Source organism: Aplidium turbinatum, chromosome 12, assembly GCF_918807975.1.
Source record: "Aplidium turbinatum chromosome 12, kaAplTurb1.1, whole genome shotgun sequence".
NCBI lineage: Eukaryota > Metazoa > Chordata > Ascidiacea > Aplousobranchia > Polyclinidae > Aplidium > Aplidium turbinatum.
In genome coordinates this window covers 11,789,153-11,933,331 of record NC_137483.1, presented here as the reverse complement: position 1 = coordinate 11,933,331, position 144,179 = coordinate 11,789,153, and the positions used below count along the sequence as shown (strand labels likewise).

At 37.8% G+C, this 144,179-nt stretch overlaps 7 protein-coding genes and 1 long non-coding RNA gene across 8 annotated transcripts; 2 read left to right on the top strand and 6 right to left on the bottom strand.

Annotated features, from left to right (window-relative positions):
• Positions 1-12,178: 12,178 nt before the first annotated feature.
• Positions 12,179-15,604, bottom strand: LOC145780740 (rRNA 2'-O-methyltransferase fibrillarin-like). The gene is made up of 8 exons (XM_082592367.1): positions 15,505-15,604; positions 14,831-14,893; positions 14,651-14,722; positions 14,197-14,363; positions 13,840-14,010; positions 13,385-13,517; positions 12,982-13,094; positions 12,179-12,805 (listed from the first exon to the last, which is right to left on the bottom strand). Exons 1-8 carry the CDS (start codon positions 15,515-15,517, stop codon positions 12,635-12,637), a joined length of 903 nt encoding a protein of 300 aa, XP_082448493.1. The 5' UTR covers positions 15,518-15,604; the 3' UTR covers positions 12,179-12,634.
• Positions 15,605-38,953: 23,349 nt separating this feature from the next.
• Positions 38,954-52,372, top strand: LOC145780779 (eukaryotic translation initiation factor 3 subunit F-like). The gene is made up of 7 exons (XM_082592415.1): positions 38,954-39,343; positions 45,548-45,698; positions 49,859-49,996; positions 50,952-51,060; positions 51,315-51,434; positions 51,521-51,634; positions 52,232-52,372. The coding sequence occupies exons 1-7, from the start codon at positions 39,235-39,237 to the stop codon at positions 52,325-52,327; spliced, it is 837 nt and encodes a 278-aa protein (XP_082448541.1). The 5' UTR covers positions 38,954-39,234; the 3' UTR covers positions 52,328-52,372.
• A 444-nt stretch (positions 52,373-52,816) lies between these two features.
• On the bottom strand, positions 52,817-62,344 carry LOC145780780 (uncharacterized). The gene is made up of 5 exons (XM_082592416.1): positions 62,235-62,344; positions 61,592-61,734; positions 60,417-60,547; positions 58,060-58,126; positions 52,817-53,014 (listed from the first exon to the last, which is right to left on the bottom strand). Exons 1-5 carry the CDS (start codon positions 62,306-62,308, stop codon positions 52,884-52,886), a joined length of 546 nt encoding a protein of 181 aa, XP_082448542.1. The 5' UTR covers positions 62,309-62,344; the 3' UTR covers positions 52,817-52,883.
• A 5,857-nt stretch (positions 62,345-68,201) lies between these two features.
• LOC145780983 (TLC domain-containing protein 5-like) lies at positions 68,202-77,250 on the bottom strand. The gene is made up of 7 exons (XM_082592672.1): positions 77,076-77,250; positions 76,381-76,496; positions 72,745-72,817; positions 70,568-70,718; positions 70,061-70,166; positions 69,839-69,959; positions 68,202-69,571 (listed from the first exon to the last, which is right to left on the bottom strand). The coding sequence occupies exons 1-7, from the start codon at positions 77,156-77,158 to the stop codon at positions 69,388-69,390; spliced, it is 834 nt and encodes a 277-aa protein (XP_082448798.1). The 5' UTR covers positions 77,159-77,250; the 3' UTR covers positions 68,202-69,387.
• A 3,285-nt stretch (positions 77,251-80,535) lies between these two features.
• On the bottom strand, positions 80,536-91,898 carry LOC145780589 (cysteine-rich secretory protein LCCL domain-containing 2-like). Its single transcript, XM_082592215.1, has 8 exons — positions 91,750-91,898; positions 91,120-91,240; positions 86,967-87,119; positions 86,589-86,704; positions 82,239-82,330; positions 81,952-82,005; positions 81,543-81,696; positions 80,536-80,629 (listed from the first exon to the last, which is right to left on the bottom strand). The coding sequence occupies exons 1-8, from the start codon at positions 91,896-91,898 to the stop codon at positions 80,536-80,538; spliced, it is 933 nt and encodes a 310-aa protein (XP_082448341.1).
• A 2,331-nt stretch (positions 91,899-94,229) lies between these two features.
• On the bottom strand, positions 94,230-100,236 carry LOC145781443 (uncharacterized). Its single transcript, XR_014290743.1, has 3 exons — positions 100,047-100,236; positions 97,870-97,943; positions 94,230-94,524 (listed from the first exon to the last, which is right to left on the bottom strand). It is a non-coding gene; the product is annotated as an uncharacterized LOC145781443 (long non-coding RNA).
• An 11,411-nt stretch (positions 100,237-111,647) lies between these two features.
• LOC145781385 (GLIPR1-like protein 1) lies at positions 111,648-117,992 on the bottom strand. Its single transcript, XM_082593175.1, has 9 exons — positions 117,919-117,992; positions 117,515-117,635; positions 116,640-116,738; positions 115,199-115,354; positions 114,386-114,507; positions 114,052-114,143; positions 113,423-113,467; positions 112,606-112,756; positions 111,648-112,146 (listed from the first exon to the last, which is right to left on the bottom strand). The coding sequence occupies exons 1-9, from the start codon at positions 117,990-117,992 to the stop codon at positions 111,999-112,001; spliced, it is 1,008 nt and encodes a 335-aa protein (XP_082449301.1). The 3' UTR covers positions 111,648-111,998.
• A 14,591-nt stretch (positions 117,993-132,583) lies between these two features.
• On the top strand, positions 132,584-143,950 carry LOC145780588 (uncharacterized). Its single transcript, XM_082592214.1, has 14 exons — positions 132,584-134,380; positions 135,223-135,256; positions 138,130-138,239; positions 138,507-138,659; positions 139,125-139,202; positions 139,532-139,740; positions 140,429-140,619; positions 140,847-140,919; positions 141,374-141,527; positions 141,842-141,962; positions 142,195-142,323; positions 142,611-142,681; positions 143,119-143,313; positions 143,594-143,950. Exons 1-14 carry the CDS (start codon positions 132,584-132,586, stop codon positions 143,945-143,947), a joined length of 3,669 nt encoding a protein of 1,222 aa, XP_082448340.1. The 3' UTR covers positions 143,948-143,950.
• Positions 143,951-144,179: the final 229 nt, after the last annotated feature.

Here is a 144,179-nt window from a genome sequence, read left to right as displayed (position 1 = left end):
GAATCAATGTAAAATGATCAACTTTGTTAGCTAAAAATCTTCTTTTATTCATCGGTAAGCAAAACTAGCTTTAGAATAAACTTTAAAGACTCTTGTTTTCGTATACAAAAGTTGTGTTTATCTTAGCAATCATTGCAATTCACATATTTGCAGTTGTACACTCCCAATAAATACTTCACAAAACAGATAAGAAATTGTGAGATTTCTGGCTGTCAAGTTGATGAATTCGATATGGAAAACGATAAATTGTGAATGAAAGCTTAGACTTCGTAAACAACAGATGCTGATTGACGATTGGTAATGCTGTGAAAATTATGAAAAAAAACTGAGTTTAACTTTTAGACACATTCAATCACTTTTTGTTTTCAAGGTGGCAGGTGTTACGTGGCAGTTGAAAATTCTAACTTCTGCTATGTTCAGCAGTAATGACAGCATATTTGTACCTCTGACAGAAATCATCTCTCGTACACTTTTTTGTTTTTAGCTCGATTTGCACACCGACTTAATCTTCAATGATGCATTCAACAAACCTGGCATTTTTGAAGTAGAAAATTTTTTCCATGCCACTTTTTTATCGCCTTTTTGTTTGATCTGATTTATTGTGGATTGCCTTTGTTGTTAGCAACTATGTCTTGCTTTCGTATCTTCGAATGTGATTCGAAAAACAACGAGGTACAGCCGACACTTCGTTTGGCCAAATGTTGTCTTTCACGGACATTCAGTCATCGGAGATCAAGATTGGGCCTCCCACTAGCCAGTGCATAGAAAAGTTGGAAACGTGAAAATAGACTGCTAAAGCTACTGTGCAGGCACCAATCAAAAAACTCAATTTCGCTATTTTAACCGAGATAGTTCATTATCAATTTTATCATAAAGACTTCTCGGCTCCGCCGGTATGCGGCTGCGTTGATATTGCTTTGCAAAGCATTGAAAGCAACGTAATATATGCAGTGGATGCAGCGCAATATGAAGATACACGCAATATTGCTTAAGCTTCTTAGTTTTCGCTTGTGGCATTATGCAAAAGTATGGTTCATCATTGACCAATGGCCTGATTTATAAAATCTACTTGTATTTTGCCTACACATTTAATAAAAGTTCCAGACTAACGCGTAGTTTTTGAACAGAAGAAGGCGTACCGTACATTTTAACCCTTAAACTTATTGTTTTTTCAACAAGTACAGCTCAACGAAAAGTTATTTTGTTATAAATATTTGCATTCTGAATACAAAAAAAACATCTCAGATCATCGTTGGCAGTCACCCTTGTTGTCCGTGTTGTGTTTATTTTGAAAGTGTTTAAGAGCTACTGTAACATTTTGCTGCCGACAGTTTTATCTCAAGGCAAAATATCTTTTTGTACCAATTCAGGTTCAAAAATGATGCAAAGAAATGATTAAACGTTGGATTATGTTAAATTTCTGTCAAAACCATATAGTCTAAGCAAAAACCAAGAGAACAAATTGAAAATTCTGTTCTTTATAAACTGAAACACCGGAAAGCCATCCACATGAGACTACTTTCGCTGGTTGAGGCAGCACACTCTGCTCTTAAGACTACCAAAAGTCCAGTGCGTAGCCTATGTGTCACATGATCTTCTTCTTGCGTTTGAGGCCGTCACAGATCACGTTGTGTGGTCCAGGCAGCAGGCACACCAATCAGTGGATTATGCTGTCATCGAGCGCTGTGAGGTCCACATATCTATCCTGTAGCTATATCAGATATTGATAGACTGCACACCACATCATCTATCAATATCAAACAACCCCTGGGCCGTTTCAAGAGCAATATGTTTCAATTGGGCCTCACCGATTCATTATTACCCAATCTTGTAGCTGTAGCTCAGACTACACCTCCATCATCTTGAGGGTCTGAGCCACACCTACAAGATAGGGACGAGGCCCAATTGAAACGTATTGCTCTTAACCCTATTTCCTGTGGGGGGGGGGTCGGTGGGGACTTGCTCCTTTTCAAAGCAATATCATTAAAGAACTACGCGATCCACAGCTTTAAAATTTCTTGACTTTTCCTAAAAATTATTCAAGTATTTATTCCGCTTTAAATGACGTTGCTATTGTCTATAGTTTTAGAGATATGGCATGATTTTCATAACATACTCTGATATTTTAGCTAGCTACTAGCTAGCCCTTTTGTTTTCAAATTATACGGATTAACAGGATTACTGAGCGCCGCCGTGCGTGGAACTGCGACGCAGATATCTCATGAGTTGGCTTTGTTGTAAAGCATTCAACCGTAATGAGTCCGCCTTTTGTTTGCAAACTCGAGTTTTGAGTTGCTTTGATTAATCTTTTAATTACATCTGAGTTGCTTTGAAATTATCAGAGAGCATCCGATAAGCTATACTGAAAAAATGTAATTTTACGTTGTTTTCTATGGCAAATACATTTTGTTTCTAACTTATAACAAGAAACAGTCGGAAAATTCTTGCCAAAACTCTGTTTATCTCATAAAACAAACAGACTGATGTGGTAAGTTTCTTGATTTCTTGTCGGAAAGCAAGGAGTGCGTTTTTGCCCCGCCAATAAACTTTTCCATGTACCTGAACACTTATATTCACATGAATGTTGTGAAAATGTTTTATGAAAACGAGAGATTGATGGGTATTGAAAAGAACTTGACACAGACTATCTAAACTGCTTGGCTTTTGTGGAAAAACACGCGCAGCTAAATTATTGTGCTTTGACAAGCATTGTGCATATTGTATCATCACTGAATCTTTACCTAAATGGTAATTTTGCAGTTGCTTGAGAGATTACAAAATTATTTTTTTATACGAGGATTGAAAATTTTTGATATATCTCAGCAGAAACACTATTAGGACCAACTCAATAATTTCAAACTTTTCATTCAAATGTTCGTCTTCAATAGCTTATTTTCACAAAACGGTGTAGGCCTACATCTTTTTCTCCATAAATTTAGACGTTTGTGTCATTTGGAGCAAAGTTGTTTGTTGGGTTGAAAGAATCTGAAATCAATGCCTCGTTTGTGTAACGTATCGTAACGTAATCTATCAGTCAGCGCTTTTGCGCCTTTTTGTTTTCGAATACATTTCCGTGACAAAAGATTGGCTTTTGTAATAACGCCATCAACCATAGAGTTGTATTCTCTGACTGCATCTCAAACGCTATGCCATACTCAGCAATTTTTCTAAAGCATTGTTACACAAAATGCATGTCTGACAAAAGAAGGGAAATATGTTGAATTGATTTATATTTTATACGGATCGTTTTCCTTGTCCTTGAAAAAAAGAAAGAACGATTTTTATCGTTTGGCATAAAAATATGTATATTGAGGTTCACCTTGGTTTGCATAATGAAAATCACCCCAAAGAATTGCTTGAAGTGATTTTTGCAGCTATTTGATCCTTCGCGATGATATCAATTATAGTTTCTATCAGATGAAACCTGTTCAAACTATTTTTTTAAAACTATGGTTCATTCAAGAATATAATACTTTGTAAATATAGCTTACTTCATTTTTGCGTTTTTACTTCGATTTTTTCACAAGCAAGACTTTACACAAAACAAGTTATTTGCAACGTGAGTTGATTGACCATAGTAGCCTAAATGGACCAAAATGCTGTGGCCAAAACTTGATTACTTTTTATCAAAATGTTTGCACATTGGACACAGCAATCACTTTGTTTCAAATCAGCAAATCACTTTTTGTCATTGGTTCAACGTCTGCAGACGTCTAATCTAATATACGACAAAATTGGTTTTCTGGGTCTTCGGTTCGGAAAAACATCATTATGATGTATTGTGACGTGGTCTATCAGCCAGCAGTAGTTTATGCGTCTTTTGTTTTTGGATGTGTGTCAATTACAAAAGATGGTTTTTGCAGTAACGCCATCAACCGCAAACTGCATCTAAAATGCTATTTCAAAATTTGAACAGAAAGAAATCTTCTAATGCGTAATAAATAACTTGACACAAAATGCATGTCCAACAAATCAGAAAAAAAATGTAGAAAACGTTATTTTGCAAATCTAATTAACAACATGAAAAAAACACTTCAATCATATTGACACAAACGTGCATTTTTAAAATATCAATAACCTTCAATTTTGCCCAAGGAAAAAGTCAACACTTTAGTGATTTTTTGTTTTTTTACGACAATAGCACTCGGCCTGAAAAATAATTTTTTTCTATTTTTCGTATCGTTATGCCACGACTTTGAGTTTGTCACGCAGAACGGGAGTTCCATTTGGCAAACGACCTGTTCTATAGCCTACCAACACGATTTGACTAAACGATTATTATCACCACATTTTGTCACAACTGTTTGCAAAATTGTTTCATTCAAAGTGATCATTGTTGGTAAGTATTGAAACATTTCACTTTGGAATGCATCGTGACATAGTTTATCAGTAAGGAGTTTTAGACGCTCTTTGTTTTTAGAGTGCATGATGGCCTAAAATGGAACAAGCTCCTATCGAAGCAAGTCACTACCTTTGGATAGGTTGTTGTTCAAATACCACGTGACACCACAGGCTACCTTACTTTTCTGTATTCAACCGCTACCCAGACAGCAAATCAGACACTTTTTACATCGATTCAACGTTTTTAGACGTTGAAATAATGTTAAAAACGAATAAATAGCTTCCTGAGATGTGCTGTGAAATACAAAGTGTTTCTTGATCATGCATAACCAAATTCGACAGTGTGAATGTGAAAAAAAATTTGCTTGATTTAGTTCCAATATCAAGTAATGACAGTACGTTTGAAAAAGTGTAGACTATAAACATGTGACTCAAAAAGAACTTGAAATAGTTTTTTTGTGGTGATTTTGTCTCATTCTCTGCAAATGTTGAAACAAAGCAAATTTTTTTTACAATGCCTCCGGCAAAACAACAAGCAAACGCGAGTTGGACGCCAATTACGATTTCATTGAAGCGTGGACGACGTCTCCGCGTAAGAGATTAAAATCTACACAATGGAATTAATCCGTCACACTCAATTATAAGTTAATTACGAAGCAATTTCTCAAGTCAAATAAAAAAATATGACCAACCATCAAATTAATTGATTTTTCAAGTTGCGCTGTTGAACAAATTGCAAAAGAGTTTCGATGTTATGTTGTCAGATAAATTATCTACACCATGTGAAAATTTGATTGATCTATCTTGCGTAGTTTTTGAGTTACACGAGCTCAAAGTGATAGTGTCGAACCGACCCCCCCGTCCGCAAGTCAACTGGCCAAAATACGTCACAGGATAAAGGGTTAAAACGGTTCACCCCAGTCCGTAAGCGACTGAGCTTCACCCACTCCTTCCGAGATAGTTCTCAGGGTGGAGCGTTGCTGCTAAATAGGGCTATGAACTGATTTGGTCTCGCAACTTTCACCGTTCTAAACTTCGGATATATTGAATTTAGGCTAGAGTAAGATAACAGATAGCTTCAGCAAGGCAATGAAAAGAACGTCGAGATTCTAAGCGTTAGATCGCTTTGGGAGCTAGAAACGAGAATTGTCCTGATGAACACCCAAACTTTTCAGTATTCAGTTTATCACTTGATGATGTAAGTTTGCGGATGATAACTTCAGAGTATAGTTTAAGTTTGCATGTTGAAAGTTGAATAGCGACTGCATTTGACTATGTAAACAAATTAATTTTATCGAACCACAGTTTAATTTCAAGGTTTTGTTGCGATCTACAGAATTCACATGTGTTGCTTTCAGAGCAATCAGAGGTGCAAACTTCATGGTCTTCCAACAAACCTTTGATTGGCCAGTCCTGCGTCAGTGGTTCAAAGCATCTAAAAGTATCCAAAATTACCAAAGTAAGCTTTCAAAAAGACTTTCATAGAGACAAGAATAAAGATTTCCAGATTCAATAAAAGGAATTTGTACCCGATAAGCGCCCGATCTTGCAAAAGAGCAAATGGTGATGGTGTGATCAAGCAATAGTTGTCCAGCTCTCCGGCTGTGCGCTGGAGCAATGCACTTCCAGCACTGCACTTCAAAGATAGGACTCTATCCATTGACACTTAATGAGTAGGTACCTAAATCAATAATTTGCAGACAACTACAGTTCATAACAAGCGGAAACTTCACGCTGTCAATCTCAGTGAACGGACTTGTATCTGTGGTTCAAAGCCTCTAGTGACAGTCTACAAGTTTGCGAAACTATCAGAATTAAAATTGCATAGAGGCTTTTTTAGAACGAGATAAAAGATTTCCTTTATCGATCTCCCCTTGAAAGATTTCCTCAACTACTGTTGAACGAAAAAATTTCTCACATCTGTATGACTGTGAAATTTGATCATTTCAAAGAGCAACATTTCGAATTTTTAGAATCAATTGACAAAATAGAGAAAATGACAACCCTAAAAGGACATTAGATGCATCATGCTGTGTAATGTGTATAAGTATTTCGAAAACTCTTCGTTTGAGAATAGCCTATACAGCAGGGCTACTCAACTGGCGGACCGCGGTCCGAATCCGGACCTTCTGGGTGTTGATGGTGGACCTTAAACTTTTGGAAGAATAATCTCATTGCCGCGTTTCAGGGCTTCTTTAAACAGATTTCTACTGGGAGGAAGCAATTTTTATTGTGATAATCCTAGTTGCTGGGGGGATTCAACTCACAGACTCCCCATTCCCCAACACTTTCTCAGAAATCCAATTCGAGTTACATTTAACCAAAAAAGTGGCTTGGTACAGATAGTTTAACTTTCGTGGTTGCGTGTGAAATAACTTATTCATCGGACCGCTAAAAATATTCAACTTGTCAAACTGGACCTTTGTTAAGATTAGTTGAGTAATCCTGCTAAACAGCTTGAATATTCTTATGGAAATAGTCTCACGATAAGCAGCCTGATGTATAATGATGGTCTTTTTATTAAAAAGGGATTTGTGAATTATGACGCAGAAACACGAAGAAATGCTTTCGTCAAACTCGGATAAAGTGATCTTAAACAGTCAACGCCATAGAAACTTCTCACAATATCTTTAGGGACGTTATAAGAGTTCATTCAAACTACTTATGATACAAGTAGGCTATGCCTATTGGCAACGCCGTACGTGAGGTGGCATCGGGGGCTCCTTTTAAAAAAATCAGTTATTTAACTTTAAGCTAAGTGTTTTAAGTGTAACGTGAAGACGTTAAAGTGTTGCTGTTTGTCAAAAATGTCAAATTGAATCGAATAACTTGAAATTAAGTGTAGCCTAACTTGAAAATATTAATCAACTCTTTACCAAAACATTTCAATTTAAATCGAATGCCCTCCAAACAAAACTCTTGTCTATAGCAGTGCTCTTCAACCGGGTACACTGTATACCCAAGTGTATACCAGATCAAAAATAGGGTATACAGCTGGATAAGGTATACAAAGGGTATACAGCTTAGATCTGTGATAGTGGAAGTCACAACAGAGGTACGGTGGCTATCGCGAGGGAAACTTCTTTACCGTGTGTTTAAACTTCGCGAACAATTAGGGGCATTTTACACTAAACACGGAGACCCAAGGGCTTCCAAGTTTCGTGACATATTCTGGATTGCAAAATTGGCATACTTGGCGTCGATTTTTGATCGTTTGAACCAAGTGAACATCAGTCTTCAAGGGAGAGGGGGTGATATATTTTGGTCAACTAGCAAGATCAATGCGCTGAAGATGAAAATTGCACTCTGGAAAGAAAATGCTTTGTCGAGGAACTTCAATGACTTTCCTGTATTAAGTCAATACATGAAAGAGTCTAGCTGGGAGTTTGAGGACGTTTCTACTGAAGATAACTTGTCTGTCTTTATTGCTGGTCACCTGAAATTACTTGCCGACAATTTGACTACGTATTTTCCTGAAGATAACGAACAATGTCTGGAAGCAAACTCGTGGATTATCCAACCATTTAATGACGAACCAACTGAGGATGAGGAATTATTGGAACTACCGGCTGATTTAAATCAAAAATACTCATTCCGAGAAGTGGATTACACAGAATGTTGGGTTTCTCTTCTTGAATTTCCCGAATACAAAAATCTCGCGCAAAAAGCCATTGATATCTTGGTGCAGATGCCTACCACTTATTTGTGTGAAGAAGGATTTTCCAGTCTTGTTAAGATCAAGTCAAACAAACGAAACTCGATACTTGACATTGATTCTTTAATGCGGGGAGGAATAGACAAAGAGCTAACACCACGTTATGTCCAACTTGCCGAAACAATGCAACAGCAAGCTAGCCATTAAATCAACTTCAATTTTGACGTTTTTTACACTTTTGCATGCGTAGTTTCTTGTGCCCAGTTTATGACTACTATAATCACTTTAACAAACTATTAATTATAGATTTTTCTCTATGGTTCAACAAAGCAAACTCTCTACCAAAGCTTTAAACAATTAATTAATTATTAGTTTTTTTCCTTCCTGTGCACAATTAAACATTGCTATTTGTGAGGTATACGAATTAAGTTATTAAAAATTGAAAAAAGGTGTACCACGGACAAAAAGGTTGAAGAGCACTGGTTTATAGGCTACTACCAAGGGCGTAGCTAGCACAAAATTTCGGGGTGGGGGCCAATTAAGTAGTTTGCAAATGTGAGTCCGGCAAGGAGTCATCGAAGACGGCGCACACACAGGGGGTCTCTCTCAAAAAATTTCGAAAAATTACCTTAAAATGGCGCGTTCTACTAGTACTTTCAGCCTAAATCAATAGTAGGCTAAGCTTGGTCAAATGATGCTGTAACAGCGTGTGATTTTTTTATTTAGAATTGGAGGCAATTCCCCCCTCACTACGCTCCTGGCTACTACTGAACAGCGTTACAGCTGCTAGTTTGTGTGGCCTACTTTTTAGTTTTTGTTCACAGAAAACTATCTTCTATATGAGAGAGTGGGGGGAGTTTGGCCGGTGGGGCACGTTGGGCCACCCATATATCTTGCGATACACAATCACTGCATGTCACGTGATGGCGTCATGTGATGCCGTTTCGTTCTCAGATCATACATTGGTGAGGTGAAGTTGATTGCAGTCACCGTTTATGAGTGAAGTAAGAAAGTTTAGTTTTTAGTGTTTTTTTGAAAAATTATTTACTTGAAACGTAAGCATGCAGAACTGTAACTGAAAGTGCTTCCTACTTGTGGCTCATACATATTTATATCGCCAGGGGTTAAGTGTCAGTTTATGGTACTCAATTTTGTCGAATCTTTCACAGGTCAGTCTGGCAAGTTGTACAAAACAATATGGCTGCTGTTGGGGTAAGTTGGGCCACTTTGAAAAACATTGCTTTTCGACCTATTTCTGCATTGTTTGTTTAAAAATGTTTTGTTGTAATTATGGGAACCTGTACACAATTTTTCGAAAGACGCTTGCCGGAAAGGACACTTGCCCAAAAGGACACTTGTCCAAAATGATACTTGCCCGAAAGGACCATTACCAGCAATTGCACTTCCCTGAAAGAACATTGCATAAAATACACTTTATTTTCGGGCAAGTGTCCTGTTAGGAAAGCGTCCTTTCGGGAAAGTGTCCATTTATGATATTAATTCATCATTTGCAGTTAACACTGATTTAGTATGGTTATTTCTTTATTGTTCTGCACACCGGCCCAACGTGCCCCATGCACGGCCCAATATACCCCAGGGGTGGGGGTACATTGGGCCGAAAAGTTATCGTTTTTTAAACCTTAATACCTTTTTGCCTGAAAGACTTAGAATAAATTCAAAATTTAGAAAAAATTACTCGAAGGATCAAGATCATAATGATGCACAGCGTTCTACAATCGAATTAGAGTTGAGTGATCTACATTCAAAAATGTGAAAAACGGCCCAACTTCCCCCACTCTCCCCTATAGCGGCTTTGAATAGCCTAGCCTTCTCAAAACAAGTTCAGTAAATAGCCTACTACGAACTTACGTAATACGTAATAGAGGAACGAATTCAAATTTAGTTTATAATTTGAATTATTAATAAGCTAGCATTGTATAAAATTAACAACTTAGTTAATTTGATTTCCTACAGCGTATAAGTCACCATTGCTTTGAGTGTTTTCGATATGTGGGCAATGCAGTGGAAAGTAAAGTTTATAATTTTCAATGCCTAGGCCCCAGGCTACTAGAGCAGGCTATATTTATTGACCAATATTATTAACTATTCAATAACCCCTATGGAATAGTTCACTAATTTCCCAGAGGCTTGCCAATTTGCACGACAATTTCTGCTTTTTTGTTTGGACAAACTTCACAACTTTACAGTGATGTAATGTTTTCAGATGTTGATTTAACAGAAAACAAAAGCCTACGGACATGTTTTTTTTATCTGATATCAGCTGCAAAAGTGCTGCAACACATTGGTCCCACTTAAAAGAATAAGTTCTGCAGTTTGGCCTAAGGTAGGCTAAAAACCTGTTTTTAATTGTTGCTGATATACACACAAGATCTTTTTGTGTCCTACGTAGCCTATGCAAAAGAACGATTGTAGTTGTCTGCTTTGTGGTGTGGGCTAAGCAAGACACTTTTTGGATTGAACGTTTCACCTCAGCTTGGTATACTTTTTAATAGTAATTTTGTAGACAGATAAACCCAAGCCACGCGGCATTTAACATCATACACAAGATACAGAGTGAACATAAAACTATAAACTACAAAGAATTTCGGCCATACTCAAGTTAGCCCTTCTCAAGTAACGAAAATAACTGATCTTACAATAACATCTACATTGAACATAATTGATCTACACAATGAATTGACAAACGAATTGTACAAGAATGAAACTTCAAAGTAGAGGAGAAAAGCTACCAAAATTGTATTTTGTATAGGTTATCAATTTTTAGTTTACATTTGTGAGGGAAGGCTTACTGTGTTGCATCTAAACTGAAGCCTGGTAATTGAAGATTTAGATTAAGTGGATGGACATTGGACAAGCAACGAAGTCAATCTCGTGTCAACTTTGATACAAATGTAGCCTACAGGACCAAGAATCAATTCAAGCATATCCGAAAAATCAATTGTAGCCAACACTAAACTGTGACTAATTGAATCTTTACCCTCGGACTAGGAAAGCTTTTTTGAGTGCTTCTCCATCCATTGTGTGCCGCTTAATGGAGAGCAGTCCTTAACATGCGTTGCTCAAGCGCACACCCCGAGAGTCGAACCAGCGCCGCTTGATCTTCAATCTTCTTCGTTCACGAAGTCACAGGCTAACCGAGCGGGGCTATCCCAGATTGAAACGAACTGTAGTGAAATTTTATGTTGCTAAATCCTTTGTGTTGCTTCAGGTTGATACTATTAATTAGTCAACGTGGCATTTAAATCATTGCTTCTTCTTTTTTATATAAAACTGTTGCTTCTGCTGAACGTAAAGCCAGATGTTTATAGACTGTCCTACTGTAGTTATTCAGCTGTCTTATGTGATAAGCAATCTTTTGTGCTTGTTTATATTTTGGATGTTATATTTAGTTGATTAAAGCCTTTATTTTTATGATGCTTATTACACGAAAGTTCGTTAGAACCGCACAATATTTGCTAAAAAAATTATTGTTCGATGTAAAACTAGGCTACTGCAGTCTATGTCAATTTACCTCGATACCATGGTAAATATTAGACAGAGAAACCGTATAGTATGTTTGTTTTTATATAGCGCTGGATCCATCGCATAATGCGTTGCTCCTCAGCGCTTTACAAAGCAGTGTCAATGCAGCCGCACCTGAGTACATTATTACTCGAATCCATTCCACAGTGCCAAGCAGGAATTAGATTCAGTGCCATTTTTCAAATCTTTGGTATGACCCGACAAGGTATCGAACCCATGTCAAGCGATTCAGAGGCGGGCGCACTAACCACTAAGCCGTATGATAAAATTTCGGCCCTAAGCGTCTCGTTTCCAACAACAAAACTGTAACAGACACTAGGAAGGATATTTGAAAAAAAAACAGAATAATGTTTAGGAGACAAACGCGTGTGTGTAGTAAAATTAGCCGATAATAAATGTCCCAGTGTCACTTAATTGTCTTGAGCATATTTCATCTGATCCTGCTATGATGCAATGTCATAACAATATTGATTTTAAAAATAAACTGTGCATGCTGATCTTAGAAACTCCGTAACGTCACCTAAAGATTAATTCACGGAGCGTCGTTCCACAAAATTTATGAATTGAAAACCCATCGGCTACAGCGGATTCTCTGATTACCGTCAATGTTGCTTCTTCCTCACAACGCAAACCTTGTGAACATCTTTGCTTGGCATTTTATTAAAATAGTGACAAAAGGCAGTGGCATCATAGGGACGTCCGTTTTGAAAGCATGATTGAGCCAGTAGAGTGCAATCACATGTGATCGGGTTTTAAAGCGCCAGATTAGTTGGCTCGTCTAATCGGAATTAAAGTCGATTGCGCAAAATGACTTGCTCGGTTTCGCTCACCAATGTAACTTAGTAGACCAAGAAGTTGACAGAATATAAGCGGAAAAATACAAGTTTGCTTTTCACACAATAGCTGGCAACTGCCAAAAGGTCCATGATTTTCCCAGAAAAGGCAAAATATTGTTACGTCAAGTGGATGTTTGTTGATATTGTAGGGGTAAAAATGCTAAGTTTTCTCAGTAAAATCCTACTCCCTTCTACCAAATACATACCAGCCGGTGCTGACACGCGACGAGGTTCGGACAAAAAGTATTAAAAACAGAGTTTATTTTTTCACTTTGGGAGGTGGTCGGTAAATCCCCACCACGACAGCATGGTCACGTTCGTATGGCTCAAGCGTCATCTGCTCTTGTGGTTTCATCTTTTCTCCTTGCATCTTCTTCACTTCGGCAGCAAAGACAGCTTCTGGCTTGGCAGTGGAATCAATACAAGATGCCTAAACGTGAAAAAGTTGATTTTAATATAAACGTTTAGTGTATGTGGTGCGGTTTTAATCCCGTTTTGCCCGTTTTAGAAGGTGGCCGGATTTACCACAACATGCAGTAATCATTTATCACTCGATGAAATCAAAAGCATACGCAGTTAATCCATCGATTTTAACAATAGCAGTACCTTTATTGAAATTACAAAGTGGCCTCCATTTTTCAAAAACTGATGAGCATTGATGGCTACGATTCGAGCCTGATCTGGCTGGGCAACGTCAGCGAATATCGTGTCCACCATTCCTGCAACGAGAAAAGTTTCAACCTCAAACATGACTATGCACTGCAGTAAAACTAAACGATGTGTAACTTCTTTGCAACATTAAAAGCATTTTTTCCGACACGAGAACTGGTACTTCTGCCTAACGAAACATCTTTTTATGTGATCCCCGCTACTACCCACAGTACAGCAAGTGGCACCCTGCAACTCTGTTGCAAAGGAGTGTCAACATGTGGAACTACACTATGAAAACATCAAAAACAGAAAAAGTTAAGTTTCTTGTGGACATTTGATGAGATGCCCTCATCCTCACCGACAAGCATTCTGTACTTGTGCGGATGTCTGGCGTCTTCTATGATCGGGATGATGTTCGTCCGTTTCTTGGCAACGTTGATTAAATCACGTCCCGAACGATGTGAAAATTCGACAGCGTACACCAGACCTTCCTGGAAGAGATACGCAATGACGTCATTACTATTGAGCTACTGGGTGGCGTAAAAAGCGAGCATTTTGTGATGCAAAACAGAGTGAGCCATCCGAGTGCAATATTTGCTTTGTGGTGGTCAGTAACCTACAAGTTTTTCGCTGAATTGAATGTTGCTTTTACGTGCAAAGTGCAATATTAATTAACTGCATAAAAGTTTTTTTCAACATGTACCGTACTGTATACTTTCTTCAGGAGTATTTACAAAGCGTGACCAAATTTATGTTTCTCCGGCATTGGCGCAAACACACGAAGCAAACAAGATGTTTTATCTCCTAACTCACCGGCCCAACTATGTCGGAAACGTGTGATACCGTTGTACCGGAAGCAGCTCCCAGGTAGAGCACTTTGCAACCGGGCTTCATGTGAATGGATTCTATGCCGCCCAATATCGCGGCTGCAAGTTTCGACCTGAAAGGATTCCACGCTCTGTATTCGATCTTTGATCCTTCCACCTGGGACACAAACAACAAAACATTGAATTACTTAGTTTTGTTTGTTGCTAGCGTGATTTTAAAGAAGAAATATAGCAACAGCTGCACTACGCGGTTCAACTAAACGTACATCCCAAAAAGTAATTTTTAACTGTGCATTCATGTTAGTTCAAAAACAGAACACAATTAAAAAAATCATTTATTCACCTCGACTTCAACTTTTTTTTCACCATAAACTGTGTCTCCTGGAACCAAGTTCTTGGTAACAAGTGCGTCTTCTTTGCCTCTGGCAATGAACACACCAGAATGGCGATGAGGTTCGACAAAAGTTGATCTTCCTCCTCTGAACCCACCACGTCCACCGCCTCCTCTACCTGAAGAAGAACCATGTTGACAAACAACATAAAAGAATATTTGTATACAAGAAACAATAAATATTGGCTGACCAAAACATTTATAAATGTAAGACCTCAAAAACAAATGATGGATTAGTTACAGTACAACTAAGAACTAAAATATAATGCATCTTCTACCAGATGTCCTTTTGATTCTTATTTAGAAAGATGTTCACACACATAGTTCAAAGAGACATAGCAAATTGGGAAAAACATGAGAGTATGTTCAAATAAATTTATGAAATCAATCTAGATTTAACACAAACCTCTTCCACCACCCCCTCTTCCTCTTCCCCCACCTCTTCCTCCGCCACCACCACGACCGCCTCCACGAAAACCTGTTACAAGGAATTGATTAAACTCTTTATAAATTAAAAACACGCACATAAATTTACAATTGGGTGACGACATGAACAATCTTCACAACTTATTACATCACCACTAACCTCCTCTTCCGCCTCCTCCAAAGCCTCTGCCTCCACCACCTCTGCCTCCTCTAGGTGTAAATCCTATAATAATGGTTAGAAATATTTGTAACGGATGTTACAGTAAGCTAAAACCTCAATTGCTAAGGTAACAGGGATCAGTTGTCAGTAGATGTTACAGAAAATATATTTTCTGATATATTTTCTGTAACATCTACTGACAACTGATCCCTGTTACCTTAGCAATTGAGGTTTTAGCTTTCTAGATATGGAACAGGGATCGTTTCAGAATAAGACTAGGTCAGACAGCGAGGCAGACTCCGACGCAGCTCAGCATCAGCCCAGACCAGTTAGCTACAAATGTTACAGTAAGTATAACATATAATGATGCTATGAACAATCAGTTGCTATATTGCAGAAACAATGATGTTAATGGCATGCAATTCTTCCAAGATCTTTCAAGAGTTTTACCCACCTTTCCACATGAAGACCGTTGCCTATTTACAGCAATACAAAGTAAAGTTTGAAATAAAACTAAAAAATAATAGCCTTCTTCTGACAATTCTAGTCAATCAATCAATACAATGAACAGGATTATAAAACACTAATAGAACACCATGAATACACATCATCTAATATGAACAAATGGTTTTAAACATAAATTTCAATTTAAAAAATTAGAATTCAGCCCAAACCTGGTCTTCCCATTTCCAGGTGATGTTGTGTTCAAATTTTTTTCAAGTACAATAGTCAATTTGTTCCTAATCTTATTTAATTCTATGAAGCAAAGAACCTGGCACAAAACATACAATAAAATGTATCTATATAAATATATGTAATAAAAAAAGAGTAAACAACTAATTAGAGCTCAACCGATGTCACTTTTTCAGGCCGATACCAATACTTATGAACTTTTTAGGACGATACCAATCAACTACGAAAAATTTGTTATTAACAAAGTTATTAAAGGGCGGGAAAACCCAAATTAACTTTTGCGAGTTTTTTGTTTCAGCATGATGTCATTGTGTACAATATGCGTCTTAGAAAACAAAATCCAAATTTTGTTGCCCTTGTCTCGCTAAGGCCGCTTTTGTTTGATCCCTGTTTGCGAGGTAGCGTGCGCATCCAGCCGTGACGCTGTAACGTCACAAGGTACATACAGTATTGTTCGAATTAATTGAAACTGTCAGAAAAACAGGCTGAATTTGTGTATATTTGGTTTATTGCGATAATTTAACAGATGTGTATAGTTCAATACCTATTGTGGCCTCCACCTTCTTTCAATATTGCATGAACACGGTTTGGAACAATTTTTAGGTGTTACAAGGTCAAAGCCTGCAACACAAAACAGCAGTGTAAAAAAATCAACTGTTTTTTTTTTTTGGTAGAAAATGAGAAAACCCTGACATTGCAGCATCTGAAAGATCGGGTCTGCTACTATTCGGCGAGTCCGATTCGGCTAATCCGATTCGGCGAGTTCCCTATTCGGCGAGTGCTCTATTCGGCGAGTTTTTGAAATTTTATTTTTGAAAGGGAATTACCGGGTACCGTAGCCTAATTATAATTGCCGTTTTTACATCGTTAAACGTTGAAATCGTGCAGAAAGGAATAAAAATAAAATGTTTGAACTATTAAATTAAAATTCTTTATGTCAGTTCAGTTGAGTTGTTTTTATTTCTAAGCATCATATCAAAAACAATACACGTCAACATAGCAAAGGTAGAAGCGACAAAACGCGAACGTTAAAACGTGCTTGAATTCGTCATGTCAGTTCAGTTGTTTTTATTTTTGATCATGATATCAAAAACAATTCACGTCAACATAGCAAAGGTGTAGAAAAAGGTAGAAGCGACAAAACGCGAACGTTAAAACGTGCTTGTGACCAAAGTAAGTTATTGAGTTGAAAGAAATTGGGCACGGTCGCAACACCTTCAGAAAAATTTAAGAAATGAAGGAAAAAAGAAAATGTTACAAAAAAATCATATTTAATGTCTATAAGTTAGTACTTTTGAATAGTTAAATTGATTAGTTTGGATCAACAAATGTGTGGCCTACAGCTTGGATTGAAAGGAAATTATCGGGTACCGTAGCCTAGTTATCCCGACCAGCAGAAATTGCCGTTTTTACATCGTTTTAACGTCGCTAAACGTTGAAATCGTGTAGAAAAGAGAACTTTGCTGACTAGGATACGTTGAAACTGGGAAACATTCACAGAAGCCCTTGGATTTGTTCCAAGAACCCATTTAGCCTAATAGTTCATTTGTACATTGATTCAACGTCTGAATACATTATCTTAAAAATGCAACGTATTGAAGAGTTTCTGTGAATGTTTCTCAGTTTCAACGCAGGCCTTAAAACTCGTGTTTTTTTCTGGCAGCCATCGTGGCCTACCGAGAGCTCCTTCTCGGCGGCCAAATCTGCGTGCTTGGAGGCCAAAATCCAATAACGATAGCACAAGAAAATAGCATTAAACTTGCAACAATGTTAAAATGATCACTTAGCGTTGTTGAAGTCTGGGCGACGTCCTGCAATAGAATTGTTGTACCACGCATTAAATGCTTTATCGGGATTGTAATCCGGTATTGCGGGACCATCTGAACGACCCTAAATTGTTTTCACTGCTCGCAGCTCAGTAAATTGTTTCAACTGCATACCGCCTTTCATAAAACCTGACCATTTATTCCGTTATGATGTCACCATTGAGGGTGTGAAGTCACTAACCCACAGCGTTCTCAACTATGAAGACACGTGTTTTACCCACGGATGCCAACTAACCTAGTTCTCCTTTTTAACAACGATTCAATGTCCGACAACATTGAATCGACATAAAAATGACAATATTGCCAGCCGATGTAAATTAGCACTTCGGATTAACACTTCGTTAAAATAAACATTGGGAATTGCAAACAAGACTTACAGCGCTGGTGATCGCAGATGGATATATTCAATACAACAGTCGTGACTATGATGCGCTGACCTAATTCTGCGTCACTCTTTGATACTACATATTTTCGACATTTAATCCACAATCATTCTATTGCAAAATTAAATAATTGGCTAGAAGAAACCGGCGGCCAAACCTGGCCGACGGAGGAGGTAGCACAGGCGGTCAGCCGGTCATTCAAGCACTACTTAGCAGCCATGGCCGCCGGCTGCTTTAAGGCTTGCAACGTATCCTAGTCATCAAAGTTCTCTTTTCTACACGATTTCCAGTTTAGCGACGTTAAAACGATAGGCCACACATTTGGTTAGCCTTTTCATTCTGTTACTACAATGTAAAAATAAACTGTTAGGCTAACTGGGTTCTTGGAACAAATTTTTGCTGGTAGGGATAACTAGGCTACGGTACCCGATAATTTCCTTTCAATCCAAGCTGTAGGCCACACATTTGTTGATCCAAACTAATCATTTTAACTATTCAAAAGTACTAACTTATAGATATAAACATGATTTTTTTTTGTGACATTTTCTTTTGTTTATTTTCCCTTTACATCTTAAATTTTTCTGAAGGTGTTGCGACCGTGCCCAATTTCTTTCAACTCAATAACTTACTTCGGTCACAAGCACGTTTTAACGTTCGTGTTTTGTCGCTTCTACCTTAAAAACAACTGAACGGACATGACAAATTCAAGCACGTTTTAGCGTTCGCGTTTTGTCGCTTCTACCTTTGCTATATGTTGACGTGTATTGTTTTGATATGATGGTCAGAAATAAAAACAACTGAACTGACATGACAAATTTTAATTTAATAGTTCAAACATTTTACTTTTATTCCTTTCTGCACGTTCAGCGACGTTAAAACGATGTGAAAACAGTTAGGCTACGGTACCCGATAATTCCCTTTCAAAATTAAAATTTCAAAAACTCGCCGAATAGGGCACTCGCCGAAAAAGGTTCTCGCCAAATAGGGCACTCGCCGAATCGGACTAGCCGAATCGGATTAGCCGAATCGGACTCAACGAAACGGGCCATTCCGGAAAGATCAGGCCGCGAAAAGTCAGAATGTAACAGATGCCCTGGAAAAGAAATATATAGCTTCCCAGTTTCTTTGGTTGGTGGACATTCTCCGGATCCGTTGTCAGCAGGACATTCAGCAGCTCTTTAACGTATCCTTAACAAAAACGTTAAGTGAACGTCTTTGCACGAATTTTAAGTTTTATTTTACAAGCATTTATCTTCAGCCTGTTTTCTTGACAGTTTTAATTAATTTGAACAACACTGTATGTACCTTGTGACGTCACAGCGTACAGCATCACGGCTGGATGCGCGTGCTGCCTCGCAAACGGGGATCAAACAAAAGTAGTCTTAGCGAGACAAGGGCAACAAAATTTGGATTTTTTTTTCTAAAACGCATGTTGTACATAAAGTAATTTTGGGTTTCCCTGCCCTTTAAGCAACAAACCAGTGCAAGGAAGTTTATACATTTGTTGCTGTAATGGAAGTCATTCTTAACACTAAACACAAACAAACACCAAACAAAAAAGAAACATGTTTTCATGTTTCATCCATTGATGCCTATACAAATTTTGCAATACTAGAAAAGTTGCAGCCGAAACAATTTAGATGCTATAAACAATAAACATAGGCTACCGTACAAGAAATCTGTGAGTTTACAATATGTGGTAACCATAGCCACTATCTATTATATATAATAGTCCATGGTAGGTATATTATCAACTTCTGAAAAAGAATGAAAATTACACAGTACGATACTTAACATAAAACTAGGGACTGTAAAACCTAATAAATTTACCCCAATGATGACGTTAATGCCTTGCTTACTTTCACCTAATTATAATACTACGGGGGCAAAAATTATTAATGCATGGCTTATTATGATAGAACGAAGCTGCTCTGATAGATGCGACTAGGCTGAACTTTGCTTAAGAAATGTTGGAGCTGGTGTACAAGCCTCCGCCCTGGTAAAAAATACCATGACGGCATAGACAAGAAACTACCAAGACACATGAGTTGAAGTGTGTAAACAGTAAAGCAAAGGTAGTTTCACCCTATATATTTGGACGATACCTGTCTATGAGGCCATGGTGATTTTTACTGGGGCAGAGACTTTTAGACCAGCTCCGAAATGTTTTACATTTTTTTTTGCTTATGTGTGCTATTTACACGTCGCCACTCATCATCAAGAAAAACATAAACATGTAACCTGATAAATTCAAGAAGACTGCAACAGAACCTAGCTAAACTTTAAACTAGTTTCTTGCAACAATTAACAAGTTACTTTCAGTCTATTTCAACAGCACCCGTGGCTATCGCCTTCGGCTCTGGTAGCCCTGGGTTCAATTACAGGTCGGGTCATACCAAAGACTTTAAAAAGGGTACCGATTGTGTTCTTTTTAGCATAACGCAGTGAGGATAAATCGGGTAATAATCTGGTGTCATATCACCCTCTTCCAATCTGCCTTGAGCTAGCATGGAAGCACATGGAAACCTGTCAAGTACAGTAACCCATGTTGATGCACAATCCGCTGCAAGCGGAGATAGCAAATGATTATTATTTCAACTGCGTTTACAAATGAAAAAAATCATACTCAGTATCAAATGCTCAAAGTGTCTTAATTGTAATTCTTTCTGCATTCCTGCTTTTGCACAGCAGGCAGTCATTCTACTCTTCAGTCTTCACAAATGGCAGTGGCTGAGAGCCTGAGGCAGTCGCACTCGCACGTGCTGTGGTTGGTTATTTCGATGACGGATCTCCCAAAAACCGCTGCATTTAAGTTTTTTGCAAAGATCAATGGAAAAGTATTTTTATTGTACTGTAGTCAAATTCAATGCGAATACCCAGTTCAGTCCAGTTTGTTTTTATTTCTGACCATCACAACGAAAAAAACAAACAATATATGCCAAACATAGCAGAGGTCTTGAAAAAAGTAGAAGCGACATAACGTGGAGGTTATAACGTGCATGATACCAATAGGTCATCGGCGAAATTTGCTGGTTGATATCATAAATAATATCATTCCAATATGTATGATGTGGGTTCATAAATAAAGTATGATTATGGCTGAATAAGGCTTACTCAATAAGATAAATTTTTGATTGATAGCTTAATATTTTATACATTTTAAGTTATTTTGGCAGCCGATTGTAGCATCGAATAGACAGCGATAGACACGTGTTTCGCCCATGAGGCTGGGCTCATCAGTATCGCACCGTAGTGTTAAACTGTTTTATTTGCATCAACAGCGCACGGGTACAAATAATTGACACGACGAGAGAGCACAAACAAACATAGCCAGGTCGAAGACTTTAAGAAACCGGCCTGCCACACCCCGCGGCGGCGGGGAGCGGCGTGATTTATGGGGTGACGATGCACCCGGAGGGTTAAGTCCACCAGCTTAGGTCGCGAGGGCCAGGCTGGGGAGTCGAGGTACCTGTGGAGGGAGAGTGTGGATCGAAAAACTATATGGCCCGTCCGCAAATTTAGAATGGCGGAGCGGGCCAGGGAGACAGGCTCTTTCTGCATAGCCCAGAAAGAAGCCCTGCGACGAACCGGGCGACCCGTCGTGTGTGGACGCTGGAACCGGCAGTAATTGACCGCCGGGCAGCGCCCACGTCTCCTTCACGCGTCCTCGCGCAGGTACTTTGACTCTTATACCCGGTCTGCCAGTAGGCAGAGCGGATAAAATTGGGGTCTCCCACGAGGAAGAGAGTCGAACCATTTAAGGATAATTTGGCTCTCGTGGCAGACGAATATTCAATAAAAATGTGGAGCAGAGGCTCGATGAATCAATATACTGTAATCAAAAAAAAAAAATATATATATATATATAGGTGGGAGTGTAATTAATACTCACTGGAGAAGAGTAAGCTTTCATTCGGCGAGCACGGATGTGCACTGGCCAGACGTTGAGGCAGGTTCGCCCAGCTGGGTCGGGGAGGCTAGCGATCGAAACCAGAGGCACTGATAGGCTGCATTACCGGTAAAAATAGAAAATTGGGGTAGAAGTTTTGAGGCTGCATCGAGTTGATCAGGGGATCGTGTTGATCAATGCATTGAAAGCGGAGCGATGTTGATCCGAGCGGGCAAGAACAGCGTTACAAGGCGAAAGCAGCGTATGACAGTTCGAAACAATTGATTGATTAGTACATAGAGAATCTAGTGAGGATTGAAATTGCTTAATTGCTATTAAACCAGTCTCAAGTCACAATGTACATGAGGTATTTTATTTCCTTCCTTTTTACTTTAGAATGGTTGTTTTTGAAGAGACTGGAGTATCATATAAAAGAAATGGCGCAGGTTTATAGAAATAAGGTGATGACATAAGGTGATCAATTTTAAGCCAATATTGTTATAAGGTTATAACGTCTAAACGGTTTGCTGTCTTGCGCGCCCGGATACTTACTGCAACGTTATTGGGGAATAAGTTTCTGATCGCTGATGTCGTCTTTTCTATGACGTAGCCCCTCCACAAGTGAGCCCGGCGTTCCAAGCTTTCCAGACGCGGAAGGATCCTTTGATTGAGAGGGAAGCCACTTTTCTAGCCACCTCTGCTACCCCACGAGTAGGAACGCCCAAGGCCGTCAGAGCTCGAGAGCTCATCGGGGCATAGCTCCCGAGGGAGCCTACGACGAACGGAAGTGACAGGACGTCCCTGCAAGGGCGCTTCCTGTCTTCCTTTATGTTGACACATAACTCGCCGTACTTGTCGTGTTTCCTGTCGGCGGCTTTTCGAAGAGAATCCGCGCCGTTGTCGAACGGACATGTGACGTCACATACGACCGTGACACCGTCAGGGCGTTGCAGGACGATGTCAGGACGCAGATCGGCACCGCCCGCTTCCACGTGCTGTGGAACCGTACTATCTATGGAAAGCCCGGGTTGCCATTCGGCAGGCACATGCCCCACGATCTCCCTTAATACCGAATTGTGTCGTTCCGTGATGACAGTCATCACGGTAGGGCAGTGATTCAATATGTGGGGGAGAGTCTCTTCCGCTTTCCCACACGCACGACACATGGAAGGTAGGTAACGGCGGCCATGGCTTGGTTTTGATTCAAGTGGCATTAGATTCAATCTAGCTTTGTACGCAAATACTCGGTCCGCGTGATCCAGGAGCTCCGGGTGCCGGGTCCAGGAATTTGAAAATCCGGACAGGCAGTGGGCACTGACCGTCTTGCCTTGGTCAGGTTTGGATTCCCACTGTCTCCTCCACCACAAGTCATTGTGTTGATGGAGGGTCGGCACCACTTTTTTCCTTATAGGAGGGGTGATTGTGGAGCTCCCCGCGGCCAACTCAAGGCCGCCATCCGGGCGGGCGGACCAACGTACGTTCAGGCGACGGGTGGCCGCTGGGACACGGCCCCACAGGCTCTCGCCTGTAGGGCACGGTTTAGGACGGGCGCCGTCAGGAGGGGGGTCACTATTCAGATAACTGGCCAGGTGGTCAGTCGTGGGATCTGGAGTGCCGAACCTCAGACAGGCATGACGCCTAAGCTGCCCGAGAGCGACGGCAGAGACAATGCTGTCAGGTGACGTCAGCATCTTGAAAGCATGAGCTAGCGAAAGCGTGTCACTTTCGCGACACAAGTTCGTGATGCCCAAACCTCCCAATGCAGGCTTACAGTAAAAGAACGCGCTGCAGGCCCACTTAGGAAGACGCCACGCCACCTTCAAACACCGCAAAACCAGTCGGTCAAGCTTCAGAAGCTCATACTGTCTAAAGCGCCGCACTCGCAGATGGTATGACGCGGACGGGAGAATGATGGAAGTGAGTGCCAGAAGTTTCTGGCTTGGGGTAAGAAAGGATTTCATCAATAAGGAAATGTGCTTCTCCAGAGTGGAGATGAAGGGTTGGGTTAGGGATGCGTCCGAGGCGTAACCGGTTCGAGCGCCGAGGTATTTATACGTCTCGCCTTTGGGGATGACTCGAATTTTCTCCCCGGCAAGGGAGAAAGGTTTCGGGTCGACCCGCAGACGGGACGCCGACACTTTCCCATAGGAAAGGGTGCCACACTTGCGTGGGTTGAACCGTAGCCCGGACCAGGAAGAGAAGGGTTCAGTAGCAGATAGAAGAGAGATCATCTGCTCGCGATCGGAAGAAACGAGACAGATGTCGTCCGCATAAGCCATACAACGCACTTTGATGTCGTCTTCTTTGGCAGGAAGGTTGTAGCCGCAATCCGTTTTGTCACGGACGCCCCTGAGGAGCACCTCGATGACCAAATTGAATAGCAGCCCAGACAACGGGCAGCCCTGACGGACTCCCCGCCCCACAGGGATACGGTCGGTTTCACCATTGCCGCAGCGGACGGTGCAGGTGTTGTCGACGTATATGTCGGAGATGCACTCAATAAGGTCTGTGGGGGCGTCGAAATGACGCAGGACCTCGGCTATGCATTCGTGCCGGACACTGCCAAAGGCGTTTCGAATGTCCAGAAACGCAACCGACACAGGCCTTTTGCGTGACTGTGCATCCGAGAGGATGGTGTCGAGCATGAACACATGCTCATAGACGCCCTCTGTGGGCATGAATCCCTTTTGCTCTCGGCTGATAACATTCCCCTCCACCGCCCATCGCTGCAGGCGCCGGGCCAATACGGCGGCGTAGATTTTATAAATGTTTCGGCAGATGGAGATGGGCCGCCAGTTGCTGACGTCGTGCAGGTCACCCTCAGGGTCTTTACATATGAGTGTGATCCTGCTGGTTCTCCACTGGTCCGGTACACGACGGTTGATCCGGCAGGTCTCGAAAAGGCTGGCCAAGAGTCCCCCTCTTGGATCCAGGGTCTTCCAGAAACCGTAGGACAATCCGTCAGAACCAGGGGCGGAACCGACATCAAGCGACTGGAGGACCGCCTCCACCTCCCGCGCCGTAATGGGACCTTCACCGTCATCGACGGGGAAGAGGTTCACACTATCATGCTCGTAACGGTGGGAGTTCATCCACTCGGGCATCTGCGAGCAACTCCCAGCTTCAGGAGCGGTCATGTCGCGTCGAAATCTCTCCTCAATTTCTTGAGGTGGGATTTCGCAACGACGGTCACTGTTTTTTCCTTCAACGATCCGGCGGACTGTTCCCTTCGCGTCCCGTGAGAAGGCGGCTCGCAACCCCACGCCCCTACAATATCGGGCTCCGTTCCCGCGCGAACCCCCGCCGTCCGACCAAGGAGAACCCCCGTTCGAACGACGGCGAGCCGCGCGAGCCCGGGCGCCACGATTGAAGCGTGGTTTGCGAGGACGTGTCCTCTTGGGCGGCGAAGTGCCAGCGGTCCACTCTTCCAATTCAATGCAGAACCGGTCGAAATTTATGCCACCCGCTAAAGTAAGGTTCACTAAACTGCAAAGAGCCCGCCTGGAGCTTTTCGTCTTACTTTCCCTGACTGGTTCAACAGGGTCTTGGATGGATCGTTGAATGTTGGGTGAGATGGACATCCCTGGGGTAGTCTGTGGGAGTCCGGAGTCAATCGTGGCTTGGTTGCATGTCATGGTGTCACTTCGGGGTTGAGTCAAGGTTTGGGAAGAGATAGTTGGCAGGAATTTAGAGTGGGTGGTTTGGGTAGGTGGGATAAAAGGTTGGGCTTCAGCAGACAGCGTCGAGGTACAAGGTTGTATAGGACAGATGGGAGCAGGATTAAAGGGTAAGGAGGAGTGAGATGAATAGCGCTGAAGAGAATTAGGAGAAAAGGTTTGCATGGGCGGCTTGGAGGAGCTGATGGGGTCCCCAGCTTCAGCTCCGGTGGTAGCCGTCAGAGGCAGAGAAGAAGAAGGGCGCGAAGCCGGCTTGGATAAACCGAGCGAGTCCACTGCCACGGCTCCGGTGGAGGTCGGCTTGCGCAGAGGTACATGTAGAAAATGGTTCGTGCTAACAGTAGGGCCGTAACAGTCCGTGGTCGGGCTATCGGGCAAAGAATTGGAGGAAGAGGAAAAAGATTCACTGTTCGACGAGTCAGACGAGTCGGAAGAGTCCCCACTTTCCGACCCAGGTCCGGCCGAAGACAGATGAGGAAGAAACAACACATCTAGGTCAGGCAAGCTGTCAGTGTCAGCAGGGCTGAGCGAAGTCTTGCCTGGATGAGATAGAACAGTACGGAAAAGTTCAGGCATAAAGTCAGGTGGGGGGGGCAAAGTGGGAGTGCTGTCTAGGCCTTGGCGCCAGAAGACTTGAGAACGGATGACAGAAGAAGGGGGAAGAGGGGATGACCCCTCGACCGATGCGCCTGCAGTCGAGGGCCGGTGCCTTCCACGCCTGACAACAGAGGTGTAGGAAAGCCCAGGCTTGGTCATCATAGGGGGTCTGGTTTGGCTCTCCGAGGGTGTCGGGTCATTGCTCAGCCAGGGAAGGCAGGTTGGCAATTGAAGGCCCTCGGGGCAGGATCGCCAATGCTCTTGGGCCCCATCCAGCTTGTAAGCTCGAGGGAGAACACGGCAGCACCTGCTGCAGGTGATCAGGAACTCGGCGCGCGAACCATGAAATGCTCGAATATGGTCCTGATACGCCTGCACATCTCGGTAAGGTTGAGATGCCCTCCTGCAAGTGGAGAAAGGACAGAGAAGGGGGAATAGATTGGGGAGGGTGAGGCGAATAGGGCAGACGGACTGCAGTCTATTCGACCTCGGGAAGGGTGACTCGAAATGGGTGGGGTAGCCACGATGTGGTGCGGAATTGCGGATCGGACACTCGTCACCGTGACGAAGTGACGAGTTCGCAAAAAGCAGTGAGTCTACCGGGGAGGCTTCACCATCTGGGTTGAATGAGTGACCACTCACAGGAACCTGCTTCCTCGTCGGCGAGCCTAAGCTAGTGGACTGAGAAGATGGAAGGGAGAAACCAACACCGGCCAGGTTATCTCTAAAAGTCTTCAAACCTGCACTACTTGAAAAGCGAGACATAATTCAAATGAAATAATTATAAAAAGCTGGTTATTACAAAGATTTAAAGTTTACGGCGACGTTTCTAAATTTAGAGATTTAAAAGTGACGATATAAGAACTGGTAGCAGATTGTGATGAAATTGAATTTAAAAACCAACGATTTACTAAAGATTTGGCTGATAAAAAGCAATTTACGTTGATTTAACGTTACAGGATAATATTATAATGTAAAAATGTTAGTGACAGATAAATAAACTAAAAAAAAAAAATTTTAATTACGAATTGGTGGGAGGAATAAGAGGAAAATGATAAAGCTTTAAGAGCAATTGAATGAATGTACAATTGTGACGTCAGTTCGTAAACTTTACTCCAGCTAGCAGAGTGACCCTGCGACGATTAATAAAATACAACAATTAAATATAATATAATACGCCAATAGTCGTTACAATTGATTGGAAATAAATCAGTTAAATGGTTTCGGATCAACGATTAAGGATTCAGAATAAAACAATTAAAAGCGACACGTAATTCAAGCTTAAAAAGAGAGAATATGGAATTGAATTTGGGGAGCACTGGCAACACTAGGTTTTTTTTTTTAAATTGATGCTAAAAAGCTATGAAGAAAATAATCAAAATGGGTGGAATTTGGGTAATTAAATGGGCAAAATAACTTATTTTTACAAAAATTTGAAGACACAACAGGCTGGTTATACAAATTAACTAAAATTATTGAAATTGGTAAAAATTGAGAGACAATATTGGTACAGAGAAGATCAAAAATTAGGCTAGGATTTTTTTTTTTTAAATAGTGCAACTGTTTTTGTTTTTAAATTTACAAATCAAGGTGGAAATAAAATTAAAATAAAACACAAATAATTACGGTTTTTAAAGTCTTTTTGTCCTTTCTTCTTAAGCTAAAAATACTGTCTTCGGGGTAAAGATGGAGAGTAACAAGACCGGGCTGGAATTGCGAATCCCGGTGCTTGTTAAGGGTGGGAAAGGTTAACAAGGGTAGAGGTTGGGTACTGAAGTCTTTTCCGTTGATTGGGTAGGGGTTGATTATTAAGCTAGTCTTCTTGGTTGATTGCAGATGAATTTTTCTTGAGCTTTTTTTTTTTAGTCTTTAATTTTTCCGAATGGCTGAAGACTGTGTAGGCTACTTTTGTACTTGTACTGGCAATTTTCTTTATCCAAAACTGTCTACTTTCCTGGCCAAGTTTGTTTTGCTTAATCGGCGTAAGCCAAAGAGCCTATCCTTATTGATACAGCGCTTCAACCATGCATGCCACTTGAGTGATCATTTAATCGACCGCCGCTTTACCAGTCAGTTTAACTCTTATCTTTGTGGAAAGAAAGAGCCAACAAAACCTTGGAGGTCTCAATTGGAGGTCTCAATGGCTGGCGTGGAAGCTACACCGTTCTGGTTAGCGAAGCGTCACTGCAGCTCGCTGTGCTAGTGAGTAATCAGCCTTGTGCTGATAGCCGGGAAGAACGCCTTTCTTCACATTTTATACATTTTGTTAATGCTATTATTGTTGCATCATTATATCTAAAGTTATACGATTGATGCAACTACCAGTACAAGCAAAAAAGCTTGTGATAGGATTGATTGATGGTGTAAAGTTTTATCCTTAGACTAAGAACGCTTCTTATAAAGTTTAACCGTGACTGTTTCCTATAGCTGTAGGTTGAAGCTGTAAGCTGTAGGTAGGTTTCGCATAGCTGTAGGAGGCTTTGAACCACTGACATAAAACCAGTCACCGAGATTGACAAAGTGAAATTTTTGCATGCTGAAGTCAGAGATGATTAAAGTTTGTTTGTTTGTTTATCTTTATCCTGCATTGCAGGAAAGCGGACTTGAGCGCTATGCATCGGTGTACGCCTTCCGACATACCCCTGACCCACGCTGCAGCCGACTGCAATGTCTGTTTCCGGTTGTCTACTCTACTTATGACTTAAATTTGGTGCTACCCATTACTCGAAATCGATCACTGGGTAGAGGCAATTATCGTAAAGTTTCTTGCCCAGAGAAACAACAGCAAGTGCAGGTGGCTGGAGTCGAACATGCAGGCTCTCGACTGCGAGCCCAACCCGCTAACCACTTCGGTAGAAGTAGCGCCGTTATATTTTTGTTGGAGTAACGGCTGCAGTAGCGGTGCTACTTTTTTTAATGTAGCCTAGTTTATATAATTTTGAAAATAACTTTTTAACTTAGGCTATTAAGATTTTAGATCATTATAACAATTGGTATTTAGAAGTAGCCTACCGATAACCTAGATGTAGGCTTATTACAATCTTATTGATGTGAAATGTTTTTCTGTATTGTTATTGAAACGTTTCCCTACGCCTATGAATTTAGGCTACAACACCCTATTCCTTTCAGTGCTGCGGTGAAGACATTTTTCTCCCTTGGAAAAGACGTGCTAAAGTTACAGCCGGTAGGCTAAGACTCAGCAACTCGCATTTTAAACTGCTCGTGTTTTTGAAAGTTGCGTAACAATAAATTTCACTAAAAACTTGTGTTCTATACCATTGAATGTACAGTAGCATTGAATATAGCATAACATTGAATATATAACATCGAAATGGCAGTGTATCATTCATTTTCAAGGTAACTTTGACGTAACAAAGTGCTTCCTGTGTCAGTTTTAGATAAGACAAAAGTAGCGGTAGCACATGCAAATTTAGCCTGAGTAGCAGGTAGCGCGCTACTTTTATCAATTGTTAGCGGGTAGCAGTAGCGCTCACTACTTTATCCCAAGTAGCGATAATGGGTAGCGCGCTACGTTTAGAATAGAGGATGCCCATCTAGGTAAATAGCTTGTAGGTTATATGACCAAACGGACTTTCGTTTACTTTGAATGCCTGATTTCATGACTGTTTATAAAATTGAACGCATCAATAACATACCTTGGTTTGCTTATTTAAAGTTAAGTTCGCAAGTAAAGACAGCCCATGTGTAGTGTTAAGTTTACATTTTTACTTCTTATTTTCAACTCTAACTAACTCACAATTCTAGTTTTTCAGTTTGGTTGTTCCCAAATTCCATGTCTGTAATTTTCCGTCAACTTGAACACCACCCAGGGATATTTATAACTACGGGATTGGAAACTCTTTTCAGTGCTATACATCAGTAGGGTCAACACGGGGATATAGTGAGCTTTGGGATACGAAATCACGTGACCTCGCGAGAGCACGTCTGCGCACAGTAGTGTCACTGTTTGGCAAGTATTCAAAGTTTAAACAGGGCTGTTGGTGGTTTGGCTGCACGTTGAAGACTAGTTAGTAATGAAGTTTAGTTGTGCAATAGGGACAGAAAGGCTAATGAACGTCTTTTGCATGCTGGTTTTCTGTAGGCTATCTGCAAATACACATTTAAATACTTTACAAGTGGATTTAGACTAGGTTTATAAGACATTACGGTATTTTGTATTGTCCATTGAAGCAAATTTGTGTGATCAGTGTTGTTTTCTGTGCAAAGTGGAATAATAAGAAACAAAACAGGCAGTTCTGAGATTATTAAGGTTTATTTTTTGTATTAAAAACATGACTGAGGTCTGAGGATACTTTTTATACAAATGATTAGTTTGTGGGCCTACGGTAGGCTACATTGGATATGTAGCCTTGTCATTGTAGTGAGAGCTTTCAAGAGTTAATTTGTCAGAACAAGAGCTAGTAGTAAGAGTATGGGTTAATTTCAATACATCACACCATCCATACACTGACTAGTATCATTGACTAATCCAATGTAGCTTTGTGCATATTAAATTGTGCTAGGCCATAGGCAGGTGAAGCAGTTGCCCAGGGCTCTATCATCAACAAAGTCACTAATTTTGGCAAAAATGTATGTAATTAAGTAATGTTTGCGAAACTACAAAACTAGCACAATCTGATAAAGTAGGCTATGTTAATTTGTTGTTTGTAGGCTACAACTTCATAACAGGATAGCAATATTTACACCCACAGACATGAAATCATTTGTAAACCTTTGTGCATCTGCCAAAAATAGAAATTGCAAAAACCTGTAAACATACTGAATAGGCCTACACTTTTTGCTACTTTATGTCCACCTGAAGAATTGTTTACTTGATTAAAAATGTTAAAAACTTTCAATCACTCCTTTATGAAACAGAAACATTTCTTCAGTTTAGGAATAAGAAATATATATTATGGAAAGACCTTGTTTTAGAGAAAATTGACATGCAGCTCTGCTCATCAGTTTTGAATACCATATATAGCCTACTTTGTTTGCTTAATACTAGCTAATACAATATGATACTTTGTTAATATCATACTGACCATAGTTATTTTTTTATTCTAAAGGACAAAGGTCTTAGTAGTCTACTGCATAACAGACAGAGTGAACGTAAAGTGCAGAGTTGGCCAGTTTCACAGTAGCCGTAGTTGTAATATACGCTAGGCCTACATATTCTTAAACTCAGTCGATGGCTGTTTTGGTATTTGGGCACTTTCACTAAAATTGCACACATTTTTACCCCCTAAAGTGGCTCTGTACGGATATAGCTGTAGGCCTATGCTATAATATGAAGTACCGTACATCAGTATAGGCTAACTAAAGGGCTAGCTTTTTAGTAGTCCAGAAAGTTATTTATAAACAAAAGTATACATATGTTAAATTTTAGTAGTGTTACGGCCAATCTCTATACAAATCAAACGTCATATAAAAACCGTTATGGTCTACTTAACCTAGCTGGCATCTTACGTCATGGAAATTGCTAGAAAATGTCCAAATATTGCACCATCGTTCGTAAGACCTTATGAAATATTGCATCATCACCTTTGAACACCTGTTTGAATTGCGTGGCAATGTCTTTAACTATTACGTCACAGTACTGCGTACGTGAGTTTGAGATATTGATATCTATTCTGATCATTCGTAAAATTGTTGCTTGAAGTTAGTCGCAAATTTAACTGTTTCGCTTAGTGCTGCTAGCTGGACAAAATTTCCGTCTTTTATCTAAGTAGTTTGTTCTGTAGTGACAGGTTTTAGTGGCGTACCGTGTTGCGTCCCATTTTCGACAGCTTTGAGGCTATTTTTACAGAAATACAATTTTGAATAGACGTTTCAGAAGAGTGTTTCTCTTTCGGTCATTACATACAGACGAACGGATTCGGGAATCTTATGTTACAATTTTCCCACGAAGAGATTATGGTTTACCGCTGTGACCAAGTAGCAATCCAAGGTTTTAATCTGATCTTTCATTTAGGTTTTATTGTGATAAATTCAGTGCTTTAATAATAATCTATATTTGTGAAATGGGGTTTGTGTGTTGTGTAATAAGCTGTAAAAGTGGGTACAAGTCTTGCAAGACTGTAGTGAAAGTACCAATGTTTTGATTTCCAAAAGATGAAGAAATGAAAAAAAGATGCTGCTTGTTTCATAAATTTAATTGCAATGTGTGGAAAATCATGTCTGTTACAACACCTACAAAAGGTAAAAATAAGATAGAAAGAATGGCTTTACTTTAGTTGTTGAATTTATTTAATTAGGTTGAAATTGTGTAGAGTAACAACAGTACTTATTACGGCCCAGCAAATAAGTTTTTTTTCTCATTTATTCACCGTCTTCTGACTTTGATTCGAGGCAAAAAAGGTTCGTTCTGGCGAGGATAGTAGGTCTAAATTGTATGTTGTGTACCAATGGGTTGGGTGTACAGTAGTACACTACTCAGAAATTACTAATGTGCACTGCATTTTTTCAGCTTTTCGAAAAAAAGATGAGATGTGTTCTCCAATTGAAGCTGATGGAATCAAACAACAACCGAGTTTGACCTTCTTGGGAAAAGCTAGAGATCTATTTATACTTTGGAAAAAAGAAACCTTTCTGGGCTCACTTCACAGACATTTAGTGCATGCATTTAGACCATGGGTGCGGTTCCAGAGTTGGCGCAACATTGATAACCAACCATCATTTCACCTATGTTCTCACTGGAAAATTTTTGTCCAATTCAATAGAAGGACGGTTTGGGTGGTATCAGCAAGCCGATGGTGGTAATTTTTTCATGTTTGTAAAACAAATTCTGGAAGCTGAAAAAAAATTCGCACTCTTAGTTTGTTGCAGCAACATGATCTTCTTGCAGCAGGTAACCTCACAACCCTTGATGCTTTTCCACTCGGCTTTGACGTTTCGATGTCAACTGTTCTGTTTACAGATGTTTGATGGTTTACATTTTTTTCTGCGGTTAATGTGAATGACTTCTCTGATGCTAATGTGACGTATTTTATGAGCGGATACATTGGCCACAGTATCTCTCGAGTGCTTGTAAGATGTTATTGGTAAAAAATGTTGATGGGCCGAGTCTCCTTGAGTCGGTACCACATTATCGTGCACATCTTCTTGAAATAGCTGATTGTGGTGGTTTATCCGCTCCCACAGAATACTGCTTTGCAGTGACAGCGCTGGCTGTTCAATATTACACTGATATTGTGTGATGACTTGGCTAAGTCGAAACTGTTTAGTTTGTTGAATTAGCGTTTTATTTTTACTTCTTCAATCTTGAATGTCGAAGAGTCTCGTGATATTGGCGATTTAGTTCAGCAAAAGTGTGATAATGGACATTACGACGTTAACTTAATTGTGTGCACTGCATTTAACTGTTTCGCTAAAAATGAACTGAAACGATTTAATGCCCCGGAGATTGCACCTTCCACAATGGTGACTAATCGAAAGGTTCGAAAACTTACTTTAAAAAGCACACACAAAAATTAGTTATGTTTTGTTTACACGTTTTTATTGCTACTTTATTCTTATTTGTTATACCTCACAGCCAATAGAGTTGCTACTCTCATAAACACCTGAACAGTTTTTTCAAGCTTGCTTGGTATTGTACTGTAATGTTTATTATAGGCTATGCTTACTTCACATTTATTTACAACCAATCGTATGAAGTGAGTATTGGTGAAGTTGCTGTTGTATATTTACGTCTTCTTGTCTATATTACGAAACATAGTGTAATCTAAATGGCGATATAAAGTAGACATTTACACTGTAGAATATTTGACTTGGGTAAATTTGATCAAGGTGTTAGAAGCATTAATTACGTTGTTTAAATTGCTTGTATCATCAATTTTATCATTTACTTGCTTCCTTGATTGTCACTATTGCATGGTATTGTGCTATGTCATGTTACACCATCTGATGTATCTTTTTGAAGAAGTCAATTATATTGATTGACGAAACGTACGAAAATAGATGTTATCGTTTTTATTACTGTGTAGCTGTTAATAGTGTTAGGTAACTTGCGTATTGCGTAACTATACTGTGTCAATGACAGTAGTCTATGTACGACTTGTACGTGCTTCAGTGCATTCAATGTTGTGCTGGACTAGTGCGCGTATATATTAACACCGTATAATAATGAATACCGTATAATATAATGTTTACAAACCTGCAATAAATTTATATTTTCAACTACAATAGTCATGTATGCTTTTTGCGCATTAAAATGCAGTGGAACGGTTACGAGCAACTTATTTGTGCAAAAATAGTTGTTTGCTACAATCGCCCTTCTCCCAACAACGCCTGAAATCGCCTTCGCGTCCCGATACTCACTATGTTCCCGGGTCAACATATTATTATGACCACAGAAAAATTATTAAAATAAAACACTGTTTGTATCAAATAAAGAATGTATAAAATTAAATTTTGTAATAACAATATAAAATGTACATCCACATCAAAATCTATTTGATGTATAAAATTTTAAACTACGAATCCAAAAAATAAATGAATGCAAAGAATCCAAAAATTCCCTGTTGTTCTTTAGCATTTTGCGTATTGCAAACCGGATCAGAAGTAAACGAAGAGTGTTCAACAATCAGTAAAATGTGTTGTCGTAGGCTTTTATGACAAACTGATTCACAGACTAACCCAGTATGAAATCAATAGTTTAAGATGTCATAAGAACTAAAACTGATAAGTTAGCCTACTCAATTTTGATATTATTTAGCAGCAAACGAAATACGACAGGATTGCACAAATGGAATGCAAACACATTAAACAAACAATGTAAGTGTATACTTTACAGTTTAAGATGGTGCATTGATTGTTACACTTTTCCTTGTCTGTTTACTACTTGCTATTTTTAAGGTCAACTTCTGTAAACCTTTATCACAGCGAAGCAAAGAACAGTGACCCTACTGGTGTATAAAAGTGTTTTCAGTTCCACATAGTTTCCAATCCCGTAGTTCCTATCCCTGACACCACCATATCATAAGAAAAGTTTGAAGCGTAAAAATAGAAAGGTAAAATCAAAGAAGACTCACTCAACATTGAACTTGCATTTTAGCTTTAACTTTCGTCGTTGGGTTGGTGGGTCCAATTTCGAAGATGTTTTTCAATTGCATTTCCAAAATTAAATGGTGCTCACAAATGTATACGGATTAGCATTGGACAAAAGAGGGAGTTTAAGTTTATATTCTCATTGATACAAATTAAATCTGTTGTTTGAATTTTAAACGGACAAATTAATAAACAATATTGTGTTCATAAGAAAACATCACACTTCATTTTTTTCATCTAAAAGTGCTGAACTTGTGCAAAACATAAAATAATGGATTGTAGGCTACGTTATTTTGTTTTTGTAATATGTGTTGAAATTATAGCCTACTGCGATAAACTTTTACCTTCTTTCATGAGAATCTTGAACACATTGTTGTTTCCAGTAGCGTGATTAGGGGGGAGGATAAAGGGCGGTGGCCTCCCTCTAATGATCAGGTAAAAAAATACAAATTTTGCAAAAAAAAGTTGTAGCGCAAGACATAATTGCTTGGATGATTCGTCCTAGCGCAGGGAGGGGACAGTGGTATAATTTTTGCAAAGTAATTTGTCAACAGTTTTTCTTCCTTGACAATTGCATGGTACAAATTCATGAGAGAATCAATGAGCACTGCTCGCTAACTTTTAAAGTCAGCACATCTCTGCCTTCATTGATTCATGAAGATGAGGATTGCCCGATCGACTTCTACCATGAAATGCTGGATGTTGAACCAAGCAATTGCTTGGCAGCTCCTATTGAAGTGTGAAGATGGAGAGCGAATTGGCTTGCAGTTTCTGCGGATAAATGACCTGCGACTCTTGTGAATGCTTGTCAAGCTGCTGAACAACTCGGCACTTATCCGATTATCCATAAATTACTTCGAACCTTTGCTACACTTCCAGTTACAACTGCCTCCAATGAGCGATGTTTCAGTGGACTAAAGTATCTGAAAAATTATTACCGCACGACCATGACCGAGCCACGTTTGAATGGTCTAGCTCAGATGTATTTAAACAAGGATAATGTACGGTACGGTACTCGAGTATGATGCAGTTATTGATATATTTGCCAAGCGCAGCCATCGCAACTGTAAATTGTCATTGCGAATCGCCGAGAATGTTCAAAAGGTATTCGAGGTCGGAAGGACTAACTTATTGTTTGTGTTCTGAAGTGTTATGATAGCCTATCTTTCGTTGGTTCATTGAATGGAACAGTAATTTACTTCTGCGGATTCGCTCTTGATTTTGGACCCCCTATGTGACGGTTTCAGCTAACCCTCTCCCCCCGTTCTGACGCATCATATGACATTTTGGTACACCCCCCCCCCGCCCCTTTTTATTTAAAGGGTCAAACAAGTTTAATTTTAACCCAAGTAGAAATTTTTGAACCAATTAACAACCATTTTCACCAAATTTGAGCTTTCTGTGTACTACCGTTGAGACTACACCATGTGTGTTACCCCCAGACCCCCATTGGCCTCCAGCCGCCGAGTCAGCCGCCACGCGGCTGACTGACACAATGTCTTGGTCTCCCCGTAACAAACTTTCTAAATACGCCACTGGTTGTTTCCAACAAAAAAGTAAAATAAAGAGACGATGTATAGGCTGGACGCTGATGTCACTCAACCTCTCTTCCGGTTTCAAGAAATTACCTCAAGAACCTTCACTAGGAATACAACCGAACAATGAAACCTAACAATTAAGTGAAGTAAATAAGCCAAGTTTGGAAACTTGCACAATTTATTAAGGTTTCGTGAATTCTATTTTTAGTAAGGAAAGCTAATTGGAAAGGGCGATCTGGTACGAAGACACTAGGCTACCTCAAATGATCGATCTGCGTGATAAGGTGACCGTGTAATATTTTAAACTGATTCGCTTGTTTTGGTATCAAACACGTTATAACGTCCACGTTTCGTCACTTCAACTTTCTTCTAGACCTGTGCTATGTTTGGCATGTAGTCAATTGTTTTCGTTACGATGGTCAGAAATAAAGAAAAAATGAATTGAATAATCATAAGCAATCACTCAAGAAACAAATCAATAGTGTTATACAACCAAACGATTATTTATAACAAGTGAATAAACTCAGTCAGGTTTGAAAACTTGTAGGCTATAATTTCATGATAAAGATTTTGCCACCGGAAAGGCGGCTTTTGTAATATCTTATTCAAATAAAATATCTTATTTAATTCAATTCTATCTTTCTTTATCAATTTAAAACTGAAAATTTCTGGATGCTTGTCACTGTTGTTTTATTTTTTATGCAGTAACGTTTAAATCACCCATGTTCAAGTGTTCAGAGTAAATTAATTTGTTTTTTAATGTCAGTGGCTAAACCCTTTTTACTTACTGAAGTAGTGTGCTTGTCTTTGCACGGCTGTACGTATGTGTGTATGAATGTGTTAGTAATATTTATTGTTATGGGTTTAGTGGCTGAATCAGTGCTTCCACTTCTGACAATTGATAAATCCTCTTCAGTTTCCTTTTTTGTCCTGAAAAAAATCCCTTTTTTCTCAATCGGAAATCCTACAAAATTTCCTTAATAGGTGAAGTTATTTTTGACGTTATTTAAGTTAAAAAAAAGGTGCCAATAGGCTACAACTTTAAAGTTATTGTAATCTCAATTAAAGTTATTTTAATCTCGATTTTTTTCAGTAGCACCGGAATGCCAAAGCAACCAGCTAAAAAACTGCTTGTCAGATGGTCGGTTCTAGGACATTTACCACCTGAAATCCTGGACATTATTTACCAATTACCACTCTCATCTTTCCCACCCGGACTCCTAACCTATCCCTAACACCGAAAATGTGCATGTGGTAAATGTCCAGTAACGAATTATCCATCGATTAGCTAATTTATTTTTGTGTTTAGTTCGGTTTTCCTTGATGCGCTAACTTGTGCAACTCTATCTGTATAAGCTGGGCTATCTTTTTTTTCTCCTCGTCAGTAACGTCTTCACAATCATTTGAGACTGATGAAAAACTTTAGGATAATAGACTTATTTATGATACTGACTCACTCTGACTGTGCACGCTATACATGTTGTATTCATACTGAACAGCCTAGCTTGCTCTATTAATATTATGATGACACCATACCGTAAAAGGTTAGCATAGGCTGTAACTAACTTTTCTAAACCGGAAGGATACCATTAGCCTAAGCTTATCATACCTAACTGTACGTCGAAGCTCAGTGAACTTTGTCATTGCTACTCAAGTTCAACCATAAATCAACGGATTACCTAATTTTAACTAAAAGAATTGAGAACTAACTCACTCACTGCAGTCTGCACTCACGTCCAATTCCCAAAATGGCGAGAATAGAAATCAAGCGACGGAAACGCGAGAATGGAAAGAGAGTAAGTGGGGGGTTCCGGATGGCGAGTGCTGGCGACGGAAACCAGCTGATCATCGTTATTCCAGTCGTTTTTAGAACTTTTTAAAGAGAATATTAATGAAATTCTCTTTAAAATTGCTAAAAACAACAATTCCCTTTTTAAGACAAAATTTCCTTGTAAAATTGCTAAAAATCCCTAAAAAATCCTTCCGATCTTCATTCCCTTTTTTTATTCATCGAAGCGTTGAAAAATCCCGATTTCGGGATAAAATCCTTCAAAGTGGAAGCACTGGGCTGAATAGATGACCGCTTATGTTTCTTTTTGTTGGTTTTATTTTCGTAAACTGTTGCTACCGTAACTTTATCATTGCTGTTGTTTTCCGACAAAGAAAAATAAATTGAATTGAATTGAGTTATGGTTTTTCGCTACCATCCTGATTGCGCCATAATCTAATCAACAACTTTAACTTAAAATGCATTGTTTTTACTTTTCATTTACTCTGCTTGTTTGTTTATGTGTGCTACATTGAAACAAAATCAAAAGACTTGACCAACTTACTGAATTTGATTTTTATGCTGTCGTTCCAGTTGGATAAACAATAATTACTCGTTTCCAAAGCTGCCAGTTGTGCGTTTTTTTTTTCTGCGGAATTGGGTTGTTTTTGTTTAGTAGGCTCACAAAAATCTTGGCAGTCGCGGGTCTATTTGTCAGATTTTGTTCCACTTTTATCAAAATTTTTCTATTAAGACTAAGTTTTGCGAAAATTTGTTATATTTTGGACTGCCCTAAGCTTGTTTTATCACTTGTGACAATAGTCCAACTGTTTTGCAACTTTTTCTTCGCAATTGGCTAGAAATTTAGAAAACCTCTGGCAACTTTGCTCACTTCCATTACATGTGATAACTGATAAAGAGAATCATTGAAAATTGAATACCATAAAGTAGCCAAATCATTGAAAATTGAAGAGCATTGAATGAAATGGCGGAGGGACGGACAATTCGGATGCATCCTGTAGTTTTGTTTGCAATCATAGACGGTTTTGAGCGCAGAAAGGAAGATGCAAAACGTGTTATTGGAACGTTGCTTGGTATGTGAGTATCTTATTTTTGATTAAGTTTGAGAGAATGGTTGTATTTGCCAATCAATTAATTGGTTTGAATCTGTGTCCTTGGACTGAAAAAGCCTCTGAAAAGGGATTCCTACTAGTTTTGCACACTTGTAGATGTTTTAAACCATTGATGCAGGCCTGTTTACCAATATCGGTAAAGTGAAGTTGCAGGTGTGGATGCAACCTAGTTCGGACCCTCAGTTCGTACCCTGAAAAGATCGAGAAAAAAAATTAAAAAAAGCGGAAGTCGCTGATCGCAGTTTTCGCAAACATTTTAAAACATTCCCCCTGAAAAGATCGAGAGAAAGATAGCACAAAGCCGAAGTCGCTGATCGCAGTTTCCGCTAACCCTAACCCTCGCTCATCGCAGCTTCTGCAAACATTTTTCCGCAGTTTCCGCTAACCTTAACCATAGACTAATCTATGCTCTAACCCTAACCCTCGCTGATCGCAGTTTCCGCAAACATTTTTTGAGTTTCCACTAACTCTTACTCTAACCATAGTGTAATCTTTGCTCTAACCCTAACCCTCGCTGATCGCAGTTTCCGCAAACATTTTTCCGCAGTTTCCGCTAACCTTTACCCTAACCATAGAGTAATCTATGCTCTCTAACCCTCACTGATTGCAGTTTCCGCAAACATTTTTCCGCAGTTTCCGCTAATCTTTATTTTTCCGCAGTTTTCGCTCACCCTAACCATCGAGTAATCTATGCTCCCTAACCCTCGCTGATCGCAGTTTCCGCAAATATTTTTCCGCAGTTTCCGCTAACCCTAACCCTCAAGTTTGTTTGCAGAAACTCCGATCAGCGACTTCGGCTTTGTGCTATTAAACTGCGATCAGCGACTTCGGCTTTTTTTAATTTTTTCTCTCGATCTTTTCAGGGTACGAAGTGTTCAGGGTACGAACTGGGTTGCACCCGCAGGTGTTCTAAGTTTTTTATATTGAATATTTATAATCCCTCTGATGACAGCAGAATCGCTGCTGGCGTAAGTGTGCTCCGATGACACAGAGGTAACAAAAATGGGCTGCAACCTATTTCGTTCACTAAAAAGATCAAAAGTAAAAATAGAACAAAGCCGAAGTCGCTGATCAGAGTTTCCGCAAACATTTTAAAATGGCAATGGCTATTTGACCGGCGCCGGTCTTTGAATCTGAAACACTATTTGTCCGGTCATGACGTCACTATACAGGGTCATCAATATTTAGCGTTACAACTTACAATCTATTTCATCCATTGAGATTCTGGATAAAGAGTTGAGTGTCGTATGGGACCATGTCAACTTTACTCCGGAAGGTCCTGAAGATGTCTCCATTCAAGCAGGTCAAGAAACAATAACTTTCTGCTGAAGTTGTTGATAAACAACGCCAAAGATCCCAGATTCTTCTTTCCTGCATTCAGGATGGCATGCTACCAAATCTCGTTTTCAGTGATGAGAAGAAATTTGATGTTGAACATCACTTTAACACCAAAAACGATCGGGTTTGGTCGAGGGATGGTGATGAAGCATCTCGAGTGGTGACAAGGAAACAATGTGCGGCCTCAGTGATGGTCTGGGCAGCCGTGGCAGAGTCCGATAAAAGTCCCCACTTTTTTGTTGACCAGGGGGTGAAATTGAACCAGTAAAACTATCGAGATGACATCCTTGTTGGCGCATTGTTGCCACGGGTCCAGAAGCACTTCAAAAAACGTCCCTGGTCTTTTCAGCAGGACTCTACACCGTCACATGGGGCTAAAAAGACTCAGGAGTGGCTTTCCGAGAATGTCCCGCACTTCATTCCCAAAGAGGAATGGCCCCGGTCTTCCCCCTATCTGAATTCCCTTGATTTTGGGATCTGGTCATACCTTGAAAGCAAGGTCTCGGCCACTCACCATCAAAGTTTGGAAGCTCTGAAGGTGAAACTGCAGAAGGAGTGGGCCAAAGTCCCTCAGAAAGTAAATTCGTGACACATGCAAGGCTTTTCCTAAACGTCTTCAACTAGTTATTGACGCAGATGGAGGACATATTGAATAATATTTTGTGTATTAACTCTCTATTGCTTTTTCTACAATAATACATTTGCAAAAATTCTAAATTTTCTTTCATTTTATAAATATAACCAATTTAAGTTGTAACGATAAATACTGATGACCCTGTACAGGCATTTTTTTCTTTTTCTCTTTCAAAGCAAAAGACAAGAAGAGTGCTTATACCTATAAGTTCTAAATTCGGCAGTTGTGTTCAACTGATTCGGTGGCGCGTAGGATAAGTCTCCAACTGGTGTTCCAGAGGGAATGAGTTCGATACTACGCGCAAGCGTTCTTTTATTTTTAATTTTTAACTAAATTTTGACCCGAATTGACTCAATCGTTAGGCTGCTGCATTTTTGCGGTTAATTTATATTTGAGTAGCCTACAGCCCAATTTTTTATGTCGTTTCAACTATGAGTAATAAAGTTAGAGTTTTTAATTTTCTGGAATTTGAGAATTTCTCTGGGTGATTTTCCGTTCGTCATAAGAGGATGTGACCGTGTTTGCCGAACGACGCATTACATTTTTGCATCGTTTGGCAAACACGGTCACATCCTCTTATGACAAACGGAAAATTATCCAGAGAAATTCTTAAATTCAAAAAAATTAAAAAATTAAATTACGTAATAAAGTTAAAGTTTTTAATTTTCTGGAATTTGAAAATTTCTCTGGGTAAGTTTTCGTTCGTCATAACTTTCCGTTTGTCATTACATTTTTGCGTTGTTTGGCAAACACGGTCACATCCTCTTATGACGAACGGAAAATTATCCAAAGAAATTCTTAAATTCAAGAAAATTAAAAACTCTAACTTTATTACTCATATTTGAAAAGACATAAAAAATTGGGCTGTAGGCTACTCAAATTAAAAATTGACCACAAAAATGCAGAAGCTTAACGATTGAGTCACTTCGGTTCAAAATTTAGTTAAAAATTAAAAAAAAAACGCTTCTGCGTAGTATCGAACTCATTCCCTCTGGATCACCAGCCCGATGCGTATCCTACGCGCCACAGAATCAGTTGAACATAGGTGTTGAATTTAGAACTTGTATAGGCACTCTTCTCGTCTTTTGCTTTAAAAAAGAAAAAAATGCCTATGCGTGACGTCATGACCGGTCAAATAGTGTTTCAGATTCAAAGACCGGCGCCGGTCAAATAGCCACTGCCTTTTAAAATTCTCCTCTTGAATTAATCATTGAATTTGTATGGCAGTGGCTATTTGACCGGCGCCTCTCTTTGAATTTGAAACACTATTTGACCGGTCATGACGTCACTATAAAGTCACTTTTTTTCTTTTTCTCTTTCAAAGCAAAAGACGAGAAGCGCGTATATCAGTTCTAAATTCAACAATTTTATTCAACTCGATCCGTGGCGCGTGTGATACTTCGCCGGCTCTTATTCTAGAGGGAATGAGTTCGATACTACCCGGAAGCTTTCTTTTCTTTTTTTTTTTAACTAAATTTTGACCCGAAGTGCATTTTTGTAGTCAATTTTTAATTTGAGTTGCATTACATTTACATACCATTACCATTTTTTTAAAAGAAGCATTGAATATGACTAGAGCAAAATGTAATGCTTCGTTCGGCAAACACGGTCACATCAATGAATCAATCATTTTATTTTTTGTCATTAACGCGTCCGGGACGAAAAAGATACTAACTACAAAAATCGATATAGACCTACCAGCACGCTAATGAACGGGAAAAGGTGGCAAAACCTTGAAAGGTTTAAAACGTGCCTGAATGAAAAATTATGTAGTAGGCCTGCTATATATCAGTAGTTAGCATGGCCACAAACAGAAAATTACCCAAAGAAATTCTCAAATTCCAGCAAATTAAAAAAACTCTAACTTTATTACTCACATTTGAAAAGACATAAAAAATTGAGCTGTAGGCAACTCAAATTAAAAATTGAATACAAAAATGCACTTCGGGTCAAAGTTTAGTTAAAAGAAAAAAGAACGCTGCCTGATAGTATCGAACTCATTCCCTCTAGAATAGAAGCCGGCGAAGCATCGCACGCGCCACGGATTGAGTTGAATAAAATTGTCGAATTTAGAACTTATATACGTGCTTCTCGTCTTTTGCTTTAAAAAAGAAAAAGGTACCTGTAGTGTATAGTGACGTCATGACCGGTCAAATAGTGTTTCAGATTCAAAGACCGGCGCCGGTCAAATAGCCACTGCCAATTTGTATGGGCCACCACGAAATAACTGTGATTTTTTCTTTGTAATTTTGTCTAAAAATGTTAGTTAGAAGTGAATTGCAGTGTGGCAGATCGTGAGCATTTGTAATGGAGGGGCTACAATCTTAATTCGATTTGTGTATTGACGAGTAATAATCCCAAAAGTTTTAAAATATATGCAAGAAAAATCGGTAAACTGTTAAATAGCCTATAGCTTAGCTATAAAACACTGTCATTACTCATTAGTCTACGTTGTGTTACCAATGCTGCTACAGCTAGAAAATTCCAGTGCAATTGCGCCCCATTGTCTTGCTTCTTTCCTGTTACGGTTGGCTACAATCCAATGAACAAAAGTCTTTCATAGGGGCTGTCATGCAATACGGCCCACAATTTACGTTTTTATTGAAACAATGCACTTTCGAATAGCAAAAGAAGGAAAACATAGTTTGAGTAAGCCAAACAACAATAATAAAACGGCAGTCTAGCATTGAGAGGAAAAAAGTGAAGTTCGGTCAATTTTGAAATGTTTGCAGCAACTCTACCAGCGACTTTGCCTTTTGAAATGTTTGCCAAAACTCCGATTCAGCGACTTGTAGGTGCTGATAGTTAACAATCAGTCCACATTAGCAAATTACACTGCAATCAACTCTAATAATTAGAGTTAATAATTTATTTAAGTAGATTTAGTGGTAATAATATAACTGCAGTCTAGCATTGAGAGGTGAAATGTTTGCGGCAACTCTGAGTCCGACCAGCGACTTCGGCTTTTGAAATGTTTCCAGAAACTCCAATCAGCTAATTCGACTTTGTTATATTTTTCTCTCGATCTTTTCAGGGTCCAAAATGTTCAGGGTACGAAATAGGTTGCACCAACAAAAATGAGTCTCAAGGAATTTTTTATTTGTGAGTTCGGGTTTCAGAATTTAGAACACCAATTTTTGAATTGTCCCTTATGACTTTGTAAAAGCTTTTATTATAAGTGTTGTTCTCAGAATGTTGCATGTCCGATTAAATATGTGTTTTTATTTTCTGTTCTTATAACAAGGGTGTTAATCTCAATCTCAAATTGCTCGGAGGGTCAAGTGAAAACTTGTAAATTAACCCGAGGGTCGCAATACACAGCAAGAAGTCATTAAACAAAATAACTCAGTTAAACGCAATGGAAAAAGTGGTAAGAATGCACCAAGAACGTTAGATCGCAAAAAGAAAGCAGTAAACACAATGAGATGGAAAAAACACTGCACAAATGAAACGACAAACCTGGAGAGTAAAAATATTGCAATCAACTTTCAAAAAACGCGGAAAAAAACTAAACCCTTGAAGAACTGACTTCAGCAAATACCAAGGTTACTATTGTGATAACGACACAATAAGTGAATAGACAGTGTGATTGTGATGTAACAATACGAGTTTCCCGCATGCAATAAAATGGCAGGACAGTATGCTAAAAAGTTGTATGAGCTTTTTCAGATTTTTTGAGCAATATTAGAGTGAAATTTTACCTTTCTAAATCTACAAAAAAGATATGTACTGTAGTTAATTATTTTAAAGTTTAAAAATGCATCACGAGCCGCACCAAAAGTCCATACGGCCGCGTGTTTGAGACCCTTGCTTTACAATATTGTAGTCTCAGTTCTTGCAAAGTTAAACATTAAAACAGCATACGGTATGGAAAAATAGTATTTTGCCACAGCTTTACACTTCAAATACTAAATTGACTTTTTGCAAATAAGTAAATTGAAACTTGCAAACTGAAAAATCACTACCAACTCCACAGCACCTTGAAAGTGCAGAATGACTTTTTTCCTGACACCAAATCGTTCACTGACGTAAAAGTTTTTCTATGGGGACTGTAAAATCATTAGCAAAGTGTTGAAGCTCGAAAGTGTCAAATCATAAGTGTTATGATGGGATTAAAGTATCAAGATTCAGAAGTTTAGTAGATTCCACTGTACCACCAAACTAAAGAATGAGGTTGTACTTTTTTTTTCCAGGAACTGTTGATGCCAATGCAGTAACAATTACGAACAACTTTTGTGTTCCTCATACCGAATCTGAAGATGAGGTTGCTTTTGATATGGAGTTTGCCCGTAACATGTATGACCTTCATCGCAAGGTCAATCCTCGAGAAGTTATAGTAGGCTGGTGAGTATGGTATAGAACAGCAAATAATACTTATTTACATTTTGATTATATTGTTATTTTTGTCATGAAATTCAGTCTCAAGATACATTCTGGCTGAAGTTACTAACAACAGATGCTCTGATTTAGTTACAAAATACATCAAAACAATATCATCATTGCAGGCCTCGAAATTCGTTTTTGTTGACGGCGGACAAACATGTCCGGTCTGAGCAGGTATCTCGGCGGACAAATTAAGTTTCACGGCGGACACACCAGTTTTAGCGTCGATTGTCATGCCTAATTACTTTATCTTGACAATTCTTCGCCATTGAGAACTATTTTAGTTTAGAACTAGTCAAAACTTCGTGTAGCTGCTTAATACGCCGCATATCTGATTAACTTTCACCGAACGAGGTCGTGTGGCTTCTTGCGTCACAATGCTATGATGGGCACGAGTCGGAAAACTTCTACACTAACGCTACTACTTTCTGCTGTGTAAAGTTTCACTAGGCTTTTTTTCTTTAGGGTTATTTTTATGTGTCATGTGAGCGAAAGTGACGAAAAGAAAAAACAAAACATTAGAAAATGCACAATTATTTTTTGCCCTCTCCGTGATGCGGTCGCCTCTCCAAAATAGCATCAGTATTCCACGAGATCACGGCAGGCTCGGGGTTATAATCAGCGCAGTCGGGGCCGTCCAGACATATGCGCATGAGAGCTTCAATGGTATCGACCTTCAAAGACGTGCGCCAATCTCCAAGGATTCGTTTGAGCAAGGAAAAGCATCGCTCAACATGGGCGGAAGATGATGGAAGTACAAGAATAATCTCAATGAGGTGCAGTATATTTGGGTACGATGCATGATTTTTCTCGAAAATGATAGGCCATATGGTGTGGATATTCATTGGTACCTTCAATCGTTTTATGAAACATTTCAGCTTCACCCATTCATTCTGGATCTTATCGACATCACATTGCTTTGATTTCAACAAATCGTGGAAATGTGCGGCAATTATGTTTACTTCGCTGTTACCATAAGTAAAAAGCTCTGTTTCTGCTTTTGGCCATTTGGCTGGATCAACAATGAACGAATTACTCAACACACAATGATCGTGAAACGATGAAAAACGACGGCTGATACACGCAATGATACCATCTAACAAACTTACAGCTTTTCCCTCAACACCAGGTGTTGCTTCACCAAGCTTGACGGTTTGGAATTGCATAATGCCGTCACGAACTGGAGAATCTAAAAATACAACTTTTCCTCCCCTTGTCTTTATCAACTTCAGCGAAGCAAGAGTACCGTCAAGTGCGTCTAATACACCGGACACAGTAATGCTGTTCTTTTGGAATATTTGGCACAGCTCGCTCAGCTCACGCAACAATTCAATATACATGTGTGACCAATAAACAAAAGAGTAACTCTTCATAACTTTAAGATACCCTTTTATTTTGGCTGCGCCCTCTCCTGCAACATCTCGTCTTGATCCCGTAGCAAGTTCCTCCAAGTGCGCAACAATTACTGAATAGCTCTTAATTAAAGCGGTCAAGGCATTTAGCCTGTGTGTGACCCATCGCGTTCCACTTGATCGAGCCGGCTTTGTTATTTCCACCTCCATGACCTCAGCCAATCTTCGTAATTCTTTCCATTTCTTCGGCGAGTTTCGATACAAGTAATACAAACGCATTAGAGTTTCGTCAATCTAAAATACAATACATACATATCAGAAAAAAAACAATTTAACAGGCCTCGAAATTCGTTTTTGTTGACGGCGGACAAACGTGTCCGGTCTGAGCAGCTATCTCGGCGGACAAATTAAGTCTCACGGCGGACTCACCAGTTTTAACGTCGATCGTCATACTTAATCCCTTTATCTTGATAAATCTTCGCCATTTGAGAACCATAGCTACGGTTTAGGCTTTTTAAAATTTCAGCGAAGTTACTCTGAAAGGCTTTCATCAGACCAACAACGTGCGCTTGACGCCGTGTAGCTACTAAATATGATGATGATGATTGTTAAAAATTTGAATTCTATGGACTTTTTGTGTCTGATGCAAATAAATAATAACAAAATAATACGCCGCATAACTGATTAACTTCCACCGAATGAGGTCGTGTGGCTTCTTACGTCACAATGCTCTGGGTACGAGTCCGAAAACTTTCTATTTTTGAGAACTATGGCTACGGTTGAGAAGGCTTTTTAAAATTTCAGCGAAGTCACTCTGAAAGGCTTTCATCAGACCAACGACCTGCGCTTGAAGAGTCAAAGCGCCGTGTAGCTGCTTGATACGCCGCATAACTGATTAACTTCCGCCGAACAAGGTCGTGTGGTTTCTTGCGTCACAATGCTCTGGGCACGAGTCGGAAAACTCTAACGCGTAACGCTACTATTTTCTGATGTGCAAAGTTTCACTATAGGCTTTTTTCTTTAGGTTTATTTTTACGTGTCATGTGAGCGAAAGTGACGAAAAGAATAAACAAAACATTAGAAAAAGCACAATTATTTTTCCCCTCTCCATGATGCGGTCGCCTTTTCAAAATAGTATCAGTATTCCACGAGACCACGGCAGGCTCGCAGTTATAAACAGCGCAATCAAGGCCATCCAAACATATGCGCATGATGAGAGCTTCAATAGCATCGATCTTCAAAGACGTGCGCCAATCTCCACGAGATCAGTGCTTGTCGTTAAGATACGTGATACCGAGATCTATTCCGTGTCTTTTCTCCAGACCTGCTAGTTGAGGGAAAAACGTAAATGCGAGCTCTTCTTTAGCGATGAAATATGCGATTTCAAACAACCTCTTTTGATTTTTTTTGTTGTCACTCATATTGTTGATGGCCTTGATGAGCGGAAATTGATGGCTTGGGGTAAACGATGTGTTGTGATCTTTGACAAAGTTAATCCTTACATTCGTTGTTCCTTTAATATATGCGTTTATCACCACTAAATTTCCTAGTAGTAGGTTTATCGCCCTCATTCTCACTTTCAGAATTTTCCCTGGGCCTTTTCTTTCTAACTGTAATACCAAAACTTAAGTTTTGCTGCATCTTGCTGTAGTAGCCTACTCTTATAATCTAACTTTGTAACCAACCTTGCCTTATCAATATTACTCGGAGATCAAAGCCAGACATTGTGACATAAGACTTGAACTAAGTTGCGCGTGATTAGTGTAGAAGTACCGGTACTCCCATCGATTCTTAGCGAAGAATTCACCTTTGTTACGCTGATTCAATGTCATCAATTGTTGAAGCAACGTAAAATTCGAAAGTTTTTCTGCTTGAATGGAAGCTAAAAGATACAGTATTAACTTTTTCTAGATGCGCGCTTGGAATGCGATAATTTCGCATTCCCAGCGCAAATTATATTCTTGCAACAGTTGTTCGTGCTATGTAATGACGATTTGTATCGCTAGTTTCTGCGATATTTCTCGGCGGACAAATATGACCGATCTAGAGGGTACTTCCCGCGGACATCACATGCTGTGACGGCGGACATGTCCGCCGTGAATTTCGAGGCCTGTCATTGTCACTAGCAATATGCTTAGCCCCACGACAGCCTACATTATATCTTGAACAAGTGTGCTATTTTAATTGTGTAATTTGTGCGAGGTGTTATTGTCCTACTAAACTAATCTTTAATTGCGAAACTTGCTTCTAGAAAATTTCGCGTTCGTGCGATTCTGGGAACGTTTTTGACTTGTTTACCAGAAGAATGAGTTCTTGTGAATTGTGGTGTAATATTACCATAGTTTATGGAAGCTTCTGGTCAAAGCAAACTTGTTATAAATATTAGAGTTGGATATTATAGGGATTAGAAGTTGAGAAGCCGCAATGAAAAGTACTAGCCGATCTCGGATTGTGAAAGTTATTGCCGATTGTAAAGTTGCTGTTGCAAGTAGCAGCGTATATCAATTTTGTAGTCGAAGAAGTTTGCTGTATTTCTGGAAGCAATCTCAGAAGTACAACCATTCGACAATCGACATTTAATTGACTGTTTTAGTTTGATATCAAAATAAACAACGTCATCAATCATTCCAAAGTCTCTTTACGCGCCGGAGATAGAAAACAACTGTGACAGTTATTTCCACAGGAAGTGTTGTATTTGGTATCATTTTCTGCCACTATTCCTCAAGTGTATGGGTAGTTTTAACTTGTAATACTTTTGCAACAATGCAGGTATGCCACAGGAAAAGATATTACTGAACACTCGGTTTTGATCCATGAGTACTACAGCCGTGAAAGCAAGAATCCTGTACATGTAACTGTTGATACGGACTTAAAAGATGGAGAAATTGGGTTTAAGACATATATCACGTAAGCCCATTCTATGATGCATTGTGTTGTTTCTGCATTATTCTGCAAGAAAATACTCGAACAGACTTTTGAAAGTGGTCTTAGGAATTGCTCTATTATATTGGCCTAAGCATAACATTTATTAGTTTATAAAATAGGTGCGCTGTAGGCCTGTAGCCGCAATATAAATTCATACTACAAATCTACACAGCGTAGGATATTCATCAATAATCGTGATATACAATACACTCATAATTCATTGAAATTACTTACATACAACGTACACAAACCTACGAATTCTGTACCTTTTACTTTACGGTACATATGCAAAAGCTGCTTTCTTTGTTGCCGCTTATCTATAGGCTACTGTGGTTGAGTGGTTGGTCACAACGGTAAACCATAATCTCTTCGTGGGAAAATTGTAACATAAATTTTCGGATCCGTTCGTCTGTATGCAATGACCGAAAGAAACACTCTTCTGAAAACGTCTATTCAAGAATTGTATTTCTGTTAAAATAGTCTCAAGGCTGTCGAAGAATGGAGAAACACCGTACCCACTAAAACTTGTCACTACAATACAAATTACTGAGATAAAGACGGAAATTTCGTCTAGTTGGTAAACACAAACAAAACCGTTTTAATATGCGACCAACTTTTCAAGCAACAATTTTACAAATGAGAGAATAGATTGCAATGTTCCAAACGCACGTAACCATCTTCTGTGACGTAATAATGATAAGCATTATGAAGCTATTCAAGCACCTGTTAAATTTGGTTTACACCATATCTCGTAATTCAAGATTTAACGCTGATGTAATGCTTCACAGGTGTGACAAAGGTGATGCAATCTTTGCTTATTTCTAGCAATAGTACATATAACGTAAAACGTCAGGTTCAGTAGACAACGGTTCTATGTGACGTTTGATATGAAGATTGTCCGTAACACTAACAGTGGTTCACTCCTTTTTTTTTGCAGTACAACCATTGGAGTGCCTGGAAAGACTCAAGGGATGATGTTTACTCCGGTTCCAGCCGCAATAGAATACTACACTGCCGAAAGGGTTGGAGTTGATCTGATAAAGAGTGTAAGATCGATTTTTCTGTCCTGTATCTTTTTGTGAAGTTGTGGTGCAAACATTGCTTAGACTGCAAACGCCTTGAGTAGAATCTTGTGTTTTCAAATCATGAATCCCATGCTTGGCGATTATTCTGCTGGGATATTGGGCAAGACAGTGACTTACTTGTGCTGAGTGGCATTCAAGTAGATTTTGTCCAACTGAACTTGTTCAACGGGGTGGTTTACTCGACTTATTGTATGACATATATAGCTTTTTTTCAGGGATCGCAGTCACGTGGAAGCCTTGTATCTCTGCCAACTGACTTCGAAAATGTTTTAGAAGCGACATCGTCACTGCTTTCGATGTTGGAAGTGGTCTCTGATCATGTCGACAATGTCTTGGTGAGTAACTGATAAAGCTTGCTCGAAGACGATATAATCGAAGGTTAACAAAATACACAGGTTTTTCTCATTTCTTTTATGCGCAGTCTGGTTCCGCCTCTATGGACACAAAAATCGGACGATACTTGATGGATCTGGTCTGCACGGTACCACACATGGAGGAAGATCAATTTGACGCCATGCTTAACAACAACATTAATGTGAGCTGTTTGTTTTCACTGTATTGTAGTAGCTCTCCCTAAATTTTATGGTATGAATTTGTATCACATCATCACTGCATCGCCGGGTAGTAAGAGCCCTCGAAAGGGCGCTGGTTCGACGCCGCTCAAAAGCATGTGCCTGTGGCTTTAGAAAGGCTTGAAGAAGGACACGAAGATAGACTTCTTTTCCTTTCCGTCGAAAAACATCATTTTGTATCACAACGACTTGGGAGCTTTTCTGTCAAAGTATTTCATTTTCGGTTTTTTACGTTTAGGGAACGTTCAAATATTACGTAACGCCTTCGAGGGGGAGGGGGGGGTTTATGCAAAGCGTTACGTTAGCGTCACATCGGGGGGGAGGGGGTTCAAGCAAAACGTTACGTAACGCTTTCGAGTACGGAATGGTAGTTTTTTATGCTGAATTCGTAGTGAAAAAGCGTTACATGGGGGAGGGGGGGTGAAAAATTCGGAAAAAAAGCGTTACGTAATATTTGAACGTTCCCTTACTAAAACTCTGGTAGTCAACACTACACCTTTCAAGATGGACACAATATTTTTATAGAATGCCGCTTTTTAATGACAATTGTTTTCTGACAGGATCTTTTAATGGTGCGTTACCTCACCAACGTTGTCAAGTCGCAAGTGGCGCTGAACGAGAAACTGATCAACACTTCCACAATACAACCGACGTGATGGATCAGCAAGATTATTTTAACTGCAGCTTTGTATAAAAATGTTATGTGACTGGTGTCCTGAAAGAAATATAGGAAATGGTATTGCAAAACAATACGTGTGGTTGATGCGTAAATAATTACGTACCCCATCGATTTTGGAATTACTGTGATAATAACTATTCCGTGGAACTGACCAGGTTGAATGCATAATTCGTTGACGTGATTGTGTTAATTATATTTTCAACTCCTTGGTGAAATGCAACGGTAAAAATTTACAGTGATTGACGGAGAGTACTGCAAGATGGATAAAAACAATAAAAAAATTGGTTGTAACGATTCAGAAAGCGACTTAAAGCTTTAGCAAAAGATAATAAGTACGGCAGCTACAGTGAAAAACTACAATGTGAATTGTGAAGGTTATAATGTTGAAAAACCTCGAGCGTTGTGCGAATCAGCCGATTCTTCACAATTGGCAATCGAAGATTGAAATTACGACATTTGTAAGTAAAAATAAGTCTAGAAGCCGCACAAGGTTACAACAGAATAGCAGTGCAAGGAAGGCGTTTGGAACTCGGCTATATGTGCCAGATGCATGAGCAGCATGTCACCGGCTCGTAGCAAAGTCCGCTTCTTTTTCGCCAATTCAAAACTGAGTTGGGCTTGAAGTGATTGGCAAACCAAAAGGGAATGGTTAGTGCGAAGTAGCCTGCAGAAGAAAACGCATACCAAAGTTAAGTATTATACGAAGACTAGAAAGCTGTGCTTTTAACTCTTTGTTCATCACCAGGGCGAAAAGCCCTGCCTTTTTTACAACTGTTGAGCTCTTTTTATTGTACATGTAAACCTAATTATGGTACTGTTACCTGGTTATTTTTCGCAATTAACTTGATTGAATCTTTATCCTGGGACTGGGAAAGCTTCCTGCAGAGCTTAATCCTGACAGTGCGTCAAAGCCTCCAAGTACGGTCACCGAGATTGACAGAGTGAAGTGTTATTGCAGGGGAATTACTCCATCCATAAGATGCCGCTGAATGGAGAGCAGCCCTTAATGTGCGTTGTCCAAGCGCACACCTGAGAGTCGAACCAGCACCTCTTGATCTTAAAGTTTCTTCGTTCCGGAAGTCACGCGCTAACCAACTGAGCTATCGGGGCGGGCTTGTCCGTAAGCGATACAAATAAACGCAAAAAGGAGGTGTAGTGAGTTTCAATTAAATTATAGTCATCTCCTATACAGGGGCAAGTTCCACCGCGGCTGACCTGAAACATTGAACCTACTATCAAGTCAGACAGCAAAATCGGTCATTTTTACATTGATTCAACGTCTGCAGACGTTGAATGAATTTACATTGTGTGGGAATAACAGTGACATCACAGGACTTTACATTTACGACTTTCTCAGCAAAAAAATTGAGAACCTAAAATTCTGTCCTCGTAGCAAAATATTTCAATATTAGTTTAGCCGCTTGTGCGAATATTATTATTTATTTGCATCAGACAAAAATACCCATATTCGAATTAACAAACACAAAATGTTTGTTAATTCAAGGCGTGGGAAACCCGACAAGAAACTGATGAGATATTTCGAAAATTTCTGAGAACTGCTCTTGACTACAAAAACCCTGAATCTCTCAAACTCACAGACATACACCGGCTTCCTCAGCATCCAATCTATTCTAACAAGCAGAAACAAACAAGACCAATCATTGTCAAACTCACCAACATTTTTGACAAGCAGGAACTTATGAAGTCTCTCTACATGCTAAAAACCTTCAACGAAAAAAGGAAAACCGATGCTCAAAATTCATACGTATATGTGACTGAACATTTACCAAAAGAACTTCAACAACAAAAAAAGAAACTTTTGCCGATATTCAAAAAAGCAAAAGCGGAAAAAAAGAAAACAAACTGGTCAGTGACAGAAGGTAAATACTGTTTGTATGTCAATGGTGTGAAGCACCTATCCAGCGAAACCTCGAACTAAATTTGTACCTAATTTTATCAGGATTTATTCTTCCACGTGTTTATGTTTAGTATTATATCTGATAACTGTTGGTGTTCACCGTGGCATCCGTGTGGTTCTACTGGTTCTTTCTATACCGGCCTGGACCACATGGGTGCTGTGGTGAAAGCTGACAAGTTTGCTATTATTGTTATTTTTTTCCTTGTGTAACGTTCTGTTTGTTTCTTACCATGTCGAGCTAACTGACATAAATGAGCCTAGCGCTCGAGGCACCAATTTTTATTTCTGTTTTGTAACACTTTCAGGCACTCTGCGTGAGCGCCGCATGTACCTAGACTCTACTAAAATTGCTAACGCAACTCTACGAACTCCTAATAGATTTAACTTGAATGATTCACTTACGTCCTCACTGACTTCTAATATTAAATTGTGCAATTACTATGATCCTGATACTCCAACCTTCAGTAATAATCGACAAAAATCGCTACTGGTATTGCACGTTAATATCCGATCCATACAAAAAAACATTGATTTACTACATGAATTTCTTGAATCCTTTAAGAAAGCCCCTGACGTCATCTGTATAAGTGAAACACGGATTAGAGATGTGCCATGTGTAAACATATCACTAACAGGTTATGATTATGTGTTTAAAAATTCTCATACCTCGGCAGGAGGAGTATTGATTTATATTTCGAATAATTATAAATTTAACATTGTAACAGAATATCAAATTGAAAGTAACGAATGTGAAAACCTATGGGTTAGCATTGATATAGACTCTTCTCAATGTAAGCTTATAATTGGAGCAGTTTATCGCCATCCTAGAACTAGTCAAACTAACTTTGTTGAAGCTGTTGATGCTACTTTGTCCAAACTAAACAACTCGAAGAAAAAATACTTCATACTCGGAGATTTTAATATAAACATTTCTGACTTAAACAGATGTCCCCTTGCAAACAATTATCTTACAATGCTTGCAAGCAACGGAGTTTATCCCTTAATAACTAAACCCACGAGAGTTACTGAAAAATCATCGACCATCATCGATCATATCCTTACCAATGACATCTCTCATTGTTTAACGCCGGGAGTTATTAATTACGATATGACTGACCATTATCCAGTTTTCTGTCTCATCACGAGTTGCAATTCCTCATCTAAGTATTCAACAACCTACTCACGCGACAAACGAAGTTTTGAATTGGAAAGTTATTGCCAAGAAATTTCTGATTGTGTGGAAAAATTCATGCCTTGCCTTACGGCTATATCATCTGTAAGTCTAAACGATAAATTCTCCGAGCTAATTGAAATAATCAAAAATGTAATAGATAATCATGCACCCCTTAGAAAAATCTCGCGTAAAAAGGCTAAATTGTATAGAAAACCCTGGATATCTAAAGGAATTTATGTGTCCATTAAAAATAAGCAAAAGATGTATAAAACTCATTTCTTAAAGGGCAATGACATAAGTAGGTTCCTTTACAAAAAGTACTCTAATAAACTAACAAAAGTAAAATCTTTAGCAAAAAAGCATTACTTCGAACAAAAACTATATACAAATCGTAATGATGCCAGGAAAACATGGCAAACTATTAACTCGCTTTTACCAAATAAAAAATCATCCCAAGCCACTGTTGGTACTATTAATGTAGAAGGAACACAGATCTCCCAACCAAATATCATAGCTGATAATTTCAATAATCATTTCTGTAAAATTGGAAAACACTTGGCCGATAATGTTGAACCCAGTAATGATGATGATTATCTCAGGTACCTAAATAATCGAGTCAAATCTTCCATCTATTTCGAACCAACGGATGAAACTGAAGTAGACAATGAATTACGTCTTCTAGATACTAATAAAGCGTCTGGTTATGATAATATATCGCCATATTTTATCCGACCTGTAACAAGCATTATCGCACCTCCTTTGACAGCTTTGATCAACTATTCATTCTCATATGGCATTTTTCCAGACAAGTTAAAAGTTGCCAAAGTTATACCAGTTTATAAGTCAGGTAACAAACAAGATGTATCTAACTATCGACCTATCTCGTTGTTATCGTGCTTCTCAAAAGTATTCGAAAAGATAATATTTAAACGGATTTCCTGTTTTATTGGTAAAAATTCTGTACTCATTCCTACGCAATATGGATTCCGTACTAATCGCTCTACAACACATGCCGCTCTCGATATCATCAGCACTTCCTATGATCAAATGAAGACCAAAGATTTTACAGGGCTTGCTTTCTTGGATCTAAAAAAGGCTTTCGATACTGTTTGCCATAAACGACTCTTGCGCAAACTTGACCACTATGGCATCCGGGGAGTAGCAAACGACCTTGTCGCATCCTATTTGAATGACCGTCAACAATATGTTGAGATTAACAATTACTCTTCCACTCATCAGCTTATTGAGTACGGCGTTCCACAGGGATCCACACTAGGCCCACTGCTCTTCTTGTTATATATAAATGATTTGTCCAATAGCATATCATCAATACCAAGATTGTTTGCGGATGACACTTGTCTCATTGTCAAAGCTGAAAACTTACGTCTGTTAGAAAACAAGCTCAACTCGGATCTAGTCGAAATTAATAGCTGGATAAATGCCAACAAGTTAACTATCAATGCTTCCAAATCAAACTTATTAGTAATTCCGCCAAAAAAAAACTACAGTAATCTTGATAAAATCAATGTTCTCTACAACGGTGATAAATTAGAAATAGTTGACCACGCTAAATATCTTGGAATAACTATTGACAATCAACTTTCATTTAAACCCCACATTGATGATATAAAATTGAAACTTGCTCGGTCCGTCGGCATCTTGTATAAATTGAAATCTTTCATTCCTCCGAAAACAAGACTTCAATTATATCACTCGCTTGTGCATCCTCATATACAATATGCAATATCAATATGGGGTTCCACTTTTAAGACGCATGTCGACAAACTCCAAACATTCCAAAACAAAGCAATAAAAATAGTCGCGGGAGGTCGATGGTCCGATCACGTGACTCCATATTTTAAACAACTAAATGTTCTTAAAATAAAAGATTTGTTCAAACTCGAAACTTCAAAATTAATGCACAAATATGAAAACAATTCACTACCATGTACTTTTTCTAATTATTTTAAAAAAGCAAAAAATGTACATTCTCGCAATACCAGAAATGCAATTGACAAGGATAATTTTTATGTTCCTCAATATTCATCTTCAATACTTCAACGTAGTTTCAAGTATACAGGAGTGGAAATTTGGAATTCAATCCCATTGGAAATAAGAAAAAAATCACCTAATTCATTTAAAAAAATTTATAAAAGTTTACTACTATCATTTTACCAATGATGATCTTCAGGACTATGTAGAACTTATATTACATGATGTATTTTGTGTTCATTCAAGCAATTATACCGTAAATTTATGTTTTAGATTCTTTTGCCTCGCTTCATTGATGTTTAATTTGTTACTTTTTCTTTTGTTGAGGGTGGCTGCTCGACTAGAAGACCTTCCAGGTCACTTCGCAGCCACCCGTTGCAGTATCCACACATAACACATTTTACGTTATCGTTTGTTTTATCCGATTTTGTTGAATATGTGTGTTTATACTCGCAACAAATAAAATGTCAATCAATCAATCAAAAAATTAATGCTATTCAACCCAAATACGTCATCTGTTTATGGTAGAGGCAATGCGTTTAAATTTAGCCTACTTCTCTCAAAAAATTACGAAAATGAAATTATAGTAAAGATAATGTAGCAATTTTAGCAAGTTTTTACTTACAAGACGTGATCAAAGCCAAGACAGAACTGACATAGCACCAGTAATATAATTCCAAGGTCGATGTGGCCTGAAAGTCCAAGAATAATTTTGTGAAAACAAACATTCACTGTCTCATGAACTGCTTTTATATTCTTCACCCCTGATCCACTATACCAGTGGTTTTCACCTGGGGGTCGCGAGGCGCCTGAAAATCTAGTGAACATGGTTTGGTTTTTGAATCTTTATCCTCGGACTGACAAAGCTTTGATTGGTTATTCCTGGTAGTTTCGCATACTTGTTGAGGCTTTTGACCATGGGCTCTATCCAAGGGGGGGTGATCACTGATCACCCCCCACTAATTGGAGTGGGGGGGTGATCAATGCAAAATCACCCCCCCCCCCCCCCCCCCCACTCATTTGGCTTTGAAAAGGTTTTGTGATATTTTATTGATCAAATTTTGAAAAAAATGTTTTCGCTGTTAGCACATTTTGAATTTTTTTCAATATGAATATATATTTCATTTCAATATGATTTTTTGGTTTGGCGACCCTGAACTACGAGCCAGGCGTTTACACTGTGTTTTAACTTAGTTTGCTTGGTAGCCACTTTAACAAGAAAAAATTCTGCCACTGCAAATGACACCGCCAACCAATCAGAATATGTTATAAGAGGCTACCGTCCAATTGTGACCTTTCTCGCACTCAGCCAGAGAGTTAATCCTTGTTTTAAACTTTATTTGGTAATTACACAAGAAAAAAGAGCAATAGCAGTTTTGAGAATCGAACCCACGTCAATGAAATGACTACTTTCTAGCCCTACCCCCTAAGCCAACCATCTGATAGAAAAACCAGCACTTGATTTGCTTTGTATCATCTTCTTTTCGCCCTTTTTCACATCAAGGAAAACGTAGTTTATGATTGGTTCGAGTTTTCATTTGCTGTGGCAGAATTATTTCTTGTTAAGTGACTATAGTATACACTGTGTTTTAAAGTCATACTAAAGGAAAAACCTGACTTGGCGATTTTCCACGTTCTTTGTGTTTAATATGCTACCATAAAACGATTTTGAAAAAAAATTTGGCCCAATTGCGGTCTGACCACCATTGCGTGCATGCTTTTGTCAGGGGTTTCAAAACCGGAATGGGCTTGAGCAGCAAAGCGTGCGATTATACAGTCTACGTCACCAGCGACTAGCAATCAGCTGATCGGGCAACAGTTTTTACTGCGTGAGTTTCAAATGGCAGATCTTGTTCTTCAAACAGTAAATCAGCCTCTTTTACATAGATTCAACGAATTCAGGCCTTCAATCAATGTAAAAAAACAAGTTTTTGAAGGCAAACTCCACAAAGGCATGTGAAACGATTTCAGCTAGGCAATTCAGAAGGCGTGGAGTAATCAGCACTTTTTACATGGATTCAACGTGTCCAGGCCTTGAATCAATGTGACAATTCTTGGAACGCAACACCTCTGAACTTTCCAACCAACGCGGGAAAACACTTTTGTTAATGCTATACTGCTAGTCGCTGGTGACGTAATTCTCGAGCAGTTTTTCCACTTCTTGGTCATTTTGCAAAAAATAAGAAATAAATGAAACACTGGACTTTGCGCCTTGCCAGCGACATTGAAAACAATTTTTTTTTCAGTCATTTTTTATAAAATGTATTCTTGAGTGTTCAGTTTAGGCGTTTTAATGCTTAATTCCCGTTTGAAAATTTTATTTAGTAGGCCTTTAACTTAGTTTGCTTGGTAAACGCCCGACTCCTAGTTCAGGGTCGCCAAACCATTTTGCTTACCCAAAAATGCCCTTTCCGAAACATACTTTGTGAAACGACTTGGAACCCCTGTGGTTCAACCAAAAAGAAGGTAATGCTGCAATGGGGGGTCTGGGGGGCACAGCCCCCCAGAAGTTGAAATGACTATGACGATTTTAGCCCACTGTCCAAAAATCACCCCCCCCCCGAATTTTAAAAGTGGATAGAGCCCCTGCTTTTGACACAGAGCCGGTTACCGAGATTGACAGAATGAAATTTTCCGATTGTTGAAGTGTTGTTGCTGGGGAATTATTCCATTCATAAAGTGCCACTGAATGGAGAGAAGTCCTTAGAATGCGTTGCTCAAGCGCATACCCCGAGAGTCGAACCAGCACCAATTGACCTTGAAGCATATTCGTTCACAAGGTCACGTCTAACCAACTGAGCTGTCCCAACTCTTTTTTTAAGTAAATAAACTTTTTTTTATGCAATCGATTATTCCTTTACCTGGGTTATGGGGGTCACGACTCACGAGGCTAAATTCATTGCTCTTAAGGGTCACATTGTAAATAAGGTTGAAAACTACTGCACTATACCTTCAGGTGCTCACAGCAACAGATTCACTTACACATGGTGCAGCATTAAAGGTGAAACCAGCAGATATCAAGCCAAGTATCAGCGAAGCAAGTCCAAAGATATGAAACAATAACTTCACTATTCTTGGGATGGGGTCCATCAGGGAGAATATGATGGAAAATCCTAAATCAATCAATGCTCAATGTTAGGTACCTAGTTTAATAAGGTTACAAAATTATAATTGGCACAGTAATTAACAATGTCAGGTTTGGCATATAGAAAACATAGTCTACAGAAAAAGAAAACTAAAGTGCAAAAAAGCACAGCTGTTGTGAAGTTCAGCGGATTCCTAAGCATGTCCAAGTTCCGACACTTGTTTCATGCTCTTGTGTGCAGTAATGACATCAAATTCGTTTGCAACAACTAGGTCTTGATTATAATAATATTTATTTGCATCAGACAAAGCTGTCCATATCCAAAACAACGAAATAATACACAAACTGCAAATGCACAAATAACGAACACCAACAACGTAATAACAATGAAAAACAACGAAATGATACACAAACTGCAAATGCACAAAATCTCATCAAATAGGCTATCTACTGTTACAAGTTTACAGACAATGGTACGGTAGTGTTACAAGTTCGAAGAACTGAAAGTATTCAGAACGATAAAAACAATCAGATGACATGGCAGCCATCAAAACTAGATAACAGCATACATAGAATTATTATAATGAAGACGGTAATTTGATATACGATGGCAATCAGACCTCATCAGGGAGGCAATAGAGTTAGACGATATATACAAGATGCAAACCAGTTGTTGCAACAGATTATGTTGCTCTGCAGATCAATTAGAACCGATTGTCATCAAACAACATACCAGTAAATTTTGAAATTTTGTGTTCACTTGCTGCAATATTTGTATAGGATTTTTGAACGTCTGATATTAATGTAAGCCATGTGCCATAAACTTGTATTCCATCCAAAAAAAATTACATGAACTCAACCTTATTGATTAAAGTTGTTTCAATATGCCTGAACAGTGAACAGATATTTGTTTCATGCAAAAAATAGCAACTAAGCTTTTAGTTAAAATGTATAGTTGTGTGAACAAGAGGCTATCTTTTCTTCAGATTAGGCTACTTTTTGATGAAGTTACTTTTTTTATGCATAACTTCAAACACTGTATTTCTAAAAATATCAATTAAGATAAACTTACCAAATGAAAAAAAAACAAAAATTGTGCTGGCGACTAATATGTTAAGTAGAGGCTGGTCACATGATCGAGCTGTTCTTGGCAAAGCAAGCACAATTATTTCAGGAACAATTATTGCTGCTGAAAGAAGAAACACGACCACTCGACTGAAAATAAAACAAAAGGGTATATTTTTTTATTTAAGGCAGTTCATATTGCAGGTATAACTCAAAATATGAAGAAAAAAAACATTTTATTAGTTACATTGTTTTTATAAAGTGCACATATGGACCTGTTTGTAAAAGCAATACGGTAACTAAAAAATTCCACATACAACATAATCCTTTTTCATTAAAACACAGTTAATGTATAAATCTATTGAGAAGATCAATCAATGGTTTATTTGCCAGAAAATATACATGTTTGAAATTTGCTCTTCATACAGTAGCCTACATACACTGCAAAAGTTGTATAAAGTTCCCGTACTGACAGGGAAACAATGATACGATCATACGGTCTACAAGTCAATTTCCACCCTGTGGTAATGATGATTTTGTCATTTAAAATACTACCAAAGAAATGAAAAAAACACATTTAATACCAAGAGGCTGGTTTATTTCATTACAGAAAAAAAACTTATTCTAATTCTCACTTGACAACAACTTACAACTTTATTCGATTGTTTTGTGGAAACCATCTAGTCAAGTGGTAAATGCAATGGCAATAAAAATAAAACCACATTTTCAATGCAAAACGACTGTTTAATTTTACATAAAATCTTTCTGAAAAATACAGTGTAGGAAGATGTAAACAATGTTTCCATTAAACTAAGCAATTTATTGAAACTTCTATGACATACCTGAAATAACGGTTATCATTAAATACAAGCAAAAGCATCAACTTTTTCAAAAAAATTATAACATACACTAGGCTATACAGGATAGATTTCAATATTAGGCCAATTAGGCTACAGTAGTTACTTTTATTTGGTACACATGAGCACAGCCTTGAACTTAATCTTAACCCTAACTCTGGCAACGCTCGACCTCATATAATATTTTTGCAATAGCTAAACTATGCAAAGTATTCTCTGTCATAAGACAGCACAATGCTCATTGCTGTGATGATGATGACATTGATATCTTCAGTTCAGTTGTTTTTATTTCTGACCACCATATCAAAAACAATACACGTCAACATAGCAAAGGTCGAGAAAAAGGTAGAAGCGACAAAACGCGAACGTTAAAACGTGCTTGTGACCGAAGTAAGTTATTGAGTTGAAAAAAATTTGGCACGGTTGCAACATCTTCAGAAAAATTTAAGATGTAAAGGAAAAATAAAAAAAGAAAATGTTACAAAAAAATAAAAAAACATATATATTATATATTTAAGCTATAGCTTTATTAGCCCAAATAGCTTTAGCTGATATATTTAAGATTTGTATGGGCACTGGGCAGTTGCTATGAAGATCGGCGTTATCAAGAATGCTGATGGTTGTGAAGGGAACACATCTTGATGCGTTCAGCTGATAGCAAAGAACAAGGCAGGCAAAGGAAACCCCACAAAGAAATCCTACCACGGGCAAAGCCATTTCAAGCACAACGCACTATGCCTTGCACGAATCACAAAATAGATAGGCCATAACTTGACATGAAAACAATGACAAAAACAAATAAAACAAACTAGCAAAAACAACATCATCATCTTGCGGAAACAGGGTTGATCTCTAAGTGGTCAAAACTGGTTTTGACCACTAAGCGGTTTAAACCTGGTTTTAACCGGTCAAAACTAGGTTTAAATCGGTCAAAACCCAGAAAAATATTTTTCTGTAGTGATTGGTCGTGGTCGGCTACCTGGGCTATTTAGGAAATATAAAAGCAGTTGTGACCATTTTGATATGCAGGCCTCGAAATAGCTGGCGGCCATAGCCGCCTGAACTTTCATATGGCAGCCAATACTGACCTGTCAGGCAAAATTTTATAGCAAATGTTTTTCATAAAAAAAAAATTGTTGGAATAAATTCTTGTACTTTAGTTGGCTGTGCAAATTGTTCATCGTTCTACCAAGCATTTTTGGTTCATCAGAAACTTATTTTTAGAATTTAAATTTTCTCAATTAAAATACCCGTATTTTACGGACCATAAGACGCAATTTAAATCCTTTTTTTTCTCATAAATTGCTCGTGCACGTTATAAGCCGGTGCGCCTAATGTATGGATCAAGTAGTGCTTGATTGCCTACACTCAAAACCAGTACCGATACTATTATTATATAAATAAACTACCGTCTTACAAAATGAACTACGGTAAAAGCAACTAGCAACTGTGATATTCACTAGGCCCATTTTTTCTTTTGTACTATTGTGACTTGCTTACATTTATTACGCATTTTTGTTTAATGAGCTTTATACGGAAACCCATACTCCTTAAAATACGTTGCGTTCTATATCTGAACAAAAAACTAATCAAAGCAATTTATTGACAGTGCACCTCATAATCGGATGCGCTTTATGGTCCGTAAAACATGGGTCTGCTACTATTCGGTGAGTTCCTAACCTCTAACCCTAAAACGGCAATGATAATTAAGCTACAGTACCCGATAATTAAAAAAAAAAATTGAAAAAATCCCCCGTTAAGGGATCGGAATCACCGAATCGGACTCACCGAATCGAACTCACCGAAACGGGCCATTCCGGTAAAATACGGTAACCCACTGATTGAAATATCAAAAATAAACAGAGAAAGTGAATATTTTTTGTTCCAGCATTTAGGTTATTGTTGATCAAAACAAAATACAGTTGAACATCATTACTAAACATGGAGGGTAATATTTGTAATTCAATTGAAAAGCAATTTGGTTCATACACTAAAGGGGTTTTGACCAGTTTGGACCAGTAATAGGTGGTCAAAACTGCCCGGTTTAAACCAGGTTTTAACCGGTTTCAACTGGGCGGTTTAAACCGTCCCGGTTTAAACCGATCAACCCTGTGCGGAAATCCAATTATACCCAGGAAAGTTATGTCTTGAAGATATCAAGTGTGCTTTGTTATAAAGTTGTGTTGATAAAGCGATAATTTTAGACCCCAGTCAGCTAAACTCGTCACCTCCACACCGATCCAACGTTAGCAAACGTTGAATCATAGGTTTTTGCATTAGTGAAAAACCTATGTAAAACAAAGACTGCAGCCTCAACGTAACATCTACGCTAATAATTAAGATTTAAATTGTTTTCTGTTGGATTAAATCACAACATTAATTCAGAAAAAGCCCATTTTCAATTCAATACCTCGATTGTTGACTTTTGTAATCAAGACAGAAGGCGTCACATAACGACATAAGAGCGTCCCCTAGCGATGAAAAGCGCTAAAGGTTTCGAAGCAAAGCGGTAGAAACCCCAAGATATAGCCTAGTTCACCTGTGTTTTTATTTGTGACCATCTCAACGAAAAACAAAGCCAATACTAAACGTAACAGAGGTCTAGAAAAAGGTAGAAACGACAATATTCTACATGTCAGAGCCACCAGTCTTTTTTGTGAGATAACTTCTGAATGATCTAATCAAAAAATAAAGAGTCCAAAATCCAGATAGTAGGCTAAACTCATGTTCAATTCAATTTATTTTTCTTTGTCAGAATGCAAAAGAAATGATATTGTGAAAAAGAAATACAGTAACAAAACCAACAAAAGGAAAAGGTGGCAAAACCATAATGGTTTAAGACGTGCATGAAAGGATCCACTAGCGTACGCAGGGGGGTATTGGGCCATGCCCCCCCCCCTTAAAAATGTTGTGTGACGTCACGATATTGAGAATGATGCTTTCAGTCTCTTTATGCTTGGGAATGATGCTTTCAGTCTAAAAAAACTTGCCTAAATTTAAACAAAACTGCATTAAAAGAGCGAGTTTTGCCAACACCAAACATTCAAACATCTCAGCCAGGAATTAGCAACAAGAAAACGTAGAGACTTAGCCAAATTTCCAAAAAATGCCGAAGAAAACATGATCTTATCTTTTTGCTATGCCACCTGACAGCACCATTTCACAAGAATATTCATACCCACATTTTTGTTGAAAATGCTCTCAGAATGCACCAAATGCAAAGTAATTTTTCAAAATTTTCTGGGAGAGGCCCCCCCAGACCCCACGCCGCTGGGTGTCGTCTTGGGCGAAAACGCCGTCGGGCTTCGTCCGCCGGTCGTCAAAAACCCCCTTTTCAAAATTCCTGGCTTCGCTACCGCCAATGACCCCCCCACCCATGGGCGCCGATCGCTCTCTAAGATTGGTGGGGACATGTACTAGGAAAGAAAGGGCAGACGAGCGAAGCGAGCTGAAAGATTGGGGTCTGTTCAACAAACAAACAAATAGGCCTACAGTAGATAGGCTACAAGTCTAATGCGATGTATTTTAATTGTCAGTGTCAGCATTGGACAGCAGAAGTCCAAACACTGCAACTCGGCAACGAGTCTCCGGCGAATTAAAAATGAAGTCCTTGGTTGATCCTTGGCTTGTAATGAAGGTTGATCGAATTCAAAACTTTATTGTGCACATAGCAGACCATTGCATGATTTGGCCGTTTCTGTGTCATGGTAGATCGTAACAAAGTTTTGATACGTCGCAAAGTTGAAAATGAGCGTTCAGCTGAACACGAGCGGGCTGGTGATATGAGCAAAAGTTCCACTTGCGGAAACATTTGCCGAACAGTGGATGGTATCTTCTTGAATATCATTCGAAAATCTTGTGCAAGGGACTCTGTGTCAAAGAACTGAAGATAATCGTCTACCAAATGTGATTGTGGGCTGTAGCTTTCCACTAAAGAGTGATTCTTGTAGAATTTTGTAGTGCTCAAGATCGGTCGACTTGAAATAGGCCTAGTCAGTAAGATTTTGCTGAGAGCTGTCAATGACTGCAAAATACTCTGACCGATCGATCTTGAAGTTTAGGAGGTTGACCATGGCCATGTCCATACTGAAGACGATTTGGAACGTGACAAGTCTTTTAAAAATTGGGTAGGGTAAGAGTTTTTTCAATTGAAAAAAAGCTGCCTGCCAGCCTTCCAACTGCTGATTTTCCTATAGCCTATACAATTTTTTGCCAAACCGGTAAAGACATTTCAGCAGCTCTTAACCTCAATGTAATAATAACTTAAAAAATAGCTTTTTTCTTATACAAAAGTAACACAAGCTACACTTACTGCACTACATGCTTGTACGACTCTTTCAAAGTAATTCTAAAACTCTGCACTGTGTGGCCCTGGCGTAACCAAATTAAATACAATTTGCGAGTTACACCAGGGTTTCTCTGCCTAATAAAACATTTCTACTACGGTTGGGGCTTCCTCGCATAAAACAAAAATGTTGTCCCCTCCTTTCAATATATTTTAAACGTTGGACTGGTAAAATTGTGACATTCGGGTAATATTTTCCCTTTACGTTACAAAAATAATGTAAAAAGATGGTGGGGACATGTAAAAAGATGGTGGGGACATGTCCCCACTGTCCTATAGGGATCGGCGCCCGTGCCCCCACCCCTTGAGAAAATCCTGCGTACGCCACTGAAAGGATCTAATATTGCGGTATTATGCATCGATAAATATAGTTAAGCACAGCCACCAAACCTGATACTTTAAAACAAGTGGATCAATTAGTTAAAAATCAGTCGCCTCCTCGTTCCTGAAACCACTGGAGCGCCAATTCTTAAAGCAATGAGAATGTTCAGCAAACAAACGTTTCGAAAAAGATACGGTACTGTCTACATCTTCAGTGCTAAAAATGTTTTTGACAGTAGCCTATAGTTTTCGAAACGTTTGTTTGCTGAACATAAATTTGATATGTGTCTACATTTTAGGCTGTTTATTTTTTGATTAGCCTACAGTAGATTAACCAGGAGTCCAACTATTTTACTTCTGAATAATACTACTTATTTGAAATCTTTCACTTAACATTTCTTCTGAATTTTAATAATAAAAAAAATGTAGGTTGTCTTTTTGACAGCTCAGCTATAAAGTTCTGGTCAATAACTCTCACCGTTTTGTGGTCATCAAAACCTTTCAAAAAATGTTTCAGGGTAGACCTCAAAAACCTCGCAGAAGCCTACTAGTTTCAAATCACGGTCATAGACCATAGTTTCGGTCTCATGGAGCTCCCTCCTTTGACAAGTAAAATTGGAGAACTGCCTCCTCTTTACTATAGGCTACGTCATATTTTGAGCTTCGCGAAAAAACACATTTGCCTTAAAAGCCTTTCCAGAGGGTCCGCTTTAACTACACTTATCGCCACACCAGCATAAATCTGGTGACCGGTAAATCTTATTCTGGTGACCGACTGCAGACCTAGGCTATATCTGCTATAGGCTAATGGCAATACTGTTTTACTTTTAGACACAAAGAATTGAACTTTTGTTAATAGCCAAGCCTGAGGTGTTTTTTTTCTACTACTTAACCTAGTGAAAATGTCGAGTCGCCTATATATTATACAATATATATAAACAATATAGCCTAATAAAAACTTCAGTAACCTACCGGAAACGACAAAAAAACCATCCTATTACGGGTTTTTAAATGTGCCAAAAAAACAATTTCAGAAGCAGGGTTAAATTTTGAAACAACGAAGATAAAGAGTGAACTTACCAGGAGACTTCAAGTTTAAGCTCAGTTAAGTTTGTTTTATTTCTGACCATCACGACGAAAAACAATATAGGCTATGCGAAACATAGTAGTAGAAGTCTAGGAAAAGGTAGAAGCGACAAAAAGCGAACGTTATAACGTGCTAACTTGATACCAAAACAAGGTAAACAGTTTAAAGTATGGCACGGTCGCAACACCACTGCATATATGTAAATCGCAAATAGTGATTAGCAGTCGTCGGTTGTAGAAAGACAAACTAAATCACACCTTCAAAAGTTTGCTCGAAAAGTAACTCACTCAGCAGAAAATATTAATAATAATAATAGGCTACATTACGTACTCAAAAATCGCAGTTTGGGCGCGTGCAGCTGTTCATTCGCATTACACTTTAAATCACAACAATGTATTTAGTTTATTCTTGAGCATAAACACTCGGCTAATCGAAGCCCTCACAGCTCATTGATTAAAAAATAATTATGGCATGATTTGCACGAGCTTGCAAATGAAAAGGTTTCATAGAAAGTGCAATTGCTTCAAATAAGCTTCATTTTAAAAAACCTACCGAAAAAAAACTGGAAATACCAGTAGGCTATTTTATAACATGATTAACTTGAACCTGCAAGGGGTTGTAGCCTATAGACATTTACAAAAACTTTACTGTAAACCCTCAAATACATTATGCTTTCGCATTATTAGTGATTTGTGGATGTAGCTATTTCACGAAACAATGTGCTACCATTGAGAACTCCGCCAAAGTCAGGTAAGCAACCCAATTGGAAGATTTGAACTAAGAATGGTAAACGCTTTCACAGCTAACAGCACGATTGAAGAACTACAGTATTAACAAAAATGCCTGAGTTGCATGTAAAGTGATTAAAAAAAAAGCAAAGTCATGAATAAAACGAGCATCCGTACACAAACATCTCAATCCGGGAACTACAGTATAAAAAACACCGTTACAACATAAGACCCAAAAAGTGTGGATGACTTTCAACAATAACCGCTTCTTCCAATCACACGTACCCATGTCATTAATTTAGAACTGTTACCATTTCCTAGTTGTTCTATCTCAAGTTGTAGTTGTAATAGGGATGGTAGAAGCAGTTGTAAATCTCAAAAGACGTCCACAGCGAGAAATTCAGTCCTCTTTGCATTGATTCAACAATCAACATGTGCCCTGTGCAGTGTCGACGGTTGGCCAAGTCAGGTCGTCAAAAATGGAGAGTTTTCAAAGGAGAGTTGCTGATCATTTTGAGCACAAATTTTACGATTGCGAAGTGAGCCTTCATTTAAAGTATGCTTAATTGCACCGTTAGGTTTGCCAGTTGCTTCTTGAAGCTTATCGTCAGCTTCCTTCTGTTTGTCAGCCCACTTGGTATAACGATACCTGCATAGTCATAACATTACTGATGTTAGATGGGGCGATTCGAAGGTTTTACAAAAGATGAAGCAACAATGCTACAGATAAAAAGTAAAAATAACTAGTAACATAAGCCGTTAATTAATGGTAGCCACAGAAAGTAAAATACATATATAGCAGATTTAGAAAAAAAAATTGTATCAAACTTTCTAAAATTCTACACTAATACACAAGATTAACATCCTAATCTTTTTTAGATGCATCACAAAAAAATGTCCATTGATACAAGTTTACCTGGAGAAAGATAATATTTGGGCAAAGAAAAGACAGTTCACAGCAAAAAAGGCAGACCCTCCCATCTTGACCAAGGTCGGTGGCCGGGGTGACATCAAAACGCAGTAACAAAGTGTGCCACCTGAATAAATATATGCCACATTATGCCACTTTTTCCTTGAGATAATGGTACAAATAAAAAAAAAAAATACTCTGACCAAGTATAAAGTATAAAAACATTACCAACGCCCATTCGAACACCCACGAACAAAATAACGAACAACAGATCCACAAAAAGTCCAACTGAAGTGTCATTGTATAGCTCATGTTCTTTAAGAAACCATCTTATCTGCGAGAAAAAATATTTGGTAACAAAGGTATCAATCAGAAGGGTCTCGTATTTCATACAAACTACACATAATCATTTCATAAAGTCGTTTTTACTTCAGACAGGAATGTCATAATTCATTTTCAAAGTTGATCACTTTAAAAGTACAAATTGTAAAGCTGCAATTAGGTTTCTCACTATTGAAATCACAAAAAGAAAATATAAAAAACCTGTGTGACTTTGAGAAAGAAGTGAGTGATTTGAGTGAAGTGATTTGCCACAAACAAATGATTGATAAAGTAATTGATTGACTAACAGCTGCAAGACCAACAAAATAGAACACACCCGAACGTTTTCAGGGAAGCACTGTAACCACATCACAAAAAAACTAATTGACATCAAAATCTTCTGAATGTACTCACATTTAGTACAATGGAAGTGATTTCGCTACCAAACAGAGTTGCCACTACCTCAGTCCCCGATGCTTGGAGGTATAGGCACACTGACATAAATGTAATGCTTATGACATGATGTATCAACATTACCGGACCTTCAGTTTGGTGGTAGAGACACCTGGCAATGACAGCACAGAATTCGTTTTAGATAAATTGCCATTGATTGAATAATCAAGTACAGTATTTTAAATGAATCTAGCCTATTATAATGAATTAACCTATATTAACAATTACAATGCAGGTAAAGTGTTGGAACATCAATGTATTTTATGATCATTTTTATGAGATCATAGGCGCCGACTTTTCAAAAAACCTTGGGGGGCGAAAAAGGTGATGACGTCATAACCATAACGCTATTTTACTCAATTAAAATAGTCTTTGATTAAGCTTACTGTCTTGTTTATATTGACACCTAAGTCGCTAACCGAATTTATTAGAACCGCTGCTTGAAACGATTAGTTTTACGCATGCAGTACGCCCAGTCATAAAAATTTTGATATTGTTAGCTCATAATTGGAACAGTTGGAAAACAAGCCGATTCATTTCCTTTTCGTGCGAGCAAATAACAACGATCAAGACAGCGAAGTTATCGAAATAAAACGCTAAAAATCATGATTTTAAGCAGAGTGGAAACCCGCTATCAGTTTTATTAACCTCGTTTTGCTAATTACTTACCTTTAAAGCGCTAACAAAGACGAAGTGTTTTCTCTTCTGTTTTTTATCGAAAGTCTTTATAGTCTTTTATCGAATACCGTATACTCGAACTCGAGTGTAGGTCGAGATGTTCGCAAGTGATTTTTACCTCAAAAAGACAGGTTCAACTTATACACGGGACAAGCTGTTGTCTCCAGCTCGGCAGTTTTCAAAACGAACGCATTTTACTGCTGCAAAATCATTGCCGACGTAGATTACGGAGTTTGAAATGGCGTCGGCCGAATTAAAAGTTTTGAATACGTTTATTTGCAGTGATTCGAACTTAATTTTCAAATTTAATGATTTCTTGTCAATTCTAAACTTTATGCACTTGTTGAGCAATATGCAAAGCTCACGAGACAAAACAGCGGAAAGAGCTGTTTTAAGAGATCGATTTTTTTATTTTTGCGTGTAGGATATAATCGTTCTTATTACGTAACATTCCATGATCGTTGAAGTCGATGTCAAACCTTAGCGGCCGCATAAAACAATGATGTCAGGTTAGCTAGGTGATAATAGCGGTAAGAGACGTCGTTAATGCAGACAATATCTGCGCCCAAGACCATTAAACACCTTTTCCTTTATCGGTTTTCGATTTAATTCTCACACATTGCGAAGTGCGAACAAAACAATGCGTTCTGTTGAATCATAACTAGACGTTAAACTAGCGCAATGAAATTCCACGTCGATATTGTTAACGCAAGTTTCTCCACGTGTTAATTTTATTCGTAGGCCTTTATCCATTGTTCGTTCAACCGTTTCGCCACTGTCCAAATTGTTTGCTCTACGTTGGCAGTGATTGACGTTGGTTTTGCAATGCCATTGCTGTCAACGTGGAACCTTTTTCGCTATAAATACCAGTTCATTTGTAGTGTTATTCATTCGCAATTCAAAAGTTGTACTGAAGAGAGCTAAATGCTCGAAATCCGGATATACAACAAATTCATGTTGTGTATGAATTGGAATTAAAAGCGAATTGAAGTTCATCTGGTCCTTTGTCTCCATTCATAGAATTTGAGCATACGCTGACGACGACGATAATTGATCTCACAGCGGGAAGACCTCGTTGAGATTAGCGCGTCTAATTTAGCTGGTTTACTTAATATTGCTGTGAATAGTTACGTGACTATTCCAGCAGCGTAATCGTCTACTTTAAAATTTCAATACCGTATGAGAAACTCATGCGATCAGCTGCTGTTTTGCGGGGAAGACCAACGTAGGCTATTTTTCGCTTTCGGCATTCTTTAAGTCCGTTTAAATAATCTAAATCTCTTTCGCGAAGTGTTTTATCTTTGAAACACCATTTGTAATAACCATTTTTGTTGCCCCTCAGCCATAAGTTTACGGGGGGCGCCGCCCCCCGGAAGTCGGCGCGTATGTATGAGATAATATGACAAGGTATTACAAAGTGAATGTCAACAAAGTTTTAAAAAATAAAAAATGTAACATACCATGTAAAATCATAGAAAAAATAACCTAAGGATGCCGTGATTATAAATAACTGAGGATAAGTGTTTGGCAAACCTGAAAAGACAAGTTTATTTTTAAAGTTGAATATCATATAATACTGTATTGATGTTACTGAATGTGACAGCATCCACAAGAATAATTTCATATCTGATATTTTCAACAGTTCAAGAAAACTATGAAGTTTAGTATCAGCAGCAATGGTCCATTACATTATGACACAGTCAGAGGAACTACATCCCAAATGAAGTGGTTCGTATGCCAATATGCAATTATGCATGAATACTGCGGGGGGGGGACATAAAGACTTTAAACTGAATGACGCGTGACTTGGTTATTTCTTTTATTAGTTGTAGAACTTATGCTGTTTAGAAATACTGCTTATGGTGCTTGCATACCAAAACTCAATCTCTGAATGATGCTTGTCAATGTTGGATACTGTGGCACCATTGTTCACAATCTGAGCTCTTCCTGCAGCAGTTTTTTAAACTAATTTTGTCCATTTTCTAATGTTTGAGTATCAAAATCCATTCTTGGTCTGTTTTTCCAGTTATAATTTAAGATAATTATCTTCCCTTCAATAACATTTGCAGCCTGTGGGGCGCGGCTATAGGCTACCTTTTTTTCTTAACGTGTGACTGAACTATATGTTTCTCGGCAGCCGATTTGTAGCAAGAATTGACAGCGATAGACACGTGTTTCGCCCATGAGGCTGGGCCTTGTGCTGATAGCCGGGAAGAACGCCCCTTTCTTCACAGTGTGACTGAACTATTGCAACTTTTTTTCATTAGATTATTGTAACATTTTTTAATGACTTGTAGCTCTCACGAAATTGTAAACATTCAATTGTAAGTGCAGAGTTTGAAGGGATCATATGTTTCTCTGTTGAATATGTTATTGAATTGATGTGGTCTTATATTTTTTAACAATCTTAGTGTCAGATCATCAAGAAGTCTTAGGCAATGTTTATTGTTTAGGCTGTTAAGCATATGTGTACCACTGTACCCTTATACATGGGTCTGCTACTATTCGGTGAGTCCGATTCGGTGAGAGCCTTTTTCGGTGAGAGCCCTATTCGGTGATTTTTTTGAAATTTTTTTTGAACATTATCGGGTACCGGTATCATACCGTAGCCTAATTATATCATTGCTGCTTTTACATCGTTTTAACGTCGCTAAATGTTGAAATAAGACCCTAACCCGTAACCCCTACCCTTAACCTCTAACTCCTAACCCCCAACCTCTAACCCTAACCCCCAACCTCTAACCCCTAACCCTATAACGTCAATGATAATTAGGCTACGGTGCCCAATAATTAAAAAAAAAATCACCGAACAGGGCTCTCGCCGAAAAAGGCTCTCACCGAATAGGGAACTCACCGAATCGGACTCACCGAAACGGGCCATTCCGCTTATACATTGCCAATAGATATTAGTGTTCAATTTTCCAGAGATGACTGCAACTCTATTTTTACTTGTTATATGAGTATGTAACTACTTCCTTTTGTTGTTCACAACATTGCAGCATATACAGTAGGATTAATTGCGAGAAACCATAGTTACTCTTAAAGTATGCTTGTAGCCTGCCAGACTGTTCTAATAAATTTGAGATATATGTGTCTATGGAGATGAAACATTAAAAATTATTGGCACATACTGCAAGCAATATTCCTAATTATTAATAACAAGCATAATTTATATTTTGATACTGCAGCTCCAACATTATACACATGTAATAACCAAGTTTCACGCTATTCGAGTAATAAGTCAGTAGGTATGGCTTTGTAGCAATTGAGCATGGTGGCAAAAGGATAGAGTTATTTAGCATCAGATCATTCGGACTACATCATAAAGACTTGTTCCATAACAGCAAAACAAGTTCAAGTTTCACACATCACAACAATAAAAAATAAGTTACTACTGTATTGCTAAGTTGAAAGAGTTAATATTCACCACTGGTTACAAATCAAAAAATAGGATGCAACCTAATTCGTACCATGAACAATTCGTACCTTGAAAAGATCAAGAGAAAAAATTAAAAAAGAAAGCCGAAGTCGCTGATTGCAGTTTCCGCAAACATTTTAAAATTTTCCGCAAACAAACAAAAACTCTTAGGATCATTACCAGAAATTTTAAAATGTTTGCGGAAACTCCGATCAACCCTAACCCTATTAAAATGTTTATGGAAACTCCGATCAACCCCAACCCTTTTAAAATGTTTGCGGAAACTGCGATCAGCGAGACAGCAACTTCGGCAAACTCTTAAGATCATTACCGAAAATTTTAAAATAGATAAAATGTTTGCTGAAACTGCGGAAAAACGGAAACTGCAATCAGCGACTTCGGCTTTGTTCTATTTTTTTCTCTCGATCTTTTCAGTTTGTTTGTTGGCGGAAACACCTTAACCCTTTTAAAATGTTTGCGGAAACTGCAATCAGCGACTTCGGCACACTCTTAGGATCATTACCGGAAACTTTAAAATGTTTGTGAAAACCTACGGGAACTGCGATCAGCGATGTTCTATTTTTTCTCTCAATCTTTTCAGTTTGTTTGTTTGCGGATACCGATACTCCGATACCCTAACTCTAACTACCGATACCTAACTGATATCCCAAGCTTGCGGAAACTTCGATCAGCGACTTCGGCTTTTTTAATTTTTTCTCTCGATCTTTTCAAGGTACGAACTGACGGTATGAATTGTTCATTGTACGAATTAGGTTGCACCCAAAAAATATGTAACATACTGTAACTGGCATAAAATAGGCTACTTGAGTTCAACATATAACTTAAAAGTATGATACAGGAAAACAATACTATAACTCAATTTCCAATAAAAGATATATACTGTTATTTTGAAGGCAGTGGCTATTTGACCGACTCCGGTCTTTGAATCTGAAACACTATTTGACCGGTCATGACATCACTATATAGGCACTTTTTTCTTTTTCTCTTTCAAAGCAAAAGACGAGAAGAGTGCCTACATAAGTTCTAAATTCGACAATTATATTCAACTGATTCGGTGGCGAGTAGGATACGTCTCCGGCTGGTGTTCCAGAGGGAATGAGTTCGATAATACGCGGAAGCGTTCTTTTTTTAATTTTTAACTAAATTTTGACCTGACGTGACTTAATTGTTAGGCTGCTGCATTTTTGTGGTCAATTTTTAATTTGAGTAGCCTACAGCCCAATTTTTTTTGTCTTCAAATATGAGTAATAAAGCACATCCTCTTATGACAAACGGAAAATTATCCAGAGAAATTCTCAAATTCCAGAAAACTAAAAAACTCTAACTTTATTACTCATATTTCAAAATTTAGTTGGTATTTCAAAATAGGGTGAAAATTTAGTTAATAATTTAAAAAAAACGAACGCTTCCGCGTAGTATCGAACTCATTCCCACTGGAACACCAGCCGGAGACGTATCCTACGGGCCACCGAATCAGTTGAATATATTGTCGAGTTTAGAACTTATATATATAGGCACTCTTCTCGTCTTTTGCTATGAAAGAGAAACAGAAAAAAGTGCCTATATAGTGACGTCATGGCCGGTCAAATAGTGTTTCAGATTCAGAGACCGGAGCCGGTCAAATAGCCACTGCCTATTCTGAATTGTAAATTCTTACCAATAACTGAAAATGGGTTTGATCCACTAAAAAATGTGTCTGCACATGAAACTGTAGTGATAACCACAGCATGCATTAATGTAACAATTCTGCAGTTATATTCAGGTTGTCGCTTTCTGAAAAGACATCTTCAAATAAAATGTATCACCAAACATTAAATTTAAAAGCAGAGATATATACTCTTTAGTTATTTCAAGACTCATGAGTTTTAAGCTGCTATTAAATTTAAGACTTGGCTGTGTTCCATGCAACAATACTTAGGGGTTAAGACCTGCAAGGCTCATTATCATGTAAAAGTTTTATACATAAAACTTAACTGGAAATAAATTAATTGTTTTCATATAAAGGTAGCCATTTAAAGTAGATTTTGACTTTAATTTCATAACCAAAAACATATCATATATTAAAGTCTTCACAACATATTTGGGATCTGAGATTTTATGCCATCGTAACTCGTGACATGGCATTGTTATAATGAGCAGTGCCACAGCACTGTGACGTGGTGGGAGGTCTAAAATTTAAAAGTGATTTAAGACTATGCTAAACATATGGTAGTATATATTTCAAGATTTTAAATCTCAACTAGACTAGGGTAGACCTACAAACAGAAGAAAGTAACTAATCATGTAAAATTGTAGATCTAACGGTATTTTTTTTTTCCAATTATAAAACAGATTTATGGCAAAGAAACTTACTTGAAAATTTTAACAAAAGTACGATACAAAGTAAACCAAAACAATGTCCAGCCGGCGATACGTTGAAGGACATGATATTCCATGGTGTTACCAACCTTGACATGAATTAGCCTAGGGCTAACCTACATCTTTTTTAGACTCTATTTTCAGTTTCATAAAGACAATGCCGCAAAAATGAACTACTCAACACATTGAAAAATCATAAATAGATTTTGTTCAGATTTTGCTGTTTGCCGTTTCGGTTCGTTGCTTCTCTGCAGGGCTGCCAGATCTTATTACATTCCCAGCCTTGTTGAACATGAAATTGGTTGGTTTTGAATCTTTATCCTCGGACTGACAAAGCCTTGATAGGTTATTCCTGGTAGTTTCGCATACTTGTAGAGGCTTTTGACGCAGGGCCGGTTACTGGTAACCTTGCTCAAGCAAGGTGTTAGAGGAAACATTGCTTATGTTATGTTATAGTCTAGTATATAGTCGTGTTCAATACGGTATTACTATATGGGGTACTGCAGGTAAAACACTAATCAAGGAAGTTGACGTAAGACACAATAATATTATTCGCGCAATCACTAGAAGTACAAAATTCAGTCACGTTACTAGCTTATACAAATCTTTGAATATTTTACAACGTGAAGATATTTACAAACTCGAAATTGCAAAATTTATGCATAAAGTTTCCAATAATAATCTACCGCCTGTATTGCAAGATCGTTTTATAAAACTTGATAATATTCACTCGCACAACACTCGACAACTAAATAAAATGAAGTATTTTCTTCCACAAATAAACAAATCCGTGGCACACAATCTTCTGACACATCGGGGTACTAAATTGTGGAGTGAATTGGATGAATGTATTAAAAGCAAACACCTAGCTTTGTTTAAAAAACTTTATAAAATTACCTTGTTAAGTTCTTATTAAATCGTTAAAATCGTTCAGTTAAATTATTTTATCTCATGTAACCTCGTATTTGTGTTCTTAAACGATATGATTCATTATATGCTCATGTTTTCCCAGCTGGTCTTGATTCAATATTCTACAAAACCTTATATATACAATTCGATTTCGAAGCTACTGTTCCATCCATCATTATATTTTATTGATACAGTTATAATGTCTGATGCTGCAATGTAAGATGACTGATGACAGGCAGCACCTTGACTGGTTAACCGCAAGGTTGTTCGGTGCTGCCAGACCTTTCTATTGCCATATTTTGATTTGTATGTAATTGTGTTTCTTTATATCGAGTCGTATTAGAAAGGCAAATAAACAATATCTCTCTCTCTCAAGCGCATACCTCGAGAGTCGAACCAGCGCCACTTGATCTTGAAGCATCTTCGTCCACGATGTCACGCACTAACCAACTGAGCTATCGCAGTGGAGGACTGAGTTATCGGAATTTCCGCCCCGTTAGTTACTTCTGTGGTTATGCGTCTGGCTCAAAATCACGCGCGCTGGTTCGACTCTGGGGGTATGCGCTTGAGCAACGTATTTCAGGACTGCTCTTCATTCAACAGCACCTAGTGAATGGAATAATTCCCCGGCAACAACACTTCAACTATCGGAAACTTTACACTGCCAATCTCGGTAATCGGCCTTGCGTCAATTAAGAGCCTCTACAAGTACCGGTAAGTCATGCGAAACTATCAGGAATAACCTATCAAGGCTTTGTCAATCCGAGGATAAAGATTCAAAATCAACCAACCAATTGCATACCGGTACCTAATCAATCAAGCTTATTTCTGTTTCGAAAACATAGGCTACAAGTAGGCTACAAAACACTCATTTCTGATTGTATTTATTACTTTGAGATTATGTAGCCTATCAGAATCAGTTTGTTTGTCATGTAACATAAACATAAGAATAATAAGAGATAGCCTATGCCATAACCTGTTATGTGCCATATGATTAAGAGACAGCGAAAATACCAGTTGGTCATCGGGTCAGCTGCCACATTAAAGATTTGTTTTGTTTGTCGTATCAAGGCTTACACCTTGTGGTTGAAGATTTAAATTAAGTGGACGGGTAGGCAAGGAAGCCAATCTTCATGTCCACCTTCAGAGATGCCTTTAAGTGTCCTGCCACAGACACTGCTGCATGCTCTTGAGCGGTGTCGAATCGGCGCCCTTTCGATTGCCGTTCCAGGTCTCATCTCCATTCGGCTATGCAGCCGACATAAGATTGAAGAAAGACCTTTGAATTCACCTGGATGATTGGCGAGTACCGTAGCCTAGTGGCATTCCGATAGTTTGTGGTAGATAGCCTACATTCTATTTCTGGCAAAAAGTTTAAATGGACTTAATGCATTTATTTGGTTATTTCTAAGTTAGTTAAAAAAGTTGCAGTGTAGGCTAGGCCTATATGAACTGCACAGTTTCTGAATGTCATGACTCCAACCACTCAGTTTTATATAGGCTACCGTACTGTACTGGTACCGTAGATTAACTAAAATCAACCAAGTAATAATCGTAACTTGAAAGTATAGCCTAAATCTGTATCTTGAAAACCAAGTAGCCTAAGCCTAATAATCTTGCTGGAAAAAATCGGGCTTGTTGGCACGCATCAAATCATTAAGCTTTTTTTTTTATTTCCGATTATCTAAGCAAAAAAATTTTCACTTGCCATAACATAGCAGTGGTCTGCCTACACACATAAAAAAAAAAACTAGGCCTAGGTTTCTACAATTCCATTTAACTACACGAAATATATCAAACAAAAAGGCAGATCATGCGTCGTTTAGGCTGGGCTGTAAGTAGGCTACTGCAAGATCAAACATTTTTCGTTGATTTGTCCAAGGATATAAAGATTCAAAACCAAGCCGAACGATTTTAAAACTTTACCCTCGGACTGGCAAAGCTTTTGATACCGGTATCTTATTCTTGGCAGTTTCGCATAGCCTACTTGTACAGGCTTTTGAACCACTGACGCAGGGCCAGTTACCGGGATTGGCAGAGTAAAGTTTCCACAGCTGTTGTCTATGAGCAAGGCCTATTCCATCCAGTAGGCCTATAGGTGCCGCTGAATGGCGAGCAGTCCTTAAGCGCACACCCTGAGAGCCGAGCCAGCGCTGCTAGATCTTGCTTGAACTAAAACAGACACAAAGAAATTTTGCGTTGAAACAAATCGAAATATTTTGCAATTTTAAAATGGCCTAATGTCACAAATAACCATAGCAACAACAGAAATAGTCTATATTATCACAACTCACACCTGCATAATATTAATATAGCTTACTGCAAGTACGCAATAAATTACAAGGTCAACACTCAACAGTAGCCTGATGGAAGCACTCAAATCACACTACAAGAATACACAATTAACCTACATATTGATCGGCCAACTGCAGCTACAGTTCATATCGTCCGGGTGGACCAAGCACTTCAATTACTCCAATTTAAAGATATTTCTCACACAAATCAGCACGGATTTTCAAATTGTTGAGAAATCTTGTCTTCAAACTTATTCGATTTTTGTTTCACACTTTCCCTCTGACACAGATGGCGGCACATCGTTTTTCGTCATTTGTTTATTTGTAATCGCATTGTCATGTTTGCTGTAAATAATAGGAAGTTAGTTAATCGTATTCTTGATAAAAGCAAAAAAAAACTGGTTTCCAGCATAAATTCCTTAAATCCCAAACCATTAAAACTCATTAATGAAAATACACTCAGCATTACCGTTTAGCAATTAATTAAATTTATCGGTTAACTGCTTGACATTACTCAATTTATTTGTAAACTTTATCGCTTGTTAATCACGGTCTGCGGCATACGCCCATTGCCTTTCATCTTTCTGTAATTTCTAATATATATTTTGCAAATGCAATAGAAATATTTATAGAAAAGATGGAATAGTAGCCTATGTTTTCTTCCTTGACTGCAAATACGTTTGGAGAATCTAGGGCTAAGAACTTATTGCTCTTTTATGTTTCGGTTTTCTTCATTTGTGTTTACAGCTTATTTCCAAGTCCAACTTCAAGGTCGGGTGTTTTCAATTAATAAAGCTCGGTTGCTTCACTCTCAAGTTTTCGGGAGTATAAGTTTGATGATTTTTCTATTGATTTCAACCAGGATTTCAACTGATAGCGTTCAATAAAATGGATTAGTTATCAAAAATTTATCTAACAAGCTTTATCAGAGGTACGGTACTGAAGCAAGTAGGCTATTACATTATAGCCTACAATCCATTTGCTTCAACTACTTTGTTAGATCATACTTCGAATAAGCCAAATTAAAAAAATTACACAAGTGTTGTTTTAGCTTCTTGTTATATTATACACAGCAGAGAAGCAAACTTGAATAAAAAAATCCCTTTTTTGCTGGACTGAAACTTCATAATAATTCTAAACTTGAACTTGATCTTGAGAAACATACCTAGTTTATATTTACAGATTTAAAACTTGGGACACAGAAAAATTGTTTGATAATTTTACGTTAGCCTACACAATATTACATCCATTGGCTTACGCATTTATGAAAGATATTTTCCGGCTTCTTCTCGTTGCAGTCGAGGAGCAGACACTGGTTCCGCACTTCTTTAAATAGATCCAATATACAACAGCTCCCATGGTTACAATTAGAATCCCAGATAACGTAAACGAAATAATGGCAGCAGACTGGACTAAGCATACAAAGTTATCGTTTTATTGAGAAAATAAAAATTATGTAAATGTTGAAAGGTAGGCCTTATGACTACAGGGCGTGTTTTAAAAATATTCACTTCCCTGGCTACGTCGTATAAAAAAACCTTCTGCACTCTATAGTAGCATATCAGAATAAATGCAAATTTTGAAAATAGCCTACTAGGCAGGATGACAATGATGACAATTGGATATTCCCAAGCTTATAAACAAACAAAATGAAAATAGTTTCTTACTTTTCGAAGAGCTTTTAATGTTGAAAGGAATCATTTCATCTCTCAGTTTATTGTCTGCAATTGTAAAACAATGGTGGGATGTCATCATATTAGTGGCCTAAAACAGATCTTGAATTAAGTGCAAGCAAACAATTAATTGACACCATCTATTCGCTTTTCAGCAGCCTTAATTCTCAGGAGCATTATACCGGTAGCTTTTATGTTATGTTAGAATGAAATAATATCAAATACGGTATATTGAGAAAAAATAACTTGAAAAAAAATTATATTTCACACATTTTACTTACGACACAAAACTTTATTTGGGCAAGTGTCAGAAACATTGCACTTGGAACAACGGGGTCCAATTAAGTAAGGGGCTTCCCCTGGTATATTTCCTCTGAAAAATAAATAAATGAAACTTACAGTAGCTTACTTGTAGTTTAGTGAAACTAGTTTTATTTGTGCAAAATGTCTTGAAAGCTACAAGCACGGCCTACTAGAACACGGCCAAATATGTTGCTATTTGAGAAACTTTCTAAGAGTCTGAATTGTTACAATCATAGCTATGACAAACCTATCATCTTCCCATTTCCAAAAGTAAGTAAAATGAGCAATATTTGCATCTAGACATATTTTTGGCTTGTTTTTCTGGAGATTAGATATGTATGTTAAGCACAACTTAGGCAATAATAATATAAAATATGTAAAAATTTTCCAACTACATCCTGGAGGTAGTCTCATCATACAGTCGTTGGGTTTTTTGTATAGCAGGATTTTTTGCCAATAGCCACATTTTACTTGCAAAATTAAACTTGGTGGAAAACAAAACGAACTAAAATTTAAATTAGCACATCAAATGAACCGCTTACAACATAGAATATACAAAAATTCCTTGATTTTTTAAATGGAACATGCAATTTTACCAAAAGCGACACACCAAACGATACTACCTCCAGGTTGCAGTTGGAAAATCTTACATATTTTACATTGTTATTGCATAAGTTGTGCTTAACATACATACCTAATCTCCGGCTAAACAAGCCAAACATATGTCTAGGTACAAATATTAGGGGAAGGTGAGGTAAGTTGTGCCAGTGGGTAAGTTGAGCCACCCCCAGTAACTCGAAAAATAAAAGTCGCATCAACTTTCTACTGCCACCTACCCGACCGTTTATCTTATATAGAGCTGTTCTGTAACGATTACAGGTCTTTGTCTTGTAGAAAGACACAAAAACTATTTTTAGTGATTTTGGGAAGTTTTTTGAACTTTTTGAAAAAAAAGATTTTTTGAGTTGTACAAAATGTCTGTGGCATTCACCAGCATTGATATGTCTAACAGTAATCACTAATGTTAGCTTATTCAGAAACTATTAAAGTGAGGTTGCTAGCTCATATATGACTGGAGAAATTCCCGTTTAACTTTTAATGGCGGCCTTGAGGTAAGTTGAGCCAGTGATGTACAGGTAAGTTGAGCCGGTGGCTCAACTTACTTCACCTCAGCGTCCAGTGTTAAGTGATGATATATGTAGTCATTAAATAGATAACAAAGTGTATTTTACTCTTTAATAGTCTAACTCTCTGGAAAAATAATTTGTCCATGTGAGGGATGCGAAGCTACATCCGCTTTTGGCTTATCCGCAACACTAGAAGGGTTACGATTTTTTCTAATTTACAAAATATTGTACTTCTTATGGGTTATATAAGAAGAGTGAAGTTGGTTTTAAAATAATTTAAGGTTTTTAGTTAAAAGCAAGCCAACAGCAAAGCGTAAAAAAATGTCAAATTGGCAATTGACCCTTCTAATGTTGGCAGAACAACGGAGTTGCGCGTCCCGTGCCATCGGTCCATTGCAATTCAAATTTATTTGTAGTGTAATCTGCAGCCTACTAGCAACATGCAAGGGAAAACCCGACCTGTGCATTACATTGGTAAAATCGAATGCTTCAATGAAGATGGAGAAATTGAGGCCAACTTTTTAAGAAAAGTGCTTGGAAAGTCCGAGGAAAAGTTGTCCTTTGTCTTTAAAGCAGACGATGAGTGTGCTTTTCTTAAAGAGAATGTCATTAAAGCTTCCTCACACGACCACTTGGAGAAACTTTCTGCCGTCAGCAGAAATTCCGGTTTCCATGCTCTCTTGATCAGTGGCAAATGGAATAAGTTTAGATCTGACAGACAACGGAAATTGATTTAGAAAATTCACATTTGGAGGTTTATTTAATCAGGATTGTGTATTAATTCATCGTTTTATTTTCTGTTCTGCGACTCACTTAACACGATTTGCTAGTAGCCTACTACGTTAATTCAACGTCTTTTGACGTTTAATCAACGAAAAAGTGGCAGATTTGTCGGCTGGGAAGTGCGCAATTTCACAGTCGAACAGTCACAACAAGATTAATTTATCCTTTCACATGTTGTTCTTTCTTTCTGGTAGCAGCTATGTATTAACTGCTACCCAACCTGTCTTCTTTCTAACTTTCGACTCAAGTTCCACATGTGTTGAGTGAAGATTACATATTGTCAACAAGAGTAAGAGACTGGATGAATTGTGAAGTGGAATAGTCACTGCACACTTTAATACGTCCGTCCGATAGATTTATCCAGTAGCGTAGCCAGGAATTTAGAATGGGGGGGGGGGGAGGGTTGACGACCCATCGGCGGAGAAAACTTTGATAAATTACTTTGAATTTGGTGCATTCTGATAACATTTTCAACAAAAATGTGGGTATGAATATTCCTGTAAAATAGTGCTGTCCGGTGGCATAGCAAATGGATAAGATCATGTTTTCTTCGGCATTTTTCGGAAGTAAAGCTAAGTCTCTATGTTTTCATGTTGCTAATTCCTGGCTGAGATGTTTGGTATTGGCAAAACTCGCTCTTTTAATGCAGTTATGTTTAAACTTAGGCAATTTTTGTTTAGACTGAAAGCATCATTCTCATGCATAAAGAGACTGAAAGCATCATTCTCAATATCGTGACGTCACACGCATGCCAAAGGGGGGGTTGTAACCCCCAAAACCACCCCTTGGCTACGCCACTGGATTTATCACATCGTAAAAGGCCGAACCACGTTTTCACCAAGCAGCGAAAACACGAGCTAGTGAATAGAGAAAAAATAATGAGATTGTCGCTCAAGCATGACAGTGCATCGCAATGATGGCGTCACCATTGCGTCACAGTCCATGTTACAATTCGGGAAAAATAGCTGGGCAATAATTTCGTGAACACATGTATTGCATAGCATTTTATATGTAGGCTAGGCTACCATCGCTACAGCTTTTGTTATTGAACTTAAACGACTGGCTCAACTTACCACACACCCCGGCTCAACTTACCACGTGGGGTAGGTAAGTTGAGCCAAAATGACGTAATATGTAAAACATGCTTTTTTTCAATATTCTTATGAGTTATGAAAATTTTTTTTGTTAAATTAAGGGCAAAGCATCAACCATTATGCTGCCACTTTCACTTTTATTGTAAACCAAGCGGTTTTCTTAGTAGAAGCGTTTAAGTAAAAAGTGGCTCAACTTACCTCATCCTCCCCTACTTATTTTACTTACTTCTGGAAATGGGAAGATGACTGGTTTGTCATAGCTATGATTGTAACAATTCAGACTCTTAGAAATTTCCTCAAATAGCAACATATTTGGCCGTGCTACAAGATTAATTGCGAAATTTTTTCGTAGAAGCAAACTGAGGAGGAGTCGTTGGCTAGCCTACAGCAGCTTGTTTCATGTCGCCTAAATGCTGATTTTTTTTTTTTGCTTAAAATGAAAGTAAATGTTCTTTTTTCTTCTGGAACCGGTTCACCGTCATGCTTCGGATTGCAGCAGGCTCAATTAATTTTTATTTGGGTCCAGCCAGGGATATCTAGAGAAGGGGATACGAAGGCTTTTATTACGTCTGACAATAGAAGGGCTTCTATTTATCTTAAATAATCTCTGTTTATGGTAAAATGACAATTGGCACATATAGTAATTTAATAAACTTTGTTGTGACAACATGCATTGCACTATTACCACCAGGTATGGATATTCAATGAATGCTCATAATCACTTGTTAATTCAACTACCCGTATAGGCCTACTTGCTTTACACCTAGCCAACTGCAAAGGTTTTGTCAAAAAAAAAGCTAACTGATAACCTTTCAACTGTCATTTCAAACAAGTAGCCTATTCTTTAAAAATGTTCCACTTAACATTTGCTAACTGTCTTGTGTAGCTGAGTGTACCAGCTGCACTACAAAACTTTCTGCAATTTCAAAAAGAACCGCATGTTTAACGCGGTACCAACTACCGCCCTTCTAGTGCCATGAGAATCAGCAATCGCTCTGAGCCTTCGTATCCCCTTCTTTAAATATCCCTAATTTAAAATTAATTTAAGTTTTGCTTAAGCTTTCCTTGTAGGCCTAATTGCCTGCCATTTAAAATTTGATAGTTTCCACGAAGTAGGCTACATTGTTGCTTATTCAACATTACATTTTCGTGTTTTTCCAGTCTCACCGCTGCGCTTCTGTTCCAAAAATCCAATGTACTATTTCTTGCTTAACAGTAAAACGAAAGTTACACAAAGGTCCAAGTAACTCACTTTACATAATGAAGTTAAAACTAACCAAAATAGCCATCACAGAGAGTATGAAACAATGTCAAAAGCTCTTACCCTGGTGCATAGTGACACACCATGTACATCACGTCATGGATCTCGTACGGTGGACTACCCAGCTTGTCACACATTTTCCAACCACAGCCCACTTTGTACGTATTTGCCCAAACTAGCTTCAAAACGAAATAAAAATATTAATATTAGCAAAACATAAATTTAACATTCAATCTATTTTTACTTTCTTGTCAAAAGTAAGCCTCATGTTTTTCTATTACCTGTCACACCTGTGTGAAGTTCAACGGAAAGTTAATGTTCGGGAAGAGTTTTCAAGTAGGCTAAGGTATTTAAGTTATCAATCCTAAAATTATCAGTTATAGTGCGAGTCTATTGTGGTTGTAAGTCGCACAGCCTAGAATAAAATTCATACGTAGTTACCTGGGTAAACTGTGTGCACTTTTCTGCCTTGCAAGTTAAATTGTGAAAGTTAAAATTTTCTCCTTCGTTGAACCACGATCTGATGCCAACGTCTGGATCAAAGTTAATTGCAAGGTCACCTTGCCCCAACCAAAGATTTTGACCAATGAAGGACTGCAATCAATTGCACAACTTATCTATAGCATTTATTTTTACGAAATAACCTCAAGCCATACCTCAAACTAATTTTGCTAATAGAAGGCCAAACATAAGCACCAGGGACGTCAAATAAACCTACATCTCCATAGGCCGCATTGTAAACAGGGTTGTCAGATTAGTTGTAGCCTTCCCTTCCAGATTGCATGTCAGTTTGATTCTAAATTATTCTAAATTTATTCTAGACATTTCATTTTAAGTCTAAAACAAAATACCATTAAATACGCAGTGTATGTTGTAAATATGATATAACTTACAATAAGTAGTGGTGAGAATCTTCATGTTGAAATGAAAATATCCCTACGATAAGATGATGCCAGCACATTTTTTATCAAGTTTTGTAGCCTTTGTTCACACCAATTTTATATCTGTGCCTGCGTGCTTGTTGAAAAAAATTTTGTCAAATGGTTGGCAGTGTAAACAATGTATGCTAACAAATGAACACAGCAAGTGAAAGAGCAACTGCCTTTTTTTATATCATTAGAATTCTTGAAAAATGTACGCAGAGTTGCCTCCTGCTGAGAAGCCTTGCCCAGTTTTTGCCTGTTTGTGTAAGAGCTACCTTTAATAAGTTAATCGCTGTATATCTGCTAAAAAATATCATACCGTACATACAAATATTAGCCTAGGCCTACCCTAAATAGGTTTCCAGAAAGCACTATAATCCATTATTTGAGTGCAATTTTGCAAAAATTTTCCAGGGGGCATGCCCTCGGACCCCCTAGAATACGCGTGTCTTCGAAACGTTCTTACCCCCCATGAGTTTTATTGCTGCCCTTCAATCCCTTGCTCAACCCACCAGGATACGCCACTGCGTAGAGCCATATTCTTCCTACAATAAACTTCACATACGCTTGGATTTTTGAACTTCTAATCTAACTTCTTTGATGCAACAAAATATGAAAATCAATAAATACCGTACCGGTACTTAACAATAACTACGGTACTGTATTCTGTAACAACCTAAAAACATAACAGATTAAAAGTAAACTTAACATACATGGAAATATAACCCAGTGTTAAGTGTGCGGAAAGTCCTGTCAGCTAACTAGGTTGCGTCACACGTCACACAAACAAAGAGACGGAACTAGGGCAGAAAGTTACGCGCACGTGTTGCAGCTACTAAATGCAATGAAAAAAAATACAATTACCGAAACAATCTAGACTTGTCTAAACAATCCCAATTTGCTTCTAAAAATTATTCCAGATTCCAGACATTTTTTTTCCCTATTAGACAGTTCGTTTTGATTCCAGATCTGGAATCAATTATTCCAATCTGACAACCCGGATTGTAAAGCCTGTTGACAGCAACAACGGAACCACCAATTGAGAATATCTGCCGACAAGAACCCCACGTGAAAAATGGCCAAAGCGACAACTCAATCTGAAGGTGGACCCCACCATGCTATGCTCTGTCAGTCATACAGATTCTTTTGAAACCATCGGCAATCTAGCAGTCAAGGTAAACTTTTATACTCTTTCTCAATTTGTTCTTTGCATTGTTTCCTGAAGAATAGTCAATTGGTTCTATGCACGGGTTGTATATAGTAGGCCTATTGCACCCATTGTTAGATGCAGGATAAAATTAATTTCATAAGTATAAGTTAATTTTCTATACTTTAATCTAAGCTAAAGTTTTTAAAGTTTCTTGAAAATAGCAAAATGCAGACTATCTCAAGTTTTGTGGCGCATTTTTATCAATAGAGTATGAAAATTCTGTTGGTGCGTTATCTCTAAAATATTGTTATTGTATAAAATTGTAGGCTATATAATAACTCACATGATGATAAAATTTCTAAATTTTATAAACAACAATTTTGATCAATGCAAGCCTACTTGTTGTTGTAACCTAAGCCACCTTAAATGTCTGAGTTTTCCTCATGTTTTTTTCGCTGTGTCCCCACTTGCAGCTTTTCGCATAAGTCAATGCTGTGTAAGCCAATCCATCATCCCAAGTCTGAAAAGATTCATTTGCACACTGGTCTGCTTGGATTGAAATCATCGAAACAATATCTGATATTAAAACTTAATTTCACAGTCCCTTGTTCCATTTAAGGCACAATTTAATGGAATTTTAGGCTATTGAGCTGCTAAATCCAGGACCGCGGGAGTCGATTCAAAATAGCTTACTTGACTCCCGGTCACCAATGTCTTCTCGATTTCACACCCTTGCACAAAGCCATGGAAGACAAATCGATTTGTGTCAGGTTTTTCAACTCTGCAATATTGTAAGGCCCAACTCCAACTTCGACTTCAGAACTTAGATAGCTTAGCCTACCTACGTGTAGGGGAGATGTGGGACCAATGAACAGGTTGGGATCTATGAACAATGACTTTTTCTTTTCTTTGTGTGAAAGATACACTTGGTTACTGTCATGTGGTTTTGCGGTCAGCTCCATGTGTAGATACAATCATACGAGTTACTTTGCAACTTGATTGACAGTTAGCAGGAAAAGAAAATCCATCTATTCTAGTTTGTGTAGCAAAAGCAAACTTTGGAGGAGCCGTGAAAAGTTTTCTTACTTTCTGACTGTTTGCATAGTTAGCTAGTTCCTGGTGCATAGCTAGTCCAGGAAAACCTATCACAATATATGAGTACATATGAGTGACATAGAGTCCATATCAGGAAAACCATATGAAAAAGCTTTTAACTGTGAAAATATTAATTTTGTATTCCGCTGTGGCATGTCGCCATTCAACGACCAAATTTTTCCAGAAGAAAGCTTTCTCCCATCTTCTGTAACTGATCGACCCTCCCTTTTTCAACCGAACAGCCTGCAGTTGCTCCAGTTGCTTCCGAAACACAAAGCCCTATTTTTGAATCCAGCAACGACGAAACAAACATCAATATATGCTTCACCAACTAATCCCGCTGCCGAAGATAAAGCATAAACCTTCTTCTAGTCACCATGAAAGATTTTCCATTTGCTTCCTTATCGATACTCCTGAAAAAGAAAAGTTAGTACAGTGGAAAAACAAACCGGTGAGTAAAAGGCCTATCCTGTCATCTGAAAACAATGATGATGAAAGTAATGCATTGTCCCTTCACGGCAGCACATCAGACAAGGAGTTGGAAGATTTAGAAGCAAAAGAAACTGAAAGTACTCCTTTGAAAATTTTGTCGAACGACTTCGCAGTAATCCGAGTGAAAGAGGAATGATATTTCAAAACTATGCAGCAAAAATCATCACAAGACCTGATGAAGATAACGATTTTAAAGTAGCCTATCTTTCTGCAGGAAAGTAAAAAATGGATTTATGTTGCCAGAAACGGAAGACCTGGCATCCGTTTCGCGCGGTGACTTTCTTACTGTGTTGCCCAATCTTTCTTCGTGTGTCAACACCAAGAGACTGACCACTGACCAACGTTATGAAGTTCCTTGCTGTGAACTTGTCAGCATTTAACATGAAGTGAACAGTTTGTTTGTCCAAGTAAAAACAGTTGCTAGCTCCTTATTATGTTTAAATTTGTTAATTGCAGTCTCAATCTTTGGCGTTAAATGTAAGTTTGACGTTGGCTTGTGTTTATTTATTGGTCCCCACCCCCTGTTCATTGAGCCCATCAGGGTGGGAATCAACAAGCACTTGTCTGTTTTTTTCAAATATAGGCCTACTATTTTCTAAATATACTAAAAAATGGAAAATAGACATTTCTTTCTTCATTAAAAAAAACCTACGTCCCTTAATTCTTCGTTTATGAAATAAGGAAAACACTCTTTGCTTTTTTTCAGTGTTTAGCCCTAATCAGAAAGACGAATGTTTTATTGGTTCCACATTTCTCCTACTAAGATCTTCAGATCAAGCTACGCCACTGCAGCTCTATATGCTGTGAAAGCCACAGTCTTAGATGAAAATATCACTCTACTCTAATTTTCTTTTGTCACCAAGGAACTTTTTATCATTTGTCATGGATGTAACTTGTTTGCTCATGTGAGGAAATTTAACCTAAGTCTACTCACCAAACGCCTCATATTAGATGGAACGGGTTTTTCGCCGTCGCCTCCAATCAGAGAGCGCAACTTGTTATGCTTGTCCACAACAACTTTGGCCTCAAGCTCATTAGGAATAGACCGGCGATACCTGTTTGAACAAAAATGTCAATTACAAAAGAAACACCATCTCAGCAAGCTGAACAAAGGCTATTGTAGGCCTACATACAACTCAGACACAACTACTTTATCAGGTCCATATCTTTGCCAGATCGGGTACGGATCTGACCAGATCTTTGCCGATTTGGACCAGATAAAGTGGTTGTCTGGGACTATAACGAAAAAACGTGGTTCACTCAAGGGAGCTGTTCATTTCATAATTTTTTTCATCACGCAGTTGTCTATACTTATCAAAAAAATAAAACCCCAGGGGTAGTGCAAGAATGTACCCTCGTTTCAAAAGGCTAAAGAAACAAAAAAAGCAAGAACTATAATAGTTCTTGCTCTTTTTCAATTCAATAATTAAATATATTAACAATTCACATCCGCGATCCCAGACAGCAAAATCCGTCATTTCTAGCCTACATTGATTCAACATTTAGGCTACCGCAGACGTTGGATTTATATACATACGTCGGGTGTTGCTGCCGGAAGGCTCACCTCAAGTTGGCATCGATTTGTTGCTGTTTGTCTTCATTGAGAAGAGGAAACTCTTTTGCAAATAGCAAATAGTGCAAGTCGGCAAACAACACAAAACAGAGGCAAATCTTTTTCAACTCGATATTACTGAAGCCCTTTCTGTATACCATTTCAAATTACTAACACCAAATAAAAATGCGCACTACATTGTCTACTGCATCATAACCCATAACTCATCTGAAAAGCAATAAAACGTTTAAAAACAAGATTTCTATTTTAACTGTTGATGAAAAGTAGCATAATTTAGTCTAAGTGTACGCCTTTAGGAAAAACATTTGGAAACACATCATTGTAGATTTAGTTAATTGAAAAGAGTTTTTTTTTCACAACACCATTTTAGGCTATTATCAGTGCCGGATTAAGGGTCTGCTGGCCTGTAGGCACATTTTATAAGTGGCCCGAAAATCAGGGTTGCCAACTAAAAAATTAGAATTATCAGTGTTGCCAAATCATTGTCACAAAGATCATTGTTGCAACTATAACACAGGGTACCGTGCAAAAACTTGGTCATATGCCTAACTAAATAACAACTTTGCGCAATTTTGCGATTGAAAATGCGTTAACTAGTTTTTGGAGGTCAATCTTACGGAGTAGATCGCTTTCAATACACAAACGTGCCAGTGTACCAAGACGTTGTTGACACATTGTTGATAGTTTAACGTCTTTAATTCGTTTCAGTTGTGAAAACGAGCGTTCCCCCGAGCAATTCGTAGCCATTAGAGACAAGTACATTCTAAGTGCTACTTCAGTGTTCGAAAATGCATTATAACCACCAGTAGTGTGCAGCATTTTAAACATCTTTTGGGCACTTCCTGTTACTGTTGTTTCACCGCATCTTCGCTCTTTATAGTCTAAAAGTTATTTTTAATTTCTCAACACAACACAGCGCCACGTTTGTTTCATTGCGTCACCCAACGGAAATGCGAATTTTTAAAAACACCAAAAAAGAAGTGGCAACATGTTTCAACTCGTCTTTTTTTAACGATTTTGCAACCTTGAATTCATCTGGAAAAACAGAGCTAATAAGATAAATACTTATTAGTTTAGAAAATGATTATTTTGAAAACATGACTAAATTTCTACCGATTTTAAAGTGGCCTGAATTTTGACTGGCCTGTAGGCACGTGCCTACTTTGCCTAATGGTTAATCCGGCACTGGCTGTTATGCAAATTCATTTTACACTGATAAACTTTTTCGTTGTATAGCAGTATGCTGTTGTTTACAACAAATCGAAACAAACGTCTTCACTGGTAGCTTATACATTGAGACCTTGATGTTGATTGAAGATTTTAGATTATGCGCGTAAATATACATTTTACATGTAAACAAACATTTTGCCATTTACAAAACATAACAACGGGCTGTGCAAAAGTGAGCTACAGCCAGGCCCGAATTTAGGGGGGAGGCAGAGGGTGCAGGTGCCCCGGGCCCCCGACTCTGTAGGGCCCCCTACGTGGAAAAAATGTGATTTTGTGTTATTTTTTTTTCAGCTTTTAAAGTTTCTGCAAAATGCTGTGCAGTGCTGAATTAATGCTACTGTAGACGTGGAGGTGGTTTTTCGCACTGTAGGCGCGAAAATTTTTTTTGCACGCACTGTTAAGTAAAAGGTATATAAATTTCCACCCCTAAGGGTGGTCTCTGTTTTCCACCCTATGCTTCTGTAGGGTGGATTTTTCCACCAAAAATGGTGGATATTTCCACCCTTGAGCAATGGTGGAAATTTCCACCCCCAGCAAAATCCACCCTAAACTGTGGAAATTTCCACCCTAGTCTCTGTTTTCCACCCTAGGCTTATACACTCATAAGGTGGATTTTTCCACCACAAAAAGTGTAAAATTCCACCCTTCATCTGAGGTGGAAATTTCCACCTCAGTAGCATTTACTCTCAGGCTGTCTAAATTTCCACCCTTTAGGATGGTCCTAATTTTTACCTTATTCCTTTTGCTTGAGTTGAAAATGTCCACTCTACAATTCAGACTGTTTTTTTTTATTGCATTAATTCGTGTTCCTGTTTTTTTGTTGCACTTTCTGCCTCCCTATCCGTCAGGTTGCGTAAAAAGTGTTCCTTGCACAAGTGTTTTTCAACCTTTCTTGAGCCACGGAACACTTTATGCATTAAAATAATGTTGCGGAACACCAAATCGGATTTTATAATATGGGCTAATCCATAATGCAATAAAATAAACAATACAACAACAGTTTATTCACTTTCAGCTTTTCTCAATGCGATATCTTGGCCTGTTTGGATGAGCACAATTGCACAAAGTTGATATACGGGCAGGAATTGCAGAAAGGCAAACGCAAAGCAGTTGTGATTTTAATTTTCGACCTGTGTTCCATAGAACGCTAGTCCATTTTAACAATTTCTTGCGGAACACCTGACGATCTTTTACGGAACGATATAGTGTACCGAGGAACACAATCATGTTAAAAATCACTGCCTTACACCAGCACTACCAAATTGTTATTCAAAACTGATTTATTAAAGCTTGCACAGGTGTGCTAATATCAACGGAAACCGGGAAATGTCACACAGGTAATTTAATAGTTGTAGCGTTTCGGCGACTTCTTGGGGAAAGTTAATATCAAATATCCAATACGTGTGCAAAAGCAGAAGCAGTGCAGTTTCAGGCTCCTCGATGTGGCATAGCAGTTGCCTTTGCACGTGTAGAGAAAATCCCTCGGATGTGCTCCACATAAGGAGTTATGACTTTTGTCAAGCTGAAACTGTCATCCTGTAAAACAATATGTAACATTAGCATTGATCCAACCTTATAAGAATTATAGGCCTATGGTAAAACTGATTATACTTGGAAAAGGTATAGATTTATACGATGCTAACGAATTGTGTTGTTGTGACACACTACCATCTCTATGGCACACAAATAAGCTATACAGAGTTATTAGCAATGTAACAATTTCGTACCAATATAAAAATGGCAGGCAAATGAAATATTCAGCAGCAAAATGTGACCCTCGAAAAACTGTTTATGATCTGATTAATAAAATATTTATCCAATAGAATTCAAATTTCAATTCAATTTTGATCATCTCATCTGCATTTCATTTCACTTTTAATTTCATCTTCGATCAGGCAAAACAAAACGCTTTTTTTAAGAGCTGTAACTTTAGTTCTCATTTCGTATGTGTGCAAGATATAGCAGTTTCTCAATTGTTTAGATTAGACCATAGTTTTGTTGTTATCCTGTATATTTTTGTCTAATCTTTAGTATTTCTTATTCAAGGTATAAGGTGTTTTAAAGGCTTGATGAAGACTACTAGATGCAAATTGCATAACCGAGAACGATTGTTATGCCGTTTTTGTTTTCACAATGTTTAATGTTGTCTCGTTGCTTAGTTATGTCTATTTATGGTTAAAAAAAACTCCTTTAACATGAACACTTTGACTTTTTTGCAGAATTTGTGCATAAAAAAACAAAACAAAAATTCGTCATGACACGGTTTTGTTTTCAAACGCACTTACGTTTCTAGAAAATAGGGCAAACCGAACACTTCGAATTGCAACATTGGCGGATTTCGAAACGAAACTAAGACAAAGAAGTAAAAAAACATAAAAATAAATTGCTTTTTTTAAATTAATCTTAAAGCTACTTGAAATTATTGGTTCGTTTCAGTTTCAATTCTTTTATTTAGTTTTGCTTCTCACCACGTTTCTTGAAATTTAATTTGCTCAAATAAAATTCTTTTAAAACATCCAAAGCTTTAATGTGTCAAAACGAGAGCTGTGGAGTTGGGCGAAAAATATACCACTTCGACTCCTCGATTTATAACTGGCTGACTCCGGCTTCAGTGTTGTAAGGTTTTTTAGGGCCTCCAGATTGTTTTTTGGAGTATTCAAAAAGAATACAAAAAGAATAATCAGTGGTTCTATGAAACGTTGTGCGTTAAAGTTGTGTTGTTGTAAGTAATAGAAGCTTGGTCTTATATATCTAATTGCATGCAGTTTAAAATTGCAAACATTGTTTATCGTTTTGTATGCAGCCGGAGTTGCAGTCTTGCCTTTTTTTTTAAAACTCCTATTCCAGAGCCCCGATAAAAACCATGCGCATTTCTGCAAGAAAAAAAAATGGAAAAAAATTCTCTCTCTTTTATTTGTGACGTCAGTGGACTTAGAGCCCGTGATCTCACCTCTTTTTTAACGCTCTGTCTTGGAGAGTGCACTATTGCGAAGAAAATAGAGTTGGCATTCCGCTGATATACGGTTTAACAATTTTGACCACTCTGTAAATGATGATGATTCCGCTGATGTACAGTTTAACAATTTTGACCACTAGGTGTGAGTAATGAGTTGTGAGGCATTTTCCGACAAATTTTGTTTCATTAAGCAAGCGCTTAATGTGAATGCGGGATATAAAATGAGACAGGCCCGCAACCAGGGGGGGGGCATTGGGGGCATTTGCCCCCCTCGAAATTTTTTGAAAAAACTTTAAGCGTTCTATGCAGTATGAAATGTACTATGAATAGACGTACGTCGTACACGTAAAGCCATACTATCGAAACCGAAAGTAGGCTACGCTGGTTGGAAGCCATGCTAACGATTTTGTTCGATAAACTAGGCTGGCATCCTCATTATCTGTTACTCAAATTCCAAGCGCGGAATTGGTGTTAAACGAACTTGCCAAATCAAGTAGAAAGTTAGACATTATGCTCTAAATTAAAATGTCATTTTGCATTTGCAAAATCAACTTCTTTGGGCCTACAAACATAAAAGCTTGTTGAGCCAACAAAATGTTTCAGGATTGTAATTTGTAATTATCGTGTTGAGTTTATTCATATGTATCTGTTTGTTTATGTTGATGTAAATATATGTTATTGATTAATTTATGACTCCAGTCGTGCCAATGCAGTTCGTAGCCTACAGATGTTGTGTTTTATTTGTAATCGACTGAACACATTACTGTAATATCGTAATTTTCTTCCTCGGGTAGTCATAGCTAAATGAGAAAAGGTTACAAAGGCTAGTTTCCTTTAATGCTGTACTAAACAAAAACGTGATTGACATAAGTTATGACCATTGAACCGTAACATGGTAGTGTCACACATAGGCGTAACCGGGGGGGGGGGGGGCGAAAAGGGCCATGGCTGTTGAACCCTTTATTGAAAATGTAATATAATTTGTAGAAATTTATATCGTTTTTCAAGACATCTGGCTATTAACACCCCCCAGGACTTGTTTTAGGCACACAGAAAGACACTAATAAATTTTGCAAATCGTAAATCGCGCAAAATTTACGCGATTTACGCTTCTTTTAACTGATCTGTTGAAGCAATTTCAGAATCGCTTAGCTACACAAAAACCCAACAGAGTAGCCTGAGTTTTTTGTGTTCTCTAATTTTAGCCGCAGTTTTTGCCCGTTCGTGTGTAATAGCTACCTTTAATAAATTAATAGCTGTTTATCTGCTAATAAATTTGATACAAATATTACCCTGAAAGTGTTTCCAGAAAGCGCTATAATCCATTATTTGAGTGTAATTTTGCAAAATTTGTCCGGGGGAGTATGCCCCCGGACCCCCTAGAATACGCGTGCCTTCGGCACGCTCTAAACTCCCACCAGCTTTATTGCTTCCCTTGCCCCACCAGGATACATCACTGCACATCAGGTGGCAATGTTTTAAATCAAACACTTTGTTGTTCTCTTCAATTCATCAAATATTTGGCCCCCCCAATTTTTGTTTGTGGCAACGCCACTGGTGTCACACACTCTTGTCCCTTATCAATCGGCGTGGACATTAACATAAAAATGTCACAATGCATCATTTTAATGTTTGTTCTTTGATAAAAATTAAATGCCCCCCCCGAAAATATTTGCTGGTTGCGGGCCTGAAATGAGATATAACTTTTACTAATATTGCAAGACAGTCATACACATTCTACGATGATCATCATTTTTCCATTTTGTTTTTATTTTGATACATTCTAATAGGTGAAGTAGTGCCTTCTACCTTACATAGTGCTTACGTGCATTATGATACGGATACTGCGAGGTAACAGCATCAAACCGTTTAAGTAAAAAATGTAATTGTAATCAATTATAGCTAGCGGTAGACTGATGACTTACAGCGCCAATTATCACAAAATGCTGTATTCCCTCTTTGAATACAAGTGGTAAGCACAGCAGAGCTCTCCAGCGATCTGCAAATACAAAATAACTATGAGCTGTGCATAATTAATAGATAAGGTAAATGTGGTGCCAAACTCAGTTACTAAGTTTCGGGAATGAGAAGATAAGGTTGTCATCACACTAGGCCTTCGGCACTAACGAAAGGAGAGTGGCCAGTTACTTTCTCTTGGCTTTGATATGTACTTAGAACAGTAGACACAACAAAACCATCGTGCAAGACATGACAAGTTGCCAGAAAATATTAAATATTCTCACGCTAAATAATTCACAATAGAATATTATCAGACAATTCTATGCAATGTAAGTTGCTTCACCTATTTAATCAAATTAAATAAAGAGGTACCGGTATGGGTTCGTGGTTTAACTGCTTCTTCTAGTCAAATGACAAAACTAGAGTCCTGTTTTTTTTTTCGGTCATTTATCGGTCATTGACCTATTTTTTAGCAAAATGTCCGAAAAAAATATAGTCAATTAGGTCAATTGCGGCCGGATGTTGCAAGGTTGAGTTTCGCTGATGAACGTTGAAGAAACGTTTGTCTGTTCTAACTTTTCTTAGATAAAACACGACAACGTTTCTCAGCGAAACTTAATGTTGTAGCTAGTCAGGAAGTGCAAATTTTGGTTTGGAGCAGCTACTTGAAAGGAAATATTTTCATCAGAAAAAATGACCGAAATAAATAAAAAATGACCAAATTTTTTCAAGTCATTTCGGACAAATTACCAAAAAGTCTCAGCGAAAAAAAAATACCCAGAATTTTCTAGACATTGGGCTATCTGAAAGCACGCTCCATCAAGTATGAGCTGGGAAAGGCAATAATAAAAACTTTGACCCGATTTCACACGTGAGAGTATGTCTCTTTGATTTGGTTCTGCAGCCAGAACGATTGATACGAGATGTTGAACTTCAGTTTGAGTGCAAAATCGTTTTACAATGTTATTAGTTCCTCCTTAAAAATTCCATGTTCGGAAATATCACAGAATAGGTCGATTATTCAATCATAGATTTCTAACTGGAATACATCCTGGAATCGAACTCCCATGTCTTTGCGTACTTCTTGAAGATGATTAGATATGCCTTTGCCACTGGTATCAAGTTGATGCAAGCTGGAGAAGTGGAAAAATTCTCGTCTAGCTAAATTTCGCTGATACAACACGAGCTTATTTCGTTACGCTAAAGGGATAAATTCAGTTCATTAAATTAGGAAAATAGCCTATGTTTGACAAGTAGGCGATATCACTTTTCACAACCAGGACGTCATTTGCAAGGGCAGGATCACAACTCTGCAGAAATTCCTTGATAGTTTCAAACAGCGAATAAAATCGTGAATCAATTTCTCTGGGAAAGCCAACGTACTTCGGTGTGGAGTAGTATGCGCTCAAAAGCTTCATCATTCTCATTGCACAATCATTTGAATAAGCGTGTTATTCAGAGCGTGCGCTTTAATTTTATTCACTGCTTTGATGACAGTCTTCAAAGATAGATTAAGACGAACGCTAGATCAAAATACTCTCGGATTGAAAGATCGGATTTGCGTAATCGCAGTGCTTCAAAGTAAGTCACGTGTTACGACCTCAACAAACTTGTAAGGCACTGTGAAGCGACTTTGCCAACATAATTGCCACAAAATCTGCCACAGAGCTCTTATAGTCACCGTCTTCTTTTGTATTTCCTTGAAGCGAAACATGACAAAAAATGCTTTGCTATCATCTTTTTGTAACTGCCCCGATTTACAGCGCTCCCCAATCGCCCACTTTATAGCCAGCGCCCCCTTCATGATTGCAAACGCCCACAGGGGGGCGCTGGCGCCCACTTTGGAAACCACTGGTTTAAATGGATAACTGGTCAAATGTTTTAGACCTAACCTTGACAGCATTTGGTTTTATAAGTTGTGACAAAAACAAACAGTGTAAACAAAAAATACACAGATTACAGAATATATATAATAATCTGCTACGACCTACATGTTTTTTGTTGTTGCAATTTAGACTGGTGTTACAGCATATATACACAACATAAAGAATACTACTGTAGATAGACAAAAAGTCAATAACTTTGATTTAATTAGTTTGACAATTATAGTACGGTACTAGAAAAAAGTCACAATGTTACTTACCAAACTATTTCGTGTCCAAGGTGCAGATCGTCCAAAGTAACGAAATTACGTACTTGATTTCAATATTCTACTTCAAGGGGAAATTCATGTATATGAACAACTTAGTTCACTAGTTGTTGATAATCCACGATGAAGTCACAGCGACAAACAAAACAATACCACTATCCCCTACAGTAGGTTTCATACAAAGTTTTGCTGTGAATTAAACAAATAACATAACTTCATTTTAAATCGTGCTTTTCTCTGCATTATGACTACCTCTAGCTCTGCCATTGGAACTAAACTAAACAAAACAAGTAGCCTACTGCACATAAAAACTTGGTCAGCGAAAAGAATTTACAACATTCAAACAATTTACAACATTCAAACAACGCTTTCGTTTAACACTTTAACATTTCTGAGGCATCTGTCAATCCTCGCCACACTCGACCGCACAGAGATACCAGTAAATTAGGTCAGCGTCTCTTCGTCGACGAAGCGAAAACAATTCTTTCGCCATCCAATTCACGCTTCATTTATCTGACCAGCGATGCTGTCGCACACAAAATACAGCACAAACAAAAATGTTAAAATATTCTACCCTCCACCCAAAATATGCTACTACGTTTAACACTTTGATCCTGCGGCCTGATCTGGCTCCCATAATCGCATAGCCAAAGGCCACAGAGAACCACTTTGGATGTCGTCAGTTTAAACTTATTTTTGTGAAAAGACTCATTATGGCGCTTGACGTTATACTCTTTAGCAGCTGAAACTGTTTTTTTTTTTTGGCAAACTAGACAGAGTGGTTTTCCTGAATTTTCTGCAAATAAATAATCTTCTTCCTCTTTATTTTAAAATGATCTTTCTTCCACCTTTCTTTTTTTTACAAGTAGTCTACTCATTATCTTGACCCTTAGGTTTTGCGAAACTGGTAAGTTTTAGGCTAGGACAACAAGGCGAGTAACTAAAAACATTGTTATGCATCACAAAGGATCGTTCACAAAGTTTTTTGTCAATTACAATAACAAAGAAACAAAAATTGAAGTGATATTGCTACATTGAAGCAAAGCTGACTATCAGTTCTCTGGGCAAAAAAAAAGAGCTCGCGGCCAAATTTGGCTCGCGGGCCTGCACTTGGACCACACTGTCATAATTGAGATTGATTAGTTGTCTACTCTATGGTACAACAAAATAACTTCTCTTTCAAGTAACCAACAAAACGTAATTTTCAGCTTTTATAACAAGAGACTACAATACACAGATTACACCTCACACAGATGATAGACCGATGGGTAATTGGGTTTCAATAGCGTCATTCAAACCCAATTGATTTGTTTTGCTTCTGTCTATGGTACAGCAAAATTACTTCTTTACAACATGACTAATAAACGGTGACAGCTTTATTCTATCAATTCTGTGCGGTATCTAAAGGTTTGAAAAATTTGAAGAAGGGTAATAATCGGGTAGCCTACAAATTAATTGTTTTTTATTGTAGCTCCATGTCAACTATTACCATAAACTTTGAAACTACGGTGAAATCACTTCTTTTGTTGAAACCATATGACAATTTCTTTGTTCTTGTTAAAAACTATTCCTAGAAAGAAAACTTTGTCATTTTTACGTTTTTTAACGTCTGAAGACGATCAACGTAAAGGATGGATCTTGTGTCTGAGATAATGGCTGCTTTGCTTGTACTCATTGTTTTACCACTTTCAGGTAATAGTTTCTGTCCAACTGTATTTTCTTTTTGTGTCTTTTATGTTGTCTTTGTTAGTTGTTACTTACGACGGAGCAAGTAAACTGTTTGGTAGAAATAGACAATAAAAGAAGTAATCCAACCTTGCGTTATTTATTGTATTTTAGTGAGTATCCCACATGGTTAGTCATAAACGTGCTACAGTGCAACTGGAACGGCTTTTGCTTCTTTGTTAGACGCTGTCGTGAAAATCAATAATTTAAACAACAACAAGTTTGCAAATGAGAAATTTCATATAATTTCAATAGTAGGCTGCTCTTCTCACATCGAAATATTTACATGCGATTGTAAGGCAAAACAACACAAACAAAAAAGGCAATACTTTAGGTACTATTGATAAGGGATGCTTGTTTCTTTGAAAACTAGACATTATGAGTTTCGGAAAGCATTGGCTTGTGAAAAGCAAATGCAATTTTTGTTTCAATTTGATGTTGAAAACGATAGAAACCATTGATATCAGGCCGATATAATTAGTCATTTTTGCATTGCACAACAATGTAAACCGTCATTATTTACTGAAAATTTTAGTCATTGTTTACATTGTAACATAATGTAACAATGCCAGATTTTCCAACCAGTAAAATATCTATAGGCTTCTAGCATCGAAGATTTCAGAAGTAAAGCACGATGTAAGATTCGCACGTAAAGCTATATAATATAATACACCAGCACACACACTACACATTGCGTTGGAGCCGGCTCATTGTTTTTCAGTGCTTTGCATAAAGTTGGATGAGCACGGTGCTGTAATTAAAAGGCGGCAGGTAAAGCAAAAGGTATTTCCTTTTGGTTTTGTTTGCTTCACACAGATGCGAACATAATAGCAGCTGTCGGATTAGCGGTTTTACAAAAGATACCGGTACATTAAAATTGCAGCTGACTTACTGTTTACGTTTTCTTGTTACTCGAAACTCGAATGCCCACCGAGCAGTGAGCACCAATTAGAAGACAAAAACGTTCATATAAACATAGTAGAAGCCGCCTTCGAATAGAAGCCACACAAAACGTTCAAAAAATAAAAATAAAAGTAGCCGCGGTTTCTATTCAAGAAAATACGGTACATAATTTCAACGTGTGCTTTGAGCACAAATCCTCATCACCATCATTATGTTTCTTTCTTGTATTGAGGGTTGGATACAATGCGCCATTGTTCTCGACCATGAGCTGTTCGTACTGCATTTTCATAACTTAATTTTGTCCATTTAGTGATGTTTGATGTCCAAATCATTCTTGGTCTGCCTTTGTTTCTTTTACCGTTTATCTTCCCTTCTATTAATGATCTTTGTAACGAGTTTTGCCTTATTGTGTGTCCGAAATACTTCAATTTTATTCTTTTGACTATTTGTAAGAGAATTTGCTTGAATTGAATTTGGATAATACTTCATCGTTAGTGATCTTTTGATTCCATGAAATTTTTAACATTTGCCTGTATGACCAGCTGAGTACAAAGGCATATTGCATTTGAAGAAACGATGAGAAACTTTGATGAGATTATTTCATTTTTTGGAATATCCCGTTCCTCTGATGTCGTCTACACATATGGCACAACGCTTTTTGAATGGCTGTGGCTGATAATTTGGTTGTGGTTGTATTGTAGGCTACTAGCAGTAGGCTACTTCTCCCCAGCAATCCCATTATTGACTTGCGTAGGTGATTATTGAGTTGAGGAGTGTTGTCGAGACGGTGCACCGCGGCTCCTGCGTAGCCTACGCCACATGGCATCGTCATAAGAAGCACCACCTCAAACGCACGGAAATCTCCAAGTAAAAGCACAATAAAAAATTAGAAGCCACATTTGAAACATATTAAGTTAGAAATACCAGTTGTCAACAGTGTAATTTCGGTGAAAATCAACAAAGCAATTTTTGTCCTTGGTAATGCAAAATGCACTTCGCATTTTTCGCAGTAAAACACAGGGGCTGCCTTACAATTGGGGTTCTTGCATCTTCCTCTTGTCATCACTACTGGAAAGTGATGGTACCCATCAGTTCGGATTTCAACAGGAGGTATTGCTTTGGTAGCAGCACCTATAATTTCTTTTTTTATGAATTGTGAAGTCGTTGTCTGTGATAGCAGCTCTCTTTTACGAGGTGTCGTAGGTTTTCCTTCAAGAGGCAGAGCTTCAGCAATACAAAGCTTGAATTCTTGAAGCATCATTGTTTTCTCAGAACCACTGACAGCGAAAGAGTCCTTTCTATACAACAGCCAGCAGATTATTATAGTTAGATCTAAAAAATGATTTATTTTGATTCGGTATAGAGCCATGAGAGAGTCCATGAGATCAACGCCTCCCATAAACTGATTGTACTCCTTCACAATTGCAGGGTAAGGTACCGTTTTAGAACATTTTTTCTTTTTGTCTAACCGGTTACACTCTCCCATTGGTTGAGCAGCAGCAAAGGTGGACAATAAAGCGACAGATCTGTTGCCTATCCATTTTACCACACGCACTTCCGTGCCATCAACCACAACTTTCTTTTCATCATGAGCACCTCTTTTGTCACCGGAAAATGTGATCCCTGGTAGCCGATTAACTGCCACAGTCCCTAAACAGTGTATATTTGATTTTTCCAGATGGTTTAGAAGAGGAATAGATGTAAACCATCTGTCAAAGTAAAGCAAATGGTCAAGACCCCTTGAAACAGATCTGCATAAATTTATTACCACATTGGAGCTGGCTCCAAAGTCTGGCTGATCAGGCAATGATTCGATTTTTCCTGAATACACAAAGAAATCGTGTACAAATCCAATTTTTCGACTATACAGTAGCTACCAAAGCTGTTCTGCAGGATGTTGTTCCTCTTGGACGTCTGATTGCTTGTTAGGTGGTTAATATCTTTATCAATGCTTGAAAAAAGAAATGGGCCAACTGCGAAGTATAGGCTGCTGTTGAAAATTGAATGAGTCTGTTCACCAGGCATTTAGTTAAATAACATGATGCGTTCTAGTGGTGCAAATTAAGATAAACTATCACACGATGTATAAAGTGACAATCTGCTTTTCTTCCGACGTTTCGTCAATCAGACACGATTGACTTCTTCAAGGAACGAGACCAGGTAGTGGCTACCTGTCTAACATGGCAAAGCACAGGACCATGTTGCTGAAATCAACTAAACATGCAAGAAATATATATAGGATCTGTATTTGCATATTGTGTGAAAATGTTATCTAGAATTTTAAGTCGAGTAAAAACACAAGATTGTCGTTAGACTAGATAGCCACAACATCAAAATTTACCGTAGGCTATTTCTGCATTGCAACGTATATACTAAAAGTAAAATCATGTCAATCATACACAAGATGCAACCATTGCTTTTGAGGCTACATTTTTACACTTCTAAGGACATACAGTCACCAAACTAAGTAGGCCTAAGCATTGAGAAAGCTGTTACTGTTGACATAGAAGTGAAAAGGCTTGTGAAGTTTCATTATTTTTTTTTTATCAACACTTTGCTGATTTGTGTTTGAAACCGATTAGTTTTGCTCAGGAGACATGACAATGATGACAGATCTGTCATATACTCTCCAGAAAGCGATTGTGAACGCTTAGGTAATGATAAAGGTGTAACAGAGGATACTAGACAAGAACTTGCACTTTTCGATGACAGCATTGTCAGCACCGATATTATCTGGAATAGCCTTCAGCTCCGACTGAAGTTGCTGAAGGATTATTTTTCTGGCGATAACGGACGAAGTATTATTAGCAAACCCGCCAACCCCACCATCGATGTTGTTTAAAAGACTCCAAAAATGTCTATGACAGTGGTTCTCAAACGTTTTTTTGTTGCGACGCCTCTGGATAAGTTTTCTGGACTTGCGACGTACAAGCAAATAAAAGCTAACGAGAAAACTTATTTTTGAAGTTGTGTTTATTGATACAACAACATAAAGCAATGCATATTATTCAATGTGACTTGTTGGCTGGTTTGTTTTTACAAAGTTCATTGAATCTTGGGAGAATGTTTGAAATTGCCATTCGCATTTCTCTTTCGGTGTTTATTCGTGATCGATATTTGGTTTTCATCACCACCAAGACAGAAAATCCTGCTTCACATAGATACGACATGGCGAATGGGATAATAGTTCGTAGTGCTTTCTTCACCAAAGCTGGATAATCGTGATACATTGAAAATCAACGCCTCCCATAAACTGATTGTACTCCTTCACAATCACCGTTTGCAATCTCCTATTGATTGAGCAGAGGCAAAGGTGGACAATGAAATGACAAATCTGTTGCCCATCCATTTTACCACACGCACTTCCGTGCCATCAACCACAACTTTCTTTTCTTCATGAGCACCCCTTCCAGACTTCAAAAGATTTTGTCACCGGAAAATGTGATCCCTGGCCGCCGATTAACTGCCACAAGTCCCTAAACAGTGTATTTTTGATTTTTCCAGATGGGTCACAAGAGGAATAGATGTAAACCATCTGTCAAAGTAAAGCAAATGGTCAAGACCCCTTGAAACAGATCTGCATAAATTTATTACCACATTGGAGCTGGCTCCAAAGTCTGGCTGATCAGGCAATGATTCGATTTTTCCTGAATACACAAAGAAATTGTGTACAAAACTAATTTTTCGACTATACAGTAGCTACCAAAGCTGTTCTGCAGGATATTGTTCCTCTTGAACGTCTGATTGCTTGTTAGGTGGTTAATATCTTTATCAATGCTTGAAAAAAGAAATGGTCCAACTGCGAAGTATAGGCTGCTGTTGAAAATTGAATGAGTCTGTTCACCAGGCATTTAGTTAAATAACATGATGCGTTCTCATGGTGCAAATTAAGATAAACTACCACACGATGACGATGTATAAAGTGACAATCTGCTTTTTTTCCGACGTTTCGTCAATCAGACACGACTGACTTCTTTAGGGAGCGAGACCAGGTAGTGGCTACCTGTCTAACATGGCAAAACACAGGACCATGTTGCTGAAATCAACTAAACACGCAAGAAATATATATAGGATACTGTACAGTATTTGCATATTGTGTGAAAATGTTATCTAAAATTTTAAGTCGAGTAAAAACACAAGATTGTCCTTAGACTAGATAGCCACGACCTCAAAATTTACCGTAGGCTATTTCTGCATTGCAATGTATATACCAAAATCATGTCAATCATACACAAGATGCAACCATTGCCTTTGAGGCTACATTTTTACACTTCTAAGGACATACAGTCACCAAACTAAGTAGGCCTAAGCATTGAGAAAGCTGTTACTGTTGACACAGAAGTGAAAAGGCTTATGAAGTTTCATTATTTTTTTTATCAACGCTTTACTGATTTGTGTTTGAAACCGATTAGTTTTGACCAGGAGACATGACAGATCTGTCATATACTCTCCAGAAAGCGGTTGTGAACGCTTAGGTAATGATAAAGGTGTAACAGAGGATACTAGACAAGAACTTGCACTTTTCGATGACAGCATTGTCAGCACCGATGTTATCTGGAATAGCCTTCAACTCCGACTGAAGTTGCTGAAGGATTATTTTTTCTGGCGATAACGGACGAAGTATTATTAGCAACCGCCAACCCCTCCTTCGATGGAAAACACGTTTTCAAAAATATTTCAACAAAGTTTATACTGGTTTGGTCTGTGATGAAAGTAAAGATGAGGATCGGATCCAACGCTTAGATTCATGAATTATAAGCAATGGGTCCATAAAGAATTTCCAAAGACAACCATGGCCATGAGACAACAAAGTCCAACTGTTAACTTTATGAAAGATATGTGTAACAAGCTTATTGCATGTTGACAATAGCATTGACAGGGGGGTCCAGAAAATACTTTTGGACGCTCGAGATGATTTTAAGGGCCTGTAACCTACCTAAGGGCCTGAGAACTTGAAGAAACCACCGAGATTTGTTCGGATACAGTGCATTTTGTTTCTTAGAAGTGTCCTGATTTGGGGATTAAGGATCTCATTGGTACCAGGCCTCAATTATCCTCTCAACGGCCTTGCAGTTGATGTCAGTTTTTGTTTTATTTCTACTTTTTGTTTTGCATGCGATGTGTTGTTCTGTCGCAGGCTATTACTTATATTTGTGAATGCAGTTATATTACAAATATTATCCAATACTACCTATATAATGCAATATTACCTATATTAGCTTCACAATTTGTTGTTTGTAAGCTAACTGGGGCTATTAGAAACAAAACTACAACATTTCAAGAAACGTTAGATCAAGCAAAATTTGTTTCCTCTCCCCTACTATATTATGTACGAAAAACGCAAACAAGTCCAAGGGTCCAACCAAGCTATTTCGTTTTGTCAAGTTATCAGTTCGAAACGTTAATGTAAATCATGAGAAAGGTCTGAAAAATACGAAATCGTTGTAAATTGTGATTTGTTGTTTTTGGAGACCCCTGATGTCGAAGTAAGTGAAAACAACTGAACAGAACTGAAGTTAAAACAACAGCCTTCCAAGCCATCTGTGATTACCAGCTAGCTCAATACGACGATACAATTAAAACACGTTATAAAACGTAATTACTTTGTATACGAGCCTTACTCTGTATACGAGCGAACAGAAAATAAGGAAAAGCAGAAAGCAAAAGAGATTATAATGATCACGCCCCAGATAGCAAAATCCGTCGTTTTTACATTCCACGTTTACAGACTTTGAATCAATGTAAAAACGACGGATTTTGCTGTCTGGAGCAAGAGCTGTTTCGGCGGAAAGCTGATAGATCGATTCGCTCTGGGAGGGTTCTCAGTGTGTTATGAAAACAATGAATTAGCTAAAATGATTACAAAGTCTACCAATCCTTTGTAAAAACATGAAAAGAATCCAGTAGTCAAATATCGAAGAAGAAATGAGGTCCACTTTTGAATGAAAAGTAGGGTAGGAGGTATTATTAAAGTTAATCGTGACGCTGTTGGCATGCTTTGTAGGATTTCGTCTCATTATTCCTTTTTTCGAAATTTCATTTCGTTTTAGGAGAATGTCGTTTTCAGGTATTCTGAAAATACTCTGTTCAAAATCAATTCTTTGAAGCAATGTTTATCAAAATGTTGATGGTTCAAATCAAAATTTTCATGTCGCAGATAGAAACATTTAACTTGTAGTATTTCTCGCAACACATAAAGCTCGACTAACATAAATCTGTTTCAATCTGATTGTATCTTATGCAGTGTGCGTGAAGAATTCAATAAGGTGATATGTCATGACCTTCTTCTTTTTGCAGTTAGTAAACCTAATAAATTCTTGGGTATGGATTAACGTTTAGAGTCGCTTTTTTTTTCGATTCTTTCAAATTTACGAGAGATCTCGTGTTTCGGAGTTTGTAATCGCTGATCGTCATTTTGCAAATGAAAAATTGTTCGCAACATCATTCTTCATGTCGTGCATGTCCTATGGGGAAATCGTTATAACAAATATATATTATTTTCTTTGTAAAAACTTTCTTCCCCAGTCTAAAGGTCGGAGGTCTGCTTCTTTTCATCTTTGTTGCTTGGATTAAATGTCAAGGTAAATGTTTAACAGCTGTTATGTTGTTCTGTGATAAAAATCACGGGCTCTGAGGCAAAAAAGATTACTGACAACATTTTGTAAGATTTGAGCTGATGTGTTTCAGCAGAACATGGTTTTCCATAGGGATGGTGAGCAATAGGCTTTGGTAATCAATATTTGTTTTGGTCTTGATTCTGTAATTTCAAAGTTAGTTATTCGATATTTACATAAATTCACAATCCTTATATTTGTTTCACTAGCAAAGTTCGTTTCGAACACTCCTCACTTCTAAAACTATTAAGCTTCCCAGTTTCTACAATTGTTCACAAACGTACAGTAAATTTGAGTACTGCTTAAAACAAACTTATTTTAAAAAGACATTCCAGTGAAAAAAAAGTTTTTTCATAAAATAAAATTTGTTTTGAACATTTCTCATAAATTTGTTATAGTTGAACTCGTTTGTTTGCTCCGACAATACTTTGGAAATAGTTTAGCAAACTCAAATTTCTCGAAATCAAAGAGCGATGATTCAGCTGTCGGAACACGTCTTTGAGCATTGCGCTACACAAACAGCTTTCTTTAGCGGCACCAAGAGGATGAAATAATTTACAGGCAACAACACAATAAAAGTGGCAATTCATACTTTTGACCCTGGTGACGTCCTGTCTTTGTGATTGAAAATATTTGTTACTGTGAAGTACTGCTAGGAAGGAGTTTCCAACAAGTTTTCTCACTCAGATAAGATTTTCAATGAAATTATTGCTTGTGTTTGTTTTTGCCAACATTTTGATTGGATATGATTACATTGCATGCCCACTAATTTTTCATTTTGATTACTTTTAGCAAGTTCTTTCTCATTGAATCGTATTTCCAAAACGGTAATTTCGATAAACATGCTTGTTTTTTTTTAAATATTAGTTCAGTCTCAACTGCAAAGCAGTAAACAAGAACTAATATTTTGTTTAAGCAATGCAAAAACCGTTTGGTGCGGTATATGCCATTATTCATAGTGTTTTACCACTTAGCTATTGTTAACACAATATTTTATGGGGTGACGTTCTGATTAGGACGTCGAAATGAAAAATAAGTTGATATTGTTTGTACATCATTTTCAACTTTCTGGAAAAAAATCCTTTTTTTGAAATCCATGCCCCAGCCCACAAAACTGGTCTTTTTAACATTGATTCAACATCTGCAGACATTGAATCAATGTGAATAGAACCAGTTTTGCTGGTTGGGTAGGCCTACTTTTGTTATTTGTATTAGCTTGAATTATTAGTGGAACTCATCAGCACCGTTAAACATAGAAAGTACGTCGCTCAATGAATGAATAGTCTATAAGGTCTTTCATAATCAAACTTTGTTTTAAAATAAATTTTTAGTTTTATTTTTTCCCTTTATTCTTTGGTATTAGCCTAATGTTTACAGATATTTCAATTCAAACTGCAGATTATGGAATAAAGCTTCTTTTCATTCAAAGAAATTCATTTCAAATACGCTTTAAGCTTATAAGCTATAGCCTACACCAGCAATCTAAGCATTTTTAACAACACACATGTTATGCCACAGACGCTACAAGTAAATAATCTTTAACCTACAGTACCATCTGTATTTATCTTTGGGTTAATGAGCTGGTTTAGCTTATTGCAGAAACAATGCACTGAATTTGGCTACAAAGGCAATTGAAAAAGCTTTTGCAACTTTTTCAAATTAAACAGTGTAGAAAGCTTCTCTTCCTACCATACCGCAAAGCTACTGATGCTATACGCTAATTGGCCTATCTCTATTTTGAGATCTAAACAAATTTGAGATGGGTGGAACAATCCACCCTTTCCTTCGTTCCACCCTTGCCGCGAGAAATAACCACCTTCAATAATTTCCAACTCAACCTTTCCACCCTCCTTGTTAACAACGTGTGTATTTCCACAGTTTAGGGTGGATTAAATTCTAGATGGTGGAAATATCCACCATTCTTTTCGCTTTCCACCCTTGTCGCGAGAGATTTCCACCCATGGAAATTTCCACCCCAAGGTTTCCACCCTTTTGATTAACAGTGCGGGGCCTCCCGATCTAAAAGTGCCCCGGGCCCCCCCATCAGATAAATCGGGCCCTGGCTACAGCAGAAACAAAATGCAATCTTTAAAAAAAGCTTAAAATCATGTTTATAGACAAATTACTATTCAAATTGGTTAATTTCTTAGCCTACATATTTACACTTCTATTTTGTGAACGGATTGGTTTTTATGGTTGCATTAATGTGAGACTGTGAGTGCCAGTGTTTGTCCAAATGAGGGATCAGACTTTTTATTTGTCGATCTACATTTCAATAGTGCAGTAACCTATACAGATCGTGACGATTCGAACAATTTTTTTAGGAGTTATTTAAAAGAAATTTTCCGTTGATAACACAATATAATTTTAGGATCTGAAATATTAATTATATATATAAAAAAAAAAAAACATCGTAAGCATTCAGTTTACAATCAACCAATACCAAAATCTTTCTATAACAGTTTTCTTGCTTATACGTTTGGCAGATTTAAAAAATCCCTTGTAGAAAAAAGTGTTGGTGTGATTGGAATTAACAATATTAAAATGAAACAAACAAAGATGCAAGAATTTCAATTGTTTTTCTTGCTGATAAAAGCAAATGCTATCCTAATAAAAGGCTTTATTGACTCGGCCCTAGGCTCCTATTGTTTCACTCATTTGTCTTCTTCATCAGTATTTTCTACCAACACCGATGCTTTATATACTAATCAGGAAGTCCAGGCGCCTCGATTTGAACAGAAGAAAGTCTAGCTCCTCTTATCTTCATATTTTCCATGCTTTCTTTTATGGAGGATAAGTCATCATCTGTGACACTCCCCTTCACACTTGAAGTCGTGTTTCTTGAGTCATTTCTGAAAAAGATTTAAAAAAATACTAAATTTTGTTATTTTGATGTTGTGGTATTGATATTGAAGCACGTATTCTAGTTGTTCGGCCGTCAAAAATTAAAGAAATTACTTTTGCAGGATCAGAACACCGATAAGTTACTGCATGCAGTACCAGTCACCCCAAACGAAAATCACTTCTACTAAAAGTAGAATTGAACCGATCTGGGCTTTTTAACTAACCTATGGTGGACTATTCGAAGCTGTTCAAATATCATAACACTACAGTAAAAATATTCAAAGTTTCGCTCCAAAATACCACATCATTATCAAGCTTATAATAGCCATTGATTTAATAATTTATTCAACCCATCATCCTGAAATAAGCCGATTTAAGATTGCAAAGAAAATCGACTGTAGCATAGCCTATCAAAGACACTGGACAACCTTGACAACACACGTTTTAACTGTATTATGATAACTTACAGCCCAATCGAAGAAGAAACTCTTCTGGTTTTTCTAAAACCTCCTATGAGGCTAATTGCTTTGCTTTGGTAATTAACGTAGATGAAGTATGCTACAGCTCCAATGGTGGCAAGGATAATAACTGTTCCAGCTAAAGATCCGGCTAAAGTCGCTGCAAAAAATATATTATACAGTAAATACGAATTAACAATTCCGTTTTTAAATTGTACGGTTTTTGACAATTTTGGGAAAGTTTGAATAACTTCCGGTCTGGATATACGACAACAGAACATCCGTTTCCGTCGAGCTTGACCAACAAATGTCACACCTCGAGCAGCGAAGCTTTAACCAATAGTATTTTACTTGATAATTTACTAGCCAACATACTCTATATGCAATTGGCTTCGTAAAATGCTTTTTCAACCTACAGTATTATAGTAGTGATATGTTCCGATGAGGTTTCCCTTTCTTGTCAAGATTTTAAATGTGAAAATCCATAAACTATCCGTTACCGTTAAGTCTATACCCTTAAAATATTGCTCTTGGCATACCAACAGTAAAATTCTCGATAAGAGAAAGCATGGCATCTTGAAGGTAGAGGAAGTTACTAACTGGCCTACATTTTTACCTGAAGAAAGTGTAAGTTGCTGACCAAGGCTGTGGAACTCGATAAAAACACCTCACTTCAATAATTTTTAAAGACTTAGCTTATCTCAGACGCACCAAATTCCTTCCGACATCTCAGCTCTGATGCCGACAATTTTTATTTTTTCCAAGGTAACGTGTAATCGATAAGTATAAGCTCATGCGCTGCTTAAAACCCACAAAAGATACTTACAAGCATTGCTGACGAAAGGAATCACTTTGTCTCGTTTTTCGTTATCTAAAAGTATAAATCCAAAAATACAAAAAATTGCCATTGACAAATCAAATAAAATTTTTAACCGAAACCATAAAAAAGTTTTATAAGTGTTTAGAAAAAAAATTAATATCATATCTGCTTTAATAAATAACATATATTTTACAAAAGCAGAATTTTAGGAGCAAACCACACATAGGCTATATAGGCCTGGTGATGTTTTCAAGTTGATAAAAATATCACACAAGTACTTTTTTCTGTTAAAAAATCTGAAAATTATTCTTGTGTGAAGCGAACTTAACCTAATTAATATTTGCTAAAATGCCTGATGGCTTAAAACTTTTGCACGAAGCTTATAATTGTATGCGTTTGCATGCGGCTATCATAATAGTTTGAAAAATGGAAGTTAACCCAAGAAAGCTTAGCGAAAGAAATTCGTAGGACAATGAGTTAATTTATCAAACCTTAACCCAATTGTAGGCTACTTATGAAGAATTGGAGCAGTTATAATTCGATTTGCTGTGTGATCATAAAAAAAATTAAATATTGAATTTTATTTGCACTGCGTTGTTCTCAGTTTTAAATAATTTTATTTTCAACAAACTCACGGCATAACGCTTTATCAGGACATGTATCAAAGGAATTGCATTCGCTACAGCGAGGTCCAACCTTGTAAAGATCACGAATGCCCACGTTGCCACTAAAATTTTTGTGAATGGATTGCATTAAAAACATTATCAAACTTAGATGATAATTTATGTTGCTTTAATATCAATTGTATTAAATTCAACACGTTCAAAATAACTTGATAAATGCAACGTAAAAGCATCAGTTTGCATATTTTCCGACAAAACGTGGCTGTAATATTTTGTATCGTAACCTAAAAATACTAAAGACAATTGGTTAAAATTTAGACATAAATAAAAAATAAAAAAAACTCACGTTGGTGCGTAATGACAAATCATATACATCATATTTTCTTCTATAACATTCTCCTTCACCATATTTAGCTGTGGACACAACGTCCATGCACACCCGAGCTTGTACGTACTGGCCCATACAATCTACGATAAGCCAATGCTGTCTTAGGGAATTAATTTAAAAAAGGACTTTAACTGCAACAAAATGCAACGGCCAGTGCCCAGCCCCAGGGCACACACTTTTTTGCTGCAGTAGTTTTGAAAACATAGTCTCAAATCTTATTTTTGTAAAAGTTAACCGGTAGGCTACATGAAGTTTCTTGAACGCCGGCTACCGGTTTATGATCTTCATTTGGTAAGGTTTACGTAGGTTATAGAAAACAATTTTTTTTTCTCTGCAGTCTAACCCTACAGAACATTTGGCTATGCTAACACTCACAACAGTATTTCAATAAAAGTTATAATTTATGTTGTGGAACCGGTTTTCGTCCAATAGGATTCCTCAGCACAACTGGATAGTAACGAAAAATACAGTAGATTAATATCAGCACAGCTATTAATTTGTTTTCTTATAGTGATTGCTTCAGTATTACGTAGATCGCCCATTTGAGGAAGTGTCTTAGTGCAAGATCGCCTTTTCCAGTTAGTTTTTTCCACTTTTGATGTATAGGTTATAGTATAAGCTATTCGTAAGTCTCTTATTCTTCTGTTTGCGTTTGAGAGAAGCTCCTCAAAACAAACCTGTCAAAAAGTGCTTTTCAAACTTTTAATTTGCTGTTCAGTTAGGCCTACATAAAACAATAGCATGATTATTTGATTATGTAATATTTATTACCTGGGTATAGTGACCACATTTTCTTCCAGGAGTGCAAGTTTTATTGTAAAAATCATAATCCCTGTATTCATTGAACCAGTCCGTGATACCTTGCACAGGATCAAAGTTGATGGCAAAATCTCCTCCTCCAGACCATAGGTTCTCTCCGTTAATTTGCTGAAATATGTAATTGCTTGATCTGATAAAGTTAATCCGATGATATTACTTTCAACTGAACTCAACCAAAAAATAATTTCAGATGAATTTAACATGAATTAAAATTACGCTACAGCGCATGACAAATATATTTTGTTTCATTGGATCAATGGATAGTCCAACCCTCTTATGGATCAAACTATTACAAAGATTAAAATCAATCAACAATGATATAAATTGTGTGCCGATATAGTGCTGACATATAAGTGCTGATATAAATTGTGATCGAAAACTAGAGTTTAATTCAAACACTAAAGCAAAACATTTGCTGCAAAGAAAAAACTTCAGTATTTTAGCTATAAAATAAAGAAAAGAATAGAAGCTGCTGAGATGTGGGTTTTCAGAAGAATGTTAAAGATCAGTTGGACAGAAAAGAAAAGTAATGACAAAGTTCTGGAATTGGCAAAGGAATTGACAAACAGAAAAGAGAAACAATTAGAAAGCGCCAGATGAAATTTTTAGATCATATTTACAGACATGGGGATTTGAAAAATAGCACTATTGGGCATGGTAGCTGACAAGGAAAAAGAAGCATAGGTCGGCAAAGATTAACTCATTTAAACAGCTTGAACCAATGGGTCACAAACACAACAAGCAAAACTACCAATTTGATAAAGATGTCAAATGACAGAGAACTTTGGAAGACCATGGTCGTCAACGTCTGCATCAAATTAGGCACATAATCATCATCATCTCATCTATCAAGGTATGGTAGAAAAAAAACGACATTGTTTCATGTGCGACGTACCACAATGCATCTTGGATGTATAAATTTAATATTATATATAAAGGCAGGTCTGATTTTTAAATCAGAATTTTTCGATCCACACTCTCCCTCCACAGGTACCTCGACTCCCCAGCCTGGCCCCCGCGACCTAAGCTGGTGGACTTACCCCTCCGGGTGCATCGTCACCCCTAAATCACGCCGCTCCCCGCCGCCGCGGGGTGTGGCAGGCCGGTTTTCTAAAGTCTTCGACCTGGCTATGTTTGTTTGTGCTCTCTCGCCGTGTCAATTATTTGTACCCGTGCGCTGTTGATGCAAATAAAACAGTTTAACACTGATTACATATCAAGCAGGATCCCCCTCATTAAAGATGCATTTATACGCTTGCAGGTCGTCATTTTGCTATGTATTTTTCAATGTATTTGCTTCCGGCGTTTTGTTCATCTTTCGCGTCTCATGCGACCTTTTGTTCGTTCACTGAAGAAACATCTCCATGTCATTCATGTTTGAACATTTGCTTACATTCAATGATGATGTTTTTCTTGCCCCATACTCGCTGTGCTTCCAAATGCATTGCTTTGCGTATGTTAACGCTGTATAAGCCAAGCCCTCATCCCAAGTCTAAAACAAAATAAAATCATCCGCATTTACTCAACTCAAAGCTGATACGTCAACTATTTCTAACTGAAAAGTTTTTTTTAACTTATTCAACTAAAAAGTAAATCTGCTTAAATGTTAGACAACAGAACTGCAACACAGACTGCAGCAACATTTTGGTAAAAAAGTCTGATTTTATGTAGGACTATAGTTGTGTTGAGGTTTAGGCCTGGTCGATAACAAATGAATGATCCTGCATCAGTATTCAAAGCCTCTATAAATATGCTATTAACATATATTAACCTCTATAAATATGCGAAACTGCCATGGAGTAACCTAAGAGAGGCTGTGTCAGTCCGAGGATAAAGATTGTAAACCAACTAAACCAATAAGACTTAGCTTAAATTGTATTGACGGAAAACAAGAAATGATGCCTTTGTTTTCCCATGCAGCAAGCATGTTATTGATATTTGATATAGTGTCTTCCATTCGGTTTGTTGCCTGTTTCGAACACGTGGTTGTATCTTGGAAGTCTTCGAATACCAACCAATACGCTGTTTCCAGAAGTTAACAACTTAGTTCTTTTTTATATGAATTCAACATCTGCAGACGTTGAATCCATGAAAAAAGAGCTTGCTTACTGGAAGAATAAAATATCTACAAGATCCTCTCGCTGCTCTACCACACAATTTAAACATTATTATTGGAGCTTTTATAAGCTTCAGTAATACCGGTACGATGACAGGAATCCAGTTATTTTCCCCTTACTTCTAATGACACAATTTTGGCCAAATTCTTACTAAATGTCTCATGTTTGATGGTATAGGCTCTTCTCCTTCATTGCCAATTATGGATCGAAATTCATTGTGTTTGTCTAAAACAAGTTTCGCTTCCGCTTCACTGGGAATAGAACGTCGGCGCCTGAAAAATTACCAAGCCATGCGTCTCCGAAATCTTCGTTAACTTTAAATTTAAAATTTTCAAAAAATACGCATCAAACGAATTAAAAACATCAAAGGCCCTTGAAAAACTACATTGAGTCCAGAGAAAAAATAAACACTGTCTCTAGTCTAAAGCTTTCATCAATTTTAATCTACAATAAGTGAGCAAGCTATAGCCTACAGTGGGCTATATCTGCTTTATTCATCATAGTTTGTTTAAAACTACTGTAGCCACTGGTTAACATTATGTTAGAACATATTACCTTGGATGTAGAATTTTGTTGTGTCCGTTATATTCATCAAGTGTTTGTGTCTCATTTGCATACATTGTATTCATTGAATTTTCAACCCAAATTGAAATAAAGAGCAGTTTTAGAGTTCCAGTTTTTGATATCATCTTGCCAAGTTTTTACATCAGTGCAAACAACATTCTTGTTAACTCTATTGGCAACTTACTTCAAAAACTTAGCCTATGAAAAAGTTCATTACAAGCATGACTCTTGAACTTTCTAAAACTGCAAATGTTTGATTTTTTAGATTAAATTCTAATCATGAAAGCTTTTGGTTCATGTTGAGTAACATCACACTCAACGTGTCGGCCACATAGTCGGTCATACCAAAGACTTTTTAAAAATGGTACCGTACTGAATCTAATTCCTGCTTGGTACTGAGCAAAGGAGTGGGATTCGGGTAATAATGTATTCAGTTGCGCCTCTATACGGCTGCATTGACACTGTCTGCTTTGTAAAGCGCTGAGGAGCAACGCATTTTGCGTTGGATACAGCGCTATATAAAAAGTTTAAAAACTAACATTATTATTATAACCGAGTGGTGAGAGCCCTGGTACGCACTCGAAACGGCGCCGGTTCGACACCACTCAAGAGCATGCTGCTGTGTCTTTGGCAGGACACTTAACATGGCATGCCTGATGGTGGACACGAATATTGACTTCCTTGCCTTCCCGTCCACTTCATCTAAACGTAAATCTTCCATTTCTAAGCCTGGATACGACGATATTCAACCTAGGCTCTTTATTAAAGACTGCAGACGTTTAATCGTGTCAAAAGATTTTATTTATGTCAGTAGATATTTATTGATCTGTTTTTACCAACAGTATCCACAACAGAAAGTATAACTATCTCCGTTTATAGAACAAGACGTTCTCAAGTGATCGTTTTGCCCTTAAATTCCGGTATTCTCTTGTAAGGCTAATACAAAGTGAAGAAGGTATCGAAAGTATCACTTGAATGGTGTGCTGCCTGAATGTCAATACAAGACCTTCAAAATTATTTTTTTATCTGTTTGTTTAGAAATAGCTCTTGGATCTTGCCAAGAAGTTTCTGTATTTAAACTGTGCTTTTGTAATCTTCTGAAATATCCTCAAAGATGCCTATCGCTTTGGCTTACATGGTACTTAGCTTTTCGAAATCGAGTGTAAACCAGTTTTAAAGTGATTGTTAATGAACCTCTTGTGCACTTGAAACTAGTAATGACCAATGTTATTAAATCTATGGAAGAAAGATAACCTATTGTCTTTTTTCTGTTGAGGAGTAGAGTTCAGCAACTTGTAGATATTGTGTGACAGGTTTCTTCATACACAAAACTAATCATAAGTCCAATAAATTTTAGTAATTAAAAGTGAAATTACTGGTAGCCTACCGCAAATGTTAATATCACTTTTTGTCATTATCAAACATAACAAAAGTCAATGTAGATTTGTAGATTTAACATAGCAATCCAAAAAATTTACAAAACTACTTAATTGTTAGTTTATGCCTCACTGAGCGCTTCAGATTATCGATTCTTAAAGCATGTCTACCGGGAGGAGCTTAACGCAATGGAAAAAATAGCCTATGCCCAATATATACCAAACATAAAAGGGGTTTAAAAATAGTAGAAGTGACAAAACGTGAAGTTATGACGTGTTTGATTCCGAAACAGGAATCAGTTTAGAATACGGCACGGCCGCAACACCTAGATCCACTGAGTTATTGTGAAAGTTTGTGTCAAGGTCACAACAAAACAAAGTTTAAATTTCCGCAGAGTTGAAATCACAACAATCGAATTTGGGGGTTTAGCCGAAATTATAAGCTTAGCTCATATTTTGCTTTGAATAAACAGTTAAAGTGAATAGCTTACATCGTATTAATTAATGGGAATAGACATGGGCTCCGTTAGAGGGGGATCCGCGGGGGTGATTACCTCCCCCACCAATCGAAGTGGAGGGGTAACTAATGCAAAGTTACCCCCCCCCCCCCACTAATGTAGAGATAAAAATTTAATTTTTATATTTTTTCTACTTTTGTGTTTTATTTTCATTTTTTTATTTTGTTGCACAACTTTCTAGTTGTTTGCTTGGAAACTCCGACTCGCAAGACAACGCAAATATGCATTAGAGACCTGCATAATGCTATGGGAATTGTTTAGGAGCTAAGTAGTTTGCAAAATCAGTCTGGCAAGTTCAAAATCGCCCTGCAGGAGGAATCCCACCATGGCCTGCACAGTTTGTGCCAAACAAGATGGCTGACACGTGTATGGCCATTTCTTCAGTGTTGTCAAATTACAAAGCCTTGCTAAACACACTTCAAAATTTCAACAATGCGAAGTCATTAGGCCTTTATTCCCAATTATTGCAAGGCAACACATACTTTGCATTGCAGTTTTGCCAAGTTTTATTCAGAGACATGATGGAGCTGGTTGAAAACTCAAAAGTTAATTACCAGAGTCTTACAAATGAAGAACAATTTATGCAGTTATACAAGGAATTTCAGCAGCAAGTAGATAGCTTAGGCTTAGCTAAAGTCCAAATTTCAAGAAAGCGCTGTGAGCAAAGTGCTTTCCATGACCTCGCTTCTCATTACAGAAGGCAGTTCTATGCATCTATTGACAGCAAAGTGCAAGGCCTCACCCACCGCTTCAATGGCGAAGAAATTAATACTTATCAAATGCTTAAAGTTTTAGTATCTGGCACAGTTAACGACAGTGCTGTTACTGCGTTGGAACGATAGACTATGGCTTCAACGTGAAAATTTTGGGCCAAGATTTAAGCCACTTCCATCAGAAATTTGGGCGGATCAAGTATGTGTGCGATGTTCGACATAAGTTAATGGGACTTAGGCCTATTACTGTCAAAGAGTTTTATGCCAGTGCGGAAAAACTTGAAAAATTGCTATTAGTCAATGGCCCTTCTTCTGCACAAGCTGAAAGATTGTTTAGCTCGCTACGCCGCATAAAAACATGGCTCTGAAGCACAATGACTGCTTCAAGACTCAATTTCATTGCCATGCCCATTAAGTGTATTTGAATGAACTAAGTGTAGATGAAATCTACAAAGATTTTTTTTTTCAACAATGCACAAAGATTTAAAGTCTTTGGCGACTTATGACTGCTCTGCTTAGAATAGAAGCAGAGTGCACACAGTGTTTTGTTTGAGTTGAGTTATTCGTTTATAATGTTATTTCTTTGTAGTTTTTATGAGATATTGGCACAAGGTATTACCTGGGTGTTATGACATTTTTTGTTTAGTGTTATTTCTTATACAGCGCAGATGGTAGGCCTTCCTGTAGTATCGATCAAGATGTCTCTTTATTTTCAGTTCTTGTAAAAGTTAATGCATTTTAGCTTCTTCTTCTTTTCTGAGTTGAATGTAGGCCTAACCATAGCCTAGATGCTGAAACGTTTCATTTCACTGTGGATGTTATGGCACAGGTTGTCGTGTTGTATTCATGTAATTGTAAATTAAGTTTTATAGATTATAGCTTTGACCTTAACGCTTTAGGCCTTTTAAATCTAACCTTTTAGCGTCTGAAGTGCAAAATTTGGAGGACTTGAGCCAAGGAAGAATGCAGAGAGGGATTTTGCGTAGGCTACGTCCCCTCTTCCAGTGAAAATTGTCTCAAAACCTCAACAAAATGTGGCAAATGTTAAAAAGCTTTTGCTCGTGATTTCAGATTCGCTGAAAGAATTTTTCGATTTTAAATCGTGCTGAAAGGTAAAAATTTTGCGCCTTCGGCGCGAAACATGCAGCCTAAGACGCTGTATAAAAAACTGAAGCTTTCAGGAATGCGAACGGGGTTTGGGGAGCGACCTTCCAGAAGTATATGTTATGCGATAATCCAATAAGTCCCTGTCGATGTCAAAACATCGTTCCGGCCCCTGCTTAAATTACCCCCCACTCTCAGGAAGTGTCCGGAGCCCCTGGGAATAGAAACGCATCAAATTGAAATGTTACTATTTTGAATGAAATTGTTCTCAAACAAAATACCTTATCACGATATGGCCTACAACAGCGCTTTTTAACCATTAGGATGAGCTAAATGATGGCTCGAGGAACTCCATAACTGGATAGCAAACTATTTCAAGATTTTACAACTTCCAGTAATTAACTAAAATACTTTTGATAATTAACCGACATTTTATAGCAGTGGTTTTCAACCTTTTGTTTTGGCGGACCCCTTTTGGTAGGCTACTCTTAAAGCGGTCGCGGATCCCTAAAAAATGCATCTGAAATTTTACTATATTTGCGTCTAATGGAAACAAATGTTTCGTTAAACTTGAAAAAAAAAATTTGCTGAACTCGTGAGGCACTTAGGCCTTGGATGATTTAATGACATTGACGAAGTTATGTCATGAGCTTATGTTGGCAAACAGGATCAAAAATTAGTAGCCTAATTTAGGCTATCTTCTGATTTAATGTTTTTCTATAATTTTTTCGAAATTTAATGGAGTTTTTGTGATCTTGAGGTTTATAAAGAATTCCTCCCTTTTATCATTTGTAGGCTAATCAATATTTTATTGTAGCCTAATGGCAAAACTGTAAGTTAAGTCATAATACGCGGCTGACTAACGTTTACATGTCTAAATTAAACATTGATCAATAATAGGCTAATCTGCTGTCTCAAAATATTTAAGTTGAACATAGCCTACTGTACGTGGCCTTTTAAAAAGATTTAACTGTTTTACATAAAAATTGTTTAATTAAGACACCAAACTTTTGTGTTACCCCTTTTGAAATTTCAAACGCCATACCAGGGCGTCGAGTAGCACAGTTTGAAAATCACTGTAATACAGTACACAAACAAAGCTCAACCAGTTTTTAAATGTTGTTATATATGCATATATATTATATTTCCATGTCACCAACGGAGTAAGGCAGGGAGGGGTTTTAAGTCCCTACCTGTTTTCTTTGTATATAGATGAATTATCGACTGAATTGAATTCCCTAGATGTCGGATGTAATACTGGTTCATCTCACTTGAATCACCTAATGTTTGCAGATGACTTGTGTGTATTTAGTCCAAGTGTTAAAGGTACCCAAAAACTCATTGATGTGTGTGAATCCTATGCTTCTAGACATGACATTATTTTCAACTGTAACAAAACTGTTGGATTGGTCCATCAATGTCGCAAATTTAAAGTTTTGACTTCTCCATGCATGCGGTTGTACAATACACAAATTAAATTTGTTGGACAAGTGAAATATTTAGGTATACTGATTGATGATACCATCAGTGATGACGCAGATATTAAAAGGCAAGTGCGATCTCTTTATGTCGCTGCCAATCAGCTTAGGTCCAAGTTTGGAAATTGCTCTACCGAAGTTAAAAATGTAATGTACCAATCATATTGTATGCCAATGTATGGTTCGCAACTATGGTGTAACTATAAAACTTCTACTGTAAATCGCATACGAGTTGCTTACAACGACTCGTACAGAATTATCCACAATTTGTCGAGATGCGACAGTGCTAGAGTGTATCAGGTACAGAACGACGTGTTAACATTTGATGCTCTATTAAGAAAAAATTGCTATGCATTTGTAGAACGTTGCAAAAGATCAATTAATCCACTTTTGCGCAATGTTATGTCTTCTGATTACTACTTTAATTCTACATTTTATATTCACTACAACAGTATTTTGTACGTTGTTTGATGTAGCCTGCTTGATGTTGTGTTAGTCTGATATTTTGTGTGATGACTGTTAAAAATTTAAATTCTATGGACTTTGAGTCTGATTGCAAATAAATAAATAAAAAAAAAAATAAAAAAAATATCAGCTGTGTGCTAATTCGGAAACTTTTGCGAACCCTCTGAAATCGCTTCGCGGACCATCCGTTGAGAATCGCTGTTCTGTTGTTTTCTATTGACTCACTTTAGTCGTTAATTAGTACGCACCGATAGCTCAGTTGGGCGCCTGACTTCATAAACGAAAAAGCTTCAGGATCAAGCGGCGCTGTTTCGAATCTCGATGTGTGCGGTTCAACAACGCATTCTATGGACTGCTCTCTATGCAGCATCACCAAGTGGATGGAATAATTCTCAGACAATGCTTCAAAACTAGGTATCGGAAACTTCACGAAGATAAAGATTCTCCCAATCAATCCATCAAATGAAAACCACAAATCTGCCCATTGTTGCGTTTACACTTAAGCTTAGACGCATTCTGCGCGTGTGCTCTTATGAGACAAAGAAGGTTGGCTTCTCTATCGGTCAGTATTTTGCCTAATTAGGCTAGGTTTGTGCTGCTTTATTGAAAAGTTTACAAACATATCTTCACTGCAGATGATCTCAAGTAACGTGAGGAATTAGAAGTTAGAGGTTGGGCGTTCAATGGTAAGCCTAGAGATAGGTCGTTATAAAGCTATCCTATTGCAGTAAGACTCAGATGATCTCGTACAAAAAAGCCACCCTTTAAAAAGTTCAGTAAAAGTGGGTTGTGAGCTAAAAAAGATTAAAATGCACTGGAATAGGCTACTGTGTCGTGGGTAGACCGACTGATGCATAGCACTTTTCATAAAAATGTTGTGAAGCCAATATCATTTCTAATCAAAAAATTTTCTTTGTGGCCTATTCAACAGCTACAGAAGTTTGTGGGCTATAGGCCTAACCTAATCAAACGTGATTTTAAAAATACAGTCCCCAAACTCACGCTAGAAATAGGCTAAACAAAAACGATCAACTTTGATTTCATGACCTCAACAGAATTGAAAAAAAAATCTATAGCCTAACAAGTCTATTGCAAGTTAAACTAGCCTGAACCTGAAGATGCTGATTTTAAATTTTTAAACGATCTATATTCTTACTACAAAAGTAGCCTGTAGGGCTTTGACTTGAAAAGCTAAACAAACATATCGAACAACACTATAGGCTACCATGACTGTGCCTTCAACGACAACAAAAAATAACAATAAAAAAGAAAAAAAAATGCGTTTAGGCCTATACTTTCAAACAGAGTCCACAGAAAGTTATGGTCGGCACTAGTACGAGTAGGCTACGGTAAACAATACAAACAAATCGATAAAAAAACTTTTTTTTGTTTACTTAGCACTTCAATTAGTGTGCCGTTTCGCTAACTTGCAAAATGTATATATTAGGCTACCCAGCACCCATTGCTCAGAACAGGAGTCACCAAATTTTTTTTTATGGATGATTAGATAACTGAACGATCGACGAACGCATGGCGATTCTGTTATTTGCAAGCCAAAAACTCCTCATTTCTTTCGAAAAAAAAAAAACCTTGACGACCTTCTCAAATAGTAATATCGTGGCTTTTTCTTTGTAACAACAATGTTATTGGATTGAAATAGCCCATACAGTTACTAAATAGGTGACCAAAAGCTTACTCTCCTCTCCTGTAGAAATCGTTTACTTAAGATCGCTCAGCGTATGATGACTATTTTGCGTTTATAAAAATTTTGCTAAAAAAAGTTCCGGTGTCGATCAGGCCACTGCCAAAATATGTGCTATTTTTAAAAGAAAGTAGGCTACCGAGTAACTTGTGACCAGTACAAAATTATCGGAAGGCTACTTTAAAAGCTCTGCCGATCCCGACAAGGATCATTGGGTTGATGAAATGTGTCTTTACATACAACGCTCCTATCGAAAAATGCAGTTTTGAAACATCAGTAACTTTGGGTTAGGCTACATGTAATTTTTCCAGAAGTTATTGCAAACGTAAAAATTTCGTGGAATGCACATTTAAGTTGTGATGAGCAGGCTGTATAGCCTATACCCAGAGATGACACAGCCTTCAAAAGAATATTTATAAAATTGAAAAACCTTTTTGTTGATTTCGTTTTGAGCCAAAATTTACTTGCATCAGCTTTTTTGGAGTTTTGTTTTGATATCTATGTGAAATTTTTTGATAATGTGAGGTTTTATATCTGTGAAAAAATTCCACGTTATTTTTTTGTGTTGCCTTGTCCTATGCTTTGTCTTGAATTCGAAAACGTCCGTTATTGTTTTTTATGTCTGACAGTGGCAACTCTGCAGAAAAAAATAAAGATCAGGGAAGATTAATTCAGCAAAATTCTTTGGAAAGGGGCAATGCGAATGTGCATAGTATAAGTCTCGTCTAACAAAGAAATGAATTACATTATTTAAGTTAATGGCACCATATTTCATATAAAAAAGAACACTTTAATATATATTCCTACAACTTGTTTTGAATTATTTTTCCGGACAAGCAGGTTGGTAACAATGAATATGTCTAAACGTGAGCTCAACTGGTATTTTTACACAATTTTTTGTTTGTCATTTAAACAGTTTAAAAAAAATATATAAATAGTCATGATGTAATTTAAAATAGATCAGTGTTGCTATGAACTATCTTATAAGCTAACTATTTTTTTGCAATGCCAGTCTTTGTTTGACTTGTCTTGCTTCCATGCTATTTCTAAATTATTGTGGTGTGATCTCAGTGAAGTATTCATACATCTTTTAAACTGCGTGTGTGGGTTCATTTTGCAATAAAGCAAAATGAGGCTCTTTTTCTACGCTGTGGGCGTGTCATGGTTAAAAGCAATGTTTCCTTATATCATACTATAAATCAAGAAAAAAGAGCATGGTAAATCTAAATCTATACATACAATAAGACATTCTACATTCATTGCAATAGAAGTCTTCAAGTCTTTGATATACCTTATCATTATGCTATTTTGTATGATTGTGTTGTGATCTAAAAGTATTGAACCAATCTATCAATTGATAACGTTTGTTGACTGAGTGGTGAGAATGTCTGCATAACGTTTGAAAGGATGTGGTTCGACACTGCTCCAGAGCATGCAACTGTGTCTTGCTAAAGACATTTAATGGCATTTCAAAATAAGGGAAGCAACTGCCTCAAATATCAAAGATATATCCCTGTGCTGCTTTCTGATTGTCTGCTGTATCGCATATCTGGGATTGCAGTGTTCTATGTGTTGTCTCAATGGAAGCAACATAAAACATGATTATTATTTATTTTTGTATACTTTAAATAGCTAATCATAACGTAAGTTTTACAAGGCCCATTAAGTTGGGAATCATGTATATATATTTTTGCATTCAGTGGCTATAGTTAATAATACTGGTAGCCATAATTTTTGAGGCTATAGTCTCCTTATTACCGGTACTTTGTACGGTACGAAGTTAACCTTTTTCCTTTATGCTGGTTTTGCAATAACAAAGAAAAGCTAGCTTAATAGCCTTGTAAGTCAACTTTTTCTGTATTGAGTTATATGGTGAGATGATTGATCAATCATGTGTTCAAAGGTTTATATAAACTTGGTTCAACACAGCTCAAAAACTTTAATCAGATTTATCAAATCTCGTTTGATGATTAATTGATTATACTCTTGTGCTTCAAGACCTAGCTGTCTTTTGCTTCTTATTTTTAAGGAAGTGGCTATTTGACCGGCTCCGGTCTTTGAATCTGAAACACTATTTGACCGGTCATGACGTCACTACATAAGCGCTTTTGTCTTTTTCTCTTTCAAAGCAACAGACGAGAAGCGCCGATATAAGTTCAAACTTCAATACGTATTCTTCAACTCAGTCCGTGGCGCGTGCGATACGTCTCCGACTGCCAATCTAGAGGGGATGAGTTCGATACTATCCGGAAGCATTCTTTTTTTTCATTTTTTTTTTATCTAAATTTTGACCCGAAGCGCATTTTTGTGGTCAATTTTTAATTTGAGTAGCCTACAGCCCATTTTTTATGTCTTTTCAAATGTGAGTAATAATGTTAAGAGTTTTTTTAATTTGCTGAAATTTGAGAATTTCTCTTGGTAATTTTCCGATCGTCATAAGTGAACGTGTGTTGCCGAACGACCCTACATTTTTCTCTCAAGTTAGTTATATACAATACTTTTTAAAAAAATGGTTTTACCATTATCATTTCTTTTAAAAGAAGTATTGTATATAACTAACTTGAGAACTATACTTGAGAACTATTAACTAACTTGGACTGTAGGCTACTCAAATTAAAAATTGACCACATAAATGCGCTTCGGGTCAAAATTTAGATAAAAAAAAAATGAAAAAAAGAATGCTTCCGGATAGTATCGAACTCATCCCCTCTAGATTGGCAGCCGGAGACGAACCCTACGCGCCACGGACTGAGTTGAAGAATACGTGTTGAATTTAGAACTTTTCTCGGCGCTTCTCGTCTTTTGCTTTGAAAGAGAAAAAGAAAAAAGTGCTTATGCAGTGACGTCATGACCTGTCAAATAGTGTTTCAGATTCAAAGACCGGAGCCGGTCAAATAGCCACTGCCTATTTTTAATTGTACTTAATGTTGTCATTTTGAGCACCAATTAAAATAAATGTCATACTATGTTCTGTGAATGAAGATTGTTTTCTTTGATTTTTCAATTATGTTGTCATTTAAGAATTTATTTAATCAAACGTTTGTTTGCTGATAATGCAGCGATTATCTTTATGGTATAACTTTTTGCTCTAGTTTGCTTAGTCAATTATTGTTTTAGTGTAGTTATGTAAATGAGTCTAGATTGTGAGAATGACTGATTGTACAAACTATATTCTCACTTTTAACGAAGAGGTTGGATGGATACCTACAAATTAATGATAATATAGATTTATACAAAAAGCATTTTGTTAATCTATCGTTTTAATAATGTAACAAAATTGGTTAGTTTTCCAAACCTGACTGATTTTATTTGGATGTCTGATTGTTTGGTTGTATCCTATGAAGGAACCTTGTATAACTTTTCATTTTCAATGATATCGAGGAACCAGAACAAAGGTTTGAAAGGCATCAACATCTACATATCATTACTTATATTTTTAACTACGGTTTTCCATTTTTTTATTGATTTCAAGCTGGTGTGTTTATGTTCTATCCATGAACTGAACGTTTTGTAAAAACATGTATGATGTAAGGGAAGCATAGTCTTTGCCTATAGCTAGATTTTAAGTATAATTGTTAGGTGTGAACAGCAGCAGCATGAATTTCAAGGGTTGGGAGCTGAAAGGCAGGAACAGGCCTCTAAGTTCCTTCATTTTTCCGTCAACCAAGCATGGCCTACCAGAGTTTCTTTTCGGCGACCAAACTCTCGCGCTGGCAGTCAAAATGAAACATTGTGTTCTTAAAAATCTGTTAATTAATATCATGTTTTTCCGTTCACTCAAGTAAGAACAACTCAAACGAGAACCTGAAACATATTTGTAGTTGTACTTAAATGTACTGCTTCCCAAATAAGTGTACATCTCATCTTAGAGTTTCTGTAGGACGACACTCAGACTTTCTGAGAAAATTTTACCAGCAACATGTGATGTCAGCATATGAAGAAAAAAAAGTTTCATGTACCGGTACAAAGAGAAAAAGTTTGAAATACGAACGCAAGCAGAAAAATGTTGGCTTGTGAAAGCCGGCAACCAATCATGGCCTACTGGCACGGCAGTTTCAGAGATCATTTATCGGCGATCGGGTGTGAGGCCTACAAGGTATCATTATTAGAAAATTTCAATCAGTAACTGTTCTTCATGTGCACATTTTTCTCATCCATTTCATGCAGGCAACAAGTCTACAAAATGTCTTTTAGTAGCCATGCCCATGGTAGAAACCAATACTATCCCAGTTTATAAACAATATAAAGCTTGCAATAATATCCATTGACTTGCTTGCTGTAAGTAATATTATAGTTAGAGCTCAACCGATATCACTTTTTCAGGCCCATACCGATATTTATGAAATTTTTAGGCCGATACCGATATATATCAACTACGAAAAATTTGTTACCAACAAAGTTATTAAGCAACAAACCATACAAGAAAGTTTATGCATTGCTTGCTGTAATAGAAAAACCATTCTTAACACTAATCACAAAAAAAAACCACAGAAACAACCAAATGCAATACTGCTTTGTGTTCAATTCAATAATCAAAGTTCAACAGTTTCAAATTATAGTTCAAAAAACACAGTTTCTCAGCATTTATGCCAAGAAGAGAAAATCTTTTGTCATCGTAAAGCAGTCCAATGCAACAGGAGTTTCTGCTAGGATTCGCACAAAGACTGGTGTCACCGCCACTAGCCTGATAAACAGAAGCACAAATACAGCAATTGGATCACGAACTCTAACCAGGCAGCACCAGTTGAATAGGCAACTAGAAGAGCGCCTTTCCACATGCACAAAACAAGACATTCAAATGCATAGGCTACCCACGTGCTGCATGCAAAAATGGTTTGTGTGCAGTCGCTTGCACAGAATTAAAACGAAAGAGTTTAAATGCCCTCTTTACAAACACGTTTGAGCCACTTGTGTTCTAAAGCAGTGGTTCCCAACCCGGGGTTCGCGGACCTCTTGGGGGTCCGTGAGAAGGCATTTGGGGGTCCGTGATTACCTTGATGAATTTTGGAAAAAAAAAAACGAAAAGCAATTTTTTTACTTTCATTTCTCTCTTTAAATGCAAATGTGTCAAGCTCAAGCCCGCGAGAATAAACTGTACCGGTATGCATTAAAATAGATCTATGTTGCTGCCTACAATGTGTAATTGACCTTAAACTACATCTACCACAACGCATGTCGATTACAGTCAATTCAAATCAGGATTGGCTCGTCTATTATGTAATAGAAAGCATGCGGTGCAATCAAAGTTTGTATGGCACTTTGGGTCACCTTAATATTCAAATACTGCTGACATTTCTTGAACAATTCATTCATTTTCTTATTTGAGCAACTGTTTAACCTGATATTTGCCGCAGGAGTCACAGCGGCAATGCAATATGAAACAGTACAGTAGTTGAATAGCATAATTATTACAATAGTCAATAATTGAGTTTCAGGCAAAATTTAGGTAGGGGTCCGCAGAATTAATAATTTGTCTAAAGGGGTCCGTGACAACAAAAAGGTTGGGAACCACTGTTCTAAAGGCATGCATGACTGGTTTTGAGTGTGCTTTTGCTGGCCGATGTTTATTGGCGAAAAGTAGCTGATACAATATATCTGCTACCGCTGATATCAGCCGATAAATATCGGATGACCGACCGATATATCGGTCGAGCTCTGATTATAGTGCATAGTCAGATGTTCTTCTAATTCTCATTTTTATGTATATTGCAAATTTAAAGTAATTCTTGATAAAGACATAAGTGGATTAAGTACGTGTCAAAGGTGTTTCAGTTTAAGAATATAACATGGTATTCGTTCATCTAATGCAGAATAAGAACAGACAAACATTTATTATGATAATTAACTAAATGCCTGGTGAACAGCTTCATTCAATATTAATTATATTGTATTTTTTTTGTGTAATAAAATGTGTTAAACCCATTGAAGTAACGTTGTTTTGTATGTCTGTGGTACAACAACGCAAACCAAACCAAAGCTAGAGCTCGACCGATATCACTTTTTCAGGCCGATACCGATATTTATGAAATTTTTTGGCCAATACCGATATATCTCAATTACGAAAAATTTGTTACCAACAAAGTTATTAAACAACAAACCAGTCCAAGAAAGTTTATGCATTGGTCGCTGTTTATGCATCGTGTGGCTTCTTGCGTCACAATGCTCTGGGCACGAGTCGGAAAACTTCTACACTGCCAGCAACTATTTTCTGCAGTGCAAAGCTTCACTAGGCTTTTTTCTTTAGGTTTATTTTTGCATGTCATGTGAGTGAAAGTGAATTTTTCCGGGGCCTTTTCTTTCTTACTGTAGCCTAATACCAAAGCTTAACAAATTTTGCTGCATCTTGCTGTAATAGCCTACTCATATAATCTAGTTTTGTAACCGACCTTGCCTTATCAATATCACACGGAGATCAAAGCCAGACATTGTGACGTAAGACTTGAACTAAGTTGCGCTTGATTAGTGTAGAAGTACTCGACTACCCGTACTTCCATCCTGTTTTTTTTTTTGCTGAGACTTTTCGGTCATTTGTCCGAAATAAATTGAAAAAATTCGGTAATTTTTTACTTATTTCGGTCATTTTTTCTGATGAAAATATTTCCTTTCAAGTAGCTGATTCAACATATATTTTTTTTCGGACATTTTGACCAAATTGACTATGTATTTTTTTGGATATTTTGACCGAATTGACTATATTTTTTTCGAACATTTTGCTAAAAAATCGGTCAATGACCGATAAATGACCAAAAAAAAACCCAGCTTCCATCGATTCTTTGCGAAGAATTCATCTTTGTTACACTGATTCAATGTCATCAATCCTTGAAGCAATGTAAAACTCGAAAGTTTTCCTGCTTGAATGGAAGCTTAGGAATACAGTATATTAACATTTTCTAGATGCACGCACTAGAATGCGCGGGAAATTATATTCTCGCAACAATTGTTCATGCTTCGCAAGCACGTTTGAGCAACTTGTGTTTCTTCTAAAGGCATGTATGACTGGTTTTGAGTGTGCTTTCGCTGGCCGATGTTTATCGGCGAAAAATGGCCGATACAATATATCGGCTACTCCTGATATCGACTGACCGATATATCGGTCGAGATCTAACCAAAGCTTTATCATATGTAATATATGGACATCAGAAAACTTAATGAATTTTTGCCAAAGAACAGACTTTGCCTGGAAGCAAGTTTGTTAAGGTTGATAAAAATGTTTCTATTTATTTCATAATCATAAATTCTTTTACAGAGATATTGGTTGGTGTAGTAGAATGAAAAATAATATGTATACATTTTGTGTAAAATGAGTTCCACTGCTCCATGGAATAACCAGTTTAAAACTAGCTTGTCGGCAACAACTGTTGGACAAACTGACAATTCCATCTCCTGGAGTCATCCGGTAGTAAATACACCACAAACAAACCCAGCAAGTTGGCCACAACTTGGCGCAAAAGCTTCAGAGCAATCAGAGCAGCCAACTCTGACCACAACACAGTCACACGAAACTACTCAGCAACAGTCAAACAGGAATTCTGACATGAACAACACAACCTCAAATAGCGAAACTAATTCAAGTGCTTGGGGAAGAGTTTCTGATAACAGTGCTAAAATAACTCAGCCATCAACTGCTACTGGTTGGGGAGCCTCTTCCCCAGGGCCAGCTTGGGGGCAGAGTCATTCATCTGGGGTAGATGATGGTACTGCAGTTTGGGGTAAATCTACATCTGCCCAGCAACACCAGGGTAATTGGGGAGCACCCACTCATGCCACCCAAAGAACTGAATCTGCACCGACTGCTGCTAATTGGAGTGAGCCAACACCTTCAAGTAATCAAGACGAAAGTTCGACAACAAGTAGTCAGCAACTGGCATCAATTGCACAGATGCCAAGCAGTACTCAACCTGTTACTTGGGCTAAAGCTGCTTCTGCTGGTTTATCTCCTAATACTACAGAAGCAGAACAACCACCAGCAGACAACAGTAATGAGCCGGAAATATCTGAATCTTCTATCCTACCGGTCCCTCAGCCACCTGTTGTGGAGACAGATCCTGTCCAGAAACTTGTGAATTCACATGAAGGATGGGGTAAAAAACCTATACAACAAGGCACTAGTTGGAACATTTCTGATCCAAATCCGGGTTTAGTTAGACCTGTAAACAATGTTAGTAATGGAACTGAAGCATGGGGAAAACCAAGTGGTGGGCAAATGCCTCCAGCTCCTGGCTGGAGTGAGTCTTCTGCTAATAAACAGTCAGGTAGTTGGGGCAACAATTTTAACAACCCACCTACAGCTCCTGGTGGAAATTGGGGTGTTCCAACACAACAGCAGCAACAACACCGACCATCGTTTGCACCTGGAAATTCTTCTGGTGCTTCTGGTTGGGGAAATCCTCAGCAGCAACAACAACAATCGGGAATGAACAATGGCCGATGGGGTGACGCTCCTGGTCAATCTTCCACAAATTCATCTGGTTGGGGCGGGCCTCAAAATCGTTCAAGTAATCCAAATTGGGGTGGAGGCGGTGCCCCTTCTAATAATGATAACAACCCATCATCTGGTTGGGGCAATGCTCCACCATCTCGACCAGCACCCCAAAATACAGGATGGGGCAATAATATGATGCCACAATCTTCTAACACTGACCCATCAACTTGGGGTAGACCAAATGATCCAAGAAGACCAAACACTGTAAATGATGGCACTACGGCATGGGGTAATCCTGGTGCATACTCTAAAGTCAATATGTGGGACCACAATAAAACTGGAATGAACAATCCAGAAAATGCAAGTGGTCAATTACCTAATGTAAATTCACAAGTTGAGGCAAAAGGCTGGGGTGCTCTTCCCAATCAGCCTCCTAACAGACTACCTTCCCCTAAAGGTTGGGGTGACTTATCCCCAACTCAGGCTAATATGGTTGGTGATAATGGTCCATCAGGTTGGGGTATGAAAAATATGCCTGGTGAGAAATGGGATAAAGGAAATGGCCAAAGAAATTGGAATATCAATAAACCTAATACTGGAGGTTGGGGTCAGCCTAATGATCAACAGTGGAACTCACCTGACAATGCATCTAATTGGGGACCTCAAGTAGGAAAGGTTTGTAAATTTTGATATTTAGTGATGTTGTTTTTATAAACTGTTGTATTGTAGTTATAGCAATCAAGCACATTGTACAACGTGATTGCAGCACAATTTCTAACTGATATTGCAACCTTTTCACTTTTTACTGTATTTTGAAGTTTTTATTTTCTTATGGGAATGAATGCATTGATTGTAAAATGTAAATACTAAGTACAGTAAGACTAGTGTTAAAAACCATTCCAGACATTAAATCTTTATAAAGGTGAACTATTAGACCAATGTAACATTAGGGTGGTCCTCAACACTTTTTTCGGAATTTTGTTGGTGCCAGGTGTTTAAAACTCTGTTGTATTTAGTAAAAAAATATCACATGCAAAATAGTTTAATTTATTTTTTCATGTTTAGAAGTAGCTCAAGTCCTTACATTTTTCATAAACCACATCATAAACCACAAATGGTAGAAGCTAAATTCCACCACCAACAAGATTGCAAAAAAAAATTCATAAGGACTACCCTAATGTAACATTATAAATGTGTAGTTGTGTACTGTAGTTAAAATGATATCTCTGTTGTGATAACATCTTTGTATGACAGCTAAAGTTTGTTTCAAGTCAGGGTAAGATTTTATCATTAAACAAATTCAATCCAGCAATCCTTAATCAGCCAAGATCAATTAAAACACACAATAACAGTTATCAAACCAGATTGAACATCAAAATAGTTTTGTGATGCTGAGATTGTATACCAAATCTCCAGTCAGTATATCCAATTGAAAAGCTTATATTGTAGCTAGGTGTGTTTTTTTTAATGATTTGTTTTGTGTTTGAAAAGTTTATGTCATTTTATTTTTATTTTAGAATGACAACATGATGAAGAACAACATGGATTTTGGTAATTTGAAATTTTTATTTTTTAGTTGCGTAAACAAATGGTTGTGCACAATTTTTTTTCCACTAATTTTTGTTGCAAAGAAAACAAATGTGGTAAAGCCTAACTCTGATCATCACCAACCTCTCCGGCCCTAACCTAATTTTCTGCACAGTGCACACCCATCACCATCTTGCAAGCAGGACTTTGAAAATCGCTGTATTATAAGGATAAAATTATATTATTGTATCTTGCAGTACCTAATTCTGTAAAAAGTGCTCAATGCATTTAATTCTGTAAAGCATTTGAGCACAGAACTTAATCATGTACCGTATCTTAACAGTTTGATACATGAAGTTCATGATATGCCACCGGTAGTTAACATATTAGAGTACTAACTAATACTTGTGTTTGATTTACAAAATGCATAGAGTAGTTCAGGCCAATTGTCATGGGAGTAATTTTATTATCTTTGTGGGTATTTGTTGCTTGGCACTAAAAAGTGATGGCCCTTTGTAGATATAATGAGTTATTGTCTGAATTGAGTCCAAACTGCTTTTTAACTGTAAATTCATAAGCAGCTTATCGTATGAAGATAAGTAAGATCATAAGCAATATTGCAGTATTCAAATTACGTTGGTCTTCATTCTTTACTGTGATTGTTCCAATTATATATAATATAAATGGACTACCACTATTGTGTTTATTCTTGTATACATGAGATATAGTACCAATTTCGAAGAATACCTACCTGTGTACCATACTTTTTTTGTCTATTTTTACTTCAATGTAGTAAGCTCAAATAAACTTTACACCCTTTCAAACACTTGAAATCTGCATAGTTATATTCAATAACGCTTTAATGTTTCAAGTATAACATAGACAAATTACCACAATTAACTTCAAATTTTTTTGCTATTAAACTTCTTATAGTAACACTTATTGAAATGAATGCATAGCCTGGTGTTTATTAATCTTATTCTTAACTTTTCTACCAACAGTTATACCACTGATGGCCTGATGGCTTACTTTGACGCTTGCTATAATTTGACAGTTTAAAGTTTCCGGTTGTTAGAAAAAGATGTTTACCTGCCCTATAAACATATTGCTGACATTTGTAACTTATATTTACATTTTATGCGCGTAATGTGATTCAGCCTTGCAAGGTTGACAATTGACATTAATGGCAGACTAAACATGATAAAGGAATTCCTCATCTGTGCCTAGCAATGTTGTGACATATCTTTAAACTTAGTAATCAAAAGTACGGTAGTGCTTAAGATTTCGAGTTTGTTTGGGCTGGTGCTGTCAATGAGATATTTCAGAACACAGAAAAGGTTAGATACACAGTTCAGAAAGTGTCCAACTGTCCTTACAACAATATGTCTAAGTTAAATGAATAATGATCTGACGGGCTAAAAAGTCATCCCCGCAAAATATTTTCTCCTGTTATGTTTATTTTTGCTTGGGATGTATGATTGCAAATTTGTTTTGGAATACACATGCTCAAAATGTTAAGCACTTGCAGGGAAATATCAACAAATACTTGTTTTCAGTAGCCAATACCGTTGTTGTCATTTGTTAACGGATAATCTTTACCAAGTCATTGTCTGGACGCCTCTCTCCAACACTTATTTGTTTATGCTCAGAATCGTGATTGTGACGTTTTAGAGGCATTGTTTTATTTGCGGTTTGAATAGCTTTATGGCTTGAAGTATTGTGTGAAGAGTTGTTGCCACTTCGTGATGAAGTTAGCTACTTCATACAAATCAGACACTGGGCATTGTGGACAGCATTGCATCAGCCAACAGGCATTGAGTATGTGGTGGCATTTGCATTTTAAAAGAATGATTGACAAAACGTGTGTATGAGAAGTTGTGACGGTTTTGTTGGGCCAAAGAGCTGTAGCATGTTATTTAATGTTATTTAAAAGCTGTGGTGCACTGCTGAGATAAAAAGCAGCATGTCAACAACAAAAGATTGGTGTACTTGTAAAAACAAAATTAAATAAGGATTGAACAGTGCTTACACTTAAGTGCAGTATGTCTCAAAAGTAGAGTGAACCAGAAAGGGAGTGCTCACAATAATATACGTGCTTGCAATTCAAACGTACCTAGTTTGGTTCCGACATTTTTCTTAGTGATGTTATGAAAATGCACTGAAGATAATTCAACCAGGATTTTTACCTTTATACTTTAGTTTAGACAATGTACGTTAACAGCTTCAATAGCGCTTGTACTTCAGCAATATTTGACGTGGTTTTTCTCTACCCATTATACGAATGTTTGCAATTACAGCGTTTGTGAAGCTACTTGAATATCAGGCCAGGTGTACGTTTGTTTCTGTCGTAGAGCTAATGGTTTTCATTTAGATTTGCAGCAGGTTCAGTAACACTGAACTGTAGTAAAGACTAATCAACAAACAAGTGGTCCAAATTGAATTCAAACCACTTTTATCGGTTTTAAAATAGTGATAAAAGATACTTTGGGTTCGACATCTTGAACGAATGCATGAGAATAACTTGACGAAGCGACTTTAGAATAAAGTAGTGACGAGAAAAAGACAATTGAAAAAAAGAACATGGAATGACGACGTGAAGGAGCTTAAAAATTTAAGATGCCAACGATAGATGCGGTGGAGTCACTTTAAACAACTGCTTGAACTTGATGTTTCAAGATGAAAACCAGGCTTTTTTGAAGCAAAACAGGGAGAGGGATATATAAAAGATACTTTTGTTGTCAAAATTTTATGACTTCGAGAAAAATCACCCACAACCCCAATGGAGAAATGAAAGACTCAGGCTGAAAAGTACTACAATTATAGCATGCATCCGACAGAAGCTTACTGGTTCCAGCTTGTGCGTTTTTATGGTTAACGTGACAAAATTTCCCTTGCAGGTCCAAGAGGAGGAATGCCACCTCAACAAACTGTGAACCAGCAAATGATGATGCGCAATAACCAAATGCCTCCTGTTTTGCCTCCCCAATTGCAGAATCAATTTCATCAGGTTAGGATGTAAATTAGTTGTCTGTGCTTAGATTCCATTTATCTTTGAACTATCCCCAAAGATAAACGTTGATCTAGAAAGAGACCGTGTTAAATTTGTGCATGTAATCAATATTTTTTTTTCTTTATGAATGCGTTTACTGCAATTGGTTACAAACTTACGGTTACAACAAAATTTAAATTATGAGTGAATCTTAATACTTCTAGCTCGAATTTGATGCAGTTGATGAAACCTACAAAGTATATGCAAAACATTTTTGTCTTGTAGATCCGCCATGCTGTCATGAACGGACTGCTTCCGAATCACATCTTATCGCCGCAAATGACTCCGCAACACATGCAGAATATTATACAGTTTCTTAATAAAACCAACGAATTCCAAAAGATGCAGATGAAAATGGCGATGATCAGTGAAAATAAGGTTAATTTTCTGCATGTACCAGTAGTACCACGTAGCTAATGTAAATACATACAACACATGCTAGTACAATAAGGGTTCGGTTCATGGGAGTTTTTTAATTACGTGTTGGTATTTATTTGTTGATTTTCCGGACTAGCCACGATAAGTTTTGCATTGATTGAAAGATTTGTAAGAGGTTTACGGTGGCACTTGGTAGACTGTGACTGACCAACGATAAATTTTGAGTTCACCTTTTAATCTTTAGTAATAAAATTTCATAACCCAATGCAAAGTATAAATAGCCGTACTGGTAACTCTTGCAACACTGTGGTTAGAAACGCAATACATACAATTGAATTCTACCAAGTGCAAAGTCAAGAACAAGTGAAAGATCCTTCGTGTGTGTTTCGTCTAAGATCAATCTCGAGTTTATTGCCACCGCTAAAACACTAAAGCGTAATTGTATCTACTGAGTTATGTTTTTAGGCCATTCCTCCAATCCAGCGTCAACAGCAGATAGAGCAATTCACGCGGGCTCTGAGGCAATGTCAGCAACAAATCGAGGTATAAGGGCTCATATCTTTAAGTAAGACTGATTGTGCTGATTCTGATTGTCGATATTAACGCATTGCTCACAAAAACACAGTTAATCTCTCTCCTCGTTTCAAGGCAGTGTTTCCTGTTGGTAGTGTTGCCAAAAATAGAACCGTTTTTATTTTTAATTTATTAACAAGCAAAAGTTTCACGTCAGCTAAACTGTGTTAAACGTTTCTAAGGTTGACCACTTGTTTTTAACCATATGTGGGTTTGATGCTGTCTAATAAATAGTGTTCTGAACTTGCAACGCTTTCTATAGTATAGACAGCATGAAGTAGCCACTGTTATATTTTCAGGCCCAAAAGGCAATGATCATACAAAACACACAACAATCAAACCTCAATAAGGCCCAACCGAACATGGGAAACAAAATGAACGGACCCACTGGGAGGTTGGATCTAGCAGGTGTCAGAACAGGGCCGGGGGGTCAATCGATGGTGTCCCCCTTGAACAACATGAATCCCTTATCTCAAGCTTTGCCATTACCTACTATGGCATCTCCCAGGTAAACTGTTTGTTGATTTAACCACTACAATCGCCACGTAGAAAATTGTTCTCTGCTTTAGAAGTGGTACCTATCCCAGCCCAGACAAAAAAATCCGTCATTATTTCAAACATCTTCGGTTCCATCACATCACATCATTGGCGAATGGCGATTGCACCATCTTCAAGCCATCTAATAGAGTAGAAGGTCTGCGTGTCTTGGATGATGAAACAAAGCCTGGCTGCTCTCGGGTAGCCTTCCAGCTTAGTCAGGGAACATCGTGAATCAGGGGTGGTAAAAGGATAGACCCTCGGCTTCAGAGGTCACACGACGACGGCGGCGATCAGTGTAATCTTTTCATATTGAAACATGTAAATGAAAGTAGATGCCAAACTAATGCAGCATTCTTGTTTGGATTAACCAAGCGTTTCAGGCATTTTGCTCACAAATATTTCCATTGTGAAACAAGTGTACAAAACTATTGACTTAGGTTAAATTGGAGCAAAGTTTCACTGTGTTACTAAGCATACCCAGTAATGCACAAAGACAACGATAAATTCTATAAACGTTTTTTAAATCTATTTGATGGTATTCTTGTTGCAAAAACTGTACAAAAATTCACGATGGGAAAACGTGTGCCGCGATGGAAGCATGATCTACCCTCCAAAGCAAGGTGTCAATGTGCTTTCATTTTTTTGTGCCAACGCAGAGAGCAGAAATCCCGATTCATGAACAACTTCATGTACAAACGCCCGAACAACATCGGTCCAATGGGAGACAACCCGCAGCAACCCAACCCGTCAAACATGGGGCTGGGTATTGGCCCTGGGGGTGACACTGGGTTCAATGGGATGCCCTTCCGGGCAAATCTTGATGAATTTGGCCCTCTCGACAATGGAGGTAATATATACTTTGAACTGGAAATTGCTTTATTCAATATAGATACACTGAATTACCTGTGAATTTTCTTACTCTAAGTAATGATGTGTATGCATCAAATGGCTACTCATTATTGTCTGGTGCTAGCTTATCCACTTTCAATAGTTTTTATTCCACAATGAACTTTTAATATACTTTTATGCTCAAAAAGAAAAAGGTTGCTGTCTATTTATCATACATACACTTAGGTATGCTTCCTTCTGCGTTGTCAACAGTGGATCCATCTTTAATGCAACCTATCGCTTCAAACGATCCATCAGCGTAAGTTATGAGTCGACGTTTAATGTCTTGTAATATCTTAATTTAATGCGTTTGTTTGAAATAGAAAGAGAAAACGTTCAGTTTTTAATCGTAGCTCTTGGTCACTTGCAGTCAGTCACAAGAAAATTAACTTAAAAACATCACTGGATAGAAATGGTGGTTAAGAGAAAGTTAAGAGAAAACGGATTTTTTTTTCAATGTTCTTTAGCACTTTCTCATTGCGATGGTCGTGTAGCTTCGTTAAAGCGACCTTATTTGACAAGACGAAGCAGATCTGATGGTGCACAAATTCACGTTTATAGCGAGCAATTCCACGAGATGCAGTTCATGTTCTTCTCACTAACTTGAGTGTGGGTTTGATTCCAAAATAGCATTGTCTCTCTTTTTAACTAATCTCGGAGACTAGACGTTTTGCTGCTGTTCTCTAATCGACTGTGTCGGTGTGTCCCCCCAGTGCACTTGCCGACGTCGGACCCCCCGAGTTTACTCCTGGCGTCCCTTGGAAAGGATTCCGTCATATTGACCCTGAAACCGACCCAAACATTACCCCTGGGAGTGTTGCCAATGCCAAGGCTATGTCAGTCAACACAGTCCGCGATGCAGACCAGGTTTGTTTTGGTTTAAATTGTCATCAGACTCGTGACATTTTGTCAGACTTTGTCTTAAAATTTTTTGATTTCATTATTTTTCTGTATAGAAATAGAGTATAGACCAATGCTGTCGATTTTGCGATAGTAAGTGTTCTATTTCACCGATGGGTGTTTTAGTTTACGTACAGTAAATTTTCTTGAAACTGTGACTTAGATTCTTATAACATTATTTGTAACTTTGCTTACCAGCTGAGCATATTCACTCGGTGTTCGCTGCATCATGATTTTCCCTTACGAATCACACTGTGTGCTAGAAGCTTGATATTTCTTAGGTTTTAAGCCGAGATCGGTCAGCACAGGCAGATCATGATGGTCCAGAAGATGCGGCAACATCTTTGGTTCAAGCACAGAAGAACCTTCCCGAATCAAACCCTTCTCAATTATGGTCTACAGGTATATACGTGATTTGTCAATACCAATGCACTCTACAAACAAGTGCTCTGTGGCGAGGTGCAGGTCCTTCATTGGTTGAAGAGTAAAGACTCATTGAAATGAATATAGTTCAATATTGCCGCATTTTGGGATATTTCACCTGATTGCATTTGCTCATCGTGTCCGATGAGTTATGCTACAAGAACTACATCTCCTGCATGGTCTCAATGAATTAATAATATATCTTCCACAGCACCCACAAATGTGTCTAATTCATCCGCGTTCCGTTCTCCGAAAGATCTTGCTCCATCATGGGGAGAACAGCAACATTCTGGAGGATCCTGGGATCAACAAACCCAGCCAATGCCTGGCAGCTCTCAAAGTGAGTGGTCATCTTTTCTATAACAAATGCTCTTTTAAACCTAACTGCTAAAGACAGGGTCTTGTTTTGAGGCCTGGGCCGACAATTTATCTTTTTCACACAAAAAAATCAGATTGCCGACTATTTCACCTGCAAAATAACTTGTCAACGTGTAGTTCACCACATATAGCGAAACTGGGCTGCAGGCGTTGAATCAACGTAAAAATGACGGATTTTGCTGTCTGAGAAGTAGCGTTGACTTTACATAAGTCTATGTGGCTGTTTCATGAAGCACATTGATCGCACAGATCCAAGTTGGAACACTGCGAACCAGGACAGCAACAAATCGTGGCTCGTTCTCACCAACTTCAACCAACAGGTGATATTATAAGTTTTATTTCAACTCATGCGTAATGCGACTGATAGAACCCGTTCGTTTTTATTCCGAACAGGTTTTTTGGACGGCAATTTACATCACTTTTACGTTGTATACAATGGATTCTATTTTATATGCACTTTGAAGATGAAGGTTTTAATAGATTTTTTTTTTCAATGCATTTCATGCTAAAGTCTCTGATCGTTCTTGCAAATTTTGTAATCAGACTTTCTTCCATTGTCCCACCGCAACAGTAGTGTAATGCAAACTTACAGTCACAAGTGTGTGCCGGTTTATTTCATGAATTTCTAAACCTTTTTCAAATACTTGTTTTGCTCTTTTCGCAATTTTAGTCGCATGCAGCAGAACAAAAAGAGCTCGGCCGTGTCTCAACAGTTAAAAAACCTAAGAAAGTTTTTAAAACAAGGATTTTTCTCTAGGTTGATCCTGCCTTTGTGCAAAACATGTGCGCCCAGCATGGCACCGTGCTATCGTTCCAACCTCACTGCCCAATGGAAGGAATCGCTCTGGTGAAGTTTCGCTCCCCTGAAGAAGCGATCAGTGCAAAAAAGGCGTTGAACATGTGCATGGTTGGAACTACCATGCTGGTGGCTACTGTTGCTACGGACAGAGATGTTAGTGATTTGCTTTCTTTTTTTTTAAACGAATAAGTAGCAGTAATGTATAGTGGAAGGATATTATTTTTTTACATCTGCTTCTTGATTATAAGCCATCAGCTCTTCACAAAGTTTTTTCAGCTAGCAAAATTTTTTAACAATTTAACGTCTAAACTTAGGAAGTGATGTATTTTTATAAAAGAGAAATACAGTAGTTTATGTCTAGGTCGTTATTCAGTTGGCATTCTTCTTTCATAAGATCCTTCCCCCAACATGTTAGCCTTGATTTTTGCTTCAGGTCAATAATTTCATGACTGCCACTAGTGGGGGTGGTGGATCATGGGCCTCTACATCTTCAAGTGGGAACCGCTTGGTATCTTCCTCTGGATCAACTGGAGGAGTCATGACACAACCTCCGCCTCCTCAACCCATGGCTGCTCCTACTGATATGGGAGCAATGGTGTCCGCAGGAAACGCGCAACCGTTTTGGGGAAACACGGCCACAAACAACGTGCATTCTGGGGCGTCTTGGCCTACAAATGCCTCCCCAAATGTCGCCTGGTCTGGAGCCACCGGTGAGGACCTGTCCCGCATCATGAGTCCGATCCATAATCTTCTTCCAGAAAACCTTTTAGGAGGAGAGACACTGTAAAAATTGTGTTTATGCCATGCGCTACTATCCCTTACTCTGTGTGTTATGTTGCACTGGCATTGCTGTGGCCAATACTTATAAGTCGTATTAATGTGATTTCCAAACGCTGTTTCTTAAGCAATTTCCATGGTCAGTAGCATTGAGTTTTCCGCATGGTAAAATCATCATTTTTTTAATGTGACACTGATATTCACCATAAAACTTGTGAATTCGACAAGCTCATGTACCTGCT

What these genes read in the sequence shown, in the direction of transcription:
- LOC145780589 (XM_082592215.1), bottom strand. Translation starts at nt 91,898, where the DNA reads ATGGTATACAGAAAGGGCTTCAGTAATATCGAGTTGAAAAAGATTTGC. An exon ending in CATTAAAAGCTCTTCGAAAA is followed by an intron (nt 81,697 to 81,951) that starts GTAAGAAACTAT and finishes TTGTATGCTTAG; the next exon opens with TCCAGTCTGCTGCCATTATT. An exon ending in AAAATATCTTTCATAAATGC is followed by an intron (nt 80,630 to 81,542) that starts GTAAGCCAATGG and finishes TATTATTTACAG; the next exon opens with CAAACATGACAATGCGATTA.
- LOC145780983 (XM_082592672.1), bottom strand. Translation starts at nt 77,158, where the DNA reads ATGGAATATCATGTCCTTCAACGTATCGCCGGCTGGACATTGTTTTGG. An exon ending in ACTTTTGTTAAAATTTTCAA is followed by an intron (nt 76,497 to 77,075) that starts GTAAGTTTCTTT and finishes ATGTCTTTTCAG; the next exon opens with AAAGCGACAACCTGAATATA. An exon ending in TTTTTCTATGATTTTACATG is followed by an intron (nt 70,719 to 72,744) that starts GTATGTTACATT and finishes TGTCATTGCCAG; the next exon opens with GTGTCTCTACCACCAAACTG.
- LOC145780779 (XM_082592415.1), top strand. Translation starts at nt 39,235, where the DNA reads ATGGCGGAGGGACGGACAATTCGGATGCATCCTGTAGTTTTGTTTGCA. An exon ending in CGAGAAGTTATAGTAGGCTG is followed by an intron (nt 45,699 to 49,858) that starts GTGAGTATGGTA and finishes GCAACAATGCAG; the next exon opens with GTATGCCACAGGAAAAGATA. An exon ending in ATCATGTCGACAATGTCTTG is followed by an intron (nt 51,435 to 51,520) that starts GTGAGTAACTGA and finishes TTTTATGCGCAG; the next exon opens with TCTGGTTCCGCCTCTATGGA.
- LOC145781385 (XM_082593175.1), bottom strand. Translation starts at nt 117,992, where the DNA reads ATGAATACAATGTATGCAAATGAGACACAAACACTTGATGAATATAAC. An exon ending in TCCTGATAAAGCGTTATGCC is followed by an intron (nt 113,468 to 114,051) that starts GTGAGTTTGTTG and finishes TTATACTTTTAG; the next exon opens with ATAACGAAAAACGAGACAAA. An exon ending in TCCTTTCGTCAGCAATGCTT is followed by an intron (nt 112,757 to 113,422) that starts GTAAGTATCTTT and finishes TATTTTTTGCAG; the next exon opens with CGACTTTAGCCGGATCTTTA.
- LOC145780588 (XM_082592214.1), top strand. Translation starts at nt 132,584, where the DNA reads ATGAGTTCCACTGCTCCATGGAATAACCAGTTTAAAACTAGCTTGTCG. An exon ending in CCTACTATGGCATCTCCCAG is followed by an intron (nt 139,741 to 140,428) that starts GTAAACTGTTTG and finishes GTGCCAACGCAG; the next exon opens with AGAGCAGAAATCCCGATTCA. An exon ending in CTGTTGCTACGGACAGAGAT is followed by an intron (nt 143,314 to 143,593) that starts GTTAGTGATTTG and finishes TTTTTGCTTCAG; the next exon opens with GTCAATAATTTCATGACTGC.
- LOC145780740 (XM_082592367.1), bottom strand. An exon ending in TTTCCGACATAGTTGGGCCG is followed by an intron (nt 13,518 to 13,839) that starts GTGAGTTAGGAG and finishes TATCTCTTCCAG; the next exon opens with GAAGGTCTGGTGTACGCTGT. An exon ending in ACTTTGTAATTTCAATAAAG is followed by an intron (nt 12,806 to 12,981) that starts GTACTGCTATTG and finishes TTTCACGTTTAG; the next exon opens with GCATCTTGTATTGATTCCAC.
- LOC145780780 (XM_082592416.1), bottom strand. Translation starts at nt 62,308, where the DNA reads ATGTGGTTTTATTTTTATTGCCATTGCATTTACCACTTGACTAGATGG. An exon ending in CAAAACAATCGAATAAAGTT is followed by an intron (nt 61,735 to 62,234) that starts GTAAGTTGTTGT and finishes TTTTATTTTCAG; the next exon opens with TCGAGTGGTCGTGTTTCTTC. An exon ending in CCTTTAATGCTGCACCATGT is followed by an intron (nt 58,127 to 60,416) that starts GTAAGTGAATCT and finishes TTGGACTTTCAG; the next exon opens with GCCACATCGACCTTGGAATT.